The sequence below is a fragment of the Caretta caretta genome, chromosome 8 (genome assembly GCF_965140235.1).
Source record: "Caretta caretta isolate rCarCar2 chromosome 8, rCarCar1.hap1, whole genome shotgun sequence".
NCBI classification, from domain to species: domain Eukaryota; kingdom Metazoa; phylum Chordata; order Testudines; family Cheloniidae; genus Caretta; species Caretta caretta.
The window spans coordinates 6,289,660-6,412,069 of NC_134213.1; the positions used below are offsets into that span (position 1 = coordinate 6,289,660).

At 48.6% G+C, this 122,410-nt stretch overlaps 2 protein-coding genes across 3 annotated transcripts; both read left to right on the forward strand.

The window, feature by feature from the left end:
• The first annotated feature begins 21,498 nt into the window (after nt 1-21,498).
• FAT2 (FAT atypical cadherin 2) lies at nt 21,499-104,896 on the forward strand. Of its 2 annotated transcripts, none has more exons than XM_048861655.2 (24): nt 21,499-21,737; nt 36,669-39,963; nt 40,713-41,027; nt 53,992-54,053; nt 56,381-56,692; nt 57,463-57,673; nt 60,881-61,020; nt 62,785-63,060; nt 63,503-63,713; nt 65,550-69,602; nt 72,519-72,715; nt 73,812-73,965; nt 74,811-75,044; nt 75,883-76,272; nt 78,097-78,311; nt 79,276-79,413; nt 80,037-80,180; nt 83,731-83,928; nt 86,455-87,262; nt 89,265-89,410; nt 95,578-96,019; nt 98,268-98,421; nt 101,294-101,886; nt 103,327-104,896. In XM_048861655.2, exons 2-24 carry the CDS (start codon nt 36,699-36,701, stop codon nt 103,845-103,847), a joined length of 13,179 nt encoding a protein of 4,392 aa, XP_048717612.2. In that variant the 5' UTR covers nt 21,499-21,737; nt 36,669-36,698; the 3' UTR covers nt 103,848-104,896. The 2 variants fall into 2 exon arrangements, with proteins under 2 accessions (XP_048717612.2, XP_074987346.1); XM_075131245.1 differs by having other exon boundaries at nt 72,522-72,715.
• Nucleotides 104,897-111,733: 6,837 nt separating this feature from the next.
• LOC125641701 (melatonin receptor type 1A-like) lies at nt 111,734-119,608 on the forward strand. The gene is made up of 2 exons (XM_048862021.2): nt 111,734-112,893; nt 116,425-119,608. The coding sequence occupies exons 1-2, from the start codon at nt 112,710-112,712 to the stop codon at nt 117,207-117,209; spliced, it is 969 nt and encodes a 322-aa protein (XP_048717978.1). The 5' UTR covers nt 111,734-112,709; the 3' UTR covers nt 117,210-119,608.
• The last annotated feature ends 2,802 nt before the right edge of the window (nt 119,609-122,410 follow it).

A 122,410-nucleotide genomic window follows, 5' to 3' on the forward strand; every position in this document is an offset into this window, starting at 1 on the left:
ACCCACCTCCTCACTCCAAGGGAGTGGTGCTCTCACCTCCCTTATATCAGGTTGTTAATGACCCAGCTGCACAAGTGCTGACATCCTTTCCTTAACCGTTTCTTAGCCAGTTCTCATTCTCTGCGAAGAGGGTGGGTATGGTAGGCAATGTAGGTCCACGCTGAAACTACTTCTATGAAACATACCCCCACACTTTGGAAGTTCAGATGAAAACAGGACTGTAGTCCAAACTATCCCTCACAGCCAATCAACTCACAATCAACCAAGGCAGTTTTGCAGAATCCAGAATCAAAACCATCCCTTTTATTTCATTTCTGTTTTTTAAAACAATGTCCCCTGGTTTTGCAGAACATCTTAAACATGTGTACATCTTTAAAAAAGGGAAGAAGGAGAATCAGGGGAACTACAGGTCAGTCAGCCTCACCTCAGTCCCTGAAATAATCATGCAGCAGGTCCTCAAGGAATCTATTTTGAAGCACTCGGAAGAGAGGAAAGTGATCAGGAACAGTCAGCACGGATTCACCAAGGGCAAGTCATGCCTGACCAACCTGATTGCCTTCTATGATGAGATAACTGGCTCTGTGGATGAGGGGAAAGCAGTGGACGTGATATACCTTGACTTTAGTAAAGGTTTTGATACGGTCTCCCACAGTATTCTTGCCAGCAAGTTAAAGACATATGGATTGGATGAATGGACAATAAGGTGGATAGAAAGCTGGCTAGATCGTTGGGCTCGACGGGGAGTGATCAACGGCTCCATGTCCAGTTGGCAGCCAGTATCATGAGGAGTGCCCCAGGGGTCGGTCCTGGGGTCGGTTTTGTGCAATATCTTCATTAAAGATCTGGGGGATGGGATGGATTGCACCCTCAGCCCTGGAATGGGTTCCCTAGGGAGGTGGTGGAATCTCCATCCTTAGAGGCTTTTAAAGCCCGGCTTGACACAGCCCTGGCTGCAGGGCCGGCTCCAGGCACCAGCGTTCCAAGCAGGTGCTTGGGGCGGCGGTTAGAAAGGGGCGGCAGAGTTTCCGGGGCGGTGGCAATTCGGCGGCAGCTCCTCAGTCCCACTGGCCGCCGCGGCAGTTTGGCGGGAGCTTCTCCCCTTTGCCATCCACGGCGGCAGTTTTTTTCACTGCTTGGGGTGGCAAAAACTGTAAACCGGCCCTGCCTGGCTGGGATGATTTAGTTGGGGTTGGTCCTGCTTTGAGCAGGGGGTTGGATTGGTGAACCTCCTGAAGTCCCTTCCAACCCTGAGATTCTATGATTCTATGATTCATTTGACAATTAATCTGCTAGGAATATATGGCACCTCTTATGCATCAAAGAAAGACATGCATGGAAACCAAGGCAGGGGTTTGCAGGTTTGGACTAAGCGGTCTTGGCAAAGCTGCACAAGGAGGGCTCAGGGCTAGGAGAGCAGAAGTGCTGGAGCTCAGAGTTGAGCTGCATTTGCAAAGCAGAGTGAGCAATTCTGCATGGTGGCGGCCTGCACCATACCTGTCTTTGGCCATCTCTGTGAATTGCCCAGGATCACAAGCACAGAATTCACACACTCCTATTGCATGAAAGCATGCTACAAAATACAGAGGGGGGAATCACATCCGTTTTCTGCCCCACGTGTTCATTGATGGGTTGGAGGAGGACTGTGTGGGCTGCTTGGTGCCAGAACCATCCACATGACTTAGTTTTTCCTTCAGCCTTAATGATAACCCTTTAATGAACTAAATGGAGCAATTAAGCAGGATTTTTTAGAAGTGAACTGGCATAAACATGGAGGCTGATATTTTTGCTCCTCATAAACATGGAGGCTGATATTTTTGCTCCTCAAGATGATAATTAACATGAAGCCCCTGAGCTTTAAGGATTCACCATACCTCTCCTATCCTATCCATCCCTTTATTTACTTTCTTGGCTGTCTGTCCCTTATGTGTACTTTATGAGCATGGATCCTTTGCTCTCTCATGAGATATCTCAATGTGCATCTAGATAGAGAAGTGGTGTTTCAATGCCCCAGGATGACTCACCACAGTCGTCTAGCAGGGTTCCCCATATCACAGACAGCTAAGAGATCAGGAGGTTCTGGGGGGAACAGGACTAGAACCTGGATCCACAGAACAGCGGATGCTTCTGCACTGCCATCCTGCAGCCATGGTAGGGCTGCAAGCATTACTACATAGACTGAAGAGCTACATACCTCAGGAAGTACTGCCTGCAAACACTGGACTGACAGTTTCCCTCATGACTCCTGACTGGTCCAGGCCCCCTATTTAAGCCCAGGAAGTGACTGTGCAATGAAGTGGTTGCTTCTTTTAGCTGTAGTGATAAACCTGCATCTTGGCTCACTCTTGGGTGCCTGGCTCCTGGTCCTACCCACTAGGCCAGACTATCAACATCCTGGTTGTGACAGAGAGTGCCACAACCCAGAGGCCTGCTCCAAAGCCATTGAAGTCAATGAAAAGGTTCCCATTTGACTTCAGTGGGCTCCAGATCAGGTTCTAAGACAGCTCCTAGCCCAGGGGCTGCCCTCACTGTGTGTAGGTCCTCTACAGATGCCACTCGGGTCCGTTGTGTTTTAGGGGCGCTTGCTCACCCACACGTGCCTCGTGCGCTGGCTGGTAGGGTGTGACGCTTTTGTGTCATTAGGAACCTCACATGTACACATCCGTTATCCAGCTCTGCTCCTTAGAAAAGGGCTGAATGTTTTAGTCCTATTGCTGGGACGAGGTCAGTGAGAGGCTCACAGCAAACCCCTAGGATGTGAGGATTGTAGCTCTCTGCTAGCCAGGCACTTTATCTCACTGGCAGACTTGGCAACCGCACCTCAGCATACCCGCAGTGCCTTATCAGCTACAGCCCCTAGCTAGCCCCTCACTGTAGCTCCCTCTCTGTGCCCCTAGATCCCTGCTCCATACCCTCCCTTCCTCTGCCCCCTCCTGTGCCCCCACTTTCCTTTCCCCACCTTTGGCTTTAAATATTTCATACTTTATAGGAATCTCTTGGTGCCTCAGTTTCCCCATCTGTGAAATGGGAATGATTCTTCCCTACCTCAAAGGGTGCTGTGAGGATAAACTCATTAAGGTGCCTGAGATGCTCAGATATCATCCCCGTCTCATATTATCCCCATACCAGCACCTGGATAAGGACCGTGATGCTCTCTCCCGCTCTTGTGACAAGCGATTGGGTCTCTGTGATTTACTTGTCACCCAAAGGACGGTGAAGCCTAGTAAATGCCACAGCTGCACCCTGGAACAACTAGTGCTGCCAGAACCTGGTACAATAAGCACAAATGAAACCACAGGAATTGTTCATTGAAAGCGGCTTAAGAGAAAGCTTGTGTTTCAGGGAGGAGGAAATTCCCTTTCAAGTCTCCATGCATATTCTACAGGTAATTAGCCGCTAGAGCTCATTTGCTCACTGCCGGTGATGAGAGTAACAGAGCAGCCATCATCTGGGAGCCAGCCAATGGAACCTAAGGCCTTGTCTACTACACTGGGTTGATTTACAGACTAGGGGAAGCTGCAGTGACAGGAATCACTGTTTAGACCAGTGCAGCACACTGACACCCCAGCTTTCTCTCACATTCTTCCTCTTTTCCGGGGGAGGGCGGGGAGGATTTTCATTTGGAAACTTTTAATCAAGAAATATATAAATATATGTTTACCAAAACTAATTTTTTTCACCAAAAAAGTCATGGTTTTATTTGAAAAGCGTTTTTCATCCAAATCCCCTTTTGCTGAAAATGTTTGGTGTGGGGCCCCTCCTGCCTGCTGCTGGAAGATGACAACCCTGTTCCGGCCATAAGGTTGCCAACTTTCTAATTTCTGAAAACTGGACACTACAGCAGGAGAGCTGGAACTTCCCCCCTCCCTACCTCTTCCCCCAGACCACGCCCCTGCCCCACCTCTTCTCCCAAGGCCCCATCCCTATCACTCGCTGCTCTCCCCCCACCCCCTTGCTCAATCCTGTCCACCTCCCTCCCTCCCACCAGTTGGGCTCCCTTTTCTCCGGGGCCGGGATAGGAGCCTGCCTGCCCATTAGATGCAGGTAGGAGGAAGCCCCAGCTGAGCAGGGGCTGGCATGGGTTCATGACCCAGCACCTCCTCCCTTGTCCTCTCCCATCCCCTCCCAGTCAGTAAATGTGACTGGACACTGGACAGGTCCCCTTCAGCTGGACTTTCTGGTTGAAAACCGGACACCTGGCAACCCCAGTTGCGGGATACAAGAGCTACTACAGTCGTGTGCTTCCCATTGGGGAAAGGCAGGCCTGTTTGCACCCAGCCGTGCTGTCTGCTCAGTGTAGGAGAATCACTCCCCCCTTCTGCAGTGCAGTCAGCTGTTGTATTGGTCTCTCCCTGCAGTGGGGCATAGCCATAGCCATAGTTTAATGCCAGCAGGGGCACCAGATCATCTAGTCTGATCTCCCGTATTTCACAGGCCACCAGCCCCACCCAGCACCTGCACCCTAGACCCAACAACTGAAATTAGACCACTGTACTATCATCCACGGGAGACTATGAGGTGCCACAGTGCATGTGTATGCAGCCTTGCCTTCTCCTAGCGCAGGACGGACCTCTGGACGTGTATTACAGTCCCCTTGCCCTGCAGAGTGCACCATGAGCTCCCTGAACAGAAATGTGTGCTTTGAGAGCGAAGGAAGAAGGTAGGGACAGATCCCACCAGAAAATCAGCCCAGCAGTCGCCACTCATTATTACCCTGGGCTGTTCTGTTTTGATTGCCCATGAGGAACTAGTAGTAGCTTGAACAGTTCGACAGGTATTGGTTGTCTTACGGATGGTTCAGGCTACAGACAACAGTTCCATCAATATGCCCAGCCCTGCAGCCCGTGTGCTCCCTAAGAAACCCAGCCAATTCCCTGTAACGGTGCACAACAAATGCAGGATGGGCCCCTAAGCACTCTGTGAACAACGATTTGGCACCATTGAATGAAGTAGAGGAACCGTTCTTTATTGGCGGGTTGAGCAATACGAACCACTTCTCCCTTTGGGTGATTGTGCAAGAATCTTCAAAATGGGAAAACCGCTCGGCCAGACTGGGAAATCTCCTGGACGCTCCATCCAGCAGTGTCTCCACAGGGAGACAATAGCAAGATACCCTGCCATGCGGCTACATGTCCAGACAACGTGCTCAGAATTACTGTAAACATGACCTGTGCACTTCTGAATGTTACTTTTGGCTCCAGCATCCCTTATTGTTACTTGTCCCTGCTCAGTGACAATGGTGTCAAGCTAACCATATTCGTTATTGTATTCCCTGTGGTGCACAATGGAATCGAAGTATAATCCCTATGGAGCAGGAGTGTTAGCCATCATCTCTCTCTATCCGGCTCAGGTGTGACTGCCCTGGGAATACTGCCGTCAGCTCTGGGTAGGGTGACCAGGTAGAAAGTGTGAAAAATCAGGACCTGGGTGGGAAGTAATAGATACCTATATAAGAAAAATTCCCAAATATCGGGACTGTCCCTATAAAATTGGGACCTCTGGTCACCGTAGCTCTGGGCTCCATGCGGAAAGAGAAGAGGGAGCTGACAGGAGAGCAAGAAACTAGGGGGTTGGAGGGACCAATTAATGGGGGCAGATTAAAAGCACTAAATATAAATAACTTGGCTAAGCAAGAACTATGGATGAACGCCAAGGATGGGAGGAATTGTTGAGTGCGGTAGCTGAGGATACTACTGAGAGTAGTGGAATGAAGTCTATGAGGAAAAGTGTCCCGGCAGTGAGACATGCTAGGCTGTGCAGGATAGTCCCCTGAGGGAAATGTCCGATATGCCACTGCTCACAATTTTTAAAGCTAGACTGGAGAGCAGGCTACAAAGCGCCCTGTAGGAAACTCAATGTCTTGACTGCGATCATGGGCTGGGTGTGACTGCAGTTCGAGTAGACATACCCGGGCTAGCTTTCACCTAGGTAGCTTGGGTCCCAGACCCGGGAAGCTACAGCAGCATGCACCATGAGTAAATAACCGGATGGTCTTGCATAATCCCTACTGAAGCCCATGCTACCACAGCTTCACTGCTGCAGGGCCCAAGCTAGCCAGATTAAAGCTAACTCGAGCTGCAGTCCCACCCAGTGATTGCAGTCTAGACAGACCCATAGCGCTCAGGGTAGAGGGGACTCCACACAGGTCAAGTAGTGTTACGTCCTGCCTGGGAATCCCCTGAGCAGAGGAGGAGACGGTGCACAGGAAGAGCGGCCGATCCCGTGTGCCACCCATGCCTGATCCCACCTCACCTTGTGCATGCATGGCCCGCAGAAGGGCATCCACAGAGAGCTGGGTAGGGGGAAATGATGCTGTGGAGGCAGCCCTCCTCCACAGCTTCCACCAAGCCGGGGGCAACCCCGGCCACACAGCGTCCCCTCTGAGCAACGGCTGGGTCCAGTCCTTCTGCTCTGGTGAACTCTGCTTTTTCCAGTGGAAGGACAGAAGTAGGGAAGGAAATCCCTTCTCCTGAACCACAGTGGCACATTAATGATCGCCTTAGGAAAGGTGCTTAGGAAAGGTGCTCCACGGGAGCATTGTCTCTCTTGGGGGTGGCGGGGTGGGGGAGGGAAGCTTTGCCAGGGGGCAGTGGTGGTGGAGAGGAAGCTAGAATAACTCCTACCCCAGCATGCAGCGGCTGTCAGGCCATCCTATATGCTGATCTGGGCAGATGATCTGTGGCAGGGGGCTACATCAGAGTTAGTGAAACAAATGAACTGCTTTCTATCTCCTCTACTCCATCGCCTCCCTCTGAAGCGACATCTGATCTCATGCTTGTAAAATCTGACTGGATCTGCCTCTCACCTGACTGTGCACAGAGCAGCAGGCTGGGCAGGAAGAGATTAGTAATGATTAAGCACAGCTAGCCCATGCTAGATGAAGGAGGAGAGAAGGCCACTCCCATCTCCAAGGCATCAAGGTCTCCTTGAATCTCATTAAAAAGTGACATCTTCTTTTTGTTTCAGAATCTACCTCTGTTTAATTTTTAAAAAAACATTAACAATATTTTAAAACCTGAAAATGAAACAAAACGCTGAAAAACCTTTCAGACTAACTGAAACATTTTGTTTGATCTGAAACAAAAACAAAAATAGGGTTTTCATTTCATCAAGAAAAGCCCCCAAAATGGTTTCGGTTTGATCCAAAACATTTTTTTTTTTTTTTGGTTCAACCACTTACACAAAAACCTGGTTATTTGCCTATCCCTAATTGCAAGTCCCTGTTCAAATGAGTGTTGCATTGCACAATCGGTCTTCTATTGCAGGCCTGTTGCAAGCTGGCAAAATTGACTGCCCATTCCTCTTCCATTGCATTCCTTTGCCTAGACCAGCTCAAGATGAAACCCTTACCCAGAGATTGTCTTCTGATCATGTGCGATCCAGAGTCCCTGGGCCAGATCTTCCCAGGAGACCAATCAAGTTTGAGTTTTATGCACATATCTCCTGGGGTTTCCATGTGCTTGCTGACAGGTTCTTTCATTGCATGGGAATGTTCTCCTGCCAGGTGGAAGAGCTTTGTGTTGTGCCACAAACTAGTGATCACACAACACAGTGGATCAGATGGATCCCCCCTTGTGCAAAGTCAGCTGATGGAGCTTTGTGGAGTAGAAGGTTTTGCGAACCTCTCCAGCTCTTGTTTCAGTTGGCTAAACTAGACTGAATGGCCAGGCTCCCTCCCCCTCCCCTTGCCAGTCAAATTCATTTTTTCCCAAGGGCAAGTCAGTCCCTTGGTCCTTGGGATGCTATACTCACACTAGCTTTCTGGCATAAATAGAGAAGTGAAGCGCTAATATTTCTAGCATGAAAACAAACAGAAACCCTCACCGCCGCCAGCCAGGCGGTTGGTATCTGTCCAAAGGAAGCAAAAAGGGGGATAAACGCTCCCTTTGGTCCTCTTTGCAGCTCACCCTTAATGTAACTTGTGCCGAAGAGCGAGCAATAGGAGCCTTGGGTGTTCCCAAATCAGATCCCTGCTGCATGTCACATGCATTATCAAGTTCCTTCCTATGCCCTAGAAGGGTGACAGGCAAATCCCCACTTACTGAACTGCTTTGGCAATGTCTCTATAACATGCATCTTCAAGCCTGGCCCTTAAAAAGGACTCAGGCCAAGGTCATTAGGGTCACAGGACTAACAGGGTCGCCTGACCCTCAGAGATCTATTGGCTTTCCAAAGCGAGGGCTGCCGCCTTGCCAATCTGCCAACACCTAACAACCCAGGGCTCCAGGTTTCTTCAGCAACACAGGTGCAAACCCGCATTTCACACCATCCTTCAGCTCAGCTTGCCTCTGCCGTACAGGGAAAGCCCTGGCCAATCGTCTCTCTAGTTTGGTTTGAACCTTTGCCTCTGCAATCAATTTTGTGTCCCTCTACACTTCTTAATATAAATGCTTCCCTCTTATATGCATGGGATATTCATAAGGGACCTGTTGTTTGCAGATGATGCAGCCCTTGTGGCTCATAGTGTTAATGCCCTACAATATCTTATTACCAAGCTTTCTGATTCATGCAAAATCTCTGGGCTAGCAATAAGCTTGAAGAAGACTGTTACCATGCACCAAGGCTCTTCAGAACCAGTTCCAGATATCACCTTAGATGGTATTCATCTAGATGTTGTTAACCAATTTTGCTACCTTGGCTCTACTGTTACCGGCAATGTAGATCTGGATGCTGAGCTTACTAGTAGAATCAGCAAAGCAGCCAAGAACGTTGGTCTTTTGCAAGACAAAGCCTAGAACAATAAAAAATTGTCAACTAAAGTGAAAATCCGTATTTATGAGGCATGTGTTTTATCCACTCTTCTGTATGGCTCAGAAACATGGACGACTTACAGCAAACATACTAAATAATTTTCATATCAGATGATGCTTGGGTAAAATTCTTCGAATAAGATGGCAAGCCAGGGTGACAAACATGGAAGTGTTAAATTGTGCTGGTATGTCATTCATAGGAACGTTGATTAGTAAGGAAAGACTCAGGTGCATTGGACATGTCAAGCAAATGCCAGATAACAAGATCCCGAAGAGTGTGCTGTATGCTGAAGCTTGCAAAAAGTCTTAAGGATGCTTGAAAAGATGATTTAGTGTCTTTGGAATCTCTGTGAATGCTTGGGAAAGGAATGCAGAAAGCTGCTCTGGTTGGTGGACGATCAGCTAGTAGCTGGAGTGAGGTGGACTGGACCAAACTTTGTGATGACCGGCATCAGAGGAGAAAAGAATCTGCTGCTCAGATTCAGAGCATTGCGAGTCTGTGGGCACACCCAAACCATGGATGGGACTGTCATTTACGCATCAGACTCAGCAGCCATCAAATAACTCATCAGCACATACACCATGCTCTGTAAAGAGTGACAGTGTCTATATATATATATATATATTGTGACAGGGTCAGGCCAGATGGCTACAGGAGGGTGATTGACGGTACAGACATTAGCCCCAGATTAAGCAGGTCCCCTTTCCCTGAGTAAACTAATTGACCATTCCAGAACAATCAGGAAGTTGCTGGAATCAATTATGGCAGGCAGGCTAATTAGGACACCTGGAGCCAACTAAGAAGCTGCTAGAATCAATTAGGACAGGCAGGCTAATCAGAGCACCTGCTTTAAAAAGGAGCTCACTTCAGTTTGTGGTGTGCATGCGAGGAGCTGAGAGTTAGAAGGCATACTGCTGGAGAACTGAGGAGTACCAGTGTCATCAGGAGGAAGGTCCTGCAGTGAAGATAAAGAAGATGTTGGGAGGAGGCCATGGGGAAGTAGCCCAGGGAGTTGTTGCTGTTACGCCGCTGTTACAGGAAACACAGTAGAGAGCTGAGATCCACAGGACCCTGGGCTGGAACCCAGAGTAGAGGGTGGGCCCGGGTTCCTCCGATCCCCCCTCAACTTCCTTTTGATACAAGAGGAATTGACCTGGACTGTGGGTCCCACCAGAGGGGAAGGTCTCTGGCTTGTCCCCCGACCCACTAGGTGGGCCATCAGAGACTGCTGGGATTGTTCTCCTCCCTTTCCCCATGCTGGCCAGTGATGAGGTTAGCTGAGTGGATGGCAGGTTTGAGCCACTAGCAAAAGTGGCCAAACTGAGGGCTGCCGTGAATCTCAGAGGTGAGCAAATCTGCCAATAAGCACAGGACCCACCAAGGCAGAGGATGAACTTTGTCCCAATATATTTGTAAACATTTCCTCCCACAGCCCTCACCCGTTACATTTCTAACCCTTTCCTACATTCAGTTTATGTTTGTGGTTCAACCCTTTGCTTCTCCCTTTCCTAGTTTAATTAACCCTGACCTATTAACCCATCATTTCTTCCAGCCTCCGCCCTCTACACTTTTCAAAAGTAGTCTCCTTCCCACCGCTGTGCCCCAAATCTCTTTCTTCTGCACAAATGGCTCACCGAAGCCTGGTTCCTCTGACCTCAGTGGGGCGCTATGGGACACCTGTGGCTGTGAAGATACAAGGATTTGTCTCTGCTACTCCTCCCAGGGCAACCAGGCCACTCTTCAGGCTGCCACCAGGAAGCTGGTGACGGGACTCCTGCCTTGTGGGGCGTCAGGAGGCAGCCAGTGTTGAGGTCTGCAGAGGGTGGCGGAGAGGGTGGCTGGCTGGTTCTGCACACATCAGAGCTCCAGCATATGGGTTTATTCATGATATGTGCATTAGAAATCGCCTTTGTACAGTGCATGCCATAGATCATCTCACAGAAGTTTAAGGTTGGTCTGTGAAGCGGCGGGTGTGAGCGAACGTCAAGTTTGGGCTGACTACACTACCAGGGAAAGGACTTCGGGGCACTGAGAGCATTAGGGAGTTGGGGATTCAAATGAGCAGTGATGTGAACAGTACAGGCAGCATGGGCACCAGGAGTACCTGGGGATGGGATCAGAAATCTAACAGCAGGGATCCATGCTCATGAACTCACAGGTAAACTTACTGCAAAATTTGGAGTTAGCTGAGAAGCCATTTCCCCCCGGATGAGCTGGAAGGGTCTTTTCACCTTCCTCTGGAGTATTCAGGTGAGACCATCACTAGGACCAGGTGGGCATATTGCTTGTGACCATTTCCCTAAGACTCAGGGAGCTGGTGATCCCTTGCCCTTCCCACTCCTTTCTCCTGCGCGCCGAGGGAACACCCGCCAGAAACCGCAGCAAGAGAACACTCTGTTTTCAGTGACAATGACAGGAGCCAAAGATGACATAAGTGTTCCGGCAATGGATGGAAACCGATTGGCTGAAGGTGAGGTAATGGCTTATGAAGGAAGACTGATGGTGGAGAAACATGCTGACTAGCCAACCCATCCCACAGTGATGTCCACGGTCAGGCTGCGTCCTACCTGCTCCCACCTGGGAGAACGGTAGTCGGGGTCCATCGTCCTGACACATCTCTGCTTTGAATGGAGGATGAAAATGAGACTGTAATGCACCCAGATGCCCAGTGCCGGCAGGTCTGCTGTGTGTTTGATTGCATTCCCCACAGAGTCCCGCCTTCTCCTGGGCTAAATTGTGGCATCTCTCTTTCTCTCATCAGGGTCCCATCTGTTTGCAGGAGTGATGACATCCCCCTCAGCATGCTGACATCCCAACCTGCACTAAACCTTCTGTTTCTCTGAGTTCCTGAAGCCTTCGTGGTGCCAGATGGCTTTGTCTGAAGATGACTTCATCTCCTTGAAAAGCACAGCATTCCCTTCTGCAGTGCATTGTGGGACCTAGGAAGAATCGTGGGTTGGATTTAAACTCCTTGCTCATTACACCATCCACAAAGTCTATGACCTGGCAAGGGAGAAGCTGAGCTTAGGAAACATGGTCTAGCGGTTAGGACATTGGACTGGGGCTAAAAACTGGGGTTTATTCCCAGCTCTGCCAGTGACCTGCCATGTGATCTTAGACAAGTCATTTCCCCTGCCTCGTCTATTTAGGCTGTAAACTCTCTGGAGCAGTAGCTGTTGCTCGTTATGTGTTTGTATAGCACCTACCACAGTGGGTTCCGATCTCAGCTGGGCCCTCTTGATGCTTCTGCAATATAAATAATAAAAAGAAGAGAAGAGAAGATCAACGCACTGAGTTTAGTACCAGGGACCAAATTTATCTCAGTGGAACCAGGCTTGGCCAGGGGCAAATTTGGGAGAGTTTGGTTTGCCTCCCATCTATTTCCTCTCCCAAATCATTATTATTCACTTGTATATACTTACCTCGTACCCAACACCTGAGCAGATGTTCCCCAAATTAACCAACTGCTTCCAGAAATCAATTAGCACTAATCAAACTCGTCCCCAACCACTAATGAGATCATTCCTGCTGGATCCCAGCCACACGGTAAGAATGAACAAAGGTGCTTAAATGAACAAAGGAGTCTTGCTCTGCAACCTAAGGCATCCCCAAACCTGACGTGGGTTGAGGGAAAATTGCAGGAGATGAATCTCAGAGCATGCCCCCCAGACTGGGCCCTATGAACAATTTAGAGGTCACCTTTATAGAGGAAAAAATGTGTCCATGCCCACTTTTGCTCTTCGTAATGAATAAGGAGGCACCACAAGTTATTGTTTTCTGCTAGTCTTTTATATTAGGAATTTAAGTCTTATCTGACTCACTTTTCTTGGAAGACTCTATGGAGCACAGGGGAACCGGTAGGTTTATGGTTTCAGAGACACCCATACAACTGAAACCTGATCGATTGAGAAGGGAACTAAGTGTCAGGGAGCCTCTGCTTTTTGTTTGTCTTTGCGCTCAGTACTTAGAAGGGTCAGGCCCATGGACAGTGAAACCTCTCTGCCTACAATATATGGGGAGAAGTTTCCATCAGAGCCTACTCCCCAAAGCCCAGGGGCAGGAGCTCCACAAGGAGTGATAGATACAAAGTTCAGTCCAGGGCTACTCTAGCTGCACCTCAGGAGATAAGCGACAGTTTTAGCCTTGGGATGTGAGCAGGAAGTAATGTTATCCTGACTTGAAGCTGTAGAAAAGGGAGGATACATGAGCGACAGAAGCTCTGTTTTTGGAAAACAACCCCCACCCCACCCCGTTCCCCTCCTTCTCCAGCTCCCCCAAAGCTAATCTGTTCCTATTGTTTCACTCAGGCAATGCCCCCTGCCCTGCATGTTCCTGCAGGCTCACACACTGCCTTATGTACAGAGCAGGAAAGTACCCCAGAGGCTGAGGCTGGTAGGTCAATCCGGTAGAAATTATGTACAGCAACAAAGAAAACAAGTTGTCTGTCCCTGAGAGGTAAAGATCTCCCTGTCTGGTTGGTCTCAGCCTGTCTCTGTTCTCCCTAAATGCTCATCAGACAGCTGACTGCACCTCCGCCCGGGTTGTACTACCACAGAAGACATATCCCGTGGGTTTCAGGTCTAGCTGGCAGATCAGCCTTGCTAAAGTAAGACACCTTTAAAGAACAAGAGGGCACAGTACTGCTCCACAACTGATCCGTTACAGGCAGATCATGGGTTAAGAAACCAGTTCTTACTTACAGAGACAGGCCAAGATTGTAAAACAGTCAGACTCTGAAGTTTTCATTTAAGCAGCTAAATAAGTGGCCTGATTTTTAAAAGTGCCGAGCCCCTCCACGAGGACATCGGCCTCTAGCTGTAGGTGCACCCAGTTTCGAAAAACTCAGCCACACTGACGACAGTCATGAGATATTGGAGATGCCCACAATGCGCTAGGTGCTTTCTGAACATCAATGAAAGGACCCTCTCGGCCATGACCTACGGATTCTTCCCAGTCCTGGATTCTCATGGGTGTCCTACCAGCACTGAATGAGAAATGCACCCATCTGGAGGAGGATAGGAGTTACAACCCTCAGTGAAAGACATGTGGACAGCAGGGTCCCTATAGCAGTCAGTGCAGTGGGGGTACTGGTGATTTCCAAAGCCCCCTTGGAACACTCTGTTGCTCTTTAAAAATGCTTTGCAGGAATCAAACTTGCAAGACTGTATCCTGAATGTATCAAATGGAAACCCTGGAGAGGAGCCAGGAAAGGCAATAGCTACCAGTAATTAAATCTTCTAACTGTCAGAAAAGTGACAAAACCTAGGACATTCTCCATGCGCTGCGAAAGGCTCCATTGGGTCCAAGGTTGGGTTTGTATCATGGGATTTGGATGGGGGTGAGGGACATGTCGGCACCAGCTAAAGATGGTCAGTTTTGGTTCGTTTGTTTTATCAGCTTAAAAAAGTCAGAGGGCAAGTGTGGGTTGGATAGCCCCAGTCAGAATCAGACAGGATGGACAGGCTCTGTTTAATCTTCACACACACAGCCCTGCTAATGCCCTTTGCTTGCAGTCACTGGTAACTTTGCAACCTGCATGTTTCTGCAGAGAAAGGAAGACAGAACTATAGGTTCATTTATCTAACCAGAGCCAATGGGTCTCACTTTGATTCAGTACTGGTCTGGATGTAGCCAGGGAGGGGAGAAGGTAGAGCCAGATAATTGCAACAGGTACCATGCTCCCACCTGCCACAAAAGGTCAGTGTAACAACCAGAACTCACTAAAGCCTTTGATTCTCTATACAGAATTTCTCCTTCTCTCCAACAACTCCTGTCCCTGCCTTGAGGACTGGGATATCAACACAGGGAGTCACTAAGGACTGGGGTCCCCCTTACCCCAAGGGCAGTCTCCAGTCCAAACCATCCATATCTTTGAATCTTGGTTGCCTTTTCATTAGGAATTTCTCTGAGCTAGTCCCCTCATCCTTGTCTGGTGGATACAAGTGTTACTGTCTCTGTTCCCTTTTCACTTGGAGAGAGGAGAGGAGTGGCTGACACTGGTGTTTGCACTGACATTCTTTGCCTGTGTTGGCTAAGTCAGACAAGGCCCCATCAGTAGATGTGAAGCTCAGGCCTGGTCTATAGTACAGGATTATGTAGAATTTAGCCACGTTAGGTCGAATTAAAACTAAATCCGTCCATACAACCAACCCGATTTTGTCAACTTAAAGGGCTCTTAAAACCGGTTTCTGTACTCCACCTCGGCAAGAGGAGTAGTGCTGAAATCGACATCGCTGTTCCGGATTTGAGGTACTGGGGACGCAATTTGCCGGTATTGGCCTCTGGGAGCTATCCCAGAATGCTCCACTGTGACTGCTCTGGACAACACTTTCAACTTAGATGCACTAGCCAGGTAGTCAGGAAAAGCCCCAGGAACCTTTGAATTTCATTTCCTGTTTGGCCAGCGTGGCGAGCTCATCAGCATGGACGGAACGGGAGGTACTGGATCTGATCGCTGGATGGGGAGAAGAATCCATGCAGGCAGAACTCCGTTCCAAAAGACGAAATGCCAATATATATGCCAAAATCTCCAAGGGCATGGACGGAACTCCGGGCTGGGCTAAGCGGGGCTGCCGCCCGGGACCCCAGCTGGCAGGAGCCGGCGGCCAGAACCCCAGACCGGCAGCAGGCTGAGCCGCTGAGCCCGCTGCCGGTCTGGGGTTCCAGCCGCCGGCCCCGCTCAGCCCGCTGCCGGCCTGCATTAAATGTGCTGCAGGTTGCCGACCCCTGCGTTAAATAAGCGCGATGAGAGGAGGCAGGATGCAAAGCTGAGGCTAATGGGGAAGCAAACTGACATGCTCAGGGGTCTGGGGGAGCTGCAGGAAAGGCAGCAGGAGCACAGACTGCCGCTGCAGCCCCTGTATAACCACCTGCCCTCCTCCCCAAGTTCCTCATCCTCCTCACCCAGACGCCCAAGAACGCAGGGGGGAGGCTCTGGGCACCCAGACACTCCACCCAAGAGGATTGCCCAAGCAACAGAAGGCTGGCATTCAATAAGTTTTGAACTGTAGTGTGGCCTTGTCCTTCCCTCCTCCCCTCATCCACCACCCCACCCGGGGCTTCCCTCCTCCCCCACCCCTCCCGGGCTACCTTGCGAGTTTCCCCCCTGTTTGTGTGATGAATTAATAAAGAATGCATGATTTTGAAACAACAATGACTTTATTGCCTCTGAAAGCAGTGATCGAAGTGGGGAGGGCGCTTGGCTTACAGGGAAGTAGAGTCAACCAAGGGGGCGGGTTTTCATCAAGGAGAAACAAACAGAACTGTCACATGTTGCCTGGCCAGTCATGAAACTGGTTTTCAAAGCTTCTCTGATGCGCAGCGCGCCCAGCTGTGCTCTTCTAACCGCCCTGGTGTCTGGCTGTGTGTAACCAGCAGCCAGGCGATTTGCCTCAACCTCCCACCCCGCCTTAAACATCTCCCCCTTACTCTCAGAGACACTGTGGAGCACACAGCAAGCAGCAATAACAATGGGAATATTGGTTTCGCTGACTTTTCCTTTCACTTTTTAACCACGGTCCTTGTATGATTCTTACAGAGAGTAAGAGATGGGGAAAAGGGAAGTTAAGAAAGTGGGGGAAGGGGACAAAGGGGAAAAAGGAGTGGGAAAACACCTGCAGCTTCTTGTATAGCACTAGGGGTTCAGAGTGAAAATTCCCCAGGAGTGGAGGGCTCTCAACCTGCCCCTGCTGAATCCTTGGTCTAGGACTTGCTATAACAATGTCCAGCTCTCTGAGACCTTGTCAGGAAAGACAACTCTTTCTGCAGCCCCTGAGATTGGAGACTGGGATTCCTGCAGGCTTTAGAACCTGCTCTGCTCTCCTCTGATCACTGCTACACCATCCCCAGCTTCTCATATTGAACAGCTGCTGGGTCCGTGCTTCGAGAGAAGCCTGTGTCCATGTCCTCATCACTATTGTGCTCGCACTATCATCGCCTCCTCGCCTGCTTTTGCAGGTTCTGCACATACTGCAGGATAACGTGCAAGGTGGTTACAACACTCACAACTGCAGTGGTATTCTGAGCAGGCTCCATGCTTGCCGTGCTAAGGCGTCTGCTCGGGCAACCCAGGAAAAAGGGCGCGAAATGATTGTCTGCCGTTGCTTTCATGGAGGGAGCGAGGGGCGACTGACGACATGTACCCAGAACCACCCGCAACAATGTTTTTGCCCCATCAGGCATTGGGAGCTCAACCCAGAATTCCAATGGGCAGCGGAGACTGCGGGAACTGTGGGATAGCTACCCACAGTGCACCGCTCCGAAAGTCGACACTAGCCACGGTACTGTGGACACACTCCGCCGACTTAATGCGCTTAGTGCGGACACACACAATCGGCTGTACAAAATCAATTCCTAAAAACCGACTTTGATAAAATCAACCTAATTTCGTAGCAGGGGAGATAAGACATGCTACTCTTTGAAACCTGAGACTAAAACCCACCAGCTGCCCAACTGGGAGCACATGGCACTAGCAACTTGCTCTGTCTGGGAGCCACTGTTTAAGAGTGAGTGGGGGATTCTTGCTCCCTGATCTAGTGGAAACTGGCTGGGTGTCTCAGTGACTTTTTTGCTTGCCCTCAAGGAAGTCTGGGTGTGCGTGTGTGTTTGTGTGAGCATGTGTTTGTACGTGAGAGCACTTGGGTACGGTGCCAACCTGCGTTTGCCCATGTTGCAGCATGGGAACCTCATTTGTGGGACTATTATGCCCAGCGCTTGCTGAAACGGTATTTTAACACAGAAACCTGGCAAAGAAAAAGGACTGAAATAGGGAGACTGACAATCTAGGGTAGCAAATATACTACACAGGTGTTAGAGTTGGGGGTGTCTCGCAGATGGCGCTGTTTTGTCCAGAATGGTGTTTCCAGCTGTTCTGGCTGAGAGCATATGATTTGCTATACTAGATCAGACCATTTACCCATCAGCTCTAGTATCCTGTCTCTGCAGTGGCCTGTCTTGATGCTTCAAAGGACGGTGAAATAAAACAATGCACCTGGCCAATTGTGCAAGGCTTTCAATGTGGGAAAATTACTTTCCAACTCTTGTGGCAATCAGCTGATGCCCTGAGGCCAGAGATTTGATTGTTTGTACCTTCGCCCGTCGAAATACAATGTCAGTATTGTTCATAAAGTGAGCTAACCTCTTTGAAATCTAGGCACCAACCCCTGATCCTCTCACCTTATGTGGCTGTGAGGGTCACAGCTGTGTGAAGTAACCTGGCCTTCCATTTGTTTTTAGTATACCTACCCTTATTGTTACTGTGTGAACCCTTGTTTTCTTCTTATGAGACATCCCAGAAATGAGGGGCTGATTGCTTTTTTACTACACCCTTCATTAATCCTAAATACCTCATTTAAGTCCCCTCTAAGTAATCGTATTGTCTGTATATGTAAACCCTGCCATGTTTGTAACCCTTCTTGGGACTTATTCAGTCCAGGGCATGATCAACTTGAAATCCAAGTCAGTAATAAGCTATTACCAGCAGGACAGTGGGGTGGGAGGGGGTATTGTTTCATGGTCTCTGTGTGTATATAATGTCTACTGCAGTTTCCACGGTATGCATCCGATGAAGTGAGCTGTAGCTCACGAAAGCTCATGCTCAAATAAATTGGTTAGTCTCTAAGGTGCCACAAGTACTCCTTTTCTTTTTGCAAAGACAGACTAACACGGCTGTTACTCTGAAACCTGAGCCAGATAAGTAAGTTGCAGGCCTCACACCATCCTCCGTCATTTTTTGTGGCTCTCCACTCACATTTTCCTATTCCCATGGTTCTGTGAGAACCTCCCACACAAACAGCAAAGGTTAAGGTCCTGGTCTGGAACTCTTGAGTTCAATTCTCAGCTTTGATGCTCTCCTGTTGTGACCTTGGGCACATTACTTAATCTCACCATGACTCAGGATCCCATGGGGATAATAATACATACTTCCCTGCCTCACCGGGGTGTTGTGAGGATAAACCTATAACTACTTGGGAGGTGCTCAGACATGGCAGTGCTGGGGGCTATATGAGCAGACAGAGAAAATTAAAGGTTGGGATCTCCATGGAGGGACCCTTATGGTTCTGTGGAGTCTCATCGACTTCCTTGGGACTCTGTGTGTGGATAAGAGTCTCCGCTTGTAGGATAGACCCTTATCTGATTATACGGGGGAAACAGTGAAACTGGCTATACACAAATGTACCGCCAACTGCACGTGTTCAGAAATCATGAGTCATGCCCCCAAAATCATGAGACTGTCTTAAAAATCGTGGGATTAAAAAAAATTACATTGATGTTCTTTTTATTTGCCTCCTGGCATTGGCTCATTTTCAAGCTTTTCTCCACATCCATGAAGGCCAGAAGTCTCCTTTTTGTTTTAAATGAAAGCTCAGCCTCTCAGGTAATACCCGGATTCCAGCAGCCGAAGCTTTAAGAAAAACACCAAGTATCATGGGATTCGGATAAAATCACAAGAGCTGGCAACGAGGATGGGGTTTTCAAAAGCCCTTACTTAGCACTGGCTAAGTGAGACCTTTATGACGGCCTTCAGAGAGAGCAGAAGACTCCAGTGCTGATTGAGGGCCTTGAAAAATCCCATCCAAAGTGCTGATAAAAGAGAGATCTATTTTCGCTCTTACCTCATTAGTCTGTAGGGCTGTTTGTGCAGAAAAAAGAAGGGAAAATATCTTCAGATAGGTTTAAACCTCCGCTGCTGGAATGCTGTTTGTGCTCAGTGGTACATGCAGCTAAGCCGCGATCAGCATTGTTTGAGCTGCCTCTGCCACCACCTTAGAGCTGGTCAGAAAGCGGTGATGACTTTTCACAACATTTTGAAATTGTTCACACGCTGCAGACTAGGCGAAAGAGGTTTTTTTCACCCGTTCAGAATTGTTATCAACATTTGCTGGTTTTCATGGGGCAAATTTCAGGGCTTTCCCTACAGCTGGTCAGAAAATGCGTTTGTTTTTCTGCGGAAAATGTAGATGTTTCACAAAAAAAACCCCAAAAAACCAGAAAGGGTTTGGCCAACCTCGGAACAGTGTTCAGGTGCTTGATGAAAAGGAAATTTTCCGAGGAAAGCAGGTCCCGTCGGTGAAGACTTTGTTGAAAACCGAGGTTTCCACTGAAAACCAGCTTCAAGCGAAAATGTTCATCAAGTCCGTAGTTCCCCCCCTTTTCCGTTTTCCCTGTAAAAATGACTGAAAAGGGGAAAGAAAGAGGGGGCGGGGAAGAGGGAGGAAGTGGAATCTAAACATCAACAAAAATTCAGTTGTGGTTTCGTACAAATAATTGAAAATTTTAAAACAAAAATACTTTTTTCACCAAAAACCCTCCGTTTTTTTTAAACAGCCATTTTCCGACAACAACAAATTCACTGAAAACTGCCAGCCAGCTCTCCCTGGCATGTAGCATAGTCAAAAGCATAAGTCAGGCATGTGACTCTAGGTCAGGGGTGGGCAAACTTTTTAGCCCCAGGGCCACATTGGCATTGCGAAACTGTATGGAGGGCCAGGTAGGGAAGGCTGTGCCTCTCCGAACAGCCTGGCCACCGCCCCCTATCCGCCCCCTCCTACTTCCTGCCCCCCTCAGAATTCCTGACCCATCCAACGATCCTTGTCCCCTGACCACCCCCTCCTGGGACCCCGGCCCCTAACCACCCCCCAGGACCTTACCCCCTATCCAACCCCCACTTCTCCCTGTCCCCTGACTTCCCTGACCCCTATCCACACCCCTGCCCCCAGACAGGCCCCCCTGGGACTCCCACGCCTATCCAAACCCCCTGGTTCCCTGTCCCCTGATTGCCCCCTCCCGAACCTCCACCCCATCCAACTGCCCGCTGCTCCCTGTCCCTTAGGACCCCTTGCCCCTTATCCAATCCTCACCTTACCATGCTGCTCAGAGCAGCAAAGCCCTGCCGCCTGGCCAGAGCCAGCCACACTGTCGCTGTGCTGCCCGGCAGGAGCAGCGAGCCAAAGCGCTGATGTCGAGTCACGCTGAGGCTCCGTGGGAGTGGGGAGAGTGCGGGAGGGGCCGGGGGCGAACCTCCCCGGCTGGGAGCTCAGGGGCCAGGCAGGATGGTCCCGCGGGCCGGATGTGGCCCAAGGGCCGTAGTTTGCCCACCTCTGGGCTAAGATCTGCCCTTAGCTGCACCTGTGCAACCCCCTGACATCTAGGGGGATGTCTGGGGGTAAACGAAAAGCCTTGGGAGCTAGAAAGATGTAGCGTACTTTTTAGCCTCTGTACAGCAAAGACTCATCAGAAGTTCCAAAAGGCTGCCATTTGTCTCACTGTTTCCTTGTACTCCTCTTCCACCTGTTGTATCCGCCTGTTGTTTCTTATCTTATACTTAGATTGTAAGCTCCTTGGGGCAGGGACTGTCTTTTTGTTCTGTGTTTGTACAGCACCCAGCATAATGGGGCTCTGGTTCATGCCCGGGCTCCTAGGGGCTTCCACAATACAACCCATCAATAACAGTAACATCCCAGGAGGCTTTTCAGCCTTCAGCTCCTCCGTGATCAGAACAGGATTCTCCCCTTTCCCCATCCCACCCCCATGCACCTACCTGGCTCCTAGTCAAAAACAACCACTGGTCTTTTAAGCTGCAGTTCTGGATTTCATGGCAATGCTGGCTAATCTAACAGTAAAAATTTCTGCCATTATTTGGCTCTGAGGCTTGGGAGTCTGCCAAACTCTCTCTCACACACACACACACACGTGTTCCTTTCTCCAGAGTGAGAGCAATGCCTCTCCTCCTCCCCTAGTTGGTCAGGGAGGGCTGGAACGTCAGGGAAACGAGTTACACCTACTGCACTGTTCTTGCTAGCTGCTTTCAACCTGTGCTGCAGGGATTTCAGCCAGCAAAATCTCCCCTTGCCGGAACTTCTCTGAGCGTCTCCACTTCACAGCCACCATGGATCTCCTGCAGCTTGTGGGGTGCTGCACCCTGACTGAGGATTCGGCTGAAGGGGCAGCAAGACGATAAATTTCAGGAGAGGTCTCTCCTGCTGCAACAGGTAAGGGCACGCAGCTGCTCGCTGCTTTTGCAAACTCTAAATGACTCAGGGAGCCCTGTGCAGCATGGTCTGGGGAAAGCCCAGGGAGGATGGACAGACCTAAGATCATCAGAGGCGACTTCATGAAACGGTGCTTCTATGTGAGTAAATAGATGTAACCTTCAATTTGAAACAAACAGCCCAAGCCTGAAGATTCATACTTTGAGCAAAAAAAAAATCCCCAACACAACCAACAACCTTTTGTTATTCTTTCATTCTTTCCCTTGGTCTTGTCAGTCCTAGTACGAGGCATTGTGAACTGGGCTAGGGAAAGCTGGGGTACAATGTTTGCATTTGTTGCCCCGGGTTCGAGCAGGGTAATAGCCTTTTCAGTTCACTCCTGTAAACTTTACCAAGAGTTAGGGGCAGACTGTCACATCCGGTGAATGGACTCTGTACAGCACCTCAGATTGAACCCACCAGGGAATGCAAGCAAAACTGAAATGATGTTAATGATGCATTGTGTGCAGGCTGTATCTACACCACGCTTTTCCTTATTATTTCCCTGTTACACTACCACCAGGGCCAGCTCTGTTGCAGTGTGCACAGGAGGAGCCCTAGTGTAGGCAAGACACTGGCATTTTTACTACCCCGATGGCTAACCGTGCTCAGAGTGAATCTAGACAGCAAGGTGGTGAAGACGCCAGGGTCCCTCGCACCTTGCCTACCCTGGCGCTCCCACCACTGTTGCAGGTAGGGCTGCGAAGGTGGGAAACTAAGGAAAAAGCTCGGCAGAAACAAGGCCTCAGTGTTTGCTCTGCATTCACGTAGGCGTGGGCATATATAATGTGTGTGTGTGTTTGTGTCAATGTATGTATGATTCTTTGGGCATTTATGGAGGCCTGACAGCAATCTACACCTAAATGCCTTCGTAAATGCAGATCAATGGACATGCAGCTGTTCTTCCCCCAGCACACATGTTGCACTGCAGAAAAGAGAAAAAGGGGCACTCATGCACTTGCAGCATGGAGATAATATATGAAAGCTCTTAGCAGCAGCAGGAATCAGGTAATTAACCTCCTGAGGGAATTAAAAGCAGACCAGGTGGAATGCAAGAATCCATAAGGACAAAGATCACCTCTCAAATGACATCTGTTGCTTGGGAGCGTTAGCAAAAACCTGGCTCAGTGGAGCTTTCTTCTAAAAAAAAAGGCTACAACATTTACAAAAGTTTGAAAACTCTTTATTCTTCCGTGATTCAGAGGCTGATGGGCACACACACACTTGTGCAAGCCCTGGGGCTGTTGCCAGGATTATATGGTTATCTGGGCCTAAAATGGCATTGGGTCTGAGGTGGGAAGGGGAAGGTGCCCGCACAGGCAGCATGGATGCTGTATGGTCCCAGCAGCATCATTTGCAGTTTGCCACTTAGAAGCCTCACTTCTCCCTGCCACTGATAGATCCAGGGACCTTCCATGCTGCAGAGGGGAAGGTGTCTGGATGACTGGGCTCTCCAGATTGCTAGCTAGCGGAGGCAGGTCCCGCTGCGAGGTTGAGAATGAAAAGCAAACACTTTGTATCCCAGCTTTGAGGAAAGCTGGGCAGTATCGGCATTTAGTGATGCTGAAATCATTTGACTTCTTGTTGTGCTACCTTATCATCTCTTAATATCCAGCACTCTCTGGCTTATCTGAAATAGTTCAAGGACATCAGACTTTGAGATAAATGAAGTTGGGGGTAATTGGGGGATTTATTGTGTAAGAGAACCAGTTTAGGATTTTGATCTGTAGTTACAGTCTTGATCTATATACTGCCCTTGTTTGCATCACCTACACACGCACACAACCCCTTCTTATAATCCAGAACATCTTTTTTAAAATGATCCCAACCTGCACTCTCTGCAGGGGCCATTCTTTGCCTAAGCGCTTGCCGCTTGCTAATATTTTTACTCTGAGTGAACTTTAAAGAGGAAGCTTTTGCAGAAGCTGCTCGGTCTCCTGGCCCTTTAAACAAATAAGCATCACTCTTATGGGGGGGGGGGGGAGGAGTAACTAAATCACACCTGGAATCAAACATCTACTAGAAGCCAATTCATTTTGCATTATGCTTGCTGGACAACAGCTCTTGGTCTCCAGTGCAAGTCACACAGGATCATCATGCCAGCCCGTTGCAACCAAAATGGTATTTTTGTTGCGTGCATGTGTTTATTTGTGTGCACCCCTGTGCATATGTGGTATGTGTGTGTGCATATATCAGTGCGCATTCGTACAACTCCACCAGTGCAAACACATAATAGGATTAAGAAGCATCAGACCTTTTTTGGAAAAGCCAGTGCCTCATTGTCCTGCTAGAAATCTGATTAGCTGAACAAGCAGTTTGTCCTCTCTGCTGCGGTTTTCCTTGGCAGGCGGGCAAGTTTGTTGCAACAAACTTTCCTTCCTGGTTCTTGGAAGAAAGAGCTGGGTGGTGTTTGAAGAGTGCAGAGCAGATTGTGGGGTATTTTTAGGAAGCAGAAAGGTTTGCAGCTAGGAAATATTATGGACTGATCATGCTTTTGATAGAAACTGAAAATAAATTCTTCAGCTAGAGACACTGTAGGTATAGTATAAAGAAAAGGAGGACTTCTGGCACCTTGGAGACTAACAAATTTATCTGAGCATAAGCTTTCGTGAGCTACAGCTCACTTCATTGGATGCATTCATCCGATGAAGTGAGCTGTAGCTCACGAAAGCTTATGCTCAGATAAATTGGTTAGTCTCTAAGGTGCCACAAGTACTCCCTTTCTTTTTGCCGATACAGACTAACACGGCTGCTACTCTGAAACCTGTCATTATGTAGGTATAGTATGTATGTCACACTTAACAGGTAGGCAGAGAGCGCATTATAGCTTTCGCTATCTAAGATACTTATATCTATTACTAAGCAATAGGTAGATGTAGAGAGAGAGTGAATAGATATCTACTACTCCATATCGATCTACTCAGATAAATAGTGTAGGGAGATGGGTACAATTTAGAAGCAGATCTTCAGTAGACAGTGTAGAGAGAAGTTCCGAGGAGACACATCTTGCTATTGTAAATCCAGTTGATAAGATCTCATTAAGACAAAGCGTGACTGTGACAAGCAGCCCACTGTGACTACCTGCAAACATGCTAGCTTGCCATCCGCACCACATTTGTCACCGATCACACACTGTCACATACCCAGATGGTGAGCTCTCTGGGTCAGGGACTGTCTGTGTTACTTGCTTGTACAGCATCTAGAAATAATTAGCGAGAACGATAGTTTTACGGCGCTGCTTGGGGAGACGATCTCCCTGCATTTACTAACGGCATGCAGGACTGGTATTTTTATAGGCTATCTGGGCAGCTAGTCCATTGACTGAAACATCTGCCCCTGTGGAATTTTACAGCACACATTTCTGTAGAACAGCTCCCCAGTGATCGGCCTGTGGATCTTTTGCAGCACGCAGCTGAATTTGTTGACTCATCCCCATTACCCTACTTTTACACACACACTCTGAATGCAAGGAAGCGTCTGGAAGAACCAGTGCAGAGGAGTCAAAGCTGCTGTAAACCGAGCAGAAAATTGGCTTGATGGGGCCTATGTGCCCGGGGACCAGAACTAACAGCCAGCAGGTGAATTGGGTTGCTGACGAAGAAAGTCGGCAACGGAGATGGGTCATATAAATGATATCAATCAAATGATATCCCTGGGAGAGAATCAGAATTCTCTTGTGAGTCTGGTTGGGGAAGAGAGGCTAGGAAGGAAGAGTAAGTGCTAGCAGTATGTCTGCCCAGCAATCGGGAGGTGCAAATACAGCACATACGATGCATACCTAAGCTAGCTGTGATCAAGCTAGCAGTGTAGCTGGGCAGCCTGGGCTAGCCCCCCTTGTGCATGCTGCGGGTCCCTGGAGGGACTGCACTCCGATCGCTCTCCATGCCACCCCCTGCTCTGGCTGCCACGACTAACCTGCTACCCTGCATGGTCAAAGCTAGCTCAGGTATGTCCACACACACTGCATTCACACCTCCCAACTGCAGTGCAGACAGACATACCGGGGTTACAGATCCCTTTTCTGGGGCCAGTCCTGCAGGCAGATGGCAGCTCTGGGCATAGAGGGTTGGCAGGAGTGACTCCCAAAAGATTCTGGACAAGTGGCTTTTAAATAAAAATAAATATGAAATAACGTGTTAGCAGCCGGAGCACAGAGAGACAATGATTGATACACAAGGAGTTCTCTCCCGGCCTGAGACTTGCAGGGGCTCACTAGCTCCTCCTACAGCTTTGTATTGGCTTGGTTTGAATTTGTGGCACTTTGTGGCTGAGGTGCAGGCAGGACCTAGTAAATTGCCAGGGGCAGGCAGCCCCTCTTCCCCGCCGTGTCGTCCAGCTTAAGGGAAGGAGCCACTGGATGCAGGCATCAAAAAGAGTTTGGGGGCAACAAATGATAAAACAGGAACGGGAGTGAGGTCAGAGGGTCAAAAGCAAGGATCCAGAGAGGGACACTGAGCAGAGAACCCCGGACAGTGCTCACTGCTCCTCGAAGGCATCCAGGGAGCCAGTGGATGTGGCCCAAAGGAACGTGCCCAGAGACATGACCCAAGGGAGGATCAAAAGCGGGCCCCACATTCGCAGAGCACCTCCCCGTTCAGCTTCCTTCTCCTGGTGTGGTGGACGGCTACCTTGGAGGAGGTTGACGAGAAGGTCTCGTGACTTTGTGGGGCCACAGATGGCGTGTGCAAGGAGCGGGAGGTACAGGGGAGAAGTGGAGCCAGAACCTGAGGAGAAGGTTCGGTAGGAGCCAGAAAAGGGGCTGCAACCTGGTGCACTCAAGGCAGGTGTGCGCCAGAGCCTCCCTCACACCACAGAAGGGGCAAGTGTTGGGGAGGGGAATGAGAAGTGCAGGAAGTATTTGCTAGAGCAGAGCGGCTGTTGTGGACGAATTCGTCCTGCACGTCAGAAATGGAGAATCCTGAAAATCAGACTTTTCCAGCCCTTGCCAAAACTAGGAGTACCATCAACGTCCCAGCGCCATGGGATTCCCATCCTGTCCTGTTACAGGCTATTCCACAGCCAAACCTCTCTCACTCCCACGGAGTGTTCCCTAATATTCAGCCTACCGGTCGCCTTTCTGAATTTCTTCCTGTGTCTCCTGTGTCACCCGTGTGCACTGTACTCAATAACTCCTCCCCATGCTTGGTATTTACATGCTGCACATATGAATAGGTTCCCATGTCTAGGGGCAGTCATCATTTGGCTGCGCTAACCACAGTGACTCCCTCCATATTCCTTAGCCATTTACATTGCCCGTCTCCAAGACCACATTCCAAGTTCTCTACCTTTTGGGCAATGAAGTGCCCATGACTGACCCCAGTACTCCAGGTGCAGTCCCACGGGAGCCATAAAGAGCCACCCTGCTCCCTGCCGGAATAAAGCTATTACTCACCTCCCTCTGTGAACTTGCTTTCCAGGCAGGCTCTGTCTCAAGCTCTCATGGCTGCTATCCTCAGCATCACCCATTCGAGGTGGCACCTCACAGGTACCTCCCAGGCTACACCGTGGTATCTAACTGCTGGAATAGGAAGGATCACTGCCTTTGGAACCCAGTAGAACAGGGGATAGGTTGCAAAAGCTGCAGATTGCAGACTGTGATCAGTGAGGAGGAGGAGCTGGGAGATGAAGGAAATCAGGCCTCTAGGAGGGAGAGAGAGCAAGGGGGAAGGGGTTTAGACTAACACACCTGCCCACCGACTTATGTGGCACAGACTCAGAGTGCATTGTTGCATTCACACTGCTAACCACCCACTCAAAACCAGATGCCATTCCTGGGAGTAACACCAAGCAGCGCAGCTGCGGATGCTGGCCAGTGCTCAGTAGCCCAGCCGCGGAGTCTCTACTGCATGGGGAGGCTCCCACCCTCCTTGCCCTGTGTGATGAAATGATTGATGTCAAGACTGGCTGGCTAAACCTAGGCTGGTTGCTCTGTGGAGTTTGCGTCATTCCATCTTGTTGCCTGGGCTGGAAGAAGCTGGAAAGGCTGGAGAGGGGCCAGGTCACTTAATTGCTTGATGTTTCCATTTCCCTGTCTGTGAAATGGGGGCAGTGATGTTTACCTTCCTCCAAGGGGTGTTGTGAGATTTCATCAGCTATCATTTATAAAGTGCTCTGAAGGCCTCATGAGAATGGAACCAGATCAGTGCCAAGCAGCATTGCCAGTATTCACCTGGGCTGTTGTTGCTGAGGTTCACTGACCCACCCAGCGATACTCCAAACTCAAGCCTCCTGACCTTCTCCTATGGATAGCAGACCAGCTCACAGAGTGGGTATAAGAACAGTGACATCTCTGCAGGCAATCATCTTCTCTCTACTCCAGGCATTTATACAGGACTCACTGCCACGGCAGTGCCCTGTAGCTGGTGGTCTTATCGGTCTCTTTCCTTAGCTGGACTCCTTCAGGACCACGCGCTCTTACAAACAGCATTAGATCAAACTGTCCCGATGCTGATGGCATGCTGGTACTAGAAAGCCTCCTGAGTGGTGCATGGGTTATTCACAGATAAAGGAGACAAGTAGCTTATGTTTGATGCAACAGAGAAAGGGGAGCCACTAGCAGGTTGCAGACAGCGGAGTGACGTAGTCAAAGTGATCAGCTAAGAAAGTTATTTTTGCAGCAGCAATTTGAATGGACATGAGTGGGGTGAGATTGCATTTGTTAAGGCTAGAGGATGTAGTAGTGATAGACACGAATTCTGAGAGTTTTAGCGGTGTGGATGGATCAGAAAGGCCATATCTTAGAGCTCTTATGCAGGAAGAATCAGCAAGTTTTAGACACAACCTGGATGTGAGTATCTAACCAAGGGTGTGCTGTCACCCCAACAAATTCTTATAGGACTGAGGAAGGCCCTCTGGAGAATAAGAAGGTGCTGTCACCCCAACAAATTCTTATAGGACTGAGGAAGGCCCTCTGGAGAATAAGAAGGCCGTTGCTTAAATTAAATACCTCCCTAGCGGGGAGTCATTCATCCACCTGCAGGATGTTCAGCCTAGCTGGAACAATTATTTAATGGGTCATTCCAAGCCAGGGCATACCTCGGTCATAAAATGCCCACGCACCGGGTTTTAAATGACCATCCATGCTGTTCCTGGCTGCTTAGCAATCAGGAAATGATTTTCAGTGCTCTGGCCAAGCTATGTGACACACACTGCTTGTCATTGAAAGGCTGTAGAGGGTAGCGGCATTGCTGTGTTGTTGTGAAATCCGCTATGCTATTTCTTTAACGGGATACTATCCAGTCAAATCTGCCCCCAAACAAGCTTTCACTTCACATACAGCATTGCCAACCCCAAATGTTCAAAAATCATGAGCCAGCCCCCCCCATCACAAGATTGGCTTAAAAATCGTGAGATTTTTAAAAATAATAAAACGGGGGTTCTTTTTTATTTGTCGTCTGGTGGTTTAGTGCTTAGGGTTCGCATTTTCAAGTTTTACTTCACAACTCTGAGGGCTAGAACCTTTCTTTTCTTTTCAAAATGAAAACAGAGATTCTCAGGTCAGCACGTGAATCCAGGAGCTGGTGCTTTAAGAAAAGCCCCAAATGTCAGGAGACTACAGTCACGATAAGGTGGTGCGAGTTGGCAACACTGACACCTAAGCCGAATAGAAATGGTTCCCTCACATTGTTTTTATTTTTTAAAGTCCAGTGGAACCCTTTTATTGAGCAGCCACAACATGGCTCTTTCGTCCTGGTAACTCAGACATTGCAGGGTTATGCTTGTGCATGAGCACACAGCAGTGAAACTGACTAGAAACCATCTCCATGCAAGATAAAACTGACCTGCCTTTTTAACAGGGACCAAGCAGAGAAAATGGCAAATGGTAAACAAACGGCATGAACTGTGAAAAGCAAATAAGATTTTTTTCAAGAGGGTTCAGTGTTCATCCAAGGTGCTATTAGGACATGGATAAATGTCCTCTTTAAAAATATATACTTTTTAATCCTACATTTTCTATACTGAACAACGTTAATTATTTTCTGATTGATTTAATTTTGCAATGTTTGGCCCTAAATGAATTTCTCATGCTGTGTCCCTCCTGTTCAGGTACACACTGAGCCAGGAGAAGGTGCATTCCTGGAGTCCTTCCCCCCTCAGGCTTTGCTCCCACCTTGCTAAATAATTTGCTCCCTTAGCTCCCTCCCTTCTTCCTTTGTGACCCTTGTACTTTAAAACCACAGTAAAACTGACCCTGTCATTTGTAATTTGAGCAGCTACAGGGCTTTTTCCCCCTCAACAACCTTTGGAAAGAGGTAGGCGTGTATTTACCTGTTCATCCTGTGAGAACTATTCTGGCTGGGCTTTGTGCAAAGTTTTAAACAGGTGATTGGGAAATGAAGGGGAGGAGTAGGGCAGGAAATATATGACAAAGGGTGGGTAGATCTCTTGCAAGAAATAGGGGTGACAGGGGGTGGGGTACTGAGAATGGGAATCCCAAATCCAGTCTTTCCTCCAGGTCTCATGGAAAAAGGACATTTCTAGGAGCAGAGTGCAGGTTGCATTTCTAGGAACAGAATGCATCCCTGGAGTTCCCCAAGGGATGAATTCACTTCAACAGCTATGTTCAGAGTTAACTTGCTTGGGGTGTTTTTTCCTGCTTCCCTTGGAGGGGATAGAACTCAGGGAGGTATCTGGCCCTCACCCCGCCTCCTTTCTGCAAGGCTGTCCCCACTTTTCGGAGGCACACCCAAAAAGCATGCAAGCTCTGTACATTGCATTATGCCGTCCCTTGCTACTGCAGAATCACAAGCTAACATCATTCTGGGAAATCACAAGAGGCAGTTCACAACTTTTCTTTATGTCAAATGCTTGCTGTGAGTCACACAGGGTAATGGGGCCTGGACTTTATCATGCAGTTATTAGTTATCATTTAGTTTCCGCATATCAAAAGGATTTCCCCCTCTGAGCCTCATCACCATGCCAGTCTTTTTGTTTCAATTTGCCAGACTTCTTGGACACACTTTTAATATAGATTCACCAAGAGCGTTCCTCAGTTAAAATGTAGCCTGACTAAAAGCATAACAGAAGGGTTTACTAGGTATTTGAGTCTATAAGACTCAACCCTTCCAGAAATTCTGATCCCCTTTTGGTGTTCATGAACAAAGCTTGAATAACCGAGGAATGATCTCCTAGCATTTGGCTACTGGCACTTTAACAGGGAGCAATGTATAGAACTGTAGAATCCCTTCAACTGTATGTGCAGGGAAGATTGCGGAAGCAGAACACAGCAGTGAAGACTGTAGCGTTGTCAGGTCTTCTGCAGCCAGAGAGCAGAAATACACCCACCTCCCATGTGCGCCCCAGTACCAGAAGGTAAAGGCCTCAGGAGGTGAAATGGATCCTGAGAAGGGAAGTAGGTGAAGGAGAGAGGATGTGAGTTATGTCTGCTGGGCAGTAAACAGCTTCCCTGAAACTGAACGTGAAGTGCCCTCTGAATGTCTGGAGCTGCAAATCATGGTACAGGGCATGTGATTTAACCCCCATAGACAACTTTTGCCAGAGACAGGTGTATAGCCCAGGTCACAGGGTTCCTGTGTCTCTTCTTGAGTCACTGCTCCAAAAGACATGGAAGGGATTTGTTTTTCTTGCTTCCTATAGAAGATAACCTGCTGAAAAGCTTGTCTATTTTGAATATTAACATTTAATAGAGAATAATGTCACTCCTATAGAATCCTACAGGGTAATCAAATCACAGAAAGGATTTCATTCTCTATTAATCTATCGGCAAAACCCAGACCCTATGCAGCACGCTACACCTAAATCTTGATTCAGGGATCCCTGAACTAGGCAGCAGAAACCTCAGAGTAATGAACTGCCCCTCACCTTAAAGTCTCTTCTCCCTTAATGCCCTACTCCCTCACCAGGCCAGCGCAGTACACCCTGCTCACGATTTCCTGTTTATTGTGATATTAAAGTCAGTTTATTTTACACCCTTCACATACACAGCCTCATCTGTAAGGTTTCAAAGTCATAGAAACCTACTACGGTTCTGCAGAACCTTATTGGTTCCATTGCTGTAAAATTCTATTGGCCTTTTCCTAAAGGGTTTTCTCTTGAGTCCTAGGATAGGCCATAACGGACCAGTTTTGCTCCCGTGGGCAATTCATTTTCCCCAGCTTTCTGGCTGAGCTTTGTCAGTGCTTTCTCAGGTGTTCTGGTTCCTCTCTGAACCTTTTTTCTTGTGAGCTTAGTCCATGTGAAAGATATCAGGTTAACAGTTCCAGGGACAGAAGTCATGCAGGAGCAGCAGCCATGTTGTGGAAGCAATCCTTTTGCTGCCCGTCGCATGTGTCTAACGCTGATCTGTAGAAACCTGCCCTGTGGGAGTGAGGGTGATCCCAGCTGTGAACACACTGACCTCTGCTGACACTAGGTTGCCAACAGCGGTGGTGGTTCTTCAAATGTTCCGCTGGGACCTGGCGACTGGGGAGCTACCAGATTCACTGCACATAAGATACCAAACAGCTAATAGCTAATGGTAACTTTTGGTCATTACCAGCCTGGGCTTGATTTAAAGCAGCAACAAAGAAGCCAAATGCTCTGTTTCCTGTTACCAACGGCCTGTGAAGACCTGCCACTTCTTCAGGAATGAGAAAGAAAGGGAAGCAGGGAAAACCATAACAGATGTTAAATATGGAAGGGAAGGAAATGCAGCCTAGAGAAATCAGATGCAAAATGGCCACCTTAGGGCTGCCGCTGCTTGTTTCCAACTACCAGAAGAGCATGTGTAACCCACACACCTTCTGGGTGTGGTGGTCTGTCCCATCTAGTGGCACCGAGACCACTTGGAGAGAGAGATAAAATGAGTCTTCTCTACAGCCTTAGCTACTAGGCAGTTGGCTTTGAGCTCATTAGAAGCTCAGGCACTAAGCTCCCGAGGTTGCTGGTTCAATCCTGCCCGCTCATGACCGGGATCTGTCGGCATTACACATGCTGGGAAAGGTTCCTATAAAAGGGTGAACCTACACTAGGGAGTTTAGTAGCCGCGGGACAAACACAGTGACTACAGCTCCTAGGAAAGAGCTGAAGCTAGAGATCTGAGTGGAGGCATCTTAAGGATTTTAGAGCCAGATTCCAAGATAGTTAAGGTTTTTCTGTGTTCAGATTTGTTTAAAAAATCTGCTGCTTCCTATGCTTGAAGTTTGGCACCAGTGGACGGACTCCTAGAACACACAGTCTCTTCACATCAGAACCTTTCTCGTAAGAAGGAGGAAGTGAACTTGGACGGACTTGCAGCACACCCTATCTTAAGGAGCACCATATTCTATTCTATTCTATTCTATTCCATGCTCCGCTCTGCAGTAGCTGAGCACCATCCAGTAATGCATTAACCAACATGTCTACACATCTGTCACCTGTTTTTTTTTCCTCATCCTCTTTTCCTATTCCCACCTACCAAAAAAAAGATCCCCAGCTAGTTCCACCTCATACGCTCTGGGGAGATCTTTACTGCCCGAATTATATGAAAGCTTTGTCAGAGAAACAGAGCCCTCCCAGGATGTCCCTGGTTCCTTTCCCTTCCATCACCTTACCTAAGTAAAGGCTGACCTCACCCTTGGAAGCTCCAGAAACCATCTGTCTGAACCTACCAATGTGGCTAAAGCTTAAACCTAAAGCCTACCCAGCGCTGAGGAAGCCAAGGTACTCTGCCACACCTGAAGGGAGAACAGAATAAATGGAAATTCCATTGAGTCATCTCCTTGCACTGGAAAGTAAGAGTTCTGGTGAAAGCGAAAGGATGGCCTCATAACACTTCACTGGAAGAGGCTGTTTTTTTAATAACATTGACACCATCCGCTCTTTAAATTCTATGTGTCTCGTTACTCCTGCCCAAAGATAAACTAAAAGACAACATGACGGTGTGACTAGGTTAGGGATATAAGAGCACAGCAGTGTTATTCGCGCTATGATTTTCCTGCATGCTCAGCTTCAGAGCTTCCCCTTTTGGAGAAGTCCAATCAAATTTAATAAGGAAGACACCAATGGGTGCCATAGATATTTAGTAGGGGTTATAGAAATTACTCTGCAAACCTATTGAATTTGACACAGGATGTTCTCTTTTCTATAGATGTCTTACGTCATCCAATAGAAGAGATAGATTCTCCATTACATTCTATAGAATGGATAAAAAAAAAAAAACCAGAAAGATTACTGTTTTCTATTAAATTCTATAGGGCTTTGTCCCAAATGAATCTTAGCTTGGTAGTTCTCACAGTGTGGTCCATGGATGCCTTCCTTGTAATCTGCAGAAAGGAATTTTCAGGAGGATAAAGCAGTGGGAGCGTGGGGTGTTGGAAAGGCAGGTGAGTCCATGAGCAGCTCTCTTAGGAAGTGGTCAGTAGAATGAAAATGTTAGAGACCCTCTGGCTTCAGTGACTGTGCTTCCCTTGGGCCCACAGGTGGGAGAGTTTGAAAACCGGGATTATTGTCCACTCACAAAATGAAAAGGGGGAAAAAAATCTGTAGGAATTTAATTGCTATTTCAGGAGAGCAAGAAGGGAAGGGAACATTCTAGTATTGGCTAAGTGCAAAATTCTGCTTCTACGTTTGCAAACACAGCTCCTATTGACTTTAATGGGAATTGCAGCAACACACACGTGGGGTTAGAATTCGGCTACAGTTATGTATGTAAACATAATATCAGTAGTTGTGCACGCTGAGATAAGGGTAATTAAATTGAATGCTTTAGGGCATAGGTTAATAACGGCTGGAGTCAGGAGGAATGTTCTGCCATATGCTAAAGCATTCGGCATTGGCCCTGCTGGAGAAAAGATACCAGACATGAAGGTTAATGGTCTGATGCCATTTGGAAAATCCTGCCTTCTTAAGTGATGTCTGTCTCTTTCACTCTTTTTAAAAAATGCTGGCTTACTCTCCTCACATGGATTGTATGAGACAAGAAACTCTTCCTGCTTTGCAGACCTATAGGACACACACACACTCAAACACACTCACATGTCCTCCTTCTAGCTTCCGCCATGACAATGTTGAAAAGGAGCAGCTTCAGACAAGTCCCTACACGCTGCCAGACTCTTTCGCTCTCTTAAGTAACAAGCAGCTCTTCTACCACAGCTCTCAGGCTTAGAAGAAACTGCATGTCTCTCTTGATAGATTGGCCTTGTCCTACAAGGGTTTTTTAAGCACATGTGTGTTGCATCGTTTGCTCAGGACTCAGTGAGTGTCGAGTTTTATAGCAGTAAAGACTTTGCCAGCTCTGTACCAAATCCACATGACATTGGCTTTTGCTTCTCATTCTGATATTTGCACTTCCCTGTGACCCAAGCCACATATCTGAGTTACCCAGGAAAGAATTTTCTGTAGTATCTGGCTGATGAATCTTGCCCATATGCTCAGGGTTTAGCTGATCGCCATATTTGGGGTCGGGAAGGAATTTTCCTCCAGGGCAGATTGGAAGAGGCCCTGGAGGTTTTTCGCCTTCCTCTATAGCATGGGGCACGGGTCACTTGCTGGAGGATTCTCTGCTCCTTGAAGTCTTTAAACCACGATTTGAGAACTTCAGTAGCACAGACATAGGTGAGAGGTTTTTCGCAGGAGTGGGTGGGTGAGATTCTGTGGCCTGCGTTGTGCAGGAGGTCAGACTAGATGATGATAATGGTCCCTTCTGACCTAAATATCTATGAATCTATATGCAAAAGCTAAACTTCAGTTGTCTTGTTCCAGTCAGTCAGACTGCTGGATGACAGGCTTTTACTTATTCATGAAGGCTGGGTGTGAATGATAGTGTCTAGCTCTTTATTGGCCATCTCAGCAAGAGAAGCTGACACACATGCGCACAAACTTGGGTTCAGATCATTTGTTCCGAATGTTTGGTTTAACTAGGAAATTGAACCAGTCCCGTCTTTTAAAGAGATGAATCTTGAAAAAGCATCCGGAAAAACAAGTCCTTCTTGTTTAAATTAGTAAGGTGCCGAACAACTGGCAGGTATTGGTACTTGATATGCAATTTGAATTTAAAAGAGGAAGGAACAGTCCCAGATTGTGATCTCCTGGGATATCCAAGGGAAATAGAGGCGCCTATAAATAGCTTGAATTATCAGTGAATATCCCCAGTTTCATCCCTTAATGCAAAGAGACAAGCATTCATCTAGCTTCATAAAAAATACCCTGGCCATTTAAAAACCATTGTCACCCTCACTAATAACATTTCTCCATAGTAATGACACATCTGCCGCCCCATTCCTTCAGTGACGTCACAGTCACGTCTTTGTGAGAGTTACATTCATGATGATAGCGTTATTGCTCCACAGACCTGGGTGCAATGGTAGTGGAGGAACCTGGCAGCAGGGGCACTAGGATTGTAGCTACTGCAGAAACACTCGTGTCTTGGTATTCAGCAAGAGGAAGCACACAACAGCTCAGCAAGGGTTCAGTAAAATACGGGACATTGCCTCAGCAGGGTTCAAAGAAGGACTGAACGTTTATAGGAAGAAAAAGGTGACCCTGAGTTATAATAGCTACTTCTGAAAAAGAGAGTTTTGGAAGGGACAGAAAACCTCATGCACCAAGGTTTAATGCAATCTCTAGCTATTAGGGATTAGGATGAGATTAGGGCAGATTGTCCCACATCTCCCAGCAGTGGGGTTTCCCTGAGGCACCTGGTGCTGGCCACTGTCAGAGACAGGACACTGGACTAGATAGACCATGGTTCTGATCCAGTCTGGTAATTCCTGTGTTCCTATTTTGTGACATTTCCTAGAGAGTGATCATGGATCTTTAAATCAGGTGCTGCTGGATGTGAGCATAATGCATAGTTCAATCACATCCTTAGTTTTTGTTGCATCTTCTCTCATGCTGCAACATGCGAGATTTAATATAACTGCCCCCATCCATGTTAGCTAACACACTAATTGTTTGTTCTTTGCCTCGCTTCAGGGCCCAAGGAGACACCCCGCCTCACACACCATGGAAGTTGCTACAAAGAAGCGTGTCCTGAGCTCTGCTTGTTTTCTGATGCATTGTCTGGCCTGCCTGGGGAGCTCTGAGAAAGGCAACTCCTCCCCCTTACATTTTACCCATCCCTTTTATAACGCCACAATCTATGAGAATTCTGCCCCCAAGACCTATATAGAGAGCTATGTCAAAATGGGCATTTACGTGACAGACCAAGAGTGGGCCGTCAGATACACAATAGCTTCCGGGGACAGCGACGGTCTCTTTAAAACCGAGGAGCACACGGTTGGGGATTTCTGCTTCTTGAGGATCAGAATGAGGAGCGGGAACACGGCGCTTTTAAACAGGGAGGTCAAAGACAATTACATGTTGATAATTCAAGCCACAGAGAAAGCCTTTGCCTATGAAGCGTGGGCCAAAGTGCTGATCCACATTCTGGACAGGAATGACTTGAAACCTCTCTTTTCACCCCCCTCGTACAAAGTCACCATCAGAGAAGACACACCTCCGAAAACTGCCATCAGCGTGGTCAGTGCCACGGATGCTGACCTTGGTCAGAATGCAGAGTTCTATTACGCCCTCCACACCCGCTCACACTTGTTCATGGTGCACCCCACCAGCGGAGTAGTGATGACGGCCAGGAGGCTGAATGGTACATACCGAGGGAAACACCAGCTGCAGGTCCTGGCTGTGGACCGAATGCGAAAAATCTCCGAGGGCAATGGATTCGGAAACCTAGCTAATCTGGTGGTCCAAGTGGAGCCATCTGCCAGGAAGCCCCCAGCTATTGCCTCAGTGACAGTGACACCAGCTGACTCAGCTGAGGACCTCCTCTATGCTACATTGTTTGTGGAAGCTAGTGGTTCAGAACCCGGGATCGATTCAGTTGATATTGTAGCCGGAGATCCAGGAAGGCATTTCAAAGCCATGAAATCCTTTGTTGGGAGCAATGAGTTCATGATTGTGTCAACCAAAGAGATCAATTGGTTGGCTAATCCCTCTGGTTTCAATCTAAGTCTGCAGGCCAAGGACAAGAGCAAACCACCTCTGTGCTCACAGATTAGAATTATCCACATACCTCCTTCCAAGTATGTCTCTGCCAGATTTCAGCAGGAAGTGTACAGAGTCCAGCTCAGTGAATTTTCCCCACCTGGGAGCCAAGTTGCTATGGCTAAAATCACCCCAGTCTTTCCAAATCTGAAGTATATTTTGAGGGCCACTCCGGACAGCACAGGGTTTAAAATCAACCCTCAAACTGGGCTCATAACTACAGTCAGAACGATGGACTTCCAAGACCAGTCTCACTTTGAACTTGAAGTTACAACGGCCAACAGCCAGGCCTACACCACTGTTGCCATTGATATCATTGATTGCAACAACCATGCTCCAACTTTTACTCAGTCTTCCTATCATGGCACCTTTGATGAAAACGTCCTGCCTGGCACCAGTGTTTTAACAGTGATGGCTACAGACCATGACCATGGGGAGAACGGCTTTGTCACCTACACCATAGCCAACAAGAAAGAAGTTCCATTTGTCATTGACCCATACTCAGGCATCATCTCCACCTCCAAGCCAATGGACTATGAACTGATGCAGAGATGGTACCATCTGCGTGTGTGGGCATCAGACTGGGGATCCCCCTTCCGCCACGAGACCGAGGTTTACGTTTCCCTCATTCTGAGCAACCTGAATGACAATGCCCCAGTATTCGAGAAGGCAAACTGCAATGGAAGCATCCCATGGGACTTATCTATTGGGCACCCCGTAGTCACAGTATCTGCCATTGATGTAGATGAACTGCAGCACGTAAGATACCAAATCACGTCTGGCAATGAGCTTCAGCATTTTGACCTGAATCCTGTCTCTGGAGTCATTTCCCTTAGAACCTCTCTCAGAGATCTTCCTGCTGGGCAGTCACCCCTCTACTCTCTGAAGATAACTGCAACAGATGGAGAGAACTATGCTTCACCTACATCTGTTAACATCACTGTGGTCAGCCCTGGCTTCCCAGTCCACATGCAGTGTGAGGAGACGGGGGTGTTGCAGCAGCTGACGGAGAATATAATCCACTCCATCAAGTCTCTGTCTAAGGACCAAGGCTTGGAGGAGGAAACCTCTGTGAACCAGTATCATGTGAATCATCATTCACCTCAGTTTGATGACAACTTTCCAAGGTCTATCGATATCATGGAGACTGCCCTAGTCAACTCAACCATTGTTGACCTTGCAGCTGTTGACCCTGACACTGGCTTTAACGGCAAACTGGTCTATGTGATCACTGATGGAAATGAGGACAGTTGTTTTACAATTGACATGGAGATGGGTCTCCTCCAAGTTCTCTCACCTTTAGACCATGAACGAACCAGTTTCTACATCCTTAACATTACTGTGTATGACCTTGGCACTCCCCAGAGGTCATCATGGAAACTCTTGGCGGTGAATGTGTTGGATGCCAACGACAATGCTCCTAAATTCCCACCAGGTGCATATGGGGTGGTGATACCAGAAGATGTAACAACAGGGACAGTTATAGCACAGGTGAAAGCAGAAGATGCTGATATGGATGACAATGGGAAGGTAAAATATTCCCTCCTCACCCCCACTGATAAATTTGTCATTAACAGTGTCACCGGGGAGGTGACAGTGACTGGCCCCCTGGACAGAGAATTGTGGCCTCGCTATGTGCTAAAAATAGAAGCCAGGGACCAGCCTAGAATGGGCCACCAGCTGTTTTCAGTCGCTGATCTGGTTGTGACTTTGGAAGATGTAAATGACAACTCCCCACACTGCATCCCAGCCCTGAACCATGTGAAGGTCCCTGAGGACCTGCCCCTGGGGACCATTCTGCTCTTCCTGGAAGCCTTTGATCCTGATGCTGGCTCTGGGGGAGAGCTAAAATACAGCCTTATCAACAATGAGGAGAGGACATTCCACATGGAGAGGCTGACGGGGGCTCTCTGGCTGGAGAAAGAGCTGGACTATGAGATGAGGAACTTTTACAATCTGACCATACAAGTCAGCGATGGCGGGAGGCCCATCTCTCGCTCTTCATTCTGCCACGTGGCGGTTGATGTCCTTGACGTCAACGAGAACCTACACCCTCCTCGCTTTGCCTTCTTTGTGTTCAGCGGTGGGGTGCAGGAGAACAGTCCCGAGGGTACATCGGTGATGATGGTAACAGCTCAGGATGGAGATAAGGGGCAGGATGGAGAACTCCAATATTTCATCCGAGAGGGCACTGGCCTGGCTGTCTTCCGCATTGAAGAGGACACAGGTAATGACAGGCCAGTGTAAGGATATGTCAAGGGGCACCGTGAAGGTTGGCTTAAATGACATCCTGTGGTTGGTCTGAATTTTGACCCACCGGAACCTTTCTGTATTCTGTTTGCAAAGTCCGTAAGCTCAAATCACCCTTGCTTGTGCAGGGAAGTGCAACGTGCAACCCCATGCGCTAGCAGTGGCAGCCGCTCCCAATGGGAATTCACCAATGTGTGGACCTCCTGCCTCCCTAAGGGGCTCTGCAAGGGGAAGATACCTTGCAAGAGCAGCCAAAGTCCCATAACAGCCCCACTACCTGCAGCTGCTCAGGGATACTTGGGATTGGTATATGTCCCAGACACACTTTCCCTGCCCCCGTCCTGGTTTTCATTGCCCACATCCAGGGCTGCCTGGGCCAGCCATAGGCCCCACAGCAGAGTGAGGTTTGCGTGCACCTTGTTCACCTGGACTGATAGAGTATTAAATCATGACTCACTTCAGTCATCAGGGTCTACTGCTGCAGCATTTCAACCCTTTTTCTCCCCCTCCACCACCCTAGAACCCCAAGGTATGCAAGCTTCATCTCCGAGATAAGCCTGACCTCATGCACCAGATCCAGTGCTGAGACTCAGATCTCCTGCATGGTAACACAGAACTGCTAGTGGACCACACACAAATTCCAGCCCAGAGTTTTTAAGGGGATTGTTGTGCAAGTTTATTGGAGTTTTTGGAATCCATTGAAAGAGCTTTTGGTAATTCTCCTAGGTACAATACAGACTGTGGGACCACTGGACCGAGAATCTACATCTCACTATTGGCTGACAGTGTTAGCTGTTGACAGAGGTTCAGTTCCTCTGTCCTCTGTGACTGAAGTTTATATTGAAGTCACCGACATCAATGACAACCCGCCCCAGATGTCGAGACCAGTCTTTTATGCCTCTGTCATGGAGAACTCCCCCATGAATACCTCTGTCCTTCAGCTTGATGCCAGGGACCCAGACAGCAGCTCTGCAGGGAAGCTGACTTTCCAAATCGTAAATGGAAATCCTCAAGGGTTCTTCACCATTAATCCTGTCACAGGTAAGGATTAAACAGCCTCAGTGTCTCCATAGCACACATGGAGTGTTGCACAGAGCATACTCTGTTCAGGAGAGTGCACAGCTGCTAAATTACAGCTGGCCTCTGATGAAGTAGGGCAGTTTAATGGTGACTTCTTTCAAATATCCAAATCCTCAGGTACAGTGTCTGCTAAGAGGCCGATTGTCTGTCACTGGCACTCCCACAAGCTATAACAATCTTTATCTGCAGCCAAGTGGCTCTCAGAAAGAAACAAGATTGTTTTACCTCTTTGAGAGCATCAAAGAGACACAAAGAATTTGTTTTTAATATTTACAATCAACTGCCCCACTGAGCAGCGTAAGCCAGTGGCAAGTGTATCGGCACCAGCAGGAAGTGTCCTTTTGGAAGGTACTCTTTGGTTATAGAACAGGATGATCACCCTACGACAGGCTCAATAAAAACAAATTCTGTTATACCTGGGGACTCCTCTGGTTCGCCAGTGCTATTGCTAAAGCTTATCCTCCAATAAATTGGTTAGTCTCTAAGGTGCCACAAGTCCTCCTGTTCTTTTTGCGAATACAGACTAACACGGCTGCTACTCTGAAACCAGTATTGACTCAGCCTCTTTCTGCCATCACTCCAGACTACATCTTTCATCTCAGCATTAATTGCCAGATCTGTGAGAGCCTTCCAAAGCCCACTGATGCTTAGTGTAAACAGCTTCCCCAAATTATGGTAGTCTGACATGGGGCCGGTCTCAAAATGAAAGCTCTGCCAGGCCTCTCACTATATCAGCTCTTGGGAACGGGCGCAAGGAGGGCAAAGAATCTGACTATGGTATGGGGTTGATTAAATGAGTCTGGCATGGCAGTACCAGGATAGTGCAACAGGTTAATGTTCCTTGCTCTCGGTATGCTACGGCAGCTGGATGTACTGAAGAGGCAAGTGAAACTAACTTGGCTCTTGGCAATGTGTGTTGCTCATCAGTCTCTAGTAACCCCTTCCCTGGCTTGTTAAGATGTTGAGCTATTGTAGGGTTGACCATGTGGGGGAGGCAGGTATAGTATAGTATAGTAAATGGTAAGAACCTCCAGGTTTCAGTAGAGACTCTTTTTGTACTCCCTGTAAGATGGTACTGTATGTTGGCCACAAATGGTGACATGCTGGATAATATCACGGAGTCCTCCCAACCATCTGTCTTCTTCAGCAATTGCAGCTCTACATTCCTCTGCACCCCTGGTAACTATGCACTCTGCTAGAGAGTTGCAGCATCCACGTAAAAACAATATTTTAATTTTACGTTAGAACAACCAGGCTAAAATCCAAATGAGCTGACTCACCTCGAAGGGAAATGTCTGTACACAAACAAAAAATGCGTGACTCACATATAAGCCATGTCCTGTCCCTCTCTCTGTATTCTCCATCTCAGGGGTTGTGTGCATCTGATGAGAGGTGACCTTATCACTTGGTGGGAGGGCTCTTCTTTAAACTCAGAGCTTGGGAGCAGTGAGAGGACCTGCTTCCAAACTTGATCTAGCTTCCTTTCTCTTCCCCTTTACTTGCATGTCATCCAAAACGAAAACGATTGCCTGGAAACATTGGTATGCACCCCTAGGTTTACATGCAAGTATATACAGAATTTAAAAAGAAGACATTGATTGCTGTTGCCAGATAAAGTCACAGCTTGTCTAAATTTCTGGGCTGTAGACAGTTTACACAATGCTGATTTCACGATGAGGAAGGGAACGTGTTGGTTGCCCCACTAAAGTGGCTACAAATACAATCTTCTTGTGTCTCATCCTGAGGCTACCGATGGCTGAAAAGTGGTGGAAGGCGGAATCCTGATCTTTGTCATCAGTGATGATTTATAGTGTGTTTGAGATGGGGATCTACTTGACCCTCTCCGGACAGTGAAAGCCATCATAGTTGTGCAAGAAACAACCACAAAAAATTCACTGCAAAATGGGTGACTTTACCTACATTTTAAGAGAGAGGAAAAGGGCCCAGAGAAGTTTCTGGCACCATGAATCCTCTAGAGCTTTTAACACACTCTGAAGAGTTTTTTCCAATATTCTAGCTCTTTATTCTACATGCTTTTTCAAAGGCAAAAAACGCCTCTCTCTCTCTCTTTACTAAATGGAGGAAAGACCATGAAAGGTTCTAGAAGGGTTTACATTCCAAAACCAGTGATCGCTTCCAAATTCTACCACACTTACTCTGAGATCACCCCAACATTCAAAGACAGAAGAATATTTTGAGTGATTGAATTTGCTGAGGCAGAAGTGTCTGTGACTGGACATGACTGGGAGTCTTTACTTTCTTTATGTTCTTCAGTTACGAGCTATGAGTAATTTCAAGCGGAAGCCACAGAGTCTATTGTTGTTAGTCATGCAATTTGAGCAAATACTGAAGAGATGAGAGTCGGCACAAAGGTTTCAGAGTCATGAGCCAACAGCACACTGAGAAGGAAACTTCTTAAACTTGAAGAACACCACAGTCTAGGTCTCCAGAAATACATAGCCCATCATCTCCCTAGTAAAATGCTTTTGTTCAATGGACAAATACGAGTTTATGTTACAGTGGCACTGGAAACAAATCAGAAAGATTCAGTCTCAAGGATCAACTAGGCTGAAATGCCCCCACATCTCATAGAGAGGGAATGACCACCCGAGTACGGAATGCACCCTAAAGGTCCCTGCCCCACATCAGTCCATAATTCACCCTCTCCCCATTTCTGGTTAAGACCCTCCCATAGCTGCACTCAGGCACCAGCCAGACACCGTTCTGAAAATCAACCAGCAGGAGGGCCTGGTAGATTGATGCCCATCAACACAGTTCTCCCCCACAAGCCCAGCTTCACCTTGTCAGCAATGCCCATGCATTCTGGCAGCTAGCGGGAGAGAGCCAGGCATACTGGGCTTTGGCTTGCACTGCGAGGTTAGTGCTGGGTCAGACTGAGAGCTCTGTGTACTGAAGGCATCTTCTGACCCACACAACAGACAGCAACCTCTCCTTAGCCACACTGCACTCACAAACCCTCTGTGTTACCTCCCCCAGCCAGGAGGGCCCCCACCTCCAAAGGCTAGGTGGTGTTTCAGACTCCATGCCCATTCAGTCCTTATCTGCTGGGAATGCCAGGAAGGGCACGAGTATAGCCAACCCCAACCCAACCCCTTCTTGCTAGCGCACCAGGCCTAGCCCCGGAAAGGTTTTGTAACCATCTGGCATTTGAATTCCCTCACCTTTACTGATAACGTTGTCTATAAAGAAAGGTTAATTTACTCTCCGCCCTCAGCAAGAACCCCATCACCTGTAACAACCAATCAGCTTCTAACCCTCACCCCATGCTATGAGATGTGGCAGCAGGAGATAACATGTTCAAGCAAGCCCGTCCACCACAGGGCACTGCAGATCTTAAGAGTGCAGGTGCCTTGCCTGGGAAAGAGAATTGCTGCTTTCATTTACTATATTCTTACTTGCTCTTTTCTTGATAAGGTTTCTGGTGCTCTCCTGAGCTGAGATGTGCAGGTCTCAGTATAGTTCCCTGTGGACAGAGGGCCCCCTCCCCACAGTTGTCATTTTGCTGGTGGTCTCAGAGAAGCCAAGAATTGCAGGGGCCACAGAGGTTACGCTCCACCTCTCAGTCCTAGAGGGAGGTTCCTCCTGTTCGGAGTTGAGACACACTAGCAGATGCAACCCACACTGGAGCTGTTCTGTGGAGGGATAGTCCCCTTTAAGTCATTCTCTCAGAGCTACAAGGTTTACACGGAACAGAAAGGGCCCCCCTAAGAATGACCCCTTAACAAGGGGCTTTCCCAGACAGCATAGAGCAAGTATAAAGGATTCAACCCTGTCCCCCTTCTCGGATACCTGAGAAAGGGTGAAGAAGAGGGGTAATAAACAAAGGTTAATAAGAAGAGGGAATAAACACAGTGAAGATGAGAGCTTCCTGCCTCTGGCAATGGAATATCCCCAGCCCAGCCTAGCAGATGGTGCAGTGGAGTTTTTGTGGGTCATAGTTTTAGCTGGAAACTTTTGCAGACATCTACATTGGATATACCTAGTATTTAGAAGTCATTCTTTGATGTAAATTGTGTTCTAGTGTATGGGGAGTTTGCAAGTGGAGAGGGGGTATTATGGAGGGAATGAGGATGTCAGAGTTACAGGGTGGTTTTGGTCACTTGTCCTGAAGACAAGCAAATGTAGAATACGTGGTATCCACTTTGCCTCAGAAAACTGGTATCTTCTTCCCTTCCCCAACTACTCACTCAGCCAGTATCTCTTCATCGGAAACATCCTCCATCTCTGAGCTCTCTGCTACTACTGGGTTCCTGTATCCAGAGGGGCTACTGCTTCCAGAAACCGATTTCTTTCCCTGTGTGTTTCTTACCATGGAGGGAACCAGAAAGACTTGCAGACATTGCTCCCCTCCCTCTTTAAACCTGAGTTCCTCCTTTCAGGAGACCAGGGCTGGGGAACATGCCTGTCTCTGAATCCATTCTCCTTATCTGCTACCTATCAGCTGGGCTCCCAGCCCATTCCCTCTGTGCAGATCTAAGGGTGCTTTGAGACTTATGGGCACCTTATTCCCAGGGAGGAAAAGGTCACTTTCTGCTTTAGTGCTGTGAGCTCAAATGGTGTGTGGTCTTGTAAGTTAGCTACATTGGCTATAAAAATCCCCTGAACAGGAGGCAGCTGGGAGCCTAGTACCTGAAGATCACTGTGGGTTTATGCTTAAAGATAGGCATAATTTTCTCCAGCTCTGCCTTTTCAGAGGACAGCCGATATTTTCTATGACTTGCAGTAGCTGTGTGCCCTCAGGTATGTATATCTTTGTCTTGGAGGAGGCGAGGCTGAAAGTCTAGCCGTGAAGCCGCCTGTCTATAATGACCCTGCAGCAAGCAGCACCTGCCAATCATGCTCAGCATGTTGTCTTCTGTGACATCCTCCTGCAGACACAGTAATCAATGTCATTTGTGGGTCTTCAGACTTTGATTTTAAGAAGGACATCTGAGCAACAACGTATTTGCTCATGGGCTGCTTTGGTGTATAACATCCCCAGTCTTTCCCCCTTGATTTTGGGCTTTGTTTTAACCCAGATCTAATACACCTGTTTTCTGCTTGGTCCCATTGAGCACACGTTGCCCATCTGACTGCAAAAGGTTTAGGAAACTGCTGACTGTTGTAACATCAATAGGGCAGTGTCGTTACATGATGCTGGCAATACTCGTGGGGTGGATTTTTCTTTGTCACCTCTAAACAGAGGGCTGCATACAGCACTGACTTGCAGATGAGACTGGATTTAAAGTCCTTGTATAAGCTGAAGCCAGAATAAGTCTTGGGTTTCTATCCCCATGCTCCTGTGACAAGCCTTTACATGCGCGGGTTTGTTCCAGCTGCAAATCCTCCGGCTTTTATTACCAAATCTCACATTCCTGGATTTGACTCTTGGAATTAGGAACTGGAGACACAAGCCAAAGAGGTGCTTGTGAAACCTCCCCTCGCTCGGATCACCTTTGCAGTGACCTCGGTTGACCTGAGCACAGGAGATCCCTCTCTTCAAAGACAAACCATGGTTCTAAAGAACCCTGGAAAGCATTTGCTTCTTTCCAAATGAATTACAGCCGTGAAGACTGTGTTCACTCCTAATCAGCAATATGCAGGGCAGATCTGATGGTGTCAGGGGTGACCCTGATACCAGGGAAACCATTCTCATCATGGAAAGCACTCACTGCTGACTTCACTCAAAATGCTGAAATTCAGTGCAATCAGCATCTTACTTGGCATCCTTAAAGGAACAGTACTTGGAGCAATAGGTCATCTCCACACACTTCTTCCACTCACTGCATAATCAGTTTGTGGAACTCACTGTCACAAGACATCTCTGAGGCCAAGAGCTAAGCATGATTTAAAAAAAAAAAAAGGGCTGGATATTTATATGGAGAACGAGAGCATCCACTGTCACCTTAGATGGAACCATCTTACATTGGATAAGGGATATACATTCTCATGCTTTGGGGAATAAGCGAACCATGAACAGGTTAGGAAGAAGTGTCCCCTGTATAAGGGACTGGCAGCTAGAACCCAGGTCTGCAGAGCCTGGAGCAGCAGATATTCCCACAGTGCCGCTTGGCGGCCATAGAGAAGTACAGCCAGGGGACAGGATGGAGGATAGTACAGGAAGTACAGCCAAAGAGATCCAGAGTGACGGTGTCTGATTGGCCCAGTGCCCCTACTTAACCCCAGGAAGTTGTCTGGGCAACCGCACAAACCTTGGCCTGCTGTAATGCCAGACTTCACCTGGTCTCTGTCTCCATCCTGACTTCAACCCCAATTCCTGCCTCTCGATTCTAACCCAATACTGCCTCTGATCTCCAGCCTGACTCTGATTCTTGCAGACCTCAGCCCAGCTGAGGCTGCTAGGCCAGACTTCCTGCACCCCCGTCCCTTATACCTGCTGGCAAGCTTTGTCTGGAATTGTCCACTTAGGGGTGGTTCTTGAAGCTTCCTTTCATGCGTGTGGTACTGGCCACTGTCAGAGACAGGATGCTGGAATGTATGGACCCCTGGTTACTTCCAATGTCCCCATGTTCCTACTGGGCTAATGTCATCCCAGGTGTAACTTTTTAGGGACCAGTTGCACAGCCCTTACTCACCCTGGTGAAGATATGTGTTTTCCCCCTTCTGGGATATCACAGTCTTTCCACATGAACTGTCTCAGGCAGCCTTCCCATTCACTGCCCAGGCTGTGCCACTTCCCCAGTGCCTGGCAGGGGAACCTAGGCCTGCCCACTACTCTGGGTTCCAGCTCAGGGACCCTCTAATCACCAGCCAAAGCCTGCAACATCCCAAACATTGCTGCCATTTCCCTGAGCCTTTTCCTACTCCATCCCTATCAGGCTTCCGCTCGACCACCCTTCTAGGTAAACTCTTCCTTCAGGGCTAGGATCCCAGTTCTTTCTCTCTCCCCCTGGGTCTCCTCCTTTCCCTCTCTAAGCCCAGAGAATGACTGCAGGCTTCCACACTGCAGCCCCTTTCTGCTGTAAACTTCCTTGCTTTATACTAGCCCCACCTGCTCCTACTCAGCTGGGCTCCATCCTTAATCAGGGCTTGCTCATCAAGGCTCATCCTCCCTCAGATGTGGCCTATTGGATTACTTAACCCCACCTGGGCCACATTAACCCTTTGTTGTCTAGTGTGGGGTGAGCATTCCATCACAGGGAGATATAAGGAAAGAGGGGACCGTTAGATCGTCTAGTCAGACCTCCAGTATGTCACAGGCCATTATCTTTCACCCAGTTGTCCCTTTAATGAGCCCAATAACTTGTGTGTGGCTAAAACATATCTTCCAGAAAGGCATCTAGTCTGGATCTGAAGACACCAAGAGATGGAGAATCCACCATTGCCCTTGACAGTTCGTTTCAATGGTCGCTGTTAACAATTTGTGCCAAAAGAAAGAAAGAGGGAGAAGGGTCTAATGAGGGGGTAAAATGGGAGAGCAGAATAAAAGAAAGAGGGTGAGGTAGAGCAAGAAAGCACATGAGGGGGGGGGGAAATGAAAGAGGGAAGGGGACAACAGAAGGGAGAAAGAGGATTTTAGGCAAACTACCTTCTCCTTTTTCAGGGCCTTGTGGTGAAAAATTCAGGTGCCCTTGACCTTGGAGCTCTCTGTGTTAACTCTTTGGGTTCTGCTCTTGCCCAAGCTGGGCATGAGGTCAGAACCCTATCCCCAGCTCTGCCAGCAGAAGCTGTTTTTTTCTGTTGGCTGATACCAACGCACTGTTGCTTGCTGCTCCTGTTCCAGCATGCCTGGCTTTCTTTCCCCTTATTCTGACAATGAACAGGAGGCATTCTGTCGCTGCAGGCAGAAATGATCTGTTTCCATTGTCAGCACGTGGGCTCGGACAGGCTGCAAGCACAGGGCTTGTGCATTCCTGGCCTTGCAAACTTTTCTTCCAGCTGGAAAAGAACTGTAAAGACGATACAGGACCTCAGTTAGTTTGCAAGTGATCTTCAGGACCAGCCTGGAGGAGGCGACAACCAAGGAGTAAACATGTTTGTGATGGTTCTTGTCTGGGATTTTGTAAAAAGGCCACCCCGCTCAATGATTAACCCAGGCAGTAAGAGCTCGAGGGAGTTAACCGCTCCAGTGGCATCTAACCTCCATGTTGTGTGTAGGAGCTGCGTTGGCCTCTGGAGCTCGAGCCTCCTGGCTAGTCATTGTGCCTTTCCAAACCGTGACAAGGTACCTTAACCATTATTGTGCACTGGGGCACAGACAAGGAAATCAGCCAAAAAACCCAGAGTGGATTTCAAATCCCATTAGAAAGCCTGCTCAGCATTGGCCAAATCAGAAAGGAAAACAACAATTATCTGGGGGGAGTGGGGGAGGGGGTGCTTTTTTCCAGCTCCTAGGAGGAAGTGGTTCAAACAGCTGTGTGTAAACATCTCTTCAGAGCACAAAAGCTAAGGGAAGTTTCCCTTCCATAATGGTTTTGCCTTCCACTCTAGCCCTCTGATTTCAGAGTGTGCCTAACAGAATGGCAACAAAGAAAAAATTCCACCTGGCTTCCCCTGAGCTTCGTGTCCAGCCTCCGCCTCTGGGGCTCCGAGTGCTCAGCTGCCAGAGTTGTGTGAACACACTTTGCATTTGTGTGTCTTGGCAGGCACGCAGCATTATAGCTCTGTTTGGGAATTAGAACAATTAACCGTTAACCACACGTGCTTTCTGGGCTCAGGACAGGCTGGTTAACAAACCGTGGAGAGGCATCGCTAGCTGTGACTGGGCACGGGGTGGGGGGCACAGAAACGAGTTTGCCCTCGTGGAACTTGCCCTGGGGTCAGAAAGAGAAGCCAATGGAAGAGAGACCCCCCATTGTACCCAGGATATGGACATAAAGCAAAATCAGCCCGTGCTGGTGAGCAGGGTCCTCCATTATCCACGGAGAAGGTTTAGCCTGGGACGTGATACATGTGTCATAGAATAATGATGATCAGTAGGACCCAGTCCACCCACCCTCTATTCCTTCATTTCTCTGTTACTGTGATGCTTAGCCAGAACCTGGTTTGTTTTCAGTTCCACCACCATCTCTGTCTGGCCTCCTTTTTGTGACTAACTTTCTACCAGTGTGACGAGGTGAGGGAATATCTTTTATTGGACCAACTTCTGTCGGTGAGAGAGACAAGCTTTCAAGCCACACGTTGCTCTTCTTCAGGGCTCGAAAGCCTGTCTCTCTCACCAACAGAAGCTGGTCCAATAAAAGATATCACCTTAACCACCTTGTCTCTCTACATGACTACAACTACACCGCACCCATTTCACCCATGTTCCCCCTTTCACATCCACTTACCAACCTTGCGTCCACCTACCTATCCCATCTCGTCAGACGTAAGCCATGGCTACAGGATTCAGCAGTCTCAGCAGGCACCATTGCTTATGACTCAGCATTTAGGCCCTGATTCAGCAAAGCACTTAAGCATGCGCCAAAGTGTTTTGCTAAATCAGAGCCTTACTTGTTCTCATAGACATGTTTGTTCCTGTCCCAGCGTGGGGGGAGGCTTTGATGATTTCTTGAGGTCCCTTCTAGCGCTACATTCTATGACAAGGGGCAGATTCAAAGACTCCTTGATTGCTGTATTATTGCTTCTTGCTCTTCTACCTCTGCTCAGATGTAGAAATGATGACTGGGGGGGGAAATCCATCACATATATCCAAACATAGTCCGTTAAGCTATGGCTTAAGGCAAAAGACCTATCTGGCTTCAAGATTAAACTCGATATGTTTATGGAGGAGATGGTATGATGGGATAACATGATTTTGGCAATTAATTGATCTTTAAATATTCATGGTAAATAGGCCCAATGGCCTGTGATGGGATGTTAGATGGGGTGGGATCTGAGTTACTACAGAGAATTCTTTCCTGGGTATCTGGCTGGTGAATCTTGCCCATATGCTGATCGCCATATTTGGGGTCGGGAAGGAATTTTCCTCCAGGGAAAATTGGAAGAGGCTCTGGGGTTTTTTTGCCTTCCTCTGTAGCATGGGGCACGGGTCACTTGCTGGAGGATTCTCTGCACCTTGAAGTCTTTAAACCATGATTTGAGGACTTCAATAGCTCAGACATAGGTGAGAGGTTGATTGCAGGAGTGGGTGGGTGAGATTCTGTGGCCTGCATTGTGCAGGAGGTCAGACTAGATGATCATAATGGTCCCTTCTGACCTTAATATCTCTGAATCTATGAAAGCTACTCTTGTTATAAGATACATTAAGGAGACCAGGTTTACTGCTTTAAATGCATCGCATAAATGCTTATCGTGGCAGCTGCCACAGCTGCAGGGTGTTTCTCGCAGCCACATGCGATTTTCTGCTGCCTGTAGCACTTAGACACTTGTACACAAAAGTAACTATGACCAAATTTAAAACAACAGTATCTATCCAGTAACTGTATTAACCCTTGGATCAGACACAGGATATAAAAACATTTGTCTCGTCAGTTTTGACACCCCTGCAAATGGCATTTGACGCATTCCACTCTCTTTTTAAAGGCAATCCAACTGACAACAGGTGGTAGAATGAAAGAAGGGATGATGTAAGCACAGTGAGAATGACATATCCCCTAGACAGGCTGCTACAGGCACACACATGCTGACAAATATACACATATACTACCACCCAGGCACACTATTCAACAATTCGTGTTCAAAAGTCCGAGGTCAAGCCTCAAAAATCATGAGATTAACTTAAAAATCACAAGTGTTTTTAACTATATATGTGGGGTTTACTTTAATTTGCCTTCTGGTTCCTGAGCCTTGGGGTACACGCAGTCGCATTTTAAAGCTTTTATCCCTAACTGTGAGGGCTAAAAACGTACTTTTTAAAAAAAATGAAAGCTGAGATTCTCACATCATCATTCGACTCCAGGAGTTGGGGCTTAAAGCACCATGTGTCTCAAAATCACAGGAGTTAGCAACACTGCATCACACACACACATTCAGTAGGATATGAAAAATATACAAGGTCTGTTCCCATATGGGATCTGGAATATGCAAGGTAAAGTCTAATCTTTCCCCATTTATTTTCAAAGGTACTTTTCTCATATGGAGATATTTCACCAGGAATTGGCATTTGTGTAGCAGACAATGGGTGAGATTCAGGGAGGCCAGCCAGTGGACACAGCTGCTTACTGAGGGCAGGCAACCCCGTGAAACAATCTGGTTTCAAAAAGGTGCCTTTGTGGTTGTTAAGCCAAACATGCACCTTAGCAATGGCCTCGTCTGGAATCTCTCATACCCTGTGCTCTCCCCACTCTGCAGAGCGGTCATGCCAATAAAGAGAGACAAGGAGTAGAGAACATTTTTGTCATGCTTATTATAAATACTAAATAATAATAATACCTAGCTTTGCAATGGCAGATCTCAAAGTGCTTTTCAAAAGAGGGCAGTATCATTATCCTCACTTTATAGATGGGAAATCTGAGGCACAGAGAGGGGAAGTGACACCCAACAGGCCCAATAGCAGAGCTGGGACTAGAACCCAGGTCTCCTGAGCCCTAGTCCAGGCTACTAGGCCACACTGCCTTGTAACAGGGTGTCTAGTCTTAAAGCAGGGGACTGTCAGACAGGCTCCCTGAATTCTATTCACAGTTCTGCCACTGACTTACTCTGATCTTGTGCATGGTCCTCAACCTTCCCTGCTTCCATTTGTCCATCTGGAATAAGGACATAATAATATCTACATTGCAGAGATATTAAAGGTGCCAAAGCACCTTCATGAATGCCTGGAAAGCTGTTTGGGATTCTCAGATGGAAAGTGCAATAGATTGTAATTACACTTACTATGATAGTTCATTATCATAGAATCATAGGACTGGAAGGGACCTTGAGAGGTCATCTAGTCCAGTCCCCTGCACTCACGACAGGACTAAGTACTATCTAGACCATTCCTGACAGGTATTTCTCTAACCTGCTCTTAAAAAATCTCCAGTGATGGAGATTCCACAAACTCCCTAGGCATTATGATTGGTTATTGTAAGTATTATTATCGGTCCAAATCTGAGGTCCTCACTCAGTGTTCACACAAATTCCCATTGACTTCAGTTGGAGTTTGCGTGAGTAACGGCCCTCAGGATTTGACCCATAACGAATACATAATAAACCAAGCAGTGACTGCTGGCCGTGGCAGACCCAGGGCTGTGACACAGAGAGCTCACAGGCAGGAGGCTGTTCATTGTCAGAAAGTCATGCATTATATATAACATTTCCATCAGCTGGAAGAGCTGGTTTTGAAAACAATGCAGAGCTGGCAGCCCTTCTGAACAGGATCACTGTTAAGACAGGAGAGGAGTCACCACCAGGATCCAGCTCTCCTTGGCTAGCTGCTTGTGAAAATCATCGATTTAAAGGCCAGGAGGGACCATTATGATCACCTGGTTTGACCTCCTACATAACACAGGCCAGAGAATTTCACCCACTAATCCCTGCAACAAGCCCATGCTAGAGCATATTTTTTAGAAAGCCATCGACTCTAGATCTAAAGACTTCAAATGATGGAGAATCCACCATATCCCTTGGAAAGCTAATCCAATGGTTAATTACTGTCACTGTTAAAAATGTGTACGTTATAGCCTGGATTTATCTAGCTTCAGCTTCCAGCTGCTGGCTGGGAGAGATATTCTTCCCCTCCATAAAAAGGAACTTCAAACTTTTGCCCAAAATACTGTAACATTTAGAGATCAATGTTCAAAACGGAGAAACAGGAGGCAACATTTCCACATTGTAAAACCACTTCTACTCACAAGCATGGGAAGTTTGCTAGTTTGGGGTCAGGAAATGCTCTCTTCCCACAGTCCTCTTGCTTTTTCATCCATTTACTTAAGGGGTAACATTGGCACTGGAATCTCTGGCTCTGGCTGGCGAGTTGGAAGAGCGATTTGTGCCATCCACTCCTATGAGGCTTGGAACTCAAAGATTATCTCTCTCTTGGCAGGTCTAATTTCCACCACTTCTCGGCAGCTGGATCGAGAACACAAGGCTGAACATATCCTAGAGGTGGGTAATGACGAAGCTGTAATTAGTTTTATTTACCTGCAAGTGTTTCAAGTCCTCAAAGAACATTGCCTTGCAAGTTGGCGCACAGAGAAAGAGGCTCGTACCATCAGCTCCCAAGCGCTGGGAAAGATAATTAAATGTTGGCTTTTTTTTCCTGTGTTGCCCCAAGTGCCAGCTGCACAATGTTTTTGAAAAGTGCCTCAAGATTTCCTAACGGAAGAGTGGAGGAACACGAGGCCTGTTGCCAAACCATGGGGAACGAAGGGTGGGAATTGCAATTCTAGCCTCTAACAAGATGGACAATGATTCATTTGTAAGAGACCAAGGCAGAGAAATTCACCCTTATTTATCTTAGTGTACGGCGTTATCAGAGCCCAGTCCTCAGGTGCACTGAGCTCATGCTGGGTGCCATTGGATTGCAGGGAAGGGAAGGGGCCTCGCCAATCCTAGAACTCTGCTGGGGCCAAACTAACACCCAGTACAAGTTAGAGAAGGCACAGGAACCCTATGGACCATTCCACCAGCCCAGGATTGCCAGAGCGTTAACTTGGCCCCTATGCAGAAAGGAAAGCAAGGGTGGTACAGAGCAAGCTATGCTGCCTTTACATCACCAGGAGATTCCCCTACAGTAGAGTGATTTCCATAAAGCTGAAGGAATCCCCAGTTGTGCTGAGGAACCAGCCCTCTCCTCCCTAATAATAATGTTTAGTAATTCTAGAACACTCTACACACACATACCTTTTCAGTCTCACAGCATCCCCAAGAGATCTGTTTATCCCCATTTAACAGAGGGATAAACTGAGGCACAGAGAGGTTAAGTGACTTGCCCCAAGCCTCGGGGTGAGTCAGTATTAGAACTCAGAAGCTCTTATCTCCAGCGCCTGTGCTCAGTCACTTCAGTACATTTGTCAATGTCTTCCTTGTTTCTAAACTCAATAGTTCCAGGCAAGGGTGAATTTTCCTGTCCCTTTTCTATATTTCTGTGGATTTCATGATCATTTGGGAGATATTTCAGCACACTATTATTCTACAGTTTCAGGACTTTTCTGTTCGTTTTCTCCCACCCTCCAAGAATTTCACAAACACATCAGTGAAAATGGCCAAATCCTAAACGAAGACAAAGAACTTCCATCCCATTTGTTTCATAGATTCATAGATATTAAGGTCAGAAGGGACCATTATGATCATCTAGTCTGACCTCCTGCACAATGCAGGCCACAGACTCTCACCCACCCACTCCTGCAATCAACCTCTCACCTATGTCTGAGCTAGTGAAGTCCTCAAATCATTGTTTAAAGACTTCAAGGTGCAGAGAATCCTCCAGCAAGTGACCCGTGCCCTATGCTGCAGAGGAAGACAAAAAAACCCCAGGGCCTCTTCCAATCTGCCTTGGAGGAAAATTCCTTCCTGACCCCAAATATGGCGATCAGCTGAACCCTGAGCATGTGGGCAAGATTCACCAGCCAGATACCCAGGAAAGAATTCTCTGTAGTAACTCAGATCCCACCCCATCTAACATCCCATCACAGGCCATTGGGCCTATTTACCATGAATAGTTAAAGATCAATTAATTGCCAAAATCATGTTATCCCATCATAGCATCTCCTCCATAAACTTATACAGTCCCTGTATCCAAAACATTATCAATAACTTGTCACACAAAGATCACAGGTCAGCTCTGAGACCTTGTGCTCAGTCTAGGGTGTCAGTTTTTAATGACTTTTGGCTTTAATGACTTTTAATGACTTTTAATGACTTTTCACACACACCATGGGGAGGTCATGACTGCCTGTTCATGCATCCAGAACCCTGGAATAACGTATATATTTGTGTAGCAAGAGTAGGACCGGATTCAAGCACATCCGTTTTACTCCACTGATTTCAATGGAATTACTCCTGATTTATATCAGTGTAAATGAGAGGAGAATCAGGTTCTTAGAGTTTATATCTATAATGACCCATGGCCTGGACTATTAGAATCTGGGACCTTCAGTGCTAAGAGCAGGTATCTCTAGCCCTTCAGCACAAGGTGCAATTGTAAATGCATCTCCTCTTAAGTGGACCAGCCCTAGACAATACCGCGTAGTGTGACACACAACTTCTGCAAGCTGCAAACGCCAGAGAATAACTTGGTCACATGCAGTTGGATAGGTTTGAAATTTCATCCAGGCGGCGGAAGTGACATTCAAATCGTGGTGGCGGACAAATACACATACATAAAACAACCACCCTATATTTTTACAACTGCCCTTCATGATGAGGGTTGGCTGTTGTGTTCTGGCTCATGACAAGATGCTCCTTTACCTAGTCCCCTGGTTTGCTTGCAGGTTGCTGTTTCGGACAACGGAGATCCAACCCTGAAGTCCACTGCCAGAGTCGTGATCCAGGTCCTGGATGCCAATGACAATCCTCCCAGCTTCCCCCACAAACTCTTCATGGTTCAGCTCCAGGAGAGAGCAGCTTCTGAGGCTCCACTGCCAGTTTGCAGGCTGATTGCCTCAGACCGTGATGTGGGGCAGAATGGACAGGTCACCTATAGCATGGAGGAGTATGAGGAGGGGATATTCACAATCAACCCTGCAACAGGCACGGTGCTCTCCAGAAAGGCTTTCCCTGCCTCGGAATACAACATACTAACGGTGAGAGAGGCACAGAGAGAGAATGCACATGAAGGGAGACGGGTAGGGGGAAAGCGGAGAGGGAAACACAGAAGTAGGAGGGAGGGAGAAAATCAGAGAGGAGAGAAAGAAGATGGATAAGATGAGAGGGACACATGGAAGAGAGAGAGAGAGTGGGGAGGGGGAGATGGGCACAGATGGAGGGACAAAGAGAACCAGCGAAAGTGAGATGGAGGTATGAAAAATGGAGGAAAAGTCTGAGGTGGAATGCACCACATTCTTCCAGGGAGAATATCATGTTCCACATGATGTCACCTGGGCTTGGATCTGCGTCTGAGCTTTCCCATAGATTTAGAGGTGTTTAGATTTGGGGTTCTGGTTCAGATCCATTGCAGAGAGGAGCCGGAACCCAACTCACAAAGTTTCAATTCAGGTTCAAACTCCTGCCAACTTCAGGGGCTTTTGGATCCAGGCTCCTGGCCCAGGTCCCTCTCTGCTTTGACACAAGCATGGGTCTGATTTGGAGTGAGCCTGGGAAAGTATAAGGGTTTGCTTTGTGACCAATAGGAATTTGGTTGCATGACGTCTCTGTGAAAGCAGGTCAAACTTTGCCCATATGAGTGAGGTTTGCTTTGTGGTTTATGGGCACGTTCAGGCTTAAAACTCAAAGAGAAACTGCAGGGAAGTATCATGCAGAGCCGGGCCCTGAGAACTTCAGCCCAACCTGGTTAGTGTGCAAGATTGCTAAACCAGACTTCTCTCTGAAACTCAGCCTGTGTATTCATTGGCAGGTCAAGGCGACAGACGGTGGCAGCCCCCCACTTTCCTCCAGCGTGCGGCTTCACATCAGTTGGGTCTCTAGCCCAGGCCCTTCCTCAGAGCCACTAGCTTTTGACGAGCCGCATTTTAACTTTGCTGTGATGGAAACGGACCCTGTGAACCACATGGTGGGAGTGATCAGCGTTGAGATGGGACCCAGCCAGCTCTGGTTTAACATCACAGGTGAGGCACCAGTGGGAAACTAGTGCTATGGTGTCTAAGAGCTGGAAGAATTTTGCCCCAGTTCTCTGGGCATTCAGCACATACATGCCCAGAGCAAACAAAGCAGTTTACTTAAGATTATAGGAGAAGCCTCCATGTAGGCACTGAATGACATTCAGGCTGACTACACAGTAAACATAGCTGCCCCACTAAAAGAGTCGGTGCCCAAGAACAACTACCCATCGTATTTTACAGTGACATTTCTGGCACTTGCCCATCTATAATGAAATCTCCTGCTTTGGAAGATGCTGCGGGTGAGACAGACTCACATGGCTCATGGGAAATATGTGGCAATCATGGCTGTGCAGCCTAGTAAAAGACCTTTTGAGCTTTCTGTTTGGCTGACTTGGTTACCAGGCTTGCTTTGCTCAGGGCACTGTATGATTCCTCTAGAAAACAGTTCTTTCTGGATTCCTTCTCTTCTTCCTCCCCTGAGTCTGCTCTTAAATAGCCTACGATTTCCATGAGATCAGGTTTGATATAGACTGTGTGTCTTTCCCGTACTTTTGATGGAAGTGCTTACCCAGGACAGTTCTCCTTTTTAGAACTCCCCTCTGGGACAACTTTGTGGGAAGGCAGCCTGTGAAGTTGGGGTGAATTTGTCCATGGATCACACTGGGCAGAGATAGAGATTCAGAACTGTCATGCTGTTCAGTGCTCAGTATGCGCCTGGTACCATGGGGAGATTATGTCACGTGCCTATTTGGCCTAGTCCCGGCTGGGGTCCAGTCTGCAGGAATTGTCCTTCACAGGCAGAGCTTTAAGTGTGTGAGTAAATCCTTCTCCCGCCTCTCTTGCATTTGGGCCAGGATAATGAAGTACAAATACAATTAACAATGAGCCTCGACCTTGTATAGCACTGACAATGCCAACCCAACGTTTCTCTGGCTTTATTACCACTTGCCTGGATTTTATAGCCCCCAGGATATTTACCTCTGAATTTCATCACAGCGTTTATCTTCCCTTATAGTTTGGGCCCTTTCTGATCTCCTGCATGCCAAATTCAGAAAAGGCAGTTGTGAATGCATTGGCTGTTAGTCGGCACTTTGTGAAGTGCTGCATCACCATGCATCTGAATCCGTATTGTTTAATTTATTTTACGCGGCTGGTGAAGTTGTGATTTGCAGCTGAATGCTGTACTTCTCATGCTGCAGAAATCAGGAAGCCTTGGTGCGGAATTTGGGACTAGCCTTTCCCTGATATCAGGGTTTTTCTTACTGGAGGCAGGGTTTGACAACTGAGAGGGTGGGAGCCTAGACTGAGCCACCTTCAAGGGGGTAGCAGCTGAAGAGAGGGGAGGGATTTCACATTTTCCTTGGGGGGCTCTGAGCATCTTCTTTCCTCTTCTACTTGGGGTCTTTACTTACCTGGTTTTCTCCTCTCCTCTGGCGCCATTTCCCCATGGAAGTGAGGTTAGAGTGCTGATCGCTTATGCTGGTGGAAGGGAAGCCACTTGTCAATTTCTTTTCCTCAGCCTCGGCTTCTTTTGTCTGTCTTGCACTGTATCAATCAGGATTTTCCCACACACCCTGATAGCTGCACCATTGGATGCTCATAGGAAAATACACCTGATTCAGAATGTTGGGGAATCTGGCTGCTGTCTGGCAGAGGTGTTGGGGCACATGATAAATAGCCCTAACAGCCTCTAACCGTCTATAAACCAGCTTATTCCAATGGCATTTTGCATGTCATATGTGAATAACAAGCAAATAGAGTGTGAGACTCAGTGCAGGGGCGGTCATCCTTGGGCTGCCTAGCAATAGCATGAGGAATGAGTCTTCCACTGAGTTCCTCGAGTCTGTGCTATGTGGCCATCTGGGCTGAAGGAAACGGCCTTTGCTCACACTGGGAGTGCCGTCTGCTTCTGCAGCTGTTCAGCGTTGGGCTTCTCCGAGAGCTTGCAGGCTCCCTGCCATGGCAGGGAAGGACACCACTAACTTACTGTCAGTGCGACCCTGGAGTTTGAAATCCACTGCAGCTTTCCCTTGTGCAAAGTCACCCCCTTTCCCATAGGTGATAAGCCTGTAGCTCTAGAAATCTGGAGAGTGGATGCAAATGAGGTAATGCCCTAATTTTCAAATTTGAATATCCATGGCATCATTCGCATAAAATCACTCTTCTTCCCTCCCACCCTCTTCTCTGTCTCCCATCTGAGATTTTCCTCAAACCCTTGTTTCTGTTCAGTTCCCTATTTCACAGCTAGAGTTTCCCCCTGGCCACACCTCTGGCCTAGCTTCTCCCATCTCCATCTCCTTTCTGGTCCCTCTCTTTGTCCCTCAGATTTCCCACTGCTCACCCACAATGGGATGTCCTGACCATAGAAACCCTGCCTAGAGTGTAGCCCCCAAACCGCCCATGGCCACAGAAGTACATCTAGAGCAACATAGCTACATAGTACCATTCTATTCACTACCAGTCCTCTAGCCCTCTCTGTGGCTGTGAGTGAGCTGAGGGTTATGGTCCTCAAGGCCAGATCTCCATGGTTACCATTCTCGAGGGCTCCTAGGGGTCTGCATGGTTTAGATCCCTAATGCTTCCAACCAGGGCTCTTACTATAGAGATGCGGCCTAGAGCTCCTTCCTCCAAACCACTCCCCTGTCCTCCCAATGAGTGCAAGAACTAAGAGCCGGTGCCCAGGGACGGGTGCCCAAACTTGGGAGTCTCTAGCCAATCTGGGAGACTTAGTAGCTCTGCCTTCCCCCACCCAGCTCTTGCAGTGACTACACTGAGGGCTAGAGGCAATCCGTGGAACACAGGGCTCCCCTCGGGGACTGGGATGGGGGTAAAGGGAGGAAAATTCCCGCCCAATGTGAAGCCAGCACATTCTGTCTCCCCTGACAATTCTAGGCCTGGGTCACCTTCCTAGTCCTTCTCTTCAGCTGGAGATGCCCCAGTGTTCCCTCTGCCTCTGATCAGGCCTTTTAGATTCTTTACCAAACAACAAGAAAAAGGCTTTCACTGGCTCATTCTCCCCATGGGACCTCCCTCCTGTCCTATCTACATACTTCCCTCCATGTCCTGGCGGTGGGACATTTAGAATGCCTGCCAGCTGCCAAGCTTTAATTCACACACACCCCAGCTTCTTTGGAGCAAAATTCTTCTTTTATTATATTGCTTCCCCCCCCACACACACACACCCCTCCGTTTTATTTCTCTTCCCCATCCCAGGTGGTGACGATGACATGGATTTTGATATTGAAAAGAGCACAGGCAGCATGGTCATTGCGAGAGCCCTAGATGCAAAGAAGAAGCCAAGCTATAACCTTACAGTAGAAGTCACTGATGGGTCGAGTTACATCAGGACCCAGGTAAGTTCCCACCCTTCCTGAAGGCGGTTAAAGTTGCTAATCTTTCCATTGCCTTCAACAGGCTTTGGATCGGGCCCTAGCAATGCGAGTCTCATTGCATTGTGCCTATTTGGGGTTGCTGTAAATCCCTCTTACGCTCCCCAGGCTCAGGGTTTAGGAAGATGAGGCCTGCGCCCCAAGGACTGTACACTCTAATTTAAACTCTTGCACTCAATCCCTTAGTCATTTATATCAGAAGAGTGGAAGCAGAAGAGTCCCACAGGAAATCAACCTAAGTGAAAGAAGGGAGTTGCGGGGGATGAGTAAGGAGGAGGCTGTTTAATCCTTTTATCAAGGTCCTTTGCTCAGCTCTTACGGCTGGAGGAGCGAGAGTGAGAGGTCAGAGAGGACATGTAGCAGCGGAGGATCAGTATGAGTACAGCGCTGTACACAGCGGAGACCCAAGGCCCTGAGAACCGAAAGGGCAGCAGTGACCGATTTCGGGGGGATACACCCATTCAAATGTTATCCCCATTTCTTCCCTGTTTGGCACTGCAGCAACCTCTCTCGTTCTCAGCACAAAGGGGACTACTCTCAGGCTGGTGACGTGGAGAGAAGGCTGGGGAACAGAAAGGAGGAGACATGGGCTCTCTGCTCTACCCCTTCCTCAATTCAGTATCCAAAAGCACATCCCCTCTCCACTTGTGTAGGCTGAGGATGCTCCACCCTGAGAGGGATTGCTCGCTCTCAGACTATTACCCTGCAGAGACAAGGAGAAGTCAAAAATCAACAAGCATTTTACAACGGGATTCTCACCTTGACTGACCCATCAGTGCTCCTTGTGGTGACTCGTTGTGGGAAATTCCCTGGGGTGGTATGTAGGGGGAGGTTAGCAAGGATGTTAGACAGGCAGAGGCTGCCATTCCACCAAAATTCATTGGTGACCACCTGCTATCTTCAATGTCACAAACTATCGTTCCAAATAAAAAACAAACACCACTTTGGCTAATGCGCATTTGTGGCCTCCCACAATCTCATCATCGGTTTATTTTGGCACCAGTGGCCACTGCGGGATGTCAGCAAACTTGCTGTTGCAAAACACTATGGCATGTTTGATTTTGTTAAAAAGGAAGCAAATCATTACAGCGGGCTGGGCAAGATGTGGTCAAAAGGTGCAGAGGTGGGGGTGTAATGGGGAGGGCAAGGGAAGGATTCAGGGGTATTGGATAATGGAAGGAACCAGCCAACCTCCGCAGCAGAAATAGGGTTTGCGGTTTGCAGGTTTTACCATAAAATATTCAAGGGGGTTATTCTTTTTTAAATATTTTCACACTGCTCCTGATATGTACAAGCTCCTCCCACCCACCATTCCCGCTCCCTCAGTTTCCCAGTGTGAAATTAACAAGCAACAGCCTGACATTAGCCAGCAAAGCCAAGACCAGTGGCTGCATTCATGTTTTCAGGGCAAACGGTGAGCGTTTCTCCATACACCAGCAGCAGACACTTTCAGGCTTTTTAGACTGAGAGATCAACAAAATTACAGTGAGCAAAGATAAAGGCTCAATGAAAAGAGCACAGTGGGCATCTTCTTGGACAGCCTGCACGGAAATGAGCACAAAATGGCTGCATTCAGGAAACAAAGGCACAACAGTTGCGTACCTAACTTTACCACACACTATTTACTGGTCAGTCTGTGTTTTGAATTTTTCCTGCAACCCTTTGATTAGTGAATAGGATTGGGCCCCGGAACAGGCTCCCCTAAATAATGCACTACTTCCTCTGCAGGCCTACGTCCATGTGATTGACATTAACCAGCACCGCCCCCAGTTCCAGGAGAGCCGTTACGAGCTGACAATTCCTGAGGACACTCCCCCTGGGACAGAAATCCTTCGGGTCAGTGCAACAGATGAGGACAAAGGGAAGGGTTTGATCTACACCCTCCATGGCAGCGTGGATCCCAGAAGCACCCGGCTTTTCCAGCTAGATCCGAGCAGCGGCGCCATCATGATAGCAGAGGGGCTCAGTTCTCAATCCATGCTGCAGCACATCTTAACAGTGATGGTATGTTAGAGCCAAAGCATCAGCCTGCTGAGCTGGAACATGCTTTGGGGTCCCTTTGTCCATCAGAAATATGGCTGGATGGCTTGAGAAGTTTAAACTGGGGCCAACACTTTTAGAGGGGAGGAAAAGGCAGGCCTTTAGCTTTCACCATGTAACACACCAGATAAATGTGCTAATGGCTGATCCACATCGAGGTTAAGAGCCTATTACTGCTGCCAGCTAACAAAATTACTCCTTCAACTCAATTGGTAGAGGCCTGTGCTTCGGCTCTTAAGGGCATAGGTTCAGTCCCTGCTGAGGACTACCCATAGTACAGGGTTATTCCAGTCAAAACATCTCAGTCTTGATGAGCATTTGGAAGAGTAACTGAGAAGCATTACCCAGTAATGGCCCTCCCCCCACTGAGCATAATGTTAACCTGCTCTTCCTCTCTGACATTCAGGTGAGGGACCAGGAAGTCCCCATCAAACGGAACTTTGCCAGGGTTGTCATCCACGTGGAGAACTGCAACATTCACCCTCCCCAGTTCGTCAGCGTCCACTATGAAGCAGAGGCACTGGACTCAGTGGCAGTAGGCACCGAGGTTGTACAAGTCAGAGCCCTGGATCAGGACCAAGGAGCCAATGCTGAAATCCACTACTCTCTTCAGGCAGGTGAGGGACATGAGGCAGGGCAGTGTTAGTAAAGAACATGCGTGCAACATGGATCCAGACACTGGAGCAATCTTGTCCAGTTAGTGGGATCCACCATTCGGTGGCTGGTCCTGTTTCTGTGTACCCTCAATATTACCACTGCTGAGCTCTTGTGATCTGCAGAGCAGAAACAGAGCTATCTCCGTGGCTGAGGCAACAGGAGCATGCTGAGTTTCTTTCATTGGGAAGCTGCTTTTGCCTCCCCCCTTGTAGAAACAGACCCCTTGACCTCTCCTGATGTGCACAGACTCAGCCTCACCCGATGTAGAAAGTGTCATTAGGAACCCTATACAGTTGTGGTTGATCATCCAATCTCATTCCTCTCTGGGTTCTGGTAGAAGGAGACAGGCAGCTCCTAAAAAATGGAGAAAGTGCCTGGAAAATCAGCACTGTTGGTGAACTGCAGGAGAAGGCTTGCTAGGAATAATACCTCCTGGCGTTTCTTCCTTGTGCCCAGTCCCCCGGCTCTGACTTCAGTTCCGCACAAACTCACACTGTTCCCTATCGCCTCATATCTTCAAGCCACCAGAGCCTAGCTGCTGTAGGAACATTCTTCCAGGGCACATTTAACGTCTCTAACTGACGTACAGCCTGACTGCACAGGGCCAGCAGAGCTGAACGAGCTCCAGATTCCTGGATACCTTAAAAAGGGCCCCAGCCTGTTGGACAATCACAACACATTGTGCCCTTTCTAATGGCTATATCTATCCCCAGCCTGGGTTGGAAATGGGAGCAGTACGTGGATGCACATTTAGAAATTGTTCATTCCTCTATCATGTTACAGAATATTAACATATTTTCTTAGAGAAGATCATTTCACCCCTGGGTCACAAGTTCAAGTCTAAGCTAAGACGTTAGTGATTGAAACATGGGGACCAGCTGCAGCAGCCTCCAGACTGCTGTTTGATGGCCTATGTGAAATAAGTGGATGGTCTCCATCTAGCTGCTAATGATCCCCAAACTTATCACCACCTTTCTTGTTGGCTGTCTCTGTAGAGGCACCAAGGAATTAATTGCTATAGAAACTGAAGTACCTTTTTTCAATTCCTAGTGATGGTCCCTCCAGTTCAAAGGTGCCCACTGACTGCAATGGTCATATATTTTATCACTCTAACAGTACAACCCAAACACTTAAGGATGTGCCATATTGGCTGCTTAGATTGTCAGCACTTTGGGCAGGGCCTGCCTTTTTGTTCTGTATTAGTACAGCACCTAGCACGTTTGGATGCTGGGCCATGACAGGAGCTCATAGGTTCTCCTGAAATACACATATTATTATAATAATAATAAGTTATGGCAGGGTAGGGCAGGGGGATATGGCACAGCCCACGCTGTACCTGTTCAATCCAAAAACGGAAAACTTAAAGTGCACATTTCACCAGCATTAAATTCACCTGAATTAAAGAATAATTTTTCTAATAATCCTTATCCTTTATTTACAAGTTTGCCTATAGTTTACTGCAGGATCATTATGTTTAGAGGAAGACCAGCCCATAGGTGTGGGAACTAGGAGGTGCGGGAGGTGCTGCCGCACCCCCTGGCTTGAAGCGGTTTCCATTATACGTGGGGTTTATAGTTTGGCTCAATTGCTCTCAGCACCCCCCCACTATGCAAATTGTTCCAGCACCCCAAACCAATCTATACATTAATATAGATTGTTATTTCCCAATGAAGGAAACAGACAATGGTTAGCACAAGTCATTTGATATGATACCAGGAACGTCCCTGGAAACAATCCAAGAGGACACGGCCAAAGAGTGAGTTAATCTCTTGATTTTGCCATTTCTTTTATTTCAGGTAACAGTGAAGGGTTCTTCAGCATTGACTCGCTGTCTGGAATTATTACAGTTGCCCAGAAACTTGACCAGTCCAAACAAGAGCGGTTAACGCTCATTGTAAAGGCAGAAGATCAAGGGTTCCCCCAACTTAAGGACTCCACTGCAGTCCACATTCACATTAAACCCTCCGACAGCACCCCTCCTAAATTTCCAGAGGTGGAATACATCACAGAGATCAGCGAATCTATTGCTGCTGGCTCTCCTCTTATCCTGGTTTCAGCCACAAGTGTGTCACCTGTCAGCTATGAAATCAAAGAAGGAAATGGGGATGGTGTATTTTCTATGAATTATCAATCAGGCCTTATTTCCACTCAGAAGAACTTAGATTTTGAGCAGGTCTCATCTTACCAGCTGAAAGTCCGAGGCACCAACATGGGAGGAGCATTTACGGACGTAACAGTGCTTATCTACGTCATGGATGAGAACGACAATGCACCTGCCTTTGTTAAGCCTTCCTTCGTCGGCTGGATCAGCGAGAATGCTCCATTGGAAAGCATGGTTATGGATGGAAACAATGCCCCACTGGTAGCACATGCAACAGATGCTGACCAAGATTCGAATGCCTTGCTGGTCTATGAAATTTTAGAACAGGAGGCACTGAAATATTTTAATATAGATCCGAGCATGGGAACGCTGACCACTCGTGCCGACATCAATTATGAGCTCATCCCGGTTTTCTACTTCAACATACATGTCCATGACAGGGGTAATCCCTGTTTATTTGCATCCACGCCTGCCAAGGTCATAGTCCACGTCAAAGATGTGAATGACTCTCCTCCAGTATTTTTAAATGACACTTATGAACTTTCTGTCTTGCTGCCTGCCCACCCAGGCATGGAGCTTTTGGAAGTGCAAGCAGAAGACGCAGATTCGGAGGTGACGTATAGCATAGCGGACGGCAACCTTGACAACGCTTTCTGCATTCACCCACTCACGGGTCTCATCTCCGTGCTTAATGCTACCCTCCTGGGAAGTTATCGTGAGCTCACAGTCAGAGCTGGTGATGGCTTATATAAGAGTACGGCTCTGGTCAGGATAAATTTAACCAAAGCCCAAGTTACTGCCTTAAAATTTGATCAGGACTTGTATACAGCAACAGTGCTGGAGAATGCTACGGATCAAGAGACTCTGATTGTTCTTGGAGTCAGGGGGAATCAGCTAAATGAGCCTCTCTTTTTTTCCCTCTTAAATGGCACGGAGAGGTTCAAAATGATCCAGGCATCAGGAGTGCTGCAGACCAAGCATGTGGAGTTTGACCGCGAAAGACAGGACATGTACGAGGTTGCTGTGGAAGTAAAGGACAGCAGAAACCCACCCAGGGTATCTCAGGCTACAGTCAAGGTTTATGTGGAGGATGTCAATGACAATCCACCACAGTTTGAGAACATTCCGTATTACACATCAGTTCAGGATGGTACGGAACCGGGTGATGTTGTTTTTCAGGTATCTGCCACTGACAGAGACATAGGAGACAACGGAGCCATTACTTATTCATTAGCAGAGTTCTATGAGTACTTCTGGATTGACCCCTACTTGGGGGATATCTCGCTCAAGAAACCCCTCGATTATCAAGCTTTAAATAAATACACCCTTAAAGTTATTGCTAGAGATATTGGCGAGCCTCCCTTGCATGCTGAAGAAGAGGTTTTAATCACTGTGAGGAACAAATCCAATCCTTTGTTCCAAAGCCTTTACTATACAGTGAAAGTGCCGGAAAATATCCCCCTGTACACACCTATTCTCCACACACAGGCTCGTAGTCCTGCAGGCTTGCGGCTCATCTACAACATCATGGAAGAAGAGTCCCTTAAACTGTTCAACACTGACTTCAAGACCGGTGTCCTTACTGTCACTGGGCAGCTGGACTACGAATCAGAGACAAAACATACATTTACGGTGAGAGCCACGGACACAGTGTTGGGGTCCTTTTCGGAAGCCACGGTGGAAGTGGAGGTGGAGGATATTAACGATAACCCACCTGTATTTTCTCAGATGCTTTACACAGCATCTGTCTCAGAAGGCTTGCCAGCTCAGACCCTTGTTGTCCAGCTCTTTGCTTCTGATAAGGATTCAGGACGAAACAAAGTAATTTCCTATCAGATCTTGGACGACAGTTCAGATGCTACCAAGTCCTTTGATATTGACCCTAACACGGGACAAATCACAACGGCCCACGTGCTGGATCATGAAACAAACCACCAGTTTCTCATGAAAGTAAGAGCTACAGATCACGGAATTCCCCCACTTAGCAGCGAAGCCCTGGTAATCATTGACGTGGCAGACATAAATGACAACCCCCCCGAGTTCAGCCAACCTCAGTATGAAGCCAAGGTGAGCGAAATGGCCACCTGTGGCCATACTGTGATAAAGGTCCAGGCCCTGGACCCTGACAGTGGAGACATCACCAGACTGGAATATGTAATACTCTCAGGCAATGACAAAAGACATTTCACCATCAACAGCACTTCTGGAATAATTTCCATGCTCAACCGCTGTAGAAAGGACCTGGAGTCATCTTACAACCTCAAGGTCTCTGCTTCAGATGGGGTTTTCAAGACCACTGTGCCCGTGTACATCAATACCACCAATGCAAATAAATACAGCCCATCTTTTTGGCAGAATGTGTATGAAGCAGAGCTGGCTGAAAATGCCGAGGTAGGAACCAAGGTGATTGAGCTTCTGGCTATTGACCCAGACGACGGCCCATATGGCAGTATAGATTATACTATCATAAACAAACTTGCCCAGGAGAAGTTCTCCATAGACAATAAAGGGCACATTGCCACGCTGCAGAAGCTGGACCGGGAAAATCCTACCGAGAGAGTCATTGCTATTAAAGTCATGGCAAAGGATGGGGGCGGGAAGGTGGCTTTCTGCACAGTCAAGATAATCCTTACAGATGAGAATGACAACCCGCCTCAGTTCAAAGCCTCTGAGTACACCTTGTCCATTCAGTCCAATGTAAGCAAAGGCTCCCCAGTCATTCAGGTCCTGGCTTATGATGCTGATGAAGGCGTGAATGCAGACGTCACCTACTCTGTTGATTCAGTAGAAAGCATTGCGGAGGATCTTGTTGAGATCAGTGCTGCCACTGGGGTTGTTAAAGTCAAAGAGAGCCTCGTTGGGTTAGAAAATAGAGCATTTAACTTCAACGTCAAAGCTGAAGACAGCAGACCCCCTCACTGGAACTCTCATGTCCCAGTGAATCTTCAGATTGTCCCCAGAGAAGTGTCCTTGCCAAGGTTTTCTGAGCCACTGTATACGTTCTCAGCATCTGAGGACCTTCCAGAAGGATCAGAAATAGGATCAGTTAAAGCTGTGGCAGAGGAGCCCATCATATACAGCCTGGTGAAGGGAACCACCGCTGAAAGCAATAAGGATGAGGTATTCACACTGGACAAGCAAACGGGAGCTTTAAAAATCAAGAAGGCCGTGGATCATGAGAAGACCAAATGGTACCAGATTGACATAATGGCTCACTGCTCACACCAGGGGACCGAGCTGGTCTCATTGGTCTCAGTAAGTATCCAAGTGAAAGATGTCAATGATAATAAACCAGTTTTTGAGGCGGATCCCTATCAGGCTTTTGTCACGGAGAACATGCCATCAGGAACCACAGTAATTCAAGTTACCGCTAATGACCAGGACACAGGGAGCGACGGACAGGTGACCTACAGCCTGGAAGCAGAATCTGGCAACATCAGAGGACTCTTCACCATTGATAGTGAGAGTGGGTGGATCACGACACTGAAAGGGCTGGATTGTGAAGCTCAGGAGACCTACCGTTTTTATGTGGTAGCCACAGACCATGGCAGGAAAGTCCAGCTGTCTTCCCAAACTTTGGTGGAGGTCACCATCTCCGATGAAAACGATAATGCTCCACAGTTCACCTCAGAGGTCTACAAAGGTTCAGTGACTGAGAATGCTGAGCCTGGGCAGGTCATTGCCACGCTCAGAACCACAGATGCTGATATCTCAGAGCAGAACAGACGTGTCACATGTTACATAACTGGTGAGCTGCTATTAATTTTAACTCTTGAGCTGGCAAGAATAATAAGCGTATAATCTTAGGGCCACATTCTGCTACCATTAGTCACACCGACTAGTACCTTATTCTGCAAACGGTCCCATTGCAATACTTATTGCATGCATCATATTAAGTGTTTTCCACCAGGGGTGTTGCAGCAGTCTCAGAATGAGTCGTAATATTTTGTTTCTCATGGAGGCTGCGATATGTATTTAATTTCTTTAGTCTTGCTTTTCTCTTATAAGCCAGTCTAGCCAGCATACAAATCTGCATATGTACATATACTCTGAATGTATATGTAAAGATACTGTGTGTGTGGGCGCGCGCCTGATATTCTGATACTGAACACGTTCAGGATGAAGTCAATGAGATCTGTGGGCACTCAGCACTTCCGAGAATCAGTCCTTATATGTCTGTAATTGCATACGCTTACCCAGTGGTGTAGTTAGCCCATTGTCTGTATCAAATAATGTCCAATATTGTAGTTTCAAACATACTAAAGTTTTTCACTATTAAGAAACAATAAGGAGGTTATTGCACACCCAGAATGGAAGCCAGGCCAATCAAAATTAACCACAGCCTATTAAAAAAAAAAAGAGGATTAAAAACTAAAATGTCCATACTTTATTTCGACAAGTAATTGCATGATTTTGTAGTATGTTTTGACTACAAAGGGTCTTTCTCAACAGTGAAACAAATGCCTAAAATTAAAATGTTTGTTCCAGCTCAGATAAAGACCCTTCAGGGTCAAAGCATTTAGCCAGATCATGCTGTAGCCTGTGATCTGTTACAATCTTTTAAAACAGGAGTGTGTCTGTGTTTTCAATCTCTTTTTAGCTGGTTTTTTGAATGCCTGGTTATTTTTAACTCATCTGGCTGAGTATGTTTGGCTGTTTTTGTCAGAACATTTCTGGCTTCTTTAAGATCTGGTTTCAGATTACTTTATGCCCTGGAAAATGCACTTTGATGTTGTTTGGGCTTTATTTATGGTTTCTCTATTTTGAGTTAGGCGGTTCCATATGTAGTTAAAATTTAAGAAACACATGTATTGCCCCAGGGCCTAGCAAAACAACACAGAATGCAATCAAGACGCGCTCATCCTTTAGGGTCCATAGAAAAGAAACCATTCTGATCATTATTTTAGGGGGAGTCCTCTCATGCACTCTTTCCCCCTTCCCCCTTTAACTGAGCCACCTGTTTTTCAGCTAGTGGGGGCTGTGCATCAGAAGGAAAAGTAGGGGGTAACAGGAGGCAGGGTGTAAGCGGACGCCCATCAAGTGCTGATGAACTGGATCATGTCACACAGCACATGCTATTTTGAAGTAAACGTATAGAAGGGGTTCATCATAAATATGGTAACAAATCTGGGACCTTCTCGGTCTTGGTGGGTGTCACTCTTCTGTAGGCCCAGGCCACTTTGAACTTCTTAGGGTCAGTGGTGATAGAACTCTGAGCCCACAGCACAAGGCTCTGTGCTGCCTAAGGTCATGGTGAGTCTCACACTGGGAGGCCTGTGGTTTTGTGGCAAGAGGATCTGAGCTCTGTGCCCCCTGCCGCCACAAAGTTCTCAGTGGCCTAGTGAACAACAAAATGACAGCTGAGGAGGCCTAGGTGGCCACTAGATATTTTAAAACACAGAGCAAGTTAAAAATAAAAATGCTAGGGCTTGATTCTCCTGGGGTGCAATGGAGAGAGCCAGTTTGGCTCCCTGCTTCTCAGCCCCCCAACCCCAGTGTAAATGAAAGTTGCCAGGAGGCAACTTGAACTTGTGCCGCTGGCGTACGGTGCTTCATGGCCTGATGTAAGTGAGGAACCTGGTGTAGCTGAGCCTATGCCACTCCCCCTCCCCACACACACATTGCCTCCCCTCACCAGATACACCCTTCGCCTACACTGGTACAGTTCCAGTGCAGGCCATCAGTTCTTTGCCACCGGAGATTCCCACAATATGGGTGAATTCTCCCAGAGTAGTCATAGGTGCTGGAACTAGGGGTACTACTGCATCCCCTGACTTGAAGTGGTTTCTGTCATATGCAGGGTTTGCAGTTTGGTTCAATGGCTCTCAGCACCCCCATTATACAAACTGTTCCAGCACCCCTGGGGGTAGTTTCTGGCCACTTTAAAGTTCACTTTCTGTCACCTTAGCCGCACAAAGCAAACTTGGCAGACTGGAGAATCTGGCCCGCTAGCCGTTACGCAACCACCTCTGGATTCACTTATTACATCATTAAAAGTAGCTACGGGAGATCAGTTGCAATGCATCCAACGAAGTGGGTATTCACCCACGAAAGCTCATGCTCCAATACATCTGTTAGTCTATAAGGTGCCACAGGACTCTTTGCCGCGTTTACAGTTGCAATAGTACATTTAAAAAAAAAATCTTTTCTTGCACTGCAATAATGAACAATCAGTGTTTGCATTTCAGTGTGTATGTAGCTTCCAGATCTCTTTAGCCACATATAATTCTATTGTGTTTGCAGATAGAGAGAGATATGGACAGACTTTAGGAAATGGGATACATTGTGTGCTTTCGTGCTGGCTCGTATGTACATCACTGGGACATTTCAAAGCTGTTGAAAACAACCTTTAGAAAACAACTTGTTCCCCCCCGGTAGCTCATGTAATATTTAAGCAACCCATGACTGAAGCATAAGTGGTATTTCCTGGGGCTTAAAGTGCAGCAGGGAGGAGTCAGAGGTCTCAGATGGAGCCAATAGGACATTCCTGCCCATTTCTCCTTACAGCTGCTGCTAACACATGCAAGTTCTGCAGCAGGTTGCATGGAGTGGGTGAGGTGGTACAGGAGAGAAGCAGCATATCCATCCCCAACCCCTGTCCCTTCACACTTTCAGCGCTCGCTGTACACTGTGTTTCCTCACTCTGTCTTCTGTATCTTTCCAGAAGGAGACATGATAGGACAGTTCAGTGTTAAACAGGTTAAGGAAGACTGGAAAATCATTTCCAAGAAGCCTCTTGACAGGGAAGATATAGAGAAATATCTCCTCAAGGTCACAGCCTCCGATGGGAAATTTCAGGCTGTCACGGAAGTGGAGATTTTTGTCCTCGATATCAATGACAATGACCCCGAATGCAAGCAGGTGAGGCGAGGGGGGAGGCAGTGGAAGTGGAACTGATGACAGAGCTGGCATAAGTTAACGTGGTGCGGTCTTGTTGTAACTCTTGTACAGAGCTATCTCTTTATTACTTTGACCGTACTCACCATCTTTTAATTAAGCAACATGGTAACGAGAGGGTCAGACCCAGACTCCAGATGTGTAACGTAGCTGTGGCTTATGACACAAGCAGTATGGCGGATAACATATAGAGGCAAAGGGTGGGGGAAGCTTTCTGGGTAGGGGCATGAAAATGGGCAAGCCATGTATCCCATTAGGCTAAAGGATTTCTATCACAGGGGATAGCTAAGGGGTTTGGCAACAGGACAGAGAGCTTTTCACCTCCAGGTCACTGGTATGAATCAAGCTCACGTTGGGAATGACCAAAAGTTGTTGCTCTCCAAGCAATGTTCAATGGCCTCTGTGAAATGAGTTTGCTGACCTCAGCCCAGTTTCCAATGGGCAGGTTTCCTCATCACAAAAGACACAGAGGCTAATTAACAACCTTGAGGCACTCTCAGCAAAGAGACCAAGGAGCAGACATTGAATTAGCCTCTCCCACCAGAGGTGGTCCCCCTGGCACAGAAACACTGACCAGCCACATGGAGGCACATTGATCTGTGCATAGTGGATTGAGTCCCCAGGCCTATCATTCTACCACTGGTTATGAGCACTGTACTACCCACACCCACACATATATCATAAAATAGATTTCCCTTTATATCAAATGGAAGCAGCAGTGAGACCTGAAGGGGACTGCTGAAGCTGCAGGACCCAATTCACTGGCAAGCCTGATAGCCTCGTGTTTCAGAAAACTCTGCTAAAGGGTCACAAAGACAATAATAACTCACTCAAATCGCCATAGACATGGCTTCCCCATTTCCGTCTGCATGGAGGAGAGGTGGGAGAAAAGCAGGAGGAGCCTGGACAATGTCAGCCTTCTTCTTACCAGCTCCCCACTCCTTTATTTGAAATCACAACATCTGGCAGTAAAGTTTTGTTATGTTGGCTTGAGCACACACATGCTGCACACAGAATGATGCCAAGCATGTCTGAGGGCACTAACTTCTCTCCTTTCCAGATTCTCTACACAGGGAAAGTCTCTGAAGATGCACTCCCTGGTCTTTTCATTTTGAAAATATCAGCCACTGACTCTGATGTTGGCAGCAATGCGCAGATAACGTATAGTCTGCATGGTCCTGGTGCCGAGGAGTTCAGACTGGACCCACAGACAGGTAAGAGCTGCACCTGCCACATGGCAGTTTGCAGAGACCTGTGGGTTATGTTCTCTTCCCCACCCACTCAGTCCGGAGATCAGTTGCAGTTGCAAAGTTGGCTCCCTGGAGCTGCCTGCCCCTTATCTCTTGTTGAATAAACAGAAAAGCCTTTAATTTCAGCTCTGTCAAGGTAGCAGCGAGGGCAAACAGGGAGCCTCCTTCATTTATTGCAGTATCTTTAGAATACTGGTTCTTTTCTGGAGTTAACTAAGCGCTCTCTCCACTGACTTCCTTTAAAAATGTTTGGAGATACCCTGGTGAGGTTTTAGTGCTTGGGGAAGGGGAAGGACTGATATTACAGTCTACAGCCGGGCATAAGAGGAGAAGGTGAGTTTTAGGGGGCAGGGCTGAATCAAGAGACCTGGGTTCCATTCTAAGCTCTAGCAAGGCCTTTCTGCATGACCTTAGGCAAGATTTCATCTCTGTGGGTCTCAGTTTCCCCATCTCTAAAAGAGAGATAATACTTATCTACCTGGGGGTGATTAACTCAATGTTTGCAAAGACGTCTGAGATCCTGCTAGCGAAGTGCAATTTATTACAGCTGAGACACATCATGTGCAAACTTCCCTTGCATAGCGTTCCCTTGCACAGGACCACTCCTGTGCAAAGGCTGACAGTGATATCGGAATAGCTTGTAGCACTGAGACATGGGCTTTTTCTCACTGCTAACTGGGCTGGAGCTATTTTTTTAACCCAAGTTTGCTGTCTCCCAAGGCTAGTGCATTGACATAGTGTGTCATATAGCCCTCTTTACCAAAATTCTCTTAGATTGCAGCCATTGCTGTCTCTTATTATTTCACTAGGGGAGCTGACCACTTCTGCACCTCTAGACCGGGAGCAGAAACCTACGTACCATCTTGTCGCCAAGGCAACAGATGGTGGAGGCCGTTCCTGCCAGGCAGATATAACCCTAGTCATAGAGGATGCGAATGACAATGCTCCAAGGTTCTTTCCCAGTCATTGTGCAGTAGCTGTCTTTGATAACACCACAATGAAGACACCCATTGCAGTGGTCTCTGCCAGGGATCTCGACGAAGGTGAGTCAGAACGGGATTTCTAGCCTGAGTTCTTTTACATCATAGATAGAAATTCTCAAAATACAGGGAAGGAATGCAGCAAAGGGCATAGACGGCTGTGACTTGGTGCAAAGGTGTCTGGATCTTTGATCCAATCTTCTCGTTGCTTACACATTCCTGAAGACCTTGAAGACCCTGTAGGAAACTGGATACATGTGTAAACTTCAGAAGATACCAGCTGAGGGCATCTTAGTAGCTTAGAGGTAGCATTATGCACAAACAAGTAAAAGAGTCGCAAAAAGAAAAGGAGTACTTGTGAAGTGAAGTTCCAGTCTCGACCGGCCTCTTTCTCATTGGGCCAGTATTTATGGGAGCACCGCAGAGCTGCTGGATGCAAATGTCACCACTGATGGAGAATGGGAGCCAATGACAGTAGTGATGAAGGTTTATAAATGGGGCAGGAGGAAGAGAAGGCGAGGGAAGAGAAATGAAAATGGTCTTTGGGAAGTTGTTTGGATTTTTCTTGTGACCCTGGGTTTCCTGAGCCCTGGATAAGGCTCCTGGAAGAGCTCCTCTGTGAAGGTTTTATTTACAATGGTAGATATGGGAGACTGTGCAATTATGAGGGTGAAAATAAAAATAATTAATTAAAAAAACAGAGATCAACAGCATGTCGGAGACAAATATCTGATGGATGGCTGCAGGGATGGGTAAAAGGTTGGATCCATATTGGAATGGTGCACACATGAACTGGGACTTAAATGCAACCAAAAGTCTTTCTCTTGGGTTTAAGTTCATTTGGGTATCCATAAACTATGAAGTCCCGTGATTAATCCAGTCTGCCCCGTTATCGTTCCAGGCTGCAATGCAGAAGTGATCTATTCTCTCACTGACTCAGCTGATGGACACTTTTCAATCGAGGAGACTACTGGGGTAATCCGGCTAGAGAAGCCCCTAAAGGACACTCAGATTTCAGCATTTGAGCTGACGGTTTGTGCAACAGACCGGGGCTCCCCGCGCCCCCTCTCTGCTCTCACCACCGTCACTGTCTCTGTGGTGGATCTGACCGAATACCTGCCAGTTTTCCTGAGCACCGAATATGTGGCCACAGTAACGGAAGACGTGGCCGTGGGCACTGAGGTCCTCAACCTGTCCACGCTGACGAGGGACGGCGCTGACAACATAGAGATCAAGTACGAAATCGTGAATGGGAATGATCAAGGGAAATTCCAAATCAACTCAAACACAGGTAGAAGGTCTAGTTCCACAGCACATCCTGGCTGGACTGGCAAGGAGACCATCCTAGTCAGTGCCCGTTTTCCTGTTTTGTCTCTGTCTGCCTCATGCTGCTTCTCCCTTTCTCCTCCGTATTGTAATTCATGTTTTTTGCATTCCATATGCTCTTTACCTGACTTCCCTCTTTTATTCTAGCCCCTTCTCAGGATCCTGAAAACTTTCTTCCCCTCCTCATCCTCCCTTCCACCACCACCCTTATCTTCCTCTGGAGGTCTTTTATTATCGTCTTTGATTCCCATCTCTCTCTCCCCTTCTCTCTCCTTTGATCTTTCTCTCTCTCCTCTCTTATCTTCCCTGCCTTTGTTTAACTTTTTGCCTCCCTCTCTCGCCAAGTGTTTTTTTTAATATCGTGTTTCATATTTTAAAATAGCTTCTCTCTTCTTTCCCAGTTTGACAGCTCCCCACCCCTATTCCCCATCCCCTATCCTCAGCCCTGTGTTCTTTCTTGCCCAGATATGGAGTATGATTTGTGAGACGGGAGGGATATGTAATACTCCACTACCCTAAATACAGACACCAGATTCTCTTAGGGAACAATCCAAAGTCCATTGAAGTCAACAAAAAGACCCCTATTGACTTCAGTGGGCTTTGGATCAGGCTTCTGGGGGATGATGCATGAACAGAAAACAGAGTGTGGAGATTTTTCCATTGTGAATGCTCAGGATGGTTTTGTTCCCTTGTTGTTTGATTCTGGAGGAAAAACACTCCACCCTGACCCGACAAGGAATCTGACAGGGCAGAGAGTGCTACAATAGGTGATTTTATTAGGTAGCTATTCAACAAGCATGGATAAAAATGGAATTATTACTCACGGAGCAGGTGCTGAGTCAGCCCTGATGAGCTAGCGTAATGTGCCATATTGTTTACTCAAAGAGATGATAAAGGCTGCCTATTGCAAGAACAATGTCAGATTCCCTGAGATAGCCACTTTGATGTGACAATGGAGGCCTTCAGCCCTTCACTAGATCATCCCAATCCAAGATGCTGTCTTTATCGTCCCAGCCCCAACACTCTCGCTAACTTTTCCACAAAGATCACTTCTTCAGAACGTCCATCCTAATAGAATTGGAGCAGAGTAATTCCCAGAGAAAGGCTAACATGGGATTTTAGTCATAATCTCATGATGATTTGATTCGAGTACATGGCAACATTCTGTCTCCCTCTTTGCTTTCATGTAGACCTCAGTTTCTCGCCAATACCCTGAGATATGCCCTACCCTTCTGCTTATATACCCACAGACAAACCCAGACACTCATGCCACCACTTTCAAAGGAGACAGCTAGTGATCTCCAGCGGATACCTATCTGTTGATTGTCTCTCATACGTCCACATAGGCTTCGACAAGAACCTTTCTTTCCTGCACTTGGCACTTTTGATTGAATATCTATCTTATTCTGGTTTCACCAGAACCTAACTCATCACCTTATGTATCTTTCTACTTTACTGCAAGATGCTATTGGTTTATATTGTCCCCGATTTGATCTTTTCCACATATGAATCCAGAAGCCGTTACGCAGTGAAAGGATATTTTACTTCTTCAAGCATTCGACAGCAGAGTTGGGCTAGTTATAAAAAGAGTCTGTCTGATTAGAGCTTGTTTTATGTGAAGTCACAATGTTTAGTGGCCTGGTTTGATGGAATATTGCTGTAGCCACCATGGCTTTAGCTGCTGCTGGTTAGCCAATTTCCTCCTTGATTGATCTGGGGGTCTCTGTAAGACATTACATGTCCTGCGTTCAAAGCATCTCCTGTCTTTGCTGTCTGTACACATATACAGGTATCTTGTACATTAGCGGGAGCCTGGATTTTGAAGTGAGCCACGAGTATTACTTATCTGTTGAAGGCACAAGGAAGGGTTCTGCGTCTCTCAGTGACATCACCATGGTGGTGATTAATATCACCGACATAAATGATCATATGCCAAAGTTCACCCAGGATCCTTATGTCACCGAAATCCGCGAGGATGCAGCTGTTGGGGAAACTATCCTTACGGTAAGACAGAACGGAACGACTCTTACTTAGCAGCCTAAAGGATGGCTCCTGGCTGAAGCCAGGTACCCACCCACATTCTCATTCACATTGTGGTAGAGACTAGAGGCCTTAGTCAGGGATTGATGCTGCACACAGAATGATTAGAGGATCCCCGCCCCACAGAGCTTACAGGCTAAATGTATTACCAGAGACAATAGGTGGATCCAGAAAGTGGGGGGCCAGCGGTGGAAAGAACAAGGCAACAGTGAAACTGTTACAACAGGGTGAAAAGCAGTGGTCCCAGCACACCAGCTGCCAGGTCATTGTTGAGTGTTTTGTAGGCACCATGGCAGAGGTGAGTTTTAAGGAGGGACTTACGAGGAGAGGCTGAGGGAGCTAGACTTATTTAGTCTGCAGAAGAGAAGAGTGAGGGGGGATTTGATAGCAGCCTTCAACTACCTGAAGGGGATTCGAAAGAGGATGGAGCTAGGCTGTTCTCAGTGGTGGCAGACGACAGAACAAGGAGCAATGGTCTCAAGTTGCAGTGGGGGAGGTCAAGGTTGGATATTAGGAAACACTATTTCACTCGGAGGGTGGTGAAGCATTTGAATGCGCTCCCTAGGGAGCTGTTGGAATCTCCAGCCTGAGAGCTTTTTAAGGCCCAGCTTGACAAAGCCCTGGCTGGGATGATTTAGTTGGTGTTGGTCCTGCTTTGAGCAGGGGGTTGGACTAGATGACCCCCCTGAGGTCTCTTCCAACCCTAATCATCTATGTTTCTATGATTTGAAGGAAGACAGCAGAATGGCCTTGCAGAGTTTTCTCTGTTCCTACCCTGGGCTTCTGCGAGGTACTCCCAAAAGCAACAGTCCGTCTTCCCCTGTCATGCCTTAGTCAGAACCTCCCACCCTCAAACAACCAGCAAGACATTGCCTCTTAGACAGGAGACATTTGTTCAGGAGCCCCCCTCTTATCGCTCCCCCAATAGGTGTCAGCTGATGATCTGGATGGGGCGATGAACAATCAGATTACATACTCTATTGTGGGAGGGAACCTACTGGAGCACTTCACCATCCATCCCAAGAGCGGACAGATCTGTATTGCCAAGCACCTGGACCGGGAGGAGGTGAGTTGCAGTCCCAAGATAAGGTCCACCTAAGGCTTGATGCTGCAGATGGGCGAGTTAGAAAACAATGTTATGTCACACCTCCAGGAGAAGGCTGAAAATGACTGGGGAAGCGCACAGTGCTCATCTCTCTGCCGGGTTTTGAAGGATCCATTTAAAACATTGCACTCAGCAGGCCAGGGTAATCAGCTGCCATGCACACGAATCCTTTGGACCCACAGATATTGCCAAAGGGTCAGGAACACATGCTTTGGGGTCTGGACTAGAGCAGAGATACTGTGGTGTAATGGTTAGAGCACTGGACTGGGAGTCAGAAGATCAGGATTCTCTTCCTGGCGAGGCCAATAGCCTCCTGTGCGATCCTCGGCCAGTCAGTTCCCATCTCTGTGACTCAGTTTGTCCACTTGCAAACAGGGGACAATTATATTTACTTTCTTGGTGAAGTACTTTGAGACATATGGATGGAAAGCTCCAGAGAAGGGCTAAGTGTGATTATCATTATACTGCCCATTACCTTGTGCTCTTTAAGAAGCCTGCATGTGGGGAGAATAAAACATCTGGACACGAATCCCAGGCTTCTTTCCACTTCTCCCAATAATCAATGCGTGCCGAACACCTTCTAGGTTCCCAGCTATTCCCTGACGGTCCGAGCCACAGACAGCGGCCAGCCTGCACTGTTCAGCGACGTTGCAGTGCGCATCCAGGTGACGGATGTCAACGACAACCCGCCCAGGTTCTTCCAGCTCAATTACAGCGTGGTGGTGCAGGTAAGGCAGAGCCTCTGTGCAGCGGAGACACTGTGTTGCCTCTCTTTCATAGATTCAGAGATATTAAGGTCAGAAGGGACCATTATGATCATCTAGTCTGACCTCCTGCACAACGCAGGCCACAGAATCTCACCCACCCACTCCTGCAATAAACCTGTCACCTATGTCTGAGCTATTGAAGTCCTCAAATCATGGTTTAAAGACTTCAAGGAGCAGAGAATCCTCCAGCAAGTGACCCGTGCCCCATGCTACAGAGGAAGGCAAAAAAAACACCAGGGCCTCTTCCAATCTGCCCTGGAGGAAAATTCCTTCCCGACCCCAAATATGGCGATCAGCTGAACCCTGAGCATATGGGCAAGAGTCACCAGCCAGATACCCAGGAAAGAATTCTCAGTAGTAACTCAGGTCCCACCCCATCTAACATCCCATCACAGGCCATTGGGCCTATTTACCATGAATAGTTAAAGATCAATTAATTGCCAAAATCATGTTATCCCATCATACCATCTCCTCCGTAAACTTATCGAGTTTATTCTTAAAGCCAGATAGGTCTCCTTTCCCCGCTGCTTCCGTTGGAAGGCTATTCCAGAACTTCACTCCTCCGATGGTTAGAAACCTTCGTCTAATTTCAAGTCTAAACTTCCCGATGGCCAGTTTATATCCATTTGTTCTTGTGTCCACATTGATACTGAGCTTAAATAATTCCTCTCCCTCTCCGGTATTTATCCCTCTGATATATTTATAGAGAGCAATCATATCTCCCCTCAACCTTCTTTTGGTTAGGCTAAACAAGCCAAGCTCCTTGAGTCTCCTTTCATAAGACAGGTTTTCCATTCCTTGGATCATCCTAGTAGCCCTTCTCTGTACCTGTTCCTGTTTGAATTCATCCTTCTTAAACATGGGAGACTAGAACTGCACACAATATTCCAGGTGAGGTCTCACCAGTGCCTTTTATAATGGAACTAATACCTCCTTATCCCTACTGGAAATACCTCGCCGGATGCATCCCAAGACTGCATTCGCTTTTTTCACTGCCATATCACATTGGCGGCTCATAGTCATCCTGTGATCAACCAATACTCCAAGGTCCTTCTCCTCCTCCGTTACTTCTAATTGATGCGTCCCCAGTTTATAAGTAAAATTCTTGTTATTAATCCCTAAATGCATGACCTTACACTTCTCACTATTAAATTTCATCCTATTACTATTACTCCAGTTTACAAGGTCATCCAGATCCTCCTGTATGATATCCCGGTCTCTCTCTAAATTGGCAATACCTCCCAGCTTTCTATCATCCGCAAACTTTATTAGCACACTCCCACTTTTTGTGCCGAGGTCAGTAATAAAAAGATTAAATAAGATTGGTCCCAAAACCGATCCCTGAGGAACTCCACTGATAACCTCCCTCCAGCCTGACAGTTCACCTTTCAGTATGACCCACTGTAGTCTCCCTTTTAACCAATTCCTTATCCACCTTTCAATTTTCATATTGATCCCCATCTTTTCCAATTTAATTAATAATTCCCCATGTGGCGCGGTATCAAACACCTTACTGAAATCTAGGTAAATTAGATCCACTGCATTTCCTTTGTCTAAAAAATCTGTTACTTTCTCAAAGAAGGAGATCAGGTTGGTTTGGCACGATCTACCTTTTGTAAAACCATGTTGTATTTCATTTCAGGATACCCAAGGGACCCCCCATGAATTACACCAGGGTTGGGAGGGGGCAGTTAGCTGTGAAGGGAGATTCTGCTTTGTGTTTGTGACAAGCAATGAACTAATAGCACTGTCTAGAGGCAGATATGTTACCAGCAGGTGCTATTCACCACCCCCCTTCCACTACACCTGCAAGCACCTTGTGCCCTTTCAGTACTGAGCCTCAAAGCCCTGAGGTCCTGACCTACAGCACCCTCCTCCCTGCCCTCTTTGGTCTACATGGCATCTCCAGGGACGTAGGAAGGGACCAGTCCCTGCATTTCTTCCTGGTCCTCCTGCAGGCTGTGCCCTCCCGTGCCACTACACCCACAATCTGGTCACATATAATGATGAAGGCAGCTTCTTGCCATAGGTAACCTGGATTCCCTGGTTAAAAACTGTCCAGGGCTTTGGGTAATTTGGGGTGTTTGGTGACAGGTGTAATAGGAACAGTTGAAGAGCTACAAGCATGATTTGTGATCTGGCGAACTGGCCTGACAATAAGGGATGTAAAGAAGCTCAGTCTATTTAGTTATCAAAGAGAAAGTTAAGAGGCAATTTAATCATGGCTTATAAATACCTACTCAGGCACAAGACATCGGATAGTAGAGGGCTCCTTAATCTTTCTGACAAAGGCACCGCAAAAGCCAATGGCTGGAAGTTGTAGCTATAGATCATTAATTAATTATTTTGATTACTTAAGAATTCCCAGTTATCATTTTGAGGTTTGACAGGTTCTTGTTCTACGATCAGGCTCATTATTCATTCATTCTCTCTCTCTCTCTCGTTACTGCAGTTGCAAACACTCCAACTCAGTAAAGTGGATAGAGGTACTACAAAGTTGAAGTCAGCAAAGTTCAAACAGGAAATACAATGTACATTTTTTAACAGTGAGGGTAATTAACCATTGGACCCTTACCGAGAGATGCCATAAATGCTCCGTTACTTGGAGTCTTTAAATCAAGAAGGTAGTTTTAGCCATTGGTAGTTGAGCTAGATGCAGGAATGCCTGGGGTGAAATCTATGGCCTGGGTTATGCGGGAGGACAAAGTCAATGAGCACAGTGGTCCCTGAAGGCTCTACAGCAGTGGTGGGCAACCTGCGGCCCATCAGGGTAATCCACTGGCGGGCCACGAGACAGTTTGTTTCCACTGAGCATCCGCAGGCACGGCCGCCTGCAGCTCCCAGGGGCCGGGAACGGCGAACTGCGGCCATTGCGAGCTGTGGACGGCCATGCCTGCGGACAGTCAATGTAAACCAACTGTCTTGCGGCCCACCAGCGGATTACCCTGTTTTGCTGCGCATGGGCTGCAGGTTGCCCACCACTGCTTTACAGCCTATTAAACCTACCCAACTGACTCCATGAAAACCTTGAGAGCTGCCCAACCCTGGGCTGTCGGAGAGGCTAAGAGAGCTAACGCTGAGTGAGAAGATTCACACAAAGGGCCAAACCAGTGAAAGCCCAGGGAAAGTTTTAATTCCTCAGGAGGCAGGGGAGGTTTCTACCTCCTCCCAAAGTTGCAAGGAACAACAGCAAGTCGGAGAGTTAAATGGATTTTCAGCAGTTAGCTGCAGCCTTGCGTCCAGCCCTGCTCACTGTTCTTCCCACAGGACAAGTGGAGGTGTAGTTACAGGAGTTGCAGTAACAGTTATTGGGAGCGGTAACAAAACCATGGCCGAGCTGCTGGCTGTTTCCCCTTATGTTTGCATAGGCGTCTGCTGACATCAGCACAACCACCCTGTGCCTTTTCGGTGCCAGGATCAAACAGCAGCCCTAGAGGCAGAGAAATTCCACCCTTATCTGGGCCAGGTGTCTTCCCTCGCTTTGCTCAACCCCTTTTCTCCCATATTTCAGGAGATAGCCCCAGTTGGCACAAGTGTCCTGCAGCTGATCATGAGCGACAGAGACTCCCCTGAGAATGGGCCGCCATATTCATTCCAGATCACCGAGGGAAACGACGGGAAAGCCTTTGATGTCACCCAGGACGGTCTGCTGGTGACCTCATCTGTTCTGGATAGAAGAACGAAAGAGCAGTACCTCCTACAGGTCCAGGTAGATCCTGCCTTACCCCTTTGGGATATGAATTCACCGAGGCCAGTACAGTAACAATGGAGGAAATTGGGAAATTTGGGAAGTTATACCCAAAAGCCCAGACAGAAGCAACTCCAGTCTTTGGGAAGTTTGGATCCAGATCCAAATTTTGAAGCCTGGATCCATCTGTAGAGCTCACTTCCCAAGAGCTGTGTCTGCACAAAACTGGGGCCAGCTTTTCCAGCAATAAAACCTGCTGGTATAGTCATGGGAACCTCTGTGGCGCAATTGAGCCTGTCTGGTGCGTTCCCCGATATAGTTCTAGTGACCTTCCACTTCAGGAGAGACTCGCGTCTGTTCCTGAAAGCTTCACCTAAGTACTCCAACAAGGAGCTCTTCCCTTTTATTCATGCTCGCATCAGGTCAACAAATTAGGGCAAAATAGCTTGTTTTCAGCCTGAACTGGTTTTCCTGGGGGAACAAATCAACAGGGTCAGGACATTATTTTTTTATTGGCAAGTTAAAACGCCGGAGCAGGCCTTACCCCCACAGCTCTGCCAGTGCACCTCAGCCCTGTGCTGCAATGCTCACGCTGTTCTAACGCTGGGCTCCACACCCAACTCCCCCAGTGCCTCCTGCCATTCTACTTCCGGAGCTCTGCTGAGCCCAAAATGACAGTTTTTCCAAACTACATGGAGGTGTTGTGATGCACACAAATTTAGGGATTCAGATGAGATCCATCAAAATCATATTGCTTGGTAAATAATGAAGAATATAAGCCACAGTCTCCAGAGATGCACTGATCTGCTGTTCCACCTGTAGAATGAGAAGAGGTAAAAAGATTAGAGAGCGTAATCAGGCTCCTACTGAAATCAGTAGCAAAGATCTCATTGGCTCAGTGGTGAAGAACCAGAGCCTAGGACTATATATAGCGTGAAGAAAGGAGGATTTAGAGGTGACGTGAGAAAGAAATATGAAGTATTGTAGCCGTGTTGGTCCCAGGATATTGGAGACACAGTCCTGGACTGTAGAGGAGCTCTGTGTCGCTCAAACGCTTGTCTCTTTCACCAACAGAAGTTGGTCCAATATAAGACATTACCTCACCCACCTTCTCTCTCTAATGAAATATGACAGAATGGATGCTTCAGAGACAGTAACTCAGAACCTCCTATTTACCAGGTGTAGGGATCACCCAAAGAAAGCAAAAGAAACTAAATTTAACAGGGATCAAAGAAAATGCTATTTTTTTACACAATGAATAATTAACCACTAGGACTCACCACCTTCAGGTAGCACTGAGGCAAAACAAAGACAAGATTCAGAAAAGAATTAGACATTGATATGACTAAGTCATCCACAAGTATAGTCAATGGGCTAAAAACATAGAAGGGATCTAAATCTTCCATAATAATGGATACCTAAAGAGATAAGTATTATTATTAATAACATAAGGCCCAACCACTAACTGCCTGAGGTTAGAAAGAAACATGTCCTATGATACAGTTGTGCACTTAATATGGACGTACCATGGCTGCAGTTGCGCAGACAATCGCAGTGATTTTGCCCAGAACTTAGGCACTCAAATGCACACGTGTTTCTGCATGCACAGTTCTAAAAATCTGGATTGGCATTTAGATTTGTTGGAAGATTGGTAGCCATACCTGCTTTATTCTGCTGATAATGGTGCACTCAGGAACCTGGCAAATGACTTAGAATATCAAGAGTTGGAAGGGACCTCAGGAGGTCATCTAGTCCAACCCCCTGCTCAAAGCAGGGCCAATCCCCGATTTTTGCCCCAGATCTCTAAATGACCCCCTCAAGTATGGAGCTCAAACCCGGGGTTTAGCAGGCCAATGCTCAGACCACTGAGCTATCCCTCCTTCACAGGAAGGAGGCTACAGGAGTGAGTACAGGATTGCTTTTGTGAAAATGGAGCAGCTGCAAGTCTGCCTCTGGGGCTGCTGCATTCCCACACATTCCAGCAGCATTATTTTGGCGATCCTATTAGGTGGTGACTTGCAGTCAATGTTCCTGTAGGGAATTTTTTTCCTGGCCTTCGAAAGCCAGGCTGCTGCACCATCCGCTTCTCCAAAGAACCATCACTGAAGAGCCAATTAAACCCCAAGAAACCAGAATCACCTAGGCATGTTCTCCGCCGAAAAGTTCCACTCTGAATGCAAATAAATGCACCATGTTAACGCTGTTAGTGATCCACCTCCCTCAGCAGCCTGCAGGCTCCTGTTTTTTTCATGGGGAGGCCTGGTCTGAGTCTCTCTCTTGGAGGGCACTATTTCAATCCTACCTGTCCACCTTCCCGAGAGCTGCAATCACAAAGGCCATCTCCTGGCACTGCCCTGCCATTGCTGCCCCGCTGCTCTTCCTCCTCCTTCATCCCACAGCCACAGCTCGTGCTCTCCCAGCTCCCGCACGCAGGAAGTGAGAGGTGCTCTACCCCAATGCGTCCTTCTGCGCCCATCTGCTGGGGAGCGGGGAAGAGACGCTCTTCCCACACGTGGCTGTAACAGATCCTTTTGTTTTCCTTGACAGGTATCGGACAGCGGCATCCCTCCTCTTTCGTCCTCTGCCTTTGTAAACATCCAGGTGAGCGAGCCCAGCCAATATGCTCCCTCAGCGTTGCCCCTGGAGGTATTCATCACTACTAATGAGAGCGCCTTCCGAGGCGGTGTTCTCGGCAAGATCCATGCCACAGATCGGGACCCCCATGACACCCTGGTGTACACCTTGGCAGCAGAAGTGCCCCAAGAGGGGCACTTCTCAGTGGGGGCAACGGATGGCAAAATAATCGCTGGTGAGAAGCTTCCCCATGGCCACTACGCCCTGAATGTGACGGTCAGCGACGGCACGTTCAAAACCACCACCAGCGTCAACGTCCATGTGTGGTGCTTCAGCCAGGAGGCCCTGGACAAGGCCGTGGTGTTACACTTCCAGCACCTCTCCCCCGAGGAGTTTGTGGGTGACCACTGGCGCAACTTGCAAAGGTTTCTGGGAAACATCTTGGTCATAAGACGTCAGGACATCCACATGGCCAGCCTACAGCCCGCGGTAGCCTCTAACGGCGTGGAGCTCCTCTTGGCCGTCGGAGAGTCCCCTGGTGCCTTCTACGAGCCCCGTGTCCTAGCGAACAAGATTTCTCTGTCGGCTGGGGAGATGGACCAGCAGGCGGGGCTCCAGCTGAAGAAGGCCATTCATGTGCCATGTCATGGGCCAGCTTGTGCCCGGCGTGTCTGCAAGGAGACAATTCAGCTGGACCCGGGCATGGTGTCCACCTACAGCACTGCCCGACTCAGCGTTCTCACACCCCGGCACAGCTTGGAGCAAATTTGTTCTTGCAATGGTGAGAAATCCTCCTTATTGCTCTTGAATTCTCCCCCTTGGGAAAGCCATGCCAGTCTCTAGTGTGTGGGATTATCCCTTCAGTACACCGTGAAACTCAGGGAGTTCTCATGCAATTACACTGTTCCAGTAACTGGCCATTCTGGCTTCGCTTTCAGAGCCAGACCTAGCGTCCTTGAGCTTTAAATTCCATCTGGCCGATAGGAAGAATTCCACTGGATAATGCTAAGCTCCTATCCTGTGTCATTAAATAATAACAGGATCTCTGTTGCCCATGATGAGAGTAAAGTCACTCATATGTGGAGCAAAATGGTCTGGGCTGTTCGGGTAGAGCTTTGATCCTTGGGTTCCTGTGCTTTGGTCCTGTGCCCAGCAAAACACAGACAAGTTAAAAGTGGTGAATTCAAATCAAGCCAAAGAATTTGTATTCATATTTTAAGTACAGTAGCTTCCACTTAACAGCAACCCGGCTGTGGTAGGAAGAGGGCCTGCAACGTGAGGCCTTGTATTAGAGGCCTGGTATGAGGTCTGAGGCTAAAGTAATGATCAAAACATCTACATTCATCATGCTGTCATCCTGACCTATCTTTAGGATGGGTCAGTGTGTTCCTGTTCTGTTTGGGGAATGTGCCGGTATCGAGCTGTTCTGGTACCACCTTTCTGGAATGTATTTGCATATATGTTCTTATCCCTCGCATTACTTAGGAATGTGTGTTTCTGCAATATCAACCCTGTTCTTGCCAGATTGTGTGAGCAGGACCTGCCTCTTGTTCACAACTTAACTTTGCTTTATATTAGCAAGTTTTGACCATGACTTTCGCCCAGGCCTCAGGCCTCATACCAGGCCTCTAATGCAAGGCCTTATGTTTCAGGCCCTCTTCCTACTACACCGGCTATTGACAACTTCCTGTTAACAGCAACATTTTGCCAGGCTCCAATCCAGTCCCACTGACTTTCATGTTAATGGGATTCAGGTACTTGCCGCTTATTACCAATGGTTTTCAGAAGCACGGCCCCAGCGGCAGCCCCGGGTTGGAGGGAAGCTGCAGCCGGGGAATGAAGTGCTGGGACCTGCCTTCTCTGGCGGCAACCCTGCAAACCTGCCTGCGGATGGTGCTCAGCCCATCCCGTTGCTTCCTTCTGGGACTGCAGCCCGGCAAACCTGCTGGCACAGGGGCTTTGGGCTGGGAGGGAGGCTGTTGGCAGGGTAGATGTCTCTCCGGGCTGTGCCCTGTTGGGGAACTACACACAGGGAGAGAAGTGCTGGGGCATGCTGAACCCCAAAGAGTGCAGGGAGAGGCACTGTACAGCCCCAGGGGTCCCCAGCACCTCAGTTCCCCATAGAAAGCCCCAGCACCTGGGCTGCAGCCAGGGAAGGCATGTCCCAGTGCTTCTGTCCTAGCTGCAGCCCTGCAAACCTGCCTTCTGCTTATTAGTAACTGCTGGGTAATAGCACTTTCTGCTGGTGACCGAAGGGTTTCTAATAAGTGGAATCTTCTGTATTTCCACATAGCCCAAGGAATAGCAGCAGCTGGCAGGTTGGGAATGAGCTGTCCTGGCAAAGCTGTTTGCAACCCCCTAACAGGAACGTCCGGGATGCTGCAGGACAGGATCGAGCTGCATAGGCAGAGCCACATGTTGTAGGTCAGGAATATCAAGAGATGCTGCAGATCAGGACTGAAGTGCATTGGTAGTGTTAGTGAACACTCAGGACAGGAATAGGAGGGCTGCTGCAGATCAGGACTGGGCTGCAGGGTCATTATGGTGGAAGAGCCGTTGGGGAGACTCAAAATGTGAATAGCCAGGGGGCATTGCAGGTCCTCACGAGCTTCACTGGCAGAGCTATGTAGAGACTCGGGGCAGCAAGGACTCCTGCAAGTCAGGCTAGAATTACAGTAGCTGAAAAGTGGGAAAACACAGGGCTGGGGAAAGCACTGGATGCCGTAGTTTAAACACAATCCAGAATTTCAGACTGTTTTCAGATGACCTGGTTATATTTCTAGGCACTGCTGTGAGATTCAGTGGACACAGCTACATCTGGTACCATCACCAGGAGAGAGGGGACTGGCAGATGCAGTTCCGCCTGAAAACCCACCAGCTGCATGGTGTTCTGCTCTTCATCAATGGGACCAACACTGCTGTTCTGGAGGTAGGGTTTGCAATAGCTAAGGATGTATTTCTGCATTAAGGAACAATTCCACTGATTGTGCACTGGGAAATATAGCCAAAGGAAGGAACAGACTGAACAAAGAAATACCCACCTATGTGTAGGTGTAAGCCATTCTAAAATACCATGTGGGGAAGACCTGTTGGTAACCTGGGTACTGTGCAACTTGGTATGTTCACCTAGGCGGGCGACACGGGATTACAGCATGACACGTTGTGAATACAGCATGACTGCTAGAGAGGGGCTTTTTGCACCCACGGATTGTGCACACAGCCAGTCTGTACTAAAGCAGCCTAGTGCTACTACGTCTCTTCCTTTACCCCGCCTGGTTTGTTTCATCCTTGTGTTACATCATGTCCATTTGACTGGAGGCTCATTGGAGCAAGGGCTGTTACATACCGCGTGGGGTTTTCAAAAACGCTCTGTCCCTGTTGAGCCAATGGGAAAATTCCCACCAATTTGAACAAAAGCAAAAGTGAAGCTGATGCTGAGCATCTGTGGAAACGTCACCTGAGACGTTCGTACAGCACCAGGTACAGCGCGGTCCCGACCTCAAGGCTACCGCGCTACCTGGTAATAGTCTTAGCAGCACAGGAGACAGTTGAGGGATGCCAGACAATAGAGTTCCCATGTACCTTCAGGAGTCACTCAGGGAGCACCAGGAGCCAGATTCCCAGCTGGTACAAACTGACATGGCTCCGCTGACTTCAGCGGAGCTGAATGGACTCATACCCGCGGAGGATCTGGTCCATGGTACCTACAGCCTCACAAGGACCTGAGAACATGGTGTTTCCACCAACCCACAAGCTTGTTAGTGAGCAACCCAACCCCATTTACCCACCAGGGAATTAGTCAGCAACCCTTAAACATGGTGTCACTCATTAACGTACCACAGGAAACAACAGCGGCTGCTTCTACTTTCCTCAGCGGCTGAGCTGGGCTGAGCACGGATCCAGTGGCCACCCGAAAAGATACAGAGAAGGTGTCTGGATGGCCACCAATGGATTAAAGGCTCTTTGTTTTCATGGAGGGCGGGGAGAAGGTGGGGACAGAAGTCTTATAAAATGGCAACTCACATCACTTACTATTTCATGAACGATCCAGGCAACTTTAGCCAGTGAGATGCGGGAGAACCAATTCAAGCTTAAACTTGCAGGCCTCTTAGCTTATGTTTCCTGCAGTGGGTTTCGTCACTCCAGACAGCTGCCAGAACCAGGAACATCTTCATCTGATCTCTCCCCTTTCTTTGGCTGCACTCGCTGAATCTATAAAGAATTCAAAAGAGCATGTGTCTGCTCCCTTCCACCTTGGCAGCAGAAGGAAACCAAGAGCCCTCCAGAAAAGGCTTTTATTGTCTGTTCCTCATTAATTATCAAACTTAAATTAGGCCCATTATATCTTATAACTCACTTCTTGACTTACTGGGTTTTTTTCCCTGAACCCATCTCTGTGTAATCGAGACTTAAGACATAAATTAAATGCAGCATCATGCTCATTTAAAGGGACACGATCAATTTTTTAAACGGAGTTTAACAATACTTTCAAGTGCTTCTCCAGCCCCTAAAACCCCTGCCTCTTTCTGTGGCGTTTTCTGATTTGTAAAAGTTTTTCTTTCCGTTGTTATGGCATAAAAGACCCCCACAAACAACAAGAGAAATGGTCTAGCAGGGGAATCCGTGGAGCTGGCAATATACCAAGTGCTGTCAAAGGAACAAACTGAAAAAACACAGAGAAATAGGTTTTTTCTTCTCTAATTTCTTGCAGCTACAGCAATCTTAGGGGATGGCTGGAACAGGAGTGGGTGAATAATATTCACACAGGAGGATGGTTTTTAAGACGACAGTGTCCATTTCAAACTGCTCAGAAGAGGCAGCTCACGCAGTCCCCATCCCTGAGCCCCGTGGCGGCATTAAGCCATTGGCCATGCAGCGTGGGGGGAAATGGCGAAAGGGTCTGCTGACCAGAAGGAATTTTCTCAGCCAGAATTCTGCGTGACCTTGCATAGCAGCTCAGATCTGCTGGCCCCTCTGGCTGGGATGCACCAGTTGCTGAGCACAGCGAATGCAGGGACTGTGATTGTACCTGCCCATTGCCCCTGCCCATTGCCCAGGGGCATGAAAGCTGCGGAAGACTCTTGCACCCTCTTCTGCACCTTGCACAGCCCCGGAGCGCCCCTCTACTGCCCCAACAAAACATTCAGGGAGGGGCCATTGTCAAGCCCACATCGGATCTAAAAGGGGTGCCTCAGATTTCACCCTGAAGGCCGGCAGAGTTAGGCTCCAGCAGGCCCTTGGAGCAAGAAAGTCACATAACCAGGGATGCTCTACTGGAAGCACCTTGTCTCCAAGTCTTAGAGCAGCTCAGAGACTGGTCAATAAAATCACCTCAACTGATCTTAGCCCTCAGGAAGGTGCACAGGGAAAGAGGAGGAGGCATGCATAGCAGCCAAGAGACAACTTATTAGCCAACCCCGACACATAGGGCCTGGTGACAAAGGCTAGTTAATGACTGAGTTCAAGACGGCCACCTACCAAACCCCCAGTGTTTTTGGCTATGTCAAGGTTCCTGCCCCGCTCTGAACTCTAGGGTACAGATGTGGGGACCTGCATGAAAACGCCCTAGCTTATTTTTACCATCTTAGGTTAAAACTTCCCCAAGGTACAAACTATTTTACCTTTTGCCCTTGGACTTTATTGCTGCCACCACCAAGCGTCTAACAAATATATAACAGGGAAAGAGCTCACTTGGAAACGTCTTCTCCCCAAAATCCTCCCAAACCCTACACCCCCTTTCCTGGGAAAGGCTTGATAAAAATCCTCACCAATTTGCATAGGTGAACACAGACCCAAACCCTTGGATCTTAAGAACAATGAAAAAGCAATCAGGTTCGTAAAAGAAGAATTTTAATTGAAGAAAAAGTAAAAGAATCACCTCTGTAAAATCAGGATGGTAAATACCTTACAGGGTAATCAGATTCAAAACATAGAGAATCCCTCTAGGCAAAACAGTAAGTTACAAAAAGACACAAAAACAGGAATATACATTCCATTCAGCACAGCTTATTTTATCAGCCATTTAAACAAAACAGAGTCTAACGCATATCTAACTAGATTACTTACTAAATTCTAAGACTCCATTCCTTTCCTGTTCCCGACAAAAGCATCACACAGACAGAGAGACCCTTTGTTTCTCCCCCCTTCCAGCTTTGAAAGTATCTTGTCTCCTCATTGGTCATTTTGGTCAGGTGCCAGCGAGGTTATCCTAGCTTCTTAACCCTTTACAGGTGAAAGGGTTTTTCCTCTGGCCAGGAGGGATTTAAAGGTGTTTACCCTTCCCTTTATATTTATGACAGGCTATAAATAGACGGCTGTGCCTGTCCAGTGGGTAATATTAATAGATATTCTGCCCTTCAGCTGGAGGGGCAGCAGTGCCTTTGACTCATTTCTTTGTCACACTGTTTGTGAAGTGCATCAGAGGGACCAAAACATTGCCAGGACATGTTGCCTAGATAAACTCTGGGTGCCCTCAAGTTTTTAGTTTTGCAAAAATAGGCAAATAAGCACAAGTCAGTAGCATCTGTTATTTATTTGCTTATGGTTTTGAGTTTGTAGTTCCAGTGTTTTGAACAAATTCCTCCCAGAGTGAACACGCCTGCCTTATCCTCATGATCTCCAAGCACTGCACCCATGCTGAAACGGCATTGTGCACCACAAGGAGGAAAAAGACAGGCTAGCTGGACGAGACTCACAAAGGAGTTTCTTTTTGCTTCAGGGGAATTGAATCCTAACTTGTCCCCAGAATCTGAGCAAGCCAGTTACTGATGCTCAGCTTGTGTTTAAAACAGAAGGGAAACTGCAAAACCTTCTCTGATATTCTCACCCCACTGTGCAGAGATCCATGCGCACAGCTCCCCCAAGTGTCACCCAGTGAAGATCATCCACCAGTTTCTACAAGTCCTTCCAAAACAGGTTTCCCCTTGTCATATATATACATATATATGGGTAGAGGAGACAGCCATACATATATATTAGAGAGAGAGAGAGAAACAAATGTTTGAAATTCCACTTGGGCATTCTCCCTATTCATGGCCCCCTGGGTTCTATAGAAGACGCTCCCTTACGAATCAGTGCGGTAGGGGAAAAGAGGGGTTTTCACCTGAATTCACCCTGAAACCACATTTACTTGCTTCTTTCTCTTTTCCTCTGTCCCACCAAAGTTTTTAAAAGGAGTCACAGGCAATGGACAGCATTTTTTCCGCACTGCCCCTCCATTACAATGCAGAGAGCGTTTGTGTGGTTAGTTATTAGAATTTCAATGATCTGATTGTGTCAGTCCCAGCCCCTGGTGCTGGAGCGGGAGTATTGGATTGCAGTGGGTATTAGCAGCTTTGGCCCTGGTTTCCAGTGTGCTGATAAAAAGCTGGGTACTACAGCAGGTCTCTTTCTTTCTTCTTGGCCCCCTTTACCTGCTCCTACAATGTAGCCCTGCCAGCTGCTCGTGCTTGCCTAGATTCTTTCGGCACTTCTCGTTAATGCCAACAGAGAAGCTCCAGCATGGGCAGCTTCCACACCAGTAACAAGATACCAAGAAATCACTTGGGAAATGGAGTTCACTTGTGCCCAGGCATCCTGAATGCCAGCCCTACGGTGATCCAAATTAAACCCCGGTGCAGCAGGTGGGGGCTGTAAGAGGCTGGGAAGTAAAGTCATGCAACTTCTGCATGCTGCCACGTGGCGATGTGGTCTGGGGCACGGAGCGTGGAACTGGGAGACAGAAGATCGTTAGCTCCTTATGGTGGCAATTGTCTCACTGGGCCTATGTACAGCACCCAGCGGGGCCCTGATCTCTGTTGTGGCTTGCGGGTGCTACCATAATCCGAATCATACTTCTTATGGCATGATGAATCACAGCACAGAGATGATTCCTTCCCACCTCCCAGCTCTTTACAAAGGGAGGCAGGAGGGACTAAATCCCGCCTGTCCTAGCATGCACTCTGAACCCACAGGGTGATGCATTCAGTAAGTTAGAGCAGAATTTGGCCTTACATATTACAGGAGTCCCAGGGGCAGCTAACAACGTATCTTTGGCTGACTGGAAAAGTGACAGGAGCTGGGTTTTGGTTCACAGCCATTCCTAGAGAGAACAAAAAACAAAAGGAAATAATAAAATGCTGTTTGGTTTGTTCACATTAAGAATGGTTTTCTCCTGCCCTGCCCTCTTTCTCCCCATTGTAACAGTGGAGTGGAATGGTCCAGCAGTTAGAAGGAGGTGATCCTAGAGCAGCCCACAGCGCAGTCGTCTAGAGACCTCACACTTTCCGGGTCACCCAGGTGCCCCAGCATGGCCACAGGCCCACGGCACGATCATTTCTAGAAGCAGTTCCCATCTAGCTGCTGGGGAGGGCGTTGAGTCCATCCGTGCACTGTTCCAGCTATGCTGATTACTGCATGATCCGCTTGAAACACCTGCTAAAAATAGGGCAGAGCAGCTCCTGGCTTTATAGCCCATCTCATGAGCAGCCCTCTCCACCTACTAGTCAAGGGCTGCAGGAGAGGACAGGGATCGAGCTGCGTGAGCAAGATGAGACGGACTAGTTGTTTTCCAAAATAGCAGCGCAAACCTAGTTTTAAAGTAGGTTTGACTTCTTGGGTGTGAAGTTTAGCGCTGGCGAGAGGCAGCTGCCTTCTCCAGGCCAGCACCTACCGACTCCGGCTCCCCCCCGAGACCACCCTGCCAATAGGCAACAGCTTGGGGGGCAAGAGGAGACTGTCGGTTGCAAGGCTAGTGCAATCTTTCAGCTTCCCGCTGAGGCTGCCAGCAGAGTTAATGGTGAAGGTGTTTGCTCAGTCCACCAGGAACTGCGGTGAGACACACTGTAATGTCAAAGATGTACACAGTTGTCCCTCACCGTGGACAGTCCCATGGGCGTTTCATTTCTAACGCAAGGCAAAGCCTCAGGAGGTCTGGCTGGTGGAAGAGTCCTATTGGCTGAAGATTCTTGGGGTCCTGGAAATCTCAGCTGCTCCCCTCTTGCCTTGCACAGAAGGGGAAGGAGGGGAGCAGGGAGCGTTGAAAGCTTCGCGGCACAATGCTGCTTGCATTGCTGCTTGCATTGCTGCTAATTCTGGCTGTTTGGGCGTCTTTTGCAGCTCGTTAACGGGGTGCCTCATCTCGGACACCGATGCCGTGGCAATATCAATGGCAACCTCTCCTCCCTGGGTTTTGTGAGCGACGGAGAGTGGCACTCGGTCCTTCTGGAAGTGAAAAGCACCTCCCTCCGCTTGCTCGTCGACAGCTTGGGAAATACGTCTCTCCAGCTGCCCGTGGCCTGCAGCATCTCCCCTTCCAGGAGAGATCTGCTCTTCGGGGGGATCGTCCAGTCCCGACAGCCCCAGCGGGTCACTCGGGGGTTTAGAGGTTGCCTGGATGCTGTCAGAATTGACAGCGAAGACGTGAGGCTCCTGCCTGGGGACAGCCAGGCGAAGGGGATTGTGGAGGAGGTGGGGATAAAGCAGTGCTGTTCTCACACCGGCGCCTGCAGCAGCAGCCCCTGCCTCAATGAGGGGATGTGCGTCGAGACTCACGGAGGAGGTACGTGAATGTCCTGCCGTTACTTTCTGGGCAATAAGAAATCAATAGTCTGGAGGCGAGCGTGGCAAACAGATGATCTGAATGGCAAATTTAAGGGGGCTGCCCCAGAGGAGGGGAAGTTGTGGCTTTTCACAGCGCTGCATCTCCCAGCAGGCTGTCAGGGGGCAATGTCCTCAATCAGTGAAACACCACATTGGAAGCATGACTCCGCAGTCCTTGGCACATCAGACCGGGTGCACCGCTGTTTCTGGGTGGAGTGGGCCCAGGGCCTGGTGTCTTTGCAGTGTTTGGATTCACTTGTATTTTCATTCAGGCTTTTACAAAGCCTCAAGGAGCCGTTAGTGGGGCTGGAATAACGTGAGGTCTGGTCATCCCATGACATTTCAGCTCCCGGAAGGTGGAAACACTGTGGGAAGACGAGATGTGGATTTGTTCCCATCCTGTAAGTGACTCCCGGGGGTGGGGGAGGGAACCTGTGAAAGTCATTAACACAAGCTCATGCCTGCAATTCTTGGGTTCATCTGAACCTGGCTGCCCAGCAGTTATTTGTAACAGGATTTCATCAATGTCACAAACATGGGTGTATCTATCTGTGCACCTCATCAACCTCCCAACTCCCCTGTGAGGCAGGTCAGTGCTATCATCCCCATTTCACAGTTGGGGCACGGAGACACAGAGCGACTTGACAAAGGCCTCACAGGAGGCCTGTAGCATTAACGTCAGGTCTCCCAATCCCAGGCTAGTGCCCTAACCACTACACCATCCTTCCTCTCCAGAACATCTTGCTCTGATTTCTGTGGGTGAACATAGTGGGAGGGACTCATGTGGATAGCGTAACATTGCAGCCTTGAGCCTCTTGAGCCAACCACTGCCCATGCTTGGGCTTTCTTGCTCTGACTTCCATTCCCCTTTCTTGGGGGCATCTGGAGGTGGCTCTGATACAGCTACATGGTGATGGGAGACATGCACAGGGGAATCCTTTGAACTGCTGTCTGTGCTTATTGATGCTTTTGTCTTTCTGCCTGAGGTCTGTTGCAGGGTCCCACGCCCTGTTGGGCTAGCAGCAATCAAAGGGCTGAGAGCACACCTCCCTTCCTCCCTCCCTCCCTCCCTGCCTGCATCCTCGGGCGACAGGATTTAGAATCCTGTCGGCTAGGCAGCTGTTTAGCTCAGGTGAACTTGTTCGAGGTAAAGCGTACAGACATGGTGTGCGAGTGTGCAAACCTGCAAAAGGGTGCATGTGTGTCCAGGTGAATGTGTGCACATGTTCACATATGTGCAAATGTGCTTGTGCAAGTGTGTGTGTGTGTGTGTGTGCTGGAGTGCAAGGGCATGTGTGTTTGTGCAAGAAAGTGTTTGTGTAAATATGCTTGGATCTCATGCTAATGTCACAATGAGGCCAACCAGCCAGTAACAGGATCATGTTCAGGGATACAGTGTGTGAGCATATGTATGCATTTGTGTAGGACTGAACATACATGTGTCTGTGTTTGCATGGCTGGCTGGTTGTGCCTGCCATGTGCATGAGTGTGTACACAGGTCTCTACTAGTGATGCAGAAGTGAGCGTGAACTTGCCTGAGTTACTTAATGCACAGAGGATGGAGGTGTTTATTTTGGGGTCATAACCAGGCACTTTTCTAGGATGCTCCAAGGTGGAGGGGCTTCACTTCCCCAGCGCAGCTTGCTCTTGCATGGTGCAAAAGAGCTCAGCAGAGCAGTTGAAATTCCCGGTATCAGAATTTGATTTGGCAGATACCAGAAAAATAGAATCCCAGCCACCCACCACATTGGGTTTTCTCTCCTGCTGTCGATATGACAACTCCCACGGAGAAGTGGAACAAAGTGTGTCCGGACAGGAGCTGCCTGGCACATGGCCTTTTGCTGGGCACTTGGCGGGCTAAAGACTGGCGAGAACGGAAAACAATGGGGTACTTGGCATCATGTCTAAAAGAGTCATAGAAATCTGCAGCTGATGGATCAGCTTTGCCCTCCTGGGAGGGAGGGGACCACCAGCTACATTTAGGACCTCACTTGAGCTGTACCCGGGGTTACAAGACACATTCAGGAGAGGCTCAGCACTGGGCAGTTGTGGTGTGTCTTATTGTGCAGCCTCAACCCCAAGTTCACCCCCGCTGCTATTTCCCAACGTGTCAGATTGTTCTTGCACTCTGGGCCAGAAACCACCTCTGACACCAGTTCCCTGCTAGCTGGTGTAGCAATCTCACAGCTCTCTATTGCCCTCTCTAGGTTACACTTGCATCTGCCCAGTGCTGTTTTCCGGCAACCGCTGCGAGCTGGGGGACAGCCCGTGTGAATCCAAGCCCTGTTTGCATGGGGGCACCTGCCTCCTCTCCAAAACAGGCTACACCTGCCGCTGCCCAGATTGGTATCTGGGGGAAAGGTAAGACCAAGGAATGGCTTTGGGACTGCGTGTTCCCCTTTGCGGAGCCCTCAGCTTACAAGACACGGTTAACCTTGGGCGCCGTTTCTCATGGCTGGGGTGAATACTCAGGAACTGCATGTTCCTGCAGTTTACCTGGTCACAAACCTTAATACCCTGGCCAGCCACTCCAAGACTGATCATCACATTACATGCACTGTTTGGGTTGCATTCCCAGACTCTAGAAGGCATAAAGAATCAGACAATGAATTAATCCCCCTGCGATTGCATTGTCACTAGCTGAGCTATGTACCACAGTTCTTAGAGCCTGGGAAAATAATCTCCTTTAGTCAGCATTTTGCTGGGTGTCAGTGAATGTTTTCTTTGGTGCCGATTCAAAGTGTCTTCTTGTGACAGGGCTGTTCCCAGAACTGCTCTTGTAACAAGTAGACACTTAGCTCGGCTGTGTTACAAATTATCCCTGACATGTCAGGGCTCCTTCGCGGAACTGAGAGGACGAGCACAGAGGATGCATTGTTCTGGGGAGATTGATGACGGCTCTGTATCTGACACATGTCAAGTTTTACAGCTGAAAAGCAAGTTGGTTAATATCAGCCAAGAGTCAGATCCTTACAGTTACCAAGACACTGCTGGTGGGGATACTCTAGGGACCACGTCTGTCAGACACCAGATCTGCAGTGCTAAGGAACATAGGAATGTCTACTGGAATCAGACCCAAGGTCCATCCAGCCCAGTATCCTGTCTCTGATAGTTGCCAGCACCAGATCCTTCAGGGAAAAGTGTAAGAACCTACAGCAGGCGGATATAGGATAATCTGCCCCTACAGTGGGATGAGACCCAGGGCTCATCCTGGTCTCTAATAATTAGAGACTGGCTTAAGCCCTGAAGCACAAGGTTTAATGTGCCTTCCCAAATTATTATTGTCATTAATTTTGATAATTCTGGATATTCTTCATATCCACATTCGTGCATGTTCAGAATGCGCATTCAGCGCTGACAGCACTGAAAGAGTTAACGTGGCTCCAGAAGTAGATTTCACGATCCATGTCACCGCGGGTCATCAGTTACGCCTGCTGTAACCGCATGTCCCTCTCTGGGCTCCTCGCTCCTGTCTGCCCCACAACATGGCCGAAAAGAGCCCAGCTCACGCTGAATGTGAAGTGGATCTAGCACATCTCTGCTGCCTTTGAATTAAAGCTGCCCGGCATATGCCCGGCCTCTTGGGTGAATATTAAGGTTGAAATTACCCACCCGATTTTGGGGAAAATATGCAACTGCTCACCAGGTGGCACTGCTGCACCTGAAACAAGCTGCACCCTCTAGTCAGACAAGGTGGGGGAGGTGATATCTTCTATTGGACCAACTTCTGTTGGTGAGAGAGACACGCTTTCCAGCTTCCCGGAGCACTTCTGCAGGTCTGGGGAAGGTGCTCCAAGTGTCACAGCTAAATGTAAGATGGAACAGATTGTTTAGCATAAGGAGGTAACCTTAAAGGGTGTGCGAGTGTGTCCCTTAAATAAATCGTTATGCACGAGAAGGTATTGAGAGGAAGCTGAAAAAGAAATGTGATTAAAAAGGGGCCAGTTCAGGGTGGGAGGGGTGTTGCTACTGGGTGGGAGGATCCCAAATCCAGCTTTTCGAGCCCTGAAGGAGTTCAGAGCTCTAGAATCATTTTGAAGTTGATGATTCCTGTTCTATTCAGGGATGGGAGAGTGTCAGGTTTTTTAATGGGGGTGGAAAAGAGAAATCAGTATTTTGGTCTTGATTCCTCGGACTTTTCATAAAATCTCTAAGTGCCTAAGGGCCAGCTGGTCTTTACTAGAGCTTCTAGAAATTCATGCATTTGTCAGAGCTACTCTGGACACTCCCCAGATGTTTGCTCCAGGCTGCAAACATCTGTAGCTTCCCTTGGGAAGACCGGCTAGGTAAACTACATCTGAGGAGGTTTCTTAAAGATGAATGCAGTTCAGAGTGTCTCTGGATTCCCTAGCCTGATTTATCAGACTTCAAGAGTGGAGAGGTTCCAAGCACCCAGTTCTCCCCAGCAAAGGAGAGGGGTGTACTGGAGAAGAATCTTCCTCTGAACTTTGGAAAGAGGAGTTTTGTCCCGTAGCCTTTGGTATTGCAATCATCTGTTTTACGTCTCTGCGGTGTGGCGAAATGTACCGAATGGCTGAGGGGAGCAGTGGCATTTTCAGGGTTCCTTGGGTGGCTTGACAGGGGTAGTGCACCACCCTACAGAAAACCAGGGAGAAGGAACTTTAGGGTAGCCAGTGCTACCATGAAAGGACTACAAATGGGGATAAAGCAGCTGCTCCAGACCAAACGAACCGCAAATATGGGTATAAGATAAACAAAGGTGGCTGGGGTCCAAGTTTGCCTTTACAAGCTGGCCATTCCCCTGTCCCACCCCACAATTCTCCCGCTACCTGGCAGAACTGGAGAAAAGGCAACTTTGCTCCTGTTCTCTGAAAACTATCCTTTAACTTATTGCCAGGGACACTTCCCTGTGGGCCCCTCCTCACCTCACCGCTAGAGGAATAACACACCACATTCCAGAGAAAGGCCCATTCAGAAATCGACCTCACAGGCTCCCCAGCGTGGCCCCACCTCCCTCCAAGCTAGAGAACTTGGGAGCCCAATGGACAGAAAAGTCCCACAGAATCCCCTGGTGGCGGTACAGCATCTCCTAAACCGAAGGGCTGGTTCTTGGCAGGCAAGCAACCGAGGCCGGGCATAATTTTGTGCTAGTGGATGCTGGGGTTCTGAGAACAGTTGTGTGGAGCAGCCGCACTGCTTCAACTGGTTAGAGCTTCCGGCAGGTGTCCCCAGCTCTGACGGCCGGTGTCTCCCTTCCCCTTCCCCGCTGCAGGTGTGAGAAGGTGGCTGAGGAATGCCAGGACAACCCCTGCCGGAACGCGGGGCGCTGCGTGAACGCCGGTGGCTCTGTCCGCTGCATCTGCACCGGGGAGTACCAGGGGGCATTCTGCACGCAGAGACTCGTTACTCCCGACATCGCGCCTGCCAAGTGGGGGATGGGTCCCGTGGAGATCGGCGAGATCGTCGCTGGGGTGCTGGGCGTCGCCATCCTGGCGGCGGCCTTCGCCTTCGTCCGCAGGCGTTACTGCCGCCCCGCCAAGGCCCACAAGCCTGTGGCCAGCGAGGACCCAGACCTGCTCTCCAAAAGCGAGTTCTCCAAGAGCGTGGGGGTGGCCACGCACACCCCGCCACCCATCGAGCTCAACATCCTCAGCAATGGCCCACACAACAACCTGGACAGGGGCACGCCGGAGCCGCACAAGCCCATCCCTACGTCAGAGTTTGTCACCTTCAGCTCGGGCAACGCCCAGAAACCCCGGGGCACCATCGTGTGCAGCGTGGCCCCCAACCTCCCATCTGCCGCGCCCTCCTCCATCTCCGACAACGAGTCCTTCATCAAGAGCTCCTGGGCCAGGGAGCAGATGGGTCAGTGCTCCCCCTCCACACGCCCCTTCCTCCTGCTAGAGATGACTCAATGCATTCGGGCTGCAGGCTTGTGAAGGGCCAATGGCACTGACCAGAGCCAGTGTAGTGTGGGCAGATGCTGTCCAAGCCTATGCCACAGCCCTCCCCATGCAGTCTAGTCCCTACTGCTACACCCAGCTATTCCCCCCACAACCCCACAGCCCCGCCAACACCCCTCACACCTGACTAGCTACACCCAGCTATTCACACACACACACACACACACAGAGCCCTGCCAACATCCATCACTCTTGACCTGCTACATCCCTCACACCTGACCAGCTACACCCGGCTATTCACACACACAGCCCTGCCAACACCCCTCACACCTGACTAGCTACACCCAGCTATTCACACACACACACACACACACACAGAGCCCTGCCAACATCCATCACTCCTGACCTGCTACATCCCTCACACCTGACCAGCTACACCCGGCTATTCACACACACAGCCCTGCCAACACCCCTCAATCCTGACCTGCTACACCCAGTTATTCCCTCCCAGAGCCCTGCCAACACCCCTGAATCCTGACCTGCTACACCCAGCTATTTCCCCGCACAGCCCTGCCAACACCCCTCACACCTGACCAGCTAGACCCAGGTATTCACACACATACACACACACACACACAGAGCTCTGCCAACACCCCTCACACCTGACCAGCTACACCCAGCTATTCACACACATACACACACACAGAGCTCTGCTACATCCCTCACACCTGACCAGCTACACCCGGCTATTCACACACACAGCCCTGCCAACACCCCTCAATCCTGACCTGCTACACCCAGCTGTTCCCTCCCAGAGCCCTGCCAACACCCCTGAATCCTGACCCGCTAAACCCAGCTATTCCCCCACACAGCCCTGCCAACACCCCTCACACCTGACCAGCTACACCCAGCTATTCACACACATACCCACACACACACACACAGCTCTGCCAACACCCATCACTCCTGACCTGCTACATCCCTCACACCTGACCAGCTACACCCAGCTATTCACACACACAGCCCTGCCAACACCCCTCAATCCTGACCTGCTACACCCAGCTATTCCGTCCCCAGAGGCCTGCCAACACCCCTCAATCCTGACCTGCTAAACCCAGCTATCCCCCCCCAGCCCTGCCAAGACCCCTCACACCTGACCCACTACACCCCTCTTTTCTACTTGTTCTCTCTTCCTTTCTCTCCAGTATACCCAGATTTGGATGGATGGAGAGAGAGAGAGAGCTATTGGATAACTAGATGTATACTTACGTATACTTAATTCTGTCTCAGCACGGGGGATAGACTAGATGGCCTCTTGAGGCCCCTTCCAGCCATACCTTGGTCTGATTCCAAGTAGGAATGGCTATGGACAGCTGTTAACCTGGTTCTGATTTTATTCCAGTATATCCAGCAGAAACCACCTACTGGCCGCCCAGGTACCAACCATCGGATGTCCAGGACCATCCCCACTACGACGTTATTCAAGGCCCTCTTCTGCCATCTGCCCATCCTCCTCCTCCTCCCCAAGTAGACCCTGAACCACCTGGTCTTTACGGTGGCTTTCCCTTCCCACTAGACCAGAGCAATAAGCGGGCCCCCATCCCGCCCCGCTACAGCAACCAGAACCTGGAGGACTTCCTGCCACCCGACCCCATGGAACTGCCTGCCTCCCAGTGCCAGAACGAATACACCGCCATCAGCTACTACCCTTCCCAGCTGCTGCAGGGCGAGGGGACCCCCTACCCTCCGGACGCTGGCTACAAGAGGGTGAGCATGCGCCTCAGCGTGGCCCAGCCGTCCTATGCGGACTGCGAGGTGGGGCCCCAGCCCAGCACCAGGGCCCAGCCAATGCCACCCCCAAACTACGAGGGCTCTGACATGGTGGAAAGTGACTATGGAAGCTGCGAGGAGGTGATGTTTTAATGGGGCTGCATGTTCAAAACGAGAAGGAAGCAGCGTGAGCTGTGACTGGAACGTGTACGGAGGGAGAAGTAACCTGGTCTTGGTCCTCTCTCTCCTGGGACGTACAACTCTCCCCATCCCCCGTTAACAGCTTCCCTGTGTGCAGTCGGGCTGTAATATAGCGTGGACTCTTGTCCCTGGCGTTCTTTAAATAGCTCCTGTTGCTGCTCCAAAATGGATCTCACTCAGCTGGGCAAAAAACCAGAAAGGCCAGTGCCAGGGAACACAAAGGAAATTCCTCAGATGCCAACAGGTGCTGATGGCAAGTAATTCTTCATGACAAGAGCTTCCTTAGACATGGAGGCCCCACCTCTCCCTACCCTGGATATGGAGCCTGGCAGCAGGAGAGAGGACCACAGACCTTTGGGACAGTCCGTTGCCAGGGTAGCAGAAGGTGGGACTGACTTGGTGCCTCACTGTAGTCCAGGGAGATGAGCTATGTCTCTGAGGGGTGGCATGGAGAGGTCTCTTGTGCCTGGTTCCAAGGGTTTAAGGTGGGCCAAGCAGAACTGTGGAGTTTTGAGGACAGCCTGCCCCCAATGCCGTCTGTCCTCTGGGCTGGTGCCTCATGGCCATGAGAAGGGGGAATTTAGCCGCTACATTAGTTCATTCCTGGGCTTGTCTCCCTGCACCTGTAAAGAGCCCAGAAAAATGTCCATTTCTACAGGAGAAACTGAGCAAAGAATCCTGCCTCCCTAACCCACATCATGAGGTACCACAAGGTCGCTGGCAGGAGAAGGCACAAGATACACAGGCAGGCCTGAATTCAAAGTAGGTAGGTGTTTGACTGGACAATTACTTCAGCACCTTCCCATCTGGAAATGTGCCAGGCTACATCTGCACCGCAAGTGTTACCGGTCGTCTGTCTACATCTGCAGCATCTCTTGTGCCGGGGACATGGCTCCGTTGTCATTATAGAAAGTGGGATTCTTCATAAAGGCTGCTGGGTACAGAGGGGACCCTGGGGTTCTCGCTGGCTCGCTCATGCCCAGACTCCACACAGCCTGAGCATCTCCACTCAGGGTCTGCCCAAGCCTTAGCCTGGGGATCAAGGCCCTAGAAAGAACTGCTGACTGCACTCCAGCAGCTCACTATGTGCAATGACCCACAGACATGTGAAAGCACGTCCTGTGCGTGTGCGAGTGTGTGTGCGCGTGTCAAGGTATGTATGTGCAGCCGTGAATATCCGCACGTCAGCGGGGGAGGAGACGGTGCGCTGGCTCCTCCCAGGGTCCCCCCCCCCCGCCCCCGCCGTCGAGAGAGGTGGGATTCGCCTGGATCGCCTTGTGCTTGGTAATGTATTGTTTCTCTGAGAGAGTTTATCTTTGTTTGTTTGGTCGCTTTTTGAAAGCAATTAAAAAAAGAGGCAGTTTTGTATTCCTATTTTACTTGAAAACTAACGGGGGCTCCTTTGTAAGCATCAGGCAGCTGCGTAGCTCGGAGGAAAGACAGGTGTGGGGTGCAAAATTTGGATCTGGATGCCCTACCTGTCAGCTGCAATCAGATTCTGGCTGTTGATTGAACCCATTCTAAAGACGGAAACCACCTGCAAATTTTGGCTCTGGATCCATCTCAGATTTCAAACACCCGCAAAGTCTGGAGGCCTTTGGGTCCGTGGATTTGGGCCCCAGCTCTAGAGCCGAGACAACGAGGGTGGGGAAAGTGTGAGCAGCTTGTGCTGGGGTCACACATGACCAGGAACAAAACTCCAGCTTCCCTACATGTTTTCCGAGCGATGGGCCCAAGAGGCCCCAGTGTTACCCGGGGAGTGGTCAGGACTCACGCCCTTAGTAAACATCCCTACTTCAGTCAGAGGAGAGCGATTTTTCCAGGAAACGGGACGTTTCACACAAGGCTCCCTTTTCATTTCATTCATCAGTCAGCTTGAAGCCCTTGCATGTCAGACATGGGGGGCATGATGCAAGCAACGTGACCCCCACGAGCACCCCCAAGTTGCAAACCCAAACTCTTGCGCCACTAGACAGTAGGTCACAAACCTGAGATGCACCAAGGCCAAAGAGAGCCACAAAGCAGGACATACACAGCCCCCAAGCAAAGAAACATTTATTCTCTCCCACGCAGAAACCACATAACTGGGCAAGGGGAGAGAAAGGTTGTCCAGGGTGCTCACTAGCTGGCATTACTAGAACCTATCGAGTCCTGAATTGATACATAAATGATCTTGTATTAGGAAGGCAAGTGACAATGACCCTACCCATTCTCAGACTCACATAGGGTCAGTACCGCCCTTATAGGAACCAGTTGTCCGCACGGGGGCAGAAAAGTTTGTTTGGACAAGAGATGCACTCAAAGAAATGCAAACAGCACTCTGTCGTCCCCTGACGACACTGGAGACCTGAGTGCATCCAGGATTAATGATGTTCTAGGAGTGCATCATGCCCACACAAGGGCACGGGGAGGTAGAATTATAGCTGTATACATAGCTCAGGGACATAGGTCCCTGGAAAGAGACGGCCATGGCAGGATCAGGGAGTGGAGCAATAGGTAGGCTGGTCCAAAGGACGTGTCTGACCCACAGGTATTAGGGCTGGAGCAGGCCTGGCAGAGCGTGCCAGGATCAGGAAAAAGACGGCTCTGGAAAGGCAGCTGAGGAAGCAGACACCCCCAAGGACACAATGATGCACTAGGCTTTGCTTGCAATACCAGGGCACAATGCAGAAAAACAGCACCCAAAGTCAGCATCACCCCATAAACCACTGAGCACTGGATCGCAGGCAGCGGTACTGCGGTCTCAGCCCACAAGCCACTAGATCCTGTTCAAGTGGAACAGGAAATACGGGACATGTCTCGGCTTGGTCCAGTGCCCCAGTTCCAGTTGACAGTGTTATGCCACAGGGGTACTTGGGGCATGTTTGCCATCAGGTCGATTGTTAACTGAGGGAGGATATGCAAGATTTCAAGACGGCAATCCAAGAGCTTTCCTCTGGCACAAGTCTCCATCTGCGCAGCAGTCATGAGTATCTGGATTACTTGTTTGCTTTCCATGTGTAAAACACCCCCATGTGTACAGATTCAGGGGAGCGAAGGCCCAGAGCTGGCCATACTCATCAGAGCAGATTTGCCTTTTTATTGGAACCAATACTGGTGGATACTTGTTTGCACTATTCAGCCAGCTCCTCCCGATGCCCGTCCAGGTGAGCAGGGAACTCCGCCTCCGCCAGCCATGCCAGCCTGTTGGGCTGCAGAGACAGCACAGTGATTGGGTATTAACCCCTTCCATGCTGCATGAAACAGGGCTCTCCAGCACAGATGGCTATGCTGGGTGCTCTGTGGGTGCGAGTGAGCATCCCAGGGATACAAAGGTGGGGATGTGAAGGCCCTGAGCAATAGCCAGGCATCGGAAGGTTTCACACAGAGATAAGGGCAAAAAGCAGAACCATCTATCCAATCCCCTCCCCTTGCTGCTCTCCTAGATAGAATCATAGAAGATTAGAGTTGGAAGAGACCTCAGGAGGTCATCCAGTCCAACCCCCTGCTCAAAGCAGGGCCAACCCCAACTAAATCATCCCAGCCAGGGCCTTGTCAAGCCGGGCCTTAAAAACTTCTAAGGATGGAGATTCCACCACCTCCCTAGGGAACCCATTCCAGTGCTTCACCACCTTCCACATCTGAACTCCAGGGCCTGATTCTGCTCTCTCCACATAGCCTAGTGTAAGTAACCCCATTAGAGTCCAGGGAAACCTCACAGTGTAAGTGAGTGAACAGGCAGGCTCTTGGAGTTCAGACAGCATTCACCACAGCATCTGAGCACCGGCCCGCGGCACATTAAGTAACATGACTAACATGCATCCCGTGTGGTTGGTTCTCTCTCCATCAGCTCTGTGTTCACAGTAAGCCTCCCCATCAAATAAAACACAGTGCATTCTAACAGGGACAACTTGTCGCAAGCAACATGAGTTACTAAATCTTTATTGCAACAGCACACAAACGTTCGGACTAGAGACATCAGTGATAATGTGCTCACCCCACGGCAATGGCATTGGGACGGTCCCTCGAACAAGCCAGGTAAGCATTAAGTGTCTGCATAGCAACCCTTTAATGGTGCATCTGCACCGTACCCCTTGCAGACCGCACGTCTCCGCAAGCAAAGACGGGAACATGATTTCACATACCAGTCTCAGTTTGGGTCCCCTGAAGAGTTAGAGGGTGCCAGTCCCTCCCTTGGGTATACATGGACGGATCAAGACCATTTTGGCCCCCATCATGGCAATAGTTAGATCTCTAGTGCCATGCAAATAAAACAAAACCCACCTAAAGCCTTTTCTCTACACTTCCCGAGGCAACACAAGAGGCTCTGGGAGGTTCAGCTCAGTGGGATGGTCTCAGCTGAATGAGAACACCCCATGAGGAGGATACAGCCTGAAACAGCAGCTCTGAGACCTACGAACTGCTCCACTCAGCTCAGTCGGTGTGCCCATCCCTGCTCCTGAGTGCTTTAGAGCCTGTGATATGTCTGAAGCATGCCTGTTCTCAGCTCCCCACCCAAAGGGGCAGGACTTCCCAGAACCTGGCTCACATGGGGGCTAGGGAGCCGGCCTCAGACCCTCCCAAAAAGAACAAGTGCCCCCAGAACCCGACTCACATGAGTGGGAGGTAGGAAGGGGGACCCAGGCCCCTCGTATCCTAGAACACACATGAGGACAGCAAGAGGGGCTCAGACAGCCCCAGAAGGGTAAGGGGGCCCATATCCCAGCCCCTAGGAGTGGGACAGGGAAGTGAGCTCAAAATATCCCTGAGGGGCAAGAGCCCCCCAGATCTGGGCACACACATGGGAGGGGAGAACATGGGGCTGAGAGATGCCCCTGCCCCTACTCTCCCCCAGTTACTCTGCCACTCACCCCTTCCCTGTGTCCCACCTCTCCACTCCCTCACCTGAACCCCCAAAAATCCCTCTCCCCTCCCCTGTACTAGTCATTGCCATTTATCCCCCTTCCCATAACCCTGTCCCCTCACTGCAGGCCCAAGCCCTCCGCCTCCTATTCCCCTCTCCTCTGCCCCCTGATACCTCTCCTCTCCCAGGAAGCAGCCATGTGTCTAATTTCCACCCAAATACTTGGATTACTTTCCCCCCATGCATGGCTCACATATCGTAGCACTCTCCAGCTACTCACTCCCAAACTCCTTTTGTCTCAGATTAGGGCTTGTGATTAATTTATCCTTAGTTATGTTAATTGAAGTGTGGATTCACAGCAGCTGTCAATCTCAATGAGGTCTGACTCATCCAATCATTACTATATATCAAACTATTGATATGATGCCATTCAAAATTTTCCTCCAGGGCAGATTGGAAGGCCCTGGAGGTTTTTCGCCTTCCTCTGTAGCATGGGGCACGGGTCACTTGCTGGAGGATTCTCTGCTCCTTGAGGTCTTCAAACTACAATTTGGGGACTTCAATAGCACAGATATAGATGTGAGGTCTTTTTTAGGAGTGGTGGGTGAAATTCTGTGGCCTGCATTGTGCAGGAGGTCAGACTAGATGATCATAATGGTCCCTTCTGGCCTAAATATCTATGAATCTATGAATCTATGAAAATGGTCTCAAGCTGTTGAGTTTTACCAAAGGGCTGTGTGTGCATAACTGATTGGAAAACTGCTCCCAGAGAGTAGTTATCAGTGGTTCACAGTCAAGCTGGAAGGGCATAACGAGTGGAATCCCGCAGGGATCTGTTCTGGGTCCAGTTCTGTTCAATATCTTCATCAGTGATTTAGATAATGGCATACAGAGTACACTTTGAAGATGATACCAAGCTGGGAGGGGTTGCAAGTGCTTTGGAGAAGGACAGGATTAAAATTCAAAATGATCTGGACAAAACTGGAGAAATGGTCTGAAGTAAATAGGATGAAATTCAATAAGGACAAATGCCAAGTACTCCACTTAGGAAGGAACAATCAGTTGCACACACACAAAATGGGACATGACTGCCTAGGAAGGAGTGCTGCGGAAAGCGATCTGGGGGTCAGAGTGGATCACAAGTCAAACATGAGTCAACAGTGTAACGCTCATGCAAAAAAAAAAGCGAACATCATTCCGGGATGTATTAGCAGGACTGTTGTAAGCAAGACACAAGAAGTAATTCATCCGCTCTACTCCACATTGATTAGGCCTCAACTGGAGTATTGTGTCCAGTTCTGGGTGCCACATTTCAGGAAAGATGTGGACAAACTGGAGACAGTCCAGAGAAGAGCAACAAAAATGATTAAAAGTCTAGAAGACATGACCTGCGAGGGAAGATTGAAAAAATTGGGTTTGTTTAGTCTGGAGAAGAGAAGACAGAGAGGGGACATGGTAACAGCTTTCAAATATATAAAAGGCTGGTACAAGGAGGAGGTAGGTAAATTGTTCTTGTTAACCTCTCAGGATAGGACAAAAATCAATATGCTTAAATTGCAGCAAACTTCCTAACTGTCCTCGGGAGGTTGTGGAATCTCCACCATTGGAGATTTTTAAGAGCAGGTTGGACAAACACCTGTCAGGGATGGTCTTGATAATACTTAGTCCTGCCATGAGTGCAGGTGACTGGACTAGACCTCTTGAGGTCCCTTCCAGTCCTATGATTCTATGAAAACTGAGCCCTGGATGGCAAAGCCTGTCACTCAAACTAAAACCTGCTGCCCTCAAACTAACACTCAGCGCTTTGTGCCTAGTGAAAGACGGAAGGTAATGCCTCTCCTCACCTCTTCTGAGAGCTACTCCTGCTGGAAGAGCACAGAGGACAAACCGACATGGGGAGGGGACACTCAGGAAAGTGGAGGCAAATCAACTACTGATGTGAAGGCAACGCACATGAATTAAGGCCCCTTAAACCCTGGGTGGATGTTCTCAGTTCACTGTAACTTACTCTCCAGTGAGTGAAGGCCACTTCACTCCTGAAAGCATCTGCACTGGGGGGCAATGGCGAGCCATGAGGTGTTTCGCCAGGCATGCAATGCTACACTTGCATGCAAAATGGCCTCCTCCACGAGGCGAGACCTTGCACTTACGCTGCATGCTGTGTGGAGGAGGCCGTGTTGTCTTAGAAAATGGCATCCTCCGGGCACACGCCTGGGGGCTGGAGGGAATCATCCTGCAGACAGAGCCGGTCCTGGGCCATGTGTTGCATACGCAGACAACACACCACTGCTGTGGGGGGAGGAAGTTAACAAATGTGCCTTGACCATGCACCTTGGGTTGGTTTCCCCTAACTTTCCTGAGCATCCCGCTGTAGCCGGGCCCCGAGACCAAGTGGAAAGTGGCTCATACAGCTGACCACCCCCCTCAGAGGAGCAGCATGCCATGACCACACCGTCCTCTCCAGGAGTCCCCGCCTGGCACCTGTAGGATGGAGAACACTGGATGCTGCTCCTGGGTGCTGCTTTGGCAGTTTGCTCTGTGAGGTTTGCCCTGGGTGGCCTCCCCCTGGCTGCAAGAGCACAGAGAGAGAGAAACCTGTGGGAGAACAAACTGGGAATACCTGGAGCAGGGCTTCCCACAGCGACCAAGGCCACAATGCTGGGGCTATTACCAAGTGGCCAAAACAGAGGCAGAATTGAGGTCCCACTTCAGACATTGTTCACGGTGACTCCCTTTGCTAGTGGGCTCATTGTACCGGCTCGGACAGGGGGCACAGCTAGCCTCGCTGTAAGGGGTTGAGTGACTGTGACCAGCTGCCTGCAGGGCTCCTTGCCTTCCCCTCGCACCAGACGGACCCGTTCCTCACCTGCGCGCATCCAGAGCTTGGATAACGCTGGTCTGAGCAGCCGCGGGCGTTCAGTGCGCCGCTGCTCTCCGCCCCGGGCAGGGAGGAGTTAACAGCCCCTGACCAGGAGCGAGCAGCGCACCAAGGGCCGGTTAGCCTATAAATGCGCGAAGGAGCCGGCGCAGTGCGGAGACTGCGCCTCGGGAGCTGCTTCGGGGGGACACGGGGCTCTCCTGGCCCAGAGCTGCAGGTCAGGGGGGCTGGGAGGGGCCAAGGGCAAGGAGGAGACCGTGACCAAGCAGGCGACAGGGGGACTGGAAGGCGCAGGGCAGCGGCAGGGCTCAGCCCGCCGGGACCCCGGGGGACGCGCGGCGCACGGGCAGCCTGGCGCACGGCTCCGCCGGGGTGTCCGGTTCTGCCGCAGGCTGCAAAGTTTCTCCCCGCCAAGGGGAACTTTTCCCGAGGAGAGCACGGGACAGCGCGGAGCGCCGGCTGCCGAGGGAGCCCAGGGACGGGGCTGAATGGAGCCGACGGGATGAACGAGGTGGGAAGAGCATCAACGGGGCTGGAGAGGTCCCCGGAGCCCGGCGCTTGGCACCCAGAGCGCGGCACCGGGAAGGGAGCGCCCCCGGCAAGGGGCTGGCTGCGCTGAGCCGGGAGCTCGCCTGCTCTCCCCCCCCCTCCCCCCCCCCGGCTCCTAGCGCTGCCCGCGGGAGGGGGACTTCCCCAACCAGCGCCCCAGGGGCCACTTGACCCGTGTGGGGAGCGGCCCCCGTCCGTCCCCCAGGCACGGGGCTTTGGAAAGGGCGCCCCGCGGAGCAGCCACAGCGCCGGTAGGAGAGACGCGGGTGCCCGAAGCGGTGATCGGCTGGGGAATCCCACCTCCCCGCAAGGCCCCCGGACAGGGACAAAGGCGAGACCCTGCCACGCCAGAGGGGGGGAGCGAGCCAAACTTCCAAAGAACCTCTCCGGGAGGGGCCCATGCGCCTCTCCTGGTGCTTTGAGAGGAGCACTGACCCTTGCCTTCCTTGAGCCCTGACCTCTTGGCTCAGGGCCACTGGAACCTGCTAGTCCCGACTGGCCGAGGACTCTGCTGTGCCCTGGGAGGCAGGTTAGATGACCGAGGATGGAGGAGGAAGGTTCTCTGCTGAAGAACCTGTCTGCTGGCTTGGGAAGGGAGGATGGTCTCTACCCCACCTGGGTGGTGATCACGCTGGCTGTCATCCTCATCGTCACCATCGCTGTGGACATCCTGGGCAACCTCCTGGTGATCATCTCTGTCTTCAAGAACAAGAACCTGAGAAAAGCAGGTAATGGCCTTGCTGGGACGGGGGGGCTTCGCTCTCCAGGCTCCCCAGGAGCAGCTCTGCCTCTCTCCGCGGGGCTCAGGAGCAGTAAGCCAGCCTCCTGCCCTGCTAGTGCAGTGACACACCAGTGCTAGCAGAATCCACCTTTGTGTCTGTGGGTCCGTCCTTGTGTGTGTCTGTCTGTCCATCCATCTGTGTGTGTAAACTTCTCCCACCCAGCACAGTCGGGATTCAAGGCAAATTTCTAGTCGTTGCAGAGAGCCTGGTGTTGGCAAGGCTAGTAAAACAGGCTATCAAAGCATGGGGAGGGGGGGAAATTCCGTTGTCCATACTGACCCTGGCTTCCATGCCCGAGATACATTGCACTCATTTATTTACAATCTCAGCCAAGGGACTAGTGATTTTGGCTGCTCAACTTGGGACACCCTAAAAAAGGGCCCAATTTTTCAGAGGGTGGGTACTCAGTGCTTTCTGAAAGCCCTTTTTAAGGAGTCTCAGCTGGGGCACCCCAAAAACTGAAACATCCCAAATCACTCATCACTTCTGAAAATCTTGACCCAGATTCCACCAGCTGGCTTCAATGCTCATCAGCACCCTCTCTGGGGGAACTCTGGTCAAGCTCCTTGTGGGATTTAGATTCTTAGCTCAATTAAGAGGTTTGGAGGACCTAAAGCTTCCCCCCTCCTAGCCTCGCAGATGATTTTGTAAGTGCATGGGTAGAATAGGACACAAAATGAATGGTAAGAATTGTTCCAGCCTTCACACAGGGGAAAACAGCTATTTTCCATTTGCACCGCCTGATTCTGGGAACAGCTACACTTTAGCTGGCATTTAATAAATCAGGGTGTTTTGGTTTTTATCCCTCTTTATGCACTAAGAAAGTTACCAGTAACTCTCCAGGTTAGGTTGTTTCTGCTGCAATGAAGTGGAGAATTTTGCTGACCTCACGCTCTGCTTACAAGCCCCACATAGGTAGAAAGTTTTCTGTCTTCTCTTGCCTAGAATAAACCCAGGTTACAAGCCAAGGTCTTGGTCAGTAATAATTAGCCTGCATCTCTGGAAAAGCCCATCCGTCACTTCATGTAACAACACTTTGCATTTCTGCAGCATTGGATCCTGAAGCATTTTACACTAAATCTGACTCTCAGCACCACTAGGAAATTATTGTAAGGGGGGAAACTGAGGCAGAAAGCTGGAGGCTTATATTGTCAAGGGTGTCCACCAGCTTTGGGTGTCTACGTGGAGACAAATGGGGCCTGATTTTCAGTGATGCTGAGCGTCCAAGAATCCCAAGTGGCATCAGTGGGAGCCAGGCAAATTCCATGCCTCTTCAAAGCAGGCTGTCTTTCTCCCCAGAATTGAATGACCTGAAGTCAGCGTACCTCTGAAAGCTCAGGTCTAAAAGACAAAGCCAGGAATGGAACCCAGGCATCCTGATGCCTAGCCCTGTTCCGTAACTGTTAGACACTCCTACATTTCTAGTTGTAACCTCCTTATCTTTGAATGGGTTCTCTCCCTCGCCATGCAGTGACAATGGAACCCTTAGGACATCAGTCTTTGCAATGGGAGGGGTAGCAATGCTATGCTCCAATACAACTGGACTTCATTGGCATGACTAGGTATACAAGCGTGGAGGGCTCTCAGGCCTGCCAGAGGTAGGTCCATAATGGCCAGGGTTGGGTTCCAGGCTGCGTTTGGGGTTTGATCCCCTGCTTCCCAGCATTCGGACTTCACTGCAGGGAAAAGCCGAAAGGCAGGAGGAGCTGGGAGAGCAGAGAAATAACTTTGATAGGTGTGTGTCCCTGTCCCGTACTGGGGCGCATCTAACCGCTGCTTCATTTATGCTACCTAGACTGTCGCTGACGAACCAAACTGGAAGTCAGTGGCTGGGGGTAGCCCAGGTGTGACTGGTGCAATCTAACACCAGGATCAATCTGATCCTACAGAGCCGAGAAATGTCAACGCACGTTGAAAAGCACAAAGCCAGAACCAAATCTGTCATCCCAGTAGGACTGACTTTAACAGGCTCCCCCGTGTCAAAATCCAGAGCCCATCTCAAGCACCTGCGTATAACTAACCCCCCATGCATGGAATGGCCGGTTCCACGTCCCTGCTGGAGCGGAGCCATGGCTAGGGCAACTTTTAGTGCAGCCAGCTTGAATGGACCCATTGCATTAAACTGAGTGGTTACCATCTGCTTTGGCTTCGGCTGCAAGTGCCACCCAGAAGAACACGTCTCAGCTGTATTGTCTCCAGGGAGAGCAGTGATTTAAACCCCTTGCCTGCTCTTTTCTTTTACTGCAAGCAGTATAGGGGTCAGGATGGGTACAGAATAAAGTAGGGAGGGGGAAGTGTGGGAGGGGATGGAGGGGGAAGAGGGGAGAATGACCTGTGACAGGGCCCCTCCCGGTAGGAATTTGGTTTATTGCAGGCAGGAATTCATTCCCCGTAGGGAGGGTGTTCACACAAAAGTCAGTGTTGTAAGCTCTCTGCCTCTTCCATCACACAGTTCCATCTGAGTGGGGTCCTGCACTTTCCATGCAGCTGGGCTATGCCTTTCACCTACCACCGAATTCTCTACCCCACCCAGTGTGCCATTTCCCTAGAGCTGCTCCAAAGAGAGGAAAAAACCCACCTCTCTCCTGTCACGGTGAGGAAGAAGAAAGACCCTTGCGTGAAAAGCCACTGCCGATGGCTCGGGAGTCCTCTTGCGGAAGAGGAGGTACAGATAGCTGTGGGCAGCATTATCCCCTTTGGGGCTTTAATTCCCAAATCAGCCCAGCAGAGAGCAAGCACACTATTGTGGACCAATGAACTGCAAAGCACCCATTTGGCTTTCCTTGTCCAAGTGATAGAAGTGCAGCTCAGGAGATTCTGCAACCCAGTGATTAGGGCCTGACACCACAGAGGAGCCGGGTTCGATGCCTGGCTCTGCCACTGACATTCTGTGAGATTTTGGGCAAGTCACTCACAGCCCAATTTTCACAAGTGGGTTTCACTTTAGAAAAAAAATCTAGCCATTAGCTCATCTGTACTAATAGCACTGCCCTGTCTCCCAAGGGCATATGAAGATAATATATTAGATGGATGGTCAATGTTATTTCAATTGTGGCTAAAGGCTAAATTGCTCCTAAAGGCAATCACAGCCCCGTATAAAATGAATAAAAAGACAGTGTCTGCCCCAGGGAGCTAAAAATCTAGGATTGTGACAAGATGCAACCAGGGGATGAACAGACAAACAGGGGTGTGGGTATGAGGTAGCGATGAAAGGAAAAGCAGTCATAGTAGTTAAAGTGATAGTAAGTTAAGCTACTCCGTAGATGATGCACGAGCCAGAACAGAATCCAGCTCCCAGAGCCATCGCTACCGTGCAAAGAGAAGTAGAAAGACAGTACGGCAAGCAGGTGTAATTTGGAGTAGGCGCAGGAAGCTGATTTGTTTAGCAAGGAGAAGGCGTTTTCCTGGCTGTTGCTGCTGCATTCCGACCATAGGGTCTAACTGGTTTTTTTTTTTTTTTGGTGTTACCTTTCCCAGGCAATGCCTTCGTGGTGAGCTTGGCCATTGCAGACTTACTTGTGGCTTTTTACCCTTATCCCCTGGTCCTGATGGCTATTGTTCATGGCGGCTGGGTGATGGGGTACCTCCACTGCCAGGCCAGCGGCTTTCTGATGGGCATCAGCGTTATCGGCTCCGTCTTCAACATCACGGGCATCGCCATTAACCGCTACTATTACATCTGCCACAGCCTGAAGTACGACACGCTCTTCTCGGGCACCAACACCGTGTGCTACGTGGGGCTGGTTTGGGCACTCACCTTGCTGGCCATCGTGCCAAACTTCTTTGTGGAGTCCCTGCAGTACGACCCGCGAGTGTACTCCTGCACTTTCGCCCAGTCCGTCAGCGCCCTTTACACCATCTCCGTGGTGGTCATCCATTTCTTCCTACCCATCACCATCGTCAGCTACTGCTACCTGCGGATCTGGCTGCTGGTCCTCCAGGTGCGGCGCAGGGTGAAGCCGGAGACACAGCCCAAAATCAAGCCCCATGATTTCTGGAACTTCCTGACCATGTTTGTGGTCTTCGTGCTCTTTGCTGTGTGCTGGGCACCGTTAAACTTCATCGGCTTCGTGGTGGCGGTCAAGCCCACACTGGGTTCCTTGATACCCGAGTGGCTCTTCACGGCCAGCTACTTCATGGCCTACTTCAACAGCTGTCTGAACGCTGTGGTTTACGGGGTGATGAACCAGAACTTTAGGAAAGAGTACAAGAGAATCATACTGACTGCATTGCAACTGGCTTACAGGACTGATGGAGACTAGCACCCATGGGCTGAGCCAGAAGGGAGGAGGTTTTACCATATTCACACTTATCCCCTGCTCCACTTTTAAGTGAAGTGCAAAGAGTGCAGCCAAAACAGCGAGAGGTCAGCAGAGGACACAACTCCATATATAAGCTGTCTGCAACAAGAACAATGCAGCCCACCCTGTTCTGCAACATAGGATCCTCTTTGGAATGCAATGAGCTTTGAAAACAGACCCTCCTTGCTTACTTGCCCTGGCATAGTCTCCCCAGCCTCAGTCAGATATGTATCCTGGAAACAGCTAGAGCCAAGTGATTCCTAGTAAATTTATTCAGTGAACTATCCACAAACATTTCACCATTTTCTCTAACTTCTCCATTATTCATCAACTAATTCTGTGTATCTCAAGAATGTTTGTGAACAGCTAGCTGAGTGTTGGACACCAAAATTCAACTGGTTTCATTTGGACCCATGGAATAGTTACTGTTCCACGATTGGATGAGCATAAGTCCCAGCACTGAAGTTTTCTGTGTGAACACTCACCTCTATGTCTTGGGAATCTGTCTTCCCGAAGTATTCTCCAGTATTTACGGACTATTTGCTGTTCCTGCTAATACGCCTGCCAGCAAACTTGCACTGGCCACAAGGTTACCCCAGAGTGAAAGCAGAAAGGGGTGTAAACTCAGCCAAAGGGAATTCAATATTTTTATTGAATGGTGGGATTTTCCAGAAGCTCCCAAAGGAGACAGGTGCCTCTGAAAGCCCCACCTTACGTGAATATACACAAAAATGGTAGCATTTGGTAAGTCATGCGATTCCCTTGAATGAGCTGAGGTGGTGAACCCTTTCCCTTCTCTTTGGAGCCAAGGGTGAACCGTTCAGGAAGGAAAACCCATCACCAGAAAACTGAATCCACTTCAGAAGAAGACAATCATCAGTGTGACTTGATGCTCCTCTGATGAAAAACCATCACAATGGGAAGGGGAAACCACCACAATGAGGCTGAATCTAAGTCAGAAGATAATCCACAATGACAAGTCCTCTGCAAATGCCAGCGGCTCAAAGAGAGCATATTACCTTTAAATGAGACCAGACCTGGAGGCTCTTGACAAGATATTTAGAGCACAAGTGTGAATACTGTTTCCCATGCTGAGAGGAGCTTATAGGAAAGAAGCCAATTTTTCTCTCGTTTGGTGTTTAATTCAAGAGATATTTTGGACTAGAGGAAAGGGAGTTGGGCCCAGATCCTTAAGGTATTTAGGATTCTAACTTCCATTGATTTCAGTGGAGGATCTGGGCCTTTGTCCCCAGTGGCCCCAAATGGCAACGGTTCACTGGGCTTGAATTTAACAGATTGTGGGACTGAGGAGAAGGGAATAAGGAAGACAGAGTCAAGATGGTTAGGTTTTCAACAAGTCTGACCAGCAGTAAGGAAATTATCCACTTGTCTTACTTGCATATGTAACAAGTTCCAGTGTGCAATGGGGTGTGGCACCACAGAACAAATTTTGCATGCAATTTTCCTTTGATCCCTGGAGATCTTCTGCTCTGGTTACCCCGGCATGTAAAGCATAAATCTGCTTTTGTGCACAGCCATCAAGGAAGACATGAAAATATGTTTTAAATCAGCGATACTCAGACTGAGGCTCATGAGCCACAAGTGGCTCTTTAATGGGTTTCCTGAGGCTCTTTGCAGCACATGCTATTAAAGTATTGTGTGATTTAATTATTAACCAATCAGGAGGCTTTTACTATGTTATTAACCAATTGTAGTTTATAAAATACTACTACTTGGTCAGTCATTTTGCTGTGAGAATAATATATATGTTATTATATATATAAACGAAATATTTCCCACTGCACTGTTTAAATATGACTGTATAGTAAATGAAATAATGATTTCACACGACCACGGCTCTTTTGGGTAATGTTGATCACCAATTTGACTCCTGAACCACTGAGGTCTGAGTATCACTGTTTTAAATGCAAGTTTACAAGTGTGAGTATGTCTGTAATGTATTATGGGTGGGATTTTCAAATGAGCCTAAATTACTTATAAGTGTAAGTCCCATTCACTTTCAATGCAACTTTCAATGCAACAAACACACCTGTGTGTGTGTGTACACACCCCTACCTTGATTAAAAACATCTTGTCTTCCTTGATAGGCATGAAAGAGAAAAAAAAAATCAGTGTTTTTCCCCAGATGCAGTCATTGGTTTAATGAGTTTATTTTCACCTGGGTTCCAAAAAGAACACAAATATCCAAGTGAAAAAGCTTTACTGTAGATTCAATCAGATCTGATTCACCTGCACTTCATCTGTTGCTCGGAAAGAGCAAAGGGATAACTAGTCTTACAACAGGTATGAAATCTCCCATTTGCTCTCCCTGCCCCCAAATAAAAATGATGTTTCCTGAATTGTGGTTACAGAATCTTTGTTGCAACAGCACTAGAAAGGCAACAAGAAAGATTTAAGAGATTTAAGTCGTACAGACCCCAGAATTGCTCTACGCCACCATAACATTATGATGAACTGCTGGGGAATGTCTTTGAACTATAGCCTCACGGCCGTGCACCTTACTACAGAACTCAGAGGCCATGCACACGCAGGGAAACAAACAAAAGGCAGCAGTGTCATCATCTGCTCTAGGTCTGGCCAAGAGTTTTCCATCCCAGCTGTTTTGACAGAGCATTGGGGTGTTGACAGAACATTCATGCTTTCAGAGAAGTCTCTGCTTTCCATAGAAAATTTTGACATATCATCAAAAATGCAAAAAGATCTTGGTTGAAAACCAAAACTCTACGGGTTTTGAGTTTTTGACCAAAGGAAAAAAAACTCACCAAATTTCCCACAACCCCCCTCTCTGAAAAATACCCTTTTCTCTGACTAGTTCTAATCAGCTCCATTAGAAACACCTGAGTGCAATAGAAATGTTACCCTGTGCGACGGATTCCCACGTGGACACAGCCATTCATTTCTTGGTGGGGACACCGGTTTGACCGAGCTCCTGGAGATTATTGTGCCTTCCATTTAGCACAGAAACCTCTAATTTGTGCTAAAAATAACAATGTTTGTGCACTTTATTTCAGCTGGCTTTGCGTGCTTTGTGCCATGGTTCCTCAGACCCTGATGGGAAGGCTCAAACAAGCCAAAAGGAGAATGAACAATGCTAATCTTTTATTCATGGTGACCCTTTCAGCCAGGAGGAACCCAAAGCACTTTAAAAACTGATGCATGAACGATGCATAGGGATCGCTCCACCTGTCACTGTAACGCAGCCACCTGTAACAGTGTGCAGCATCGCTACCCAGAGATGTGGGGCACGAGATACAAGAGACTACTGTGGCCAAGGAATCTGCAGCCAAAATATAATTCCAGAGATTGAGCCAGCTAGGACAATCCAAAGAGCATTATGGGCTCTCTAATGATCCCCAGTCACTCAGGCCATCAGGTTTACATCTCATTCTAGTTAACAGGGTTGAAGAAACGCTATCAGCTTCAGTGGTGTTACACCAGGGATAAGTTTGCCCCCCCCCCCCCCCCCGTCTCCAGTAACTTTTTATTTTCACTTACCCCAGCACTGAAGAGACAGTTTCTAATGGATTCTGTCTGAAGTGTAAAAATCCCATCAATAATGGAGCAATGAACAGCCTGCCCTGTCCTCACATTTAACATACACAGGCCCAGTCATCGCATCAGTGCTTTTCTCTAAGAAAGGCCCTTCGCTTCCACACGCCCCAGCAACGTGTTTAAATAGAAGATGCACATTCTGCAAGGCCACTGGACTCTGGGCGTTGCGAGGAACGGCCGGGGTACTTTCGCCGCAGCTTCGGACGGTTTGATCAGCAGCTGCTGAAACCTGCTGTCAATCCACTGCTAAAGCCCAATTCCTGAATGAGTTGCTAGGAGCACAATCCACCATGACGCAGCCGAGAGCCGTGTTGATCTGGCCTGATTCCCAGATGCTGGAGGTGCTGCTGTATGGTGTGCCTCCCGGTGGTCAGGACAGAAATAAGAAATTGAGCAGGTGAACTCAGGGGCACTGGAACAATTGGAATCGGGGGGCGGGGTGGGGTGTGGGGAGGGGGGGGGTGCTGAGAGCTATTGAACCAAACGGTATATGATGGAAACCACTTCAGGCCAGGAGGTGCGGCAGCATCCCCCACACTCCTACTTCCAGCACCTATGGGTGAACTAATGTTACAGGGAGTGATTTGATCACAGCAAGCCTAGTGACGGATTCAGAAAAGCACTTTATTGAGGATCAGGTGAGTTGTCCAGAATCCCAGTCACTGCCCTGGACTCTGGTTGGTATTTTAGCTGTTTATGTAAATCAAAGAGGGATTTATAATATAAAATGATATAAAATCAATTTGAGTCATCGAATCCCTGTGCTCAAACGTAGTCGCTCACACAACATGCAGTTAAAAAGCAAAACAGATTCGCTTAATTGATTTTATTTTTACCCAGCATCTCTTGTCTGGATTATATTAGTGCCCAGGGGCTCTCTCCCTGTCCGAGAGAATGAAGAGCGACCAAACACTCAGCCACAAAATCAGTTCAGACTCCACCACGCAATATCATTTCTGACCAACTAAACAAACAAACAAACAATGGTGGAACCCCCCACAATGAATCAGTTGTGACTCCACCAAATTAAAAAACATTTCTAACACACACCCGCATAGTCATTTCTGTCACCTTCACGAATACCAGTCCCCAAAACTGTCGCACATAACCTTCCCCACCAAATCACTCCGGACACCTTCCCACGAACTTCCCCCAAACAAAAAGCACTTAACCCCCGCCCCACCCACACGTGAGCAAAGGCCTAAATTGCTGACCAGCAAAACAGCTGTGCCTTCAACACACAGCAAGCAAAATCCCAGCTGATCCTGCACAATAAAACCATTTACAACCCACAGCGTAAAACCGTTCATTACTGACCACATAAGCCCAGCTGCAATTCCACCTTGCATGCACACACATAAACCCACTTCTGGTCCACCCCCCAAAAAGCAGCAATTCCCCCAAACAGCAAAGGAGATCCAGTCTGAGCTAACCCCCATCGCAGCTCCCTGCCTGCCTCCTCAAGCTGCTTTCTCAACCCACTAGACCGTGGAAAGAGCTTCCTGAGAAAAGACTATTCAATCCCCTTCCTCAACCCCTGAACACCAAGGCCTGCCACTGAGCAAGGAGGACTCTCTGTGGACTATAAA

Bases quoted from the DNA above. Each gene is read 5' to 3' on its own strand.
- FAT2 (XM_048861655.2), top strand. From the start codon at position 36,699: ATGGAAGTTGCTACAAAGAAGCGTGTCCTGAGCTCTGCTTGTTTTCTG. The intron at 41,028-53,991 runs GTAAGGATTAAA...CTCTCTTGGCAG, and splicing joins CACCATTAATCCTGTCACAG to GTCTAATTTCCACCACTTCT. The intron at 54,054-56,380 runs GTGGGTAATGAC...GTTTGCTTGCAG, and splicing joins AGGCTGAACATATCCTAGAG to GTTGCTGTTTCGGACAACGG.
- LOC125641701 (XM_048862021.2), top strand. From the start codon at position 112,710: ATGGAGGAGGAAGGTTCTCTGCTGAAGAACCTGTCTGCTGGCTTGGGA. The intron at 112,894-116,424 runs GTAATGGCCTTG...TACCTTTCCCAG, and splicing joins CAAGAACCTGAGAAAAGCAG to GCAATGCCTTCGTGGTGAGC.